Source organism: Salvelinus fontinalis, chromosome 2 (genome assembly GCF_029448725.1).
Source record: "Salvelinus fontinalis isolate EN_2023a chromosome 2, ASM2944872v1, whole genome shotgun sequence".
Classification (NCBI taxonomy): Eukaryota; Metazoa; Chordata; class Actinopteri; order Salmoniformes; family Salmonidae; genus Salvelinus; species Salvelinus fontinalis.
This window is the reverse complement of record NC_074666.1, coordinates 30,358,852-30,501,714: the sequence shown is the minus strand read 5'-3', so window position 1 is coordinate 30,501,714 and position 142,863 is coordinate 30,358,852. Positions and strand designations below refer to the sequence as shown.

The window sequence follows — 142,863 nt, the reverse complement described above, 5'->3', positions numbered from 1 at the left end:
GGCTTGTGCATGCTACTTGAATCATACTTGTGCTGCTGCTACATGTCTGTCCACTTTTTTATTTGGTGGTGAGCTAACATAAATATATGTGGTGTTTTCTCTGTAAAACATTTAAAAAAAATCGGACATGTTGGCTGGATTGACAAGATGTTTATCTTTCAAATGCTGTATTGGACTTGTTAATGTGTGAAAGTTAAATATTTAAAAAAAATAGATTTTGAATTTTGCGCCCTGCAATAGAGCTGGATGTTGTCATAAGTGTACCGATATCGGGACAGCCCGCCTAACAGGCTAAAGGTTAGCTTTTTTACATGGCACATATTGCACTTTTACTTTCTTCTCCAACACTGTGTTTTTGATATTTTAAACCAAATTGAACATGTTGTTTCATTATTTCTTTGAGACTAAACTGATTTTTATTTATGTATTATATTAAGTTAAAATAAAGTGTTCATTCAGTATTGTTGTAATTGTCATTATTACAAATAAATATACAAAAAAATATATATTTTTTAATCAGTCGATTTAAAATCGGTATCGTTTTTTTTTTGGGTCCTCCAATAATCGGAATCGGCGTTGAAAAGTCATAATCGGTCGGCCTCAATTATAATTTTTGGCCAACTTAAAATATGCAACAAGTGTTTTGTTTCATTGTTTTGAGCCATTTTCTTTGGCCAAATTAAGTTCCAACTGTAATGTTGTGTTTGGCGCAATATAGGGCTACTAGCACTCAAAATGTAAAACCAAAGAGGGAGTGAGACGCAAAAAACTTACACTGAACAAATATATAAAACACAACATTCAACAATTGAAAATGTACAGTTCCTATTAAAGGAAATCAGTCAATTTAAATAATGAATTAAGCCCTAATCCATGCATTTCACATAACTGGGAATACAGATATGCAACTGTTGATAACAGATACCTTAAAAATGTTTTTTTTTTAAAGTAGGGGGGAGTGGATCAGAAAACCATTCAGTATCTGGTGTGACCAATTTCCTCACGCTACGCAAAACATCTTCTTCGCATAGAGTTAATCAGGCTGTTAATTGTGGCCTTTGGAATGTTGCTCCACTCTTTAATGGCTGTGCGAAGTTGCTGGATTATGGTGGGAACTGGAACACGCTGTTGTACACGTCGATCCAGAGCATCCCAAACATGCTCAATTGGTGACCCCTTGACTTTTTCCACATTTTAATACGTTACTGCCTTATTCTAAAAACCATTTAATCGTCCCCCCCCCCCCCCCCTCAATCAAAACACAGTATCGACAAAGCAAAAAACAGTTCAGATTTCTGCAAATTCATTAAAAATTAAACGGAAATATCACATTAATATAAGCATTCAGACCCTTTACTCAGTACTTTGTTGAAGCATCTTTGGCAGAGATTACAGCCTTGAGTCTTCTTGGGTATGACACTACAAGCTTGGCACACCTGTATTTGGGGAGTTTCTCCCATTCTTCTCTGCAGATCCTCTCAAGCTCTGTCAGGTTGGATGGAGAGCGTCGATGTACCACTATTTTCAGGTCTCTCAAGGACATTCAGAGACTTGTCCCGAAGCCACTCCTGTGTTGTCTTGGCTGTGTGCTTAGGCTCGTTGTCCTATTGAAAGGTGAACCTTCACCCGTAGTCCAGTTTAAGGTCCTGAGCGCTCTGGAGCAGGTTTTCATCAAGGATCTATCTGTACTTTTCTAGATCCTCCCAGTCCCTGCCACTGAAAAACATCCCCACAGCATGATGCTGCGATCCCATGCTTCACCGTAGGGATGGTGCCAGGTTTCCTCCAGATGTGACGCTTGCCATTCAGGTCAAAGAGTTCAATCTTGGTTTCATCAGACCAGAGAATCTTGTTTCTCATGGGCTGAGAGTCTTAAGGTGCCTTTTTGCAAACTCCAAAACGGGCTGTCATGTGGCTTTTACTGAGGAGTGGATTCCGTCTGGCCACTCTACCATAAAGGCCTGATCGCCGACAGCTGAACCGTGAAGTTTTTAATAATAATATTACCAATATTATTTTTGTAATTTGTTTCAGGCAGATTTTAAGGGCACGTAACTGTGGATCATTTGGCCAATAGGCCTATCGCTCGTTTATTTATGGCACTAACAGCACCCAGTCGGAGGTGTCTTTCTCTCGCTCTCTCTGATCTAAACGGGTCACTCAGACCCAAACCCTTTTCGGAACGGGTCTGACTGTCCTCGGGTCCACTCGCAACAGACCTCCGTTCTTTTTAAAATTAATTTATAGAAATCGGATCAGGTGGGAAACCCACGGACAGGTCCAACTTTTGAACCCGTGAAGACCGCTACTCAGCATTCCATTGTGTTTATATTTGGCAGTCTGTGTGTGTGTGTGTGTCTGTCTGGTTAATGATACCGGCAGGTGGCTGGTTAATGATTGTAGATGTTCAGTCCAGAGGTCCACGTATGACAGCCTGAACCAGCCAGGAAGTATAAAAGGATTCTGATAAAGGTATAAAAAAAACATCAAGTGTTCTGGCAAACATTAAATCTTCCATCTGTACCCATAGGCACCACTCTGAAGCCTAGATTAGATTTATCTCCTTCAGGAGTTCGGTGTCCAGGCAGGGAGTATGGCAGGGTAGGGGCTCGAGACAAACAGGGATTAATACCAGCCATGTGCAATCCTTTTTCCTTCATGCTCTGCCTCATTGCCCTGATAGCCCTGTGTTATGGATTAAAACAGTCAGTCACTCTAAATCAACATCCAGGTCATTCCTATCCATCCTGTCATGTCCATGGGCAGACAAGCAAAAGATCAGTAAAAACACTGTAGAAAGTATCTGAGCTGAGGGAACCATCCTGGCGAATCACTGTATTGTAACAAACTACATTTACTACCCTAGAGTAGACATGACATTACTAAATCAATCAACCTGATGGCTGAGCTTCACTTCCCCAGACAGACTTCAGAAAGGCCCCTCTCTGCGCTCCCTGATTGGATGGAATTCATGTGATGACAAATGTGTTGTATTATTCAAACTAGAGCAGCAACACATTACTACTTTGAGTACAGGGAGGAGAGATAGTCCTCCCATGTCCTTGAAAGTATAACCCACACAAACAAAACAGAGACATTTACAGAACGGATGCTTTCATATAAACACTGGGTGTGATCCACTAACTCTTGGCTAAGTTGCCTCAAGGCAGAGCTAGTCAGAGTCAGATCCAAAGAATAAATACAATCTGCAGCACTAAAGACACTCCCCTGCTTCCTGATATCGGACACCCAGATAAAGCCCTCTCATAGGCAGAGCTATAGGGCGTATTATACACATCGGATAGGTACACCATATAGACTTTCATGTTCATACATCAATACCATGAGAAGAATATTCAGTATTTTCACACACTCAATGGTAGCAGAAAATAATCAAACAGTGATACTACTGGCTGTTGTTTTCACAACCTGATAGATAACTAAATAATTCCTGGAGTAACCTGTCCTTCCATATCCATCTAACAATTATCCAGGAGGATAATAACTTATGATCACTATGAGCTTTGGCCTGGTCAACCTGAGAAACATGTCAGAAATGTCAATATATACTGCATGTCCAAGCTATTCTATAATGATAAAGTATAAATCAAGAGTAGGCTACTTATTATCAAGATTGTGGAAATTAGATTGGGGTTCTGGTCACCTGACCTGTAGCCATCTGAGCCTGACAGTGGCAGAGGCAGGACCAAGTCACTTTTATTTGAGTCACAAGCAAGTCACAAGTCATAAGTTCGGAGTTCTCAAGGTGAGTCCCAAGTAGAACGGATCAAGACTCGAGTCAAGTCCAAGTCGTGTATTCTATGAGCAAGTCAAATCGAGACATAAGTTAAGTCAAGACTCAAGTCAAGTAAAAAACAAAATCGATACATGCAACGACTTGTTCAACTACAAATCTTTGTCTATGTATTGAGACAGCCCTTTTCGTCATTTTGTCTACAACACATTTTGATTAGCGCTTGTAATTGTAAAACTTGTAGCAGTCGTAAGGGCATAAAATCAGCAGAAGGCAAGGCAGGTTGACGTGCTCAGAGAGTAGATTTATTTACGGGTCTTGGTGATCCAATGTTGAAAGCGCCGGGCACCAACCACACCACAAATTCTCTTCAGGTATTCAACCTGAAAATCTGTCGTTACCCCTGAGACGACTCCTTTAAACAGGTGCTCTAATCCGAAGTTCAAAACACAAAATTTTTGTCCGGATTCTTTTGACGCCCACCGCAATCTTCCTCTGTTCTTCAGAAATACAATTAATCAAAATAAGCCCACTCCTAGTCACTAACAGCCTCCACTTTTCCCAGCGCATACGTCACCATTTGACACCTCAAACGGGTTTCCCACATGCATCCTTACTCAAACGCATCCCGACAAGAAGCGATTCATTATCATTCATACACGTATCCTCCACTCCAATTTTAGACAATTTCCTTTTTGTTCCAGCTTTCGCTACTCCTGTTGTCGTGTCAGAACACTCGACTTCACCAACTTTGCTCAACACGCTGCTTGATTCAAACTCAGCATCCACTTCCGCCATCTTTTCCAAATTTCAACCGGAATCTCCAACATCCCTCATAATTTGACGTTCGCGCTGCACCCAATCCTATAGCTGTACAAAAAATCAGAAATCCGTTCGCTCACCACCCGACCTTTGTTGATTGACAGGTCAAATCAGAGTGCGGAGTGTGCGTTTCACTTGCCAATTTGTTGCAGTTTTTTTTCTTCCAAGGGCGATGCTGTCTCTGGCTGCTTGATTGATTCAAACTCAGCATCCACTTCCGCAGTAGAGTGAAAGGTGCTGCATGGTCAATCTGACATTTGCAGGGACCTTACAGAATTTACTGTGATAGAGCCTATGCAAAAGTCAGGGCATTCATACTTCTTGCTCTTCACGGAGTAGAGCTGTTGTGAAGGAAGTTGTCAACGAAGTGAGTTTGTGTTTATACAGGACCTACCGCCCCCACCTGTCGTCAACCAATCATGTCAATGCAGAGCTATACGGAGCCCTGCATTGTTAGAACATTTGAGAGGCGGGCAATGCGGTAAGGAGCTTGATTTGGATTTGGCCTCTGCATGCCTCAGAAGGCTCCGCAATTGCGTCACACCCTCCATATGGAGCCTCCAACCACATTTTCGTATCAAGCATAAGTTCAGCTAACTAGCCCCCTGTAATTCAGATTAATACCACAAGATGTCACCAAATTATTTCCCCAACACTTTCCCTGGCTGCCACCCCAGCTAGCACAGTGGATCTGGGCCGATTCCGGCTGAGAGTCGGGGCACTAGGCTGAGAGTCAGACTCAGCCGACGTCATGTGGCCCGAGTCTAGGCCGCCATAAGCAGTATTACGTATGGCTAGGATGCGGGGATAGAGCTCGGGCCGATTCCGATGTGAGTTATCTGACCCAAATGTATTACTTGGGTCTCGGGCCGATTGGGGCTACTCTCTAGCAGATGAATACACGGACTGCTTTATAACATTTCATTATTTTATTTCCCCCCATATTTTCTCATTGTTTCTGTGATTTATTTTACACAGCATTTTATGTAATATAGCTAACTATGTTTTTAAGAGAGAGCTTTTCAATTGGCATCTCTCCCCTGTTTTCAGTCACTCGATTAGGTGTGAGCAGTGCATGAGGTAGGCTAACGAGTTGTGCTCCAATTTTACTGGGAATAGCTTTATTTGTGACTGGAGTCTTTGACAATTTTTTGGGCCTTCCTCTGACACGGCCTAGTTAGTATATAGGTCCTGGATTGCAGGAAACTTGGCCCCAGTGATGTACTACGCACTACCCTCTGTAGCACCTCACACTAGGATGCCGAGCAGTTGCCATACCAGGCGGTGATGCAACCGGTCAGGATGATCTCGATGGTGTAGCTGTAGAACTTTTTGAGTATCTGCGGATCCATGCCAAATCTTTTCAGTCTCCTGAGGTGGAAAAGGCGTTGTCGTGCCCTCTTCACAACTTTGTTGGTGTGTTTGGACCATGATAGTTTGTTGGGGATGTGGATACCAAGGAACTTAACTCTCGACCCGCTCCACTACAGCCCCGTCGATGTGAATGGGGGCATGTTGGGCACAACCTCAGCAAAGCATAAGACATCAATGTTACATTGAATTAATGAGTTAAGTTATTGAAATGTTATATTCCATTCCAATATTATATTCCAATTCATTTTTTTATTTTTTTATTAATTATAAACAACTATTGAAAACCATTTGCTCCTGAATGTCATTATAAAGACTACTGGGATATAAAATCTTGCATTATTCAAAAAATATTTAGTGCAATTGTACATAATGGATATTATGGAAAAGGAACAACGAAAAGATCAAAGAAAATGTATGTGCAGGTGACTTAAAGAGGGACCTTACATCAAATCTCCTCATAGTTCGGATATTAATAGCGACATGTGCAACACCACTTCCGCCAATATTTTATTGAAATAATTAAAATAAGACAACTAGACTTAGCTTTTAAGTATTACTTACTAAAGAATTTCTAAATAAAACGGTTTAAATGGATTTTAACGCATTTGCGTGAAACCCTATGCCATAATCTTCTAACAGGCACCCCATAGGGGGGGGGGGGGGCAGTTACCCCTGTACTTAAAAAAACACCCCTTTTCTAAAAGCAATATTTCATGAAATAGGACTCAAAGAAAGTGTAAACAGTAGCCATTTATTTCCCTTTATAGTTTATTCGCCTTAACATGACCTTCATCCAATATATATTTTTTCTAAACGTTGCTTAGTGTCAGAAATTAGACATTGTTCTTAGGGGGTGGTTACTTCCTGAAGCCCTGCATTGGCTTTAATCCACAATACTCTGTGCCACAAAATGACTGACAAAACATTACAAAACCTGGCAAGATCATTTCAAGTCTCAAGTCAAAGTCAAGTAATTTTATTTTCTATAAAGTGGAGTCTCAAGTTATCAAATTTGTGACTCGCGTCCACAACTGGACAGTGGTGTCAATGTGATTCGTGAGCAAGATGACTGCTGGAGCCTCTGATCAATGTTTTAACTGAATAATAATAGGCCTAAGTGTTAATGTAAAGCTATAAATTATCAACAATATTCGTTTGATTTACTTGATCATACAGAAAAGCGATTAATTGCCATAGGACTGAACACAGAAATTAATGAAGTAACTTCGAACTCACCTGGCACTGCGAATAAACCCATAAGCGCGAGGAACTGTTGCCATGTCGGATACATTGGATTGTCAGTTTGTCCAGGCCTCAAATACACTGACAAACTTTCAAAGAGTTACTGGAAACCTCCAAACGTGAACGTTTTAAGGATCATTCAGGCGAGTACCTCGACAGGTTTTTGATAAAAAATCCTAGCTCTAGGACTCGGAAGTTTGAAACTCAAAGGCTGTGTGTGCACTCGGGCTGTAGGCGGAGTGAGTATTACACACCTTTTGCTTGGTGGGACTGGTGGGAGGCGCACGCTGTTGTAAAACATGTTTGAGTAAAAACGGTTTTTGTCCCCCCAAAACTGTGCAAACTATTAATACTGCTGGCCTACCTTTACTTGTATCCAAGACTTGATGCAATTAGGATATGTCAAAACTGTCCACTGCTGCTCAAACGTTTTTTTTTTTTTTTTTAAATAGGCAATATTTTCCGTTTTCTTCCCCCGTCATTTGCGCAGAGGCAACGCATTACGCACAGCCTACCTATGCTGCCCTACAAAGTGAAACAGAAAAATGGCTTCAAAGTTGTTTTGCAAGCCAGCCAAATATATTGTAGGTAGATCATTGATAATGCACTGATGTATCATCTTATTATGTAGTCATTTGTATTCATATCAATCATAACCACTGATTTGACCTATGACCCATAAAATGCATATACTGCAATCTGCCTTTGAATGACCTGTAACAACTACACTGAACAAAAATATAAACTCAACATGTAAAGTGTTGGTCGAAAAAAAACACAACAAGCTTATTTCTTTAAAATTTTGTGAACAAATGTTTTTACCTCCCTGTTAGTAAGTATTTCTCCATTGCCAAGATATTCTATCCACCTGACAAGTGTGGCATATCAAGAAACTGATGACCATTACACAGGTGCACCTTGTTCTGGGGACAATAAAAGGCCACTCTAAAATGTACAGTTTTGTCACACAACACAATTCCCCCGATGTCTCAAGTTTTGAGGGAGTGTGCAATTGGCATGCTGACTGCAGGAATGTCCACCAGAGCTGTTGCCAGAGAGTTTAATGTTCATTTCTCTACCATAAGCTGCCTCCAACGTCGTTTTAGACAATATGGCAGTACGTCCAACCGGCCTCACAACCACAGACTATGTGTATGGCGTCGTGTGGGCATTATGAACAATGTTGACATCATGGTGGAGGTTATGGTATGGGCAGGCATAAGCTACGGACAATGAACATTTTATTGATGGCAATTTGAATACATAGAAATACTGTGACAAGATCCTGAGGCCCATTGTGAGGCCCATTTTTTGAAGGTACTGTATCTGTGACCAACAGATGCATATCTGTATTCACAGTCATGTGAAATCCATAGATTAGGGCTTAAAGATGTATTTCAATTGACTGATTTCCTCATATGAACTGTATATCAGTAAAGTCTTTGAAATTGTTGCATGTTGCGCTTATATTTTTGTTCAGTATATATGGGTAATGCAAAGGCAAAGTGCAGTATTTACAATCTAAATGTATTTATCCAACTTGTTGTTTTTCTGTTTGATGGAAACAGTTTGAGAGTTCTAACTACATTCCAACTGTATTTAATGGTTTTATGTAGTAATGTTTTCATGTTTTGAATGATGTATTGTAGTAGTAACCCTCAAACATGTATACTGTAGTTAGACCTAAAGTGTATTTGGTAAGTTTCCAGACCCCTTCACTTTTTCCACATTTTGTTACATTACATTGTTCTAAAATTGATAAAATTGTTTTTTTCCCTCATCAATCTACACACAATATTCCATGATGACAAAGTAAAAACTGATTTTTTAAAATTTGTGTGGGGGAAAAAATAAATGTCACATTTACATAAGTATTCAGACCCTTTACTCAGTACTTTGTTGAAGCACCTTTGGTAGCGATTACAGCCTCGAGTCTTCTTGGTTATGATGCTGCAAGCTTGACACACCTGTATTTGGGGAGTTTCTCCCATTCTTCTCTGCAGATCCTCTCAAGCTCTGTCAGGTTGGATGGGTAGCGTTGCTGCACAGCTATTTTCAGGTCTCTCAAGAGATGTTCGATTTGGTTCAAGTCTGGGCTCTGGCTGGGGCACTCAAGGACATTCAGAGACTTGTCCCGATGCCACTCCTGTGCTGTCTCGTCTGTGTGCTTAGGGTCGTTGTCCTGTTGGAAGGTGAACCTTCACCCAAGTCTGAGGTCCTGAGCCCTCTGGAACAGGTTTTCATTAAGGATCTCTCTTTGCTCTGTTCATCTTTCCCTAGATCCTGACTAGTCTCCCAGTCCCTATGACTGAAAAACAACCCCACAGCATGATGCTGCCACCACCATGCTTCACCGTAGGGATGGTGCCAGGTTTCCTCCAGACATGATGCTTGGCATTCCTGCCAAAGATTTAAATCTTGGTTACATCAGACCAGAGATTCCTTTAGGTGCCTTTTGGCATACTCCAAGCGGGCTGTCATGTGCTGTTTACTGTGGAGTGGCTTCTGTCTGGCCACTCTACCATTGGTGTGTAATGAGGAGGAAACAGACCTCGCACTTGACACATCTATGAAATTGCTTATTCCAGTTACTAATAAGCATGCACACATTAAGAATATGACTGTAAAAACTGTTAAATCCCCGTTGGTTGATGAGGAATTGAAAAATTGTATGGTTGAGATGGATGAGGCAAAAGGAATGGCAAATAAGTCTGGCTGCAAAACCAATTGGCAAAGATACTGCAAATTGAGAAATCATGTAACTAAACTGAATTTAAAAAATAAACTACACTATCAAACAAAGATAAATGATATAAAGAATTATAGTAAAAAGATTTGAAGCACCTTAAATGAAATTTTGGGGAAAAAGGCAAATTCAGTTCCATCATTCATTGAATCAGATGACTCATTTATCACAAAACCGACTGATATTGCTAACTTCTTTAATGATTTTTTCATTGGCAAGATTAGCAAACTTAGGCATGACATGCCAGCAACATACGCTGACACTACACATCCAAGCATATCTGACCAAATTATGAAAGACAAGTATTGTAATTTTGAATTCTGTAAAGTGAGTGTGGAAGAGGTGAAAAAATGATTGTTGTCTATCAACAATGACAAGCCACCGGGGTCTGACAACTTGGATGGAAAATCACTGAGAATAATAGCTGACGATATTGCCACTCCTATTTCCCATATTTTCAAAGTAAGCATTTTAGAGAGTGTGTGCCCTCAGGCTTGGAGGGAAGCAAAAGTCATTCCGCCACCTAAGTAAAGCTCCCTTTACTGGCTCAAATAGTCGACCAATCAGCCTGTTACCAACGCTTAGTAAAGTTTTTGAAAAAATTGTGTTTGACCAGATACAATGCTATTTTACAGTAAACAAGTTGACAACAGACTTTCAGCACGCTAATAGGGTAGGACATTCAACAAGCACATCACTTACACAAATGACTGATGATTGGCTGAGAGAAATTGATGACAAAACATTTGTGGGGGGTGTTTTGTTAGACTTCAATGTGGCTTTTGACATTATCGATCATAGTCTGCTGCTGGAAAAACAAATGTGTCATGGCTTTACACCCCTTGCTATATTGTGGAAAAATAGTTACCTGCCTAACAGAACACAGAGGGTGTTATTTTAGGGAAGCCTCTCCCACAAAATCCAGGTAGAATCAGGAATTCCCCAGGGCAGCTGTCTAGGTCCCATCCTTTTTTCAATCTTTACTAACGACATGCCACTGGCTTTAAGTAAAGCCAGAGTTTCTATGTATACGGATGACTCAAAAATATACACGTTAGCTATTACAGCGACTGAAATGACTGCAACACTTAACAAAGAGCATTATCAACAAGGCAGATCCTACAGGCTTTTGTCGCACCTGGACGTGCGGTCAGGTGCCACAAAGTGGGACTTAGGAAAATTGCAATTGGCTCAGAACAGGGCAGCACAGCTGGCCCTTGGATGTACCAGTGAGCAAACATTAAAAATATGCATGTCAATCTCTCCTGTATCAAAGTGGAGGATATATTGACTTCATCACTACTTGTATTTGTGAGAGGTACTCTCATGCTGAAAGCACCAAGCTGTCTGTTTTTATTTTACCAGGCAAGTCAGTTAATAACAAATTCTTATTTTCAATGACTACCTAGGAACAGTGGGTTAACTGCCTTGTTCAGGGGCAGAACTACAGATTTTTACCTTGGGGATTGGATCTTGCAACCTTTCGGTTACTAGTTCAGCGCTGTAACCACTAGGCTACCTGCTGCGCCAGCATGCAGATCAGACACCCATGCATGCCCCACAAGACATGCCACCACAGGTCTATTCACAGTCCCCAAGTCCAGAACAGATGATGGGAGGTGCACAGTACTACATAGAGCCATAACTACATCTGTTCCACATCAGGTAACTAATGCAAGCAGTAGAAAGATAAAAAAAAAAAAAAGATAAAAATACACCTTATGGAACAGTGGGGACTGTGAAGTAACACAAACATAGGCACAGACACATGCATACACACACATGATAACATATGCACTATACACACATGTACACATAGGTTTTGTGTTGTAGATAATGTGGTGTGGAGTAGGGGCCTAAGGGCACACATTTAGTGTGTTTTAAAATCTGTTATGAATGTATTGTAATGTTTTTAAAATTGTATAACTGCCTTAATTTTGTCGGACCCCAGGAAGAGTAGCTGCTGCCTTGGCACAAGTTAATTGGGATCAATAATAAATACAAATACATGCGCAAAGGGGATTAATTTACAATTATAAACTGGAGCCCTGACTGGGTGGTTCGAGCCCCTCCCCTTAGCATTTGCCATATACCACACCCCCTCAGGCCTTATTGCTTAATTATAAACCTGGTTTGAGCCCTGAATGCTGATTGGCTGAAAGCCGTAGTATATCAGACCATATAGCACGCGTATGACAAAACATTACTTTTTACTGTTGGAATTACTTTGGTAACCAGTTTATTATAGCAATAAGGAATCCCAGTGTTTGCGGTATATGGCCAATATCCCACGGCTAACGTCTGCGTTGCCTCATGCTTAAGAATAGCCATTAGCAGGTATGTTGGCCATATACCATACCCCCTTGTGCAAATGATCTAGCGAGTTTAATAAGGGTGAATTGTCTTTTATCTTACCACATATTCAAATTCCTTTATTACGTCATGTTATAGCTTGCAATAATTCTTATTTTGAGGAAACACGAATTTTCGTCTTTAGAAGTTACTCTGATATTCCTTCTTAATTGGCTCGATAACGTTGTGGGAAAAGGTTTTATTGTATAAATATGGCAACTCATCTCTTGCTGTGAAAAAGAAATGTGTCTAGTTTCAGGTCTTTTGTGCACATTTTCTGTGGTAATTGGGCTAGAAATTTAGCTTGACCTGGCAACCCTGCTGGAGAGAGAAGGGAGGGAACAAAAAGGAAACGTCGGATGCTGAAGAGCGGGAGGTTGGGTCGACTCGACCGATAAGTTTCACATTTAGAACAATCTCTGAGACATTTATTTAGCAGATAGTTGATTGTTAGAGTAATAGAGAAGCTATATCGTAGTTCTTTATTGACAGGAAACGAGGAGCTAATTTCAGGGTGAGTTGTTAGCCAGCTAACGTTAGCTTGCTAGCATCCAAGTGCGAGAGCAGAATCTGCACCGAAGCACTATCATCATTGGATGCAAAAAAAATCGGAGCCGTGCAGCCTCCGTGCGCAAGGAAATATTCATGTTATATTGACAAGAACTAGCCACCATCAGAAGCTTCCAGGTACAAGGGGTAGGGTACGGCGGTTTCACGGGCTGACTGACTCGCGGGCTTGCGTTGTGTGTTGGTCGAGAGAGACAACAGCGACAGTCCGCAGTTATTAACGCAGTTTCTTGGGTCGTCTAGCATGGCCATTTCATAATTCCATAATTCAAACTCAAATTAAGCTTGCAGAACTGCTAGCGCTAAGGACAGTGCGTTGTTGTTATCAGTAGATACGATATGTGCGAAATTTCAGCCCTTTGGCTTCATTGCCTTCGCCTCGGTGTTGTCATTAGATTCTCCCGACCATCCCACCGCTGGCTGTCTGTGAGGCCTCCCAGCAGGCAATGTTGTCTCTCACCACCCACTCTGCACAAACCGAAAGCTAGAAGCTCAACAACTTTCTGTCAATAGAAACCTACCAGGTGTTATTCTCTAGGGCATATTAATGGACATATTATGTTTTATTGTGTGTGTGTTGTAACGTTAATTCCTCTGTGATGTGTGTCTGATAGGATGAGTGGCGATGAGATGAACCCAGCAGCAGTGGCCCAGGCAGTGGAGGATATACAGGGAGACGACCGCTGGATGGCCCAGGTTAGTCGACCCTACTGCCTCTGTCTAACTGCACCATACTGTCCTGTCAGTAACTTACCCGAAGTACTCAGCCTCTACAAAACCTAAGGTCACTGATTCATGGTAATACATGTGTGTGTGTAGAAAACATAGAGAGAACCTAACATGGATGGAACAGAGAATCATGTCCATCTTAAATTCAATCTCCATCTCCACCAGTATATAACAAATCAAATTGTAGTTGTTACATGCGCCAAATACAACGGGTGTAGACTTAACGGTGAAATGCTTGCTTACTAGCCCTTCCCAACGATGCAGAGTTTAAAAATAATAATGAAAAGAGAAATAGTAACACAAGGAATAAAATACACAAGAATGGAGATACTTTTGTATATATAGTGTATGTGGACACCCCTTCAAATTAGTGGATTTGGCTATTTTAGCCACACCCGTTGCAGACAGGTGTATAAAATCGAGCACACAACCATGCAATCTGCATAGATCTCTATAGACAGACATTGGCAGTAGAATGTCCTTACTGAAGAGCTCAGTGACTGAACGTGGCACCGTCATAGGAAGCCACCTTTCCAACAAGTCAGTTGTCAAATTTCTGCTCAACTAGAGCTGCCCCAGTCAACTGTATGTGCTGTTATTGTGAAGTGAAAATGTATAGGAGCAACAATGGCTCAGCCGTGAAGTGGTAGGCCACACAAGCTCACAGAACGGGACTGCCGAGTGCTGGAGTGCGTAGTGCGTAAGAATCGTCTGTCCTCGGTTGCCACACTCACTACCGAGATCCCAACTTCCTCCGGAAGCAACGTCAGCACAAGAACTGTTCGTCTGGAGCTTCATGAAAGGGGTTTCCATGGCCGAGCAGCCGCACACAAGCCTAAGATCACCATGCGCAATGACAAGCACCGGCTGGAGTGATGTCAACCTCGCCGCCATTGGACTCTGGAGCAGTGGAAACGTGTTCTCTGGACTGATGAACCACGCTTCACCATCTGGCCGTCCGACGGACGGATCTGGGTTTGGCGGATGCTAGGAGAATGCTACCTGCCCCAATACATAGTGCCAACTGTAAAGTTTAGTGGAAGAGGAATAATGGTTTTGGGCTGTTTCTTCATGGTTCGGGCTAGGCCCCTTAGTTCCAGTGAAGGGAAATCTTACCGCTAAAGCATACAATGACATTCTAGATGTTTCTGTGCTTACAAAGCAAGGTCCATACAGATATGGTTTGTCAAGATCGGTGTGGAAGAACTTGACTGGCCTGCACAGAGCCCTGACCTCAACCCCATCAAACACCTTTGGGATGAATTGGAAGGCAGACTGCGAGCTATGCCTAATCGCACAACATCAGTGCCTGACCGCATTAATGCTCTTGTGGCTGAATGGAAGCATGTCCCCGCAGCAATGTTCCAACATCTAGTGGAAAGCCTTCCTAGAAGAGTGGACCAACTCCATTAATGCCCATGATTTTGGAATGAGATGTTGGACGAGCAGGTATCCATATACTTTTGGCCATGTATTGTGTATATACAGGGAGTACTAGTAACACAAGGAATAAAATGCACAAGAATGGAGCTATATACAGGGAGTACTAGTACCAGATCAATGTGCAGGTGTATGATCTATTTGAGCTAGATACAGTATGTACATGAAGGCAGGGTAATGTGACTAGGCATCTGGATAGATAATAATACGATTAAAATAAAGAACTGAGTAGCAGCAGCATATGATGAGTGTAAAAGTGTGTGTGGGTGATTCTCATTAAACCATGTCTGTGATGAATTCATATACAGTGCCTTCAGAAAGGCTTAAATTCAACATTTTATTAAATAAATAAAAATCTCATCCATCTACACACAATTCCCCATAATGACGAAGTGAAAACCAGTTTTTAGAAATGCTAGCAAATTTATTGAAAATTAAATGCAGAAAAACAGTATCTCATTTACATAATTATTCACCTGAGTCGATTTAAGAGCTAAGAGCTTTGCAAACCTGGATTGTAAAACATTTGCCCATTATTCTTTTCAAAATGTTACATGCTCTGTCAAATTGGTTGTTGATCATTGCTTTAAGTCAAAACTGTAACTCGGCCACTCAGGAACATTCACTGTCTTGGTAAGCAGCTCCAGTGTAAATTTGGCCTTGTGTTTTAGGTTATTGTCCTCCTGAAAGGTGAATTCATCTCCCAGTGTCTAGTGGAAAGCAGACTGAACTAGGTTTTCCTCTAGGAGTTTGCCTGTGCTTAACTCCATTCCATTTATTTTTATCCTGAAAAACTACCCAGTCCTTAATGATTAGAAGCATACCCATAACATCATGCAGCCACTACTCTGCTTGATCATTTGGAGAGTGGTAATCAGTAGTGTATTGGATTTTCCCCAAACATAACACTTTGTATTCGGGACAAAAAGTGACTTGCTTTACCACATTTTTTGCAGGTGCCTTGTTTTATTTTTTACCCATCTGCCAATAGGTTACTTTCTTTGCGAGGCATTGGAAAACCTCCCTGGTCTTTGTGGTTCGATCTGTGTATGAAATTCACTGCTCGACTGAAGAACCTTACAGATAATTGCATGTGTGGAGTACAGAGATGGGCCAGTCCTTCAAAATCATGTTCAACAGTCCATGCAATTTATTATGTGACTTGTTAAGCACATTTGTACTCTTATTTAGGCTTGCTATTACAAAGGGGTTGAATAATTATTGACTCAAGACATTTAAGCTTTTCAAATTGTTTAAATTTGTAATAAAAAAAACATAAAAAAAAAACATAATTCAACTTTGACATTATGGGGTATTGTGTGTAAGCCAGTGACTCTAAATTTAATCCATTTTCAATTCAGGCTGGGGGTGTGAATACTTTCTAAAGGGACTCGTAAATTATTTACTTTCATATTAAGGCTCACTATGCTTGGTTTCTGGCTCTTTAATCTGTTTTGGGCTTAAATCTTAAGTGTAAAATGTAAATAATAATCTCATTAACATAATACGTTCGGGTCCAAGGACTTTACATGCATTTAATTGCTAAAAAATAACGGTAACGCTTTACTTGACACACAGCGTCATAACACGTTATGACACGGTCATAATCATGTCATAACAGCTGACATACCACTTTCATTACACATATATTTAGACCTGTTGTGATATATGTTGCGTTATTTTGTGGCTGACTATGACACCTACATAAATGTCAAAACCTACACAAGGCAAAACATTCCATTACACCATAAACATACTGTTGACAAGTAGGCTATGTTATATTACATTTTCAGAAATTGACCATATTAAATGATCATGGTAATTGTGCACACATTGATGTCAGACACGCACCTACCCCAATGCTCTGTTTCTGATGACTGGGATGAATGTAGGAACAGATTTCAGCGGCAGGACTGATGACTGACAAGGGCATGTACCTGATAGGCCGATCTAGTTTGTACGATTATGATGGTCGTAATGCTTCTTGATGTGTCATAGAGTGTATTTTCTTAGTCGTAAGTGACACAGGATGGTCATAATGCCTTATGATGTTCGTCATAAAGTGTATTTTCTACAAGTTATTTAAAATATGCTGGGAAAAAATGTAAGGAATTCATTACAACAACAACACAACAAAGGACTTTTGAATAAACACAAATACATTTTAATAAACGTGGGTTTTGACATAACCAGCCATAAAATAACGCTATTTACATTTACATTTAAGTCATTTAGCAGACGCTCTTATCCAGAGCGACTTACAGGTACATACATTCATACTTTTTTTGTACTGGCCCCCCGTGGGAATCGAACCCACAACCCTGGCGTTGCAAGCGCCATGCTCTACCAACTGAGCTACACGGGACTGAGCTACACGGGCTATATATGTCACAACAGCTGTATATATATATATGGGTCATGAGTGTTATGAGCATACTATGACAGGTTATAACCTATGTCAGCTGTTATGACATATTATGACATGATTATGTCCGTGTCATAATGTGTTTTTACGCTGGGTGTCAAGTAAAGTGTTACCAAAATAACTAGCATATTTAATTAAAACCTATGAAATATTGTTTAAAGTGCTACGTATTCAAAGACAGTTATCATTTCTAGGTATTCCCGTTACAAACTAGTCATATTTTAGCAAAACATGTCTGAGCACGTGTTTCACATTACCGTAGTATTTCTTAATGTTCCTTTACAAAGTACAGTGTTTTTGTTTATTTATTTTGACCCATAATGCATTACTAAGAAGAGAAGATTAAAGATGGCTACAAGGTAAGCTGGTCTCTTTTATTATGTTTTAATTGATAATTGTCCTTTCACAACCCATTTAGCCATTTTAGATGACCATCACCATGACTGTGTAATACTTTGAGCAATATTATTGATTCAACTATTTACAGTATAATAGATTAGAAAGTGCATGAATAGATGGTCTCCTGGTGTGGTTTAAGCATTGTTAGCACATTCAATGTTGTTGTTTTTCTTGTAGAAAAGTGATTTTTAAGAGGGGAAACCTGGAGGGAAAAAATCTGACCAACCACCACCCCTGCCCCTTCCGTGACCATTTCGTGTCCCACCACTGCAAAAATAAAATATAGGGGAAGCACTTTGTTTTTTAAAGGCACATTACACTTAAAAATCTACATTTTGTCTGATGTTTTCAGAACTCAAAAGTGGTCTTTGGTCAACAAATGTCCCCATCCTAGACCATCTGTTTTGTAGATTCAGCTCAGCTGTATGCAAACAATCCAAAAATGAATGGAAAAGTTGAGCACCAAAATTTTCCCGGATTTGTGGTGGGTATCTTTTCCACTGAAGACTAAACTTCTTGGTGTTATATTAGATTGTAAACTTTCATGGTCAAAGCATATTGATTATATTGTTGTAAATATGTGGAGAGGTTTGTCTGTGATAAAGAGAGTATCTTCTTTTTTAACATCACATGCTACCAAAAAGTCCTGCAAGCTCTGGTTTTGTTGCATCTTGACTATTGCCCAGTTGTATGGTCATGTGTGGCAAAAAAAGACAGAGAATGCTGCAGCTGGCCCAGAACAGAGCAGCACGTCTGGCCCTTAAATGTACACGGCGGGCCAATGTCAATAACATGCAGGTCAGACTCTCCTGGTTCAGAGTGGATGAGAGATTGACTGCGTCACTGCTGGTCTTTGTAAGAAGTATTGACATGCTGAAAGTACAGAATTGTCTCTTCAGCCAGTTAACACACAGCTCAAAACCTATACATATCCCACATGACACGCAATTGGGGTCTCTTCTCAGTCCGGAACAGAGGCTGGGAGACGCACAGTGCTGTATAGAGCAATGACTACATGGACTTCTCTTCCAACTCAGGCAAGCAATACAATCTCTTAAAAAATAGAAGAAAACACCTCAAGGAACAATGAGGAGACACCCATTCATTACTTGTAGTATTATTAATTTATTTTTCTTTATTTTCTAGTTCTTATTACTTTTTAAAATAGTCATTGTTCTTTAGTCCTAGTGTCATGTTTTGTGTGGACCCCAGGAAGAATAGCTGCTGCTTCTTCAACAGCTAATGGGGTTCCGAATAAAAGCAATACAAACCATTTGGGTGGAGACATATAGTATGATGTTCTAATTGCTGGCATGCGATTTAGACTCTTCTTGAGATTACACTACTTTTGAGGTCTGAAAGCAACTGACAAACTTTGATATAAATTGTGTTAAGGGGACATTACACTCAAATTCCAACATTAATTCTCATTATGAATAGAAGATGATGCCAAAACTGGTGGTTTACCCGATGCATTACATTACTGGGAGCTTACAGTGCATTCGGAAAGTTCAGACCCTTCCCTTTTTCACATTTTGTTATGTTACAGCCTTATTCTAAAATGGATGGAATATTGTTTTATCCATCCATCTACACACAAAGCCCCATAATGACAAAGCAAAAACAGGTTTTTAGAAATGTTTGCAATTGTCTTAAAAATAATAAACAGAAATACCTTATTTGCGTAAGTATTCAAACCCTTTGCTATGAGACTCAAAATTGAGCTCAGGTGTGTCCTATTTCCATTAATCATCCTTGAGATGTTTCTACAACTTGATTGAAGCCCACCTGTGGTAAATTCAATTAATTGGACATGATTTGGAAATGCACGTCAGAGCAAAAAGCCTTGAGTCTTCTTGGGTATGTGGTCGAAGGAATTGTCAGTAGAGCTCAGAGACAGGATTGTGTCGAGGCACAGATCTGGGGAAGGGTACCATCAAATTTCTGCTGCATCGAAGGTCCCCAAGAACACAGTGGCCTCCATCATTCTTAAATGGAAGTTTGAAACAACCAAGACTCTTCCTAGAGCTGGACTCTTTAGACCATGAGAAACTAGATTCTCTGATCTGATGAAACCAAAATTGAATTCTTTGGCCTGAATGCCAAGCGTTACGTCTGGAGGAAACCTGGCACCATCCCTATGATGAAGCTTAGTGGCAGCATCATGATGTGTGGATGTTTTTCAGCGGCAGGGACTGGGAGACTAGTCAGGATCGAGGGAAAGATGAACGGAGCAAAGTACAGAAAGATCCTTGACGAAAACCTGCTCCAGAGTGCACAGGACCTCAGACTGGGGCGAAGGTTCACCTTCCAACTGGACAAGGACCCTAAGCACACAGCCAAGACAATGCAGGAGTGGCTTCGAAACAAGTCTCAATGTCCTTGAGTGGCCCAGCCAGAGACCGGACTTGAACTCGATCGAACATCTCTGGAGAGACCTGAAAATAGCTGTGCAGCAACACTCTCCATCCAACCTGACAGCTTGAGAGGCTCTGCAGAGAAGACTGGGAGAACTCACCAAATACAGGTGTGCCAAGCTTGTAGTGTCATACCCAAGAAGACTCGAGGCTTAATCATTGCCAAAGGTGCTTAAACAAAGTACTGAGTAAAGGGTCTGAATACTTATGTAAATGTGACCTTTTTTTAATTTGTAATAAACTTGCAACAATGTCAACCTGTATTTGCTCATTATGGGCTATTGTGTGTAGATTTAGGGGGTGTAAAAATATTTAATACATTTTAGAATAAGGCTGTAATGTAACAATATGGGGAAAATCACGGGGTCTGAATACTTTCCAAATGTACTTTATATAGAGAGTGTGTGACTCTATTTTTATAGCCTACAGTTTACTCACTGTTAGTCAGCACCTCTACTAACTTTTTGGGGATGTGCGCCAGCTCATGCTTTTCACAAGATAAATACACATCCCATGCCATTGATTGTGTAGAGCCAGTTGTACGCCTCAACACCATCATTTCCAGATCTTATTTGGTGCCTATCTTTTTCATTAATTTATTTTATATATTTTTTGCATAATGGGTGTATTTACACAGTGAATGGCCTAGGATGTGGACTTAAAGGGATAGTTCACACACATTACAAAATGGCATATTGGTTTCCTTACTCTGTAAGTGGTCTATGAACGAGATAAGACTATCTATGCTTGTATTTTGTTTACCTGGTCACGGTCTCCAACTTTGTAGCATTTATAGCACAAAACCAATGTAAGTTATTATCCATGATATTAGAATTTTTCGCATTTCATTTCCATATCTTAAATTAACTTTATTGAGCTATGCAATGCTTTTTTTTACACTTTGGGATGATTTGGATATGGAGCGTGAAAATGCTTATGCCGGGGATATCCACTTGCAATGGTTTTGTGCTATAAATGCTAAACAAAACCAAAGCATGGTTTGCTATCTTACCTTGTTCATCAACTGCTTACAGGGTAAGGAAACCAATTCACCAATGTAATTTTTTTATTTGGGTGAACTATCCCCATAAGAGTTTTGAGGTATGAAAACATCGGACAAACTTAACATGTTTGGGTGTAATGCTCCTTTTCGGGGTTGTTTAATAATAAACAGAACAATCTGATTAATCTAAACTTATTTTTATTGAGATTGGCAGATAAGGAAAGAAAGCTTCAAAAGCTAAGGTGGAGAAGCATAAAAAAGCAACTGTACAGAAGAAAGGAAAGAGGTTGCAGATGAGTGTTATTGATGACTCACTTGTCCTTGCAGAAAGGTTTGCTAACAGTTCACTTGACGTTGATTTTAGATCTGTGTTGTAACCAGGGCTCTAATAAAGATATATATAATTGGTAGCACTGTTTTTCATTGGTAGAAAAGTTAGGAGCACCACATTCAATTTAGAAGCAGCAAAAAAATAGATTTTTAAGGTATAGCCTACTTACTTTTGAAGTACATCTCCTGAAGAAGATATACATTTCCTTTCTTTCTGTGCCACCAAATGTTTGCATATACTGGTAAAGTTACCAGGTTGTTAGTAGACTTGCATGATAAGGGGAAAAACAAATATTGCGATTTAACTTGCGCTATAGATTCCAACAGTTCACCCAAATGTTTTGGATCATAGAAATAGAATAGAATGATTATTCAAACAGCAAATTAAAAAGCCAGGTAGGAGTTATGACAGGGTATGAATCAAAGTGTTGGTTGGTGTTTCCCACGGGACCCTAATTGCATTTGAATAGCATTTAGACAAAGATTCAGAACATTAATCAATCACATTTATTTATAAAGCCCTTTTTTCATCTGCCGATGTCACATTTACATTACATTTAAGTCATTTAGCAGACGCTCTTATCCAGAGCGACTTACAAATTGGAAAGTTCATACATATTCATCCTGGTCCCCCCGTGGGAATTGAACCCTGGTCCCCCCGTGGGAATTGAACCCACAACCCTGGCGTTGCAAGCGCCATGCTCTACCAACTGAGCCACACGGGACCACAAAGTGCTGTACAGAAACCGAGCCTAAAACACCAAACAGCAAGCAATGCAGATGTAGAAGCATGGTGGCTAGGAAAAACTCAGAAAGACCAGAACCCTAGAGAGGAACCAGGTTCTGAGGGGTGGCCAGTCCTCTTCTGGCTGTGCCTGGTGCGTTGCACAAACAACATGCTGATCTACACCACCACTGGTAGCAACCTGTATTAGAGCTAATGTTTGCTTTGCCCTAGGTGGTGCATTTAGCTAAATGGCATTTAACTAAACTCAGCAAAACAAGAAACGTCTCTTTTTCAGGGGACGTTTCTTATAGTTATATTACAGTTTGTAGAAACATGTCAAACGATGTATAGAATCAATCTTTAGGATGTTTTATCATAAATCTTCAATAATGTTTCAATCAGACAATTCCTTTGTCTTTAGAAATGAAAAGGAACGCAGCTCGCTCTCACAGCAGCGCGCCTGACTTAGCTCATGGCATTCTGCCAGACCTCTTAGTCAAACAGCTCTTATTCGCTCCCCCTTCATAGTAGAAGCCTGAAACAAGGTTCTAAGACTATTGACATCTAGTGGAAGCCTTGGGAAGTGCAATATGACCACATAGACACTGTATATTGGATAGGCAAAGACTTGAAAATCTACAAACCTCAGATTTCCCACTTCCTGGTTGTATTTTTTTCTCTGGTTTTTGCCTGCCATATGAGTTATGTTATACTCACAGACATCATTCAAACAGTTTTAGAAACTTCAGAGTTTTCTATCCAAATCTACTAATTATATGTATATTCTAGCTTTTGGGCCTGTGTAGCAGGCAGTTTACTCTGGGCACCTTATTCATCCAAGCTACTCAATACTGCCCCCAGTCCCAAAGAAGTTCAAACAGAAATATTTAAAAAAAATCCAGGTTATGAACATGTCACATGTTACGGTAATGACAACTGATTAAAATGAAAATATACTTAAATCAAAATGACCTTTTTTTTAATCTTAGGCAATTAGGCATTATAAAATAAAAAGTGTTTTGCCTGTGAATTTTCAAATGTACCAAGTTCGTGAGAATCACCCACGTGTGTTTGAGTTGTCGGTAGAGATCTTCACGGATCCACCTGTACGCGAATACCCGATCCTGTACCCGAATTCTAAATAATGTTGCGGGTCTTGGTCGGTTCTGATATGATTGTCATGGGTCTCGGATATGTGTAATTTTGAGAGTGAGAGACTTTATGTTGCTGCTCTTGCTTTTCACGATAGTGAGGTGGCGTGTGTAAATTGTTCTTGTTGGGCGGCCAATCATAAGTCATCAAAGCGGCAATAGGTTACAGTCATAGAGCCTCTGTTTGGCAAAAGTTAGGAGATATCTAAACAATGGAAGATGGAATTAAAAGTTAAAGGAGAAGGATCAGGTACAACGACCAAGAGCCAACTGGCAGGCTGCTACTTAATATTCTGAATGGAGTTATTTGTAACTGTAGGACGGGAAAGCTCATGCACTGCAGCCTCAATTAGCCTAGCTAGCTAACATTAGCTAACGTAACTAGCTTCTCCTGGTTTGACTCAGTCAAGACGGGTACTACGTTAACATATTTGATGATAAATTACTTAGCTATGGCAGCTATTAGTCTACTATAGCTCAAGTCTACTTGGTCGGTTCCTGTCTCTCCCTCCCTGCTTCCTGTCACTCATTCACAGTACGGCCCCTCCCCCGCCTGCTAGAGTGGCACCTCTCTCCTCCTTGCGCTTTATCAGCTCCGGTTAATAAAGTAGCTTAAAAAATGACTTTTCTGCAGCTTCCCTCACTCAGACCGGATCTGGATCCGACCAGGTCTATAAGAAATGGGTCTAGTTTTTCTCTGGTCCGTTCGGAGCGGGTTTCTATATATAAAACAATTATTTATGCATATTGGGTCTGGGTGGGGCAGCCCCAGGTCCATTTCAGAAGGGGTAAAACTTTTTGAACCCGTGAAGACCTAGTTGTTTGTGTGTAAAAGCCAATTCATGCTTATTACAAAATGTGGTCGGAGACTCCATATTGAGGCTGTGATGCAATTGCGGAGCCTCCGGAGGCATGCAGAGGCCAAATTGAGCTCCGTAACGCATCGCCGTGCGCCTCACAAATTCTGTAACAATGTGGAGGGCTCCACATTGACATGATTGTTTGATGGTAGGTGGGGGCGGGAGGTCCTGTATAAACACACTCACTTCCTTGACAACAGCTCTGCTCAACAGCTCTGCGCTGCTCAACAAAGGGCAAGAAGTATGAATGCCCTGACTTCTGCTGAGGCTTATCACATGCAGCGCCTTTTAGGCTTGGGAGATATCCAGATTTGTCATACCTTCATACCGGCCTTGTGCCATACCGGAATATTTGGTAATACTGGCACTGAACACAAGGGCTGCTGTTTTCAAAGCCCACTCATACTCTGTAATCCTAAGGTTAGCAATGCTAACAAGTACATGTCAAATCCCGTAGAGAATGCTCACTAAATGCAAACGAGCGCATTGCAAACATTTCATACAGTGTCTGACCTAAACTATACAAGTAACTCAAGTGCTTCTCACAGTTTGTTGCACGCACAAAACAAATATTAGGCAGCCAGCCTCTTGATCCAGGAGGAGATTCTCTTCTGTTACCAAGGGAACGCTTGGTTTCGGAAGATGCTAACCAGTAAATTAGCAAACTAAATCTAAACTGCAGAGCATTTAGCACATTTTAGACAGTTAATATAATAGTTATAAGATATCTAGCTGATAAACATTACATGGAGCATGCTGCACTACAGTTGGTCTCTCGTCGTTGTGTGCTTGTAAACAAGCACCAGGTGACGTGACTGGGGACTACCAGAGGTATTGACATGTTGAATGCACCGAGCTGTCTGTCTAAACTACTGGCACACAGCTCGGACACACATGCATACCCCACAAGTCATGCCACAAGAGGTCTCTTCACAATCCCCAAGTCCAGAACAGACTGGGAGGCACACAGTACTACATAGAGCCATGACTACATGGAACTCTATTCCAGATCAAGTAACTCATGCCAGCAGTAAAATTTGATTTAAAAAACAGATAAACACCTTATGGAACAGCGGGGACTGTGAAGCAACACAAACATTGGCACAGACACATGCATACACACCCACACACACACGATTAACATACGCACTATACATACACATTCATTTACTACTGTAGATATGTGGGAGGGGGAGAGTATGGGCCTGAGGTCACACAGTGTGTTGTGAAATCTGTGAATGTATTGTAATGTTTACAATTGTATAAACTGCTGTAATTTTGCTGGACCCCAGGATAAGTAGCTGCTGCTTTGGCAGCAGCTAATGGGGATCCATAATAAGTAATAATAAATACCAGTAAGCTTCATAATGAAAATGATATGAAATTAAGAATGCAGTTTTCTTTATCTCCAAACGAATTGCACAAGTTGACTGCAGGGATTTACTTAGGTACAAATATTCAAATGTTTTAAAATAAATAGTTTCAATGGTATTGAAAAACCATCCCGTGGCTTTTTCCAAATACCCCTGTATACAGTATATATACAGTATATAAGGTATACCGCCCAGTCTTATGAATTGGGGGTAGAAGCTGTCTCTGAGCTTGTTGGTCCGGGAGCCGATGCTCCGGTACAAATTGCCAGACGGTAGCAGAGTGAACAATATTATGTCTTTGGTGGCTGGAGTTTACCAAGCGGGGATGCAGCCAGTCAAGATGCTCTCGATGGGGCAGCTGTAGAACTTTTTGGCTGTAAAGTGTCTGCCTGGGGATGACGTGTTGTGTTTCTGCAGCACACGCGGTTTGTTCAGGAGTGTAAGGATGCAGAGCCAGAGGTGCTGTTTATTGGAGACTCCATGGTGCAGCTAATGCAGCAGTACGAGGTGAGAGAGGACAGATGCCTGTGTAGACAACATACTTTGTATGTGTGTGTGTGTGTGTGTGTGTGTGTCAGGGTTTCCGTTAGCCGGTAACAGCTGGCTTTTGGCCCCCCAAAAATATAAATGAAAAGGCGATAAATACAATTTGGCGCCGGCCAATTGTCCGGGAGAATAAAAAAATTCCATTGCAAAATAACACATTAGCCTATTCATTGATTGTTCCCAGTCAATGTAGCGTGAGAGCTGCTGCTACAGCTCATCAAACAGCTAGCTGTTGGTTGCTACTGGAGTGAAACCTACCCAATCATTGCACTACAATTCTTAATGCAATCGCATGTTAAAAACGATGGCCAAGATTAAAAAGAGCTAATTTTTATTTCTCAACTGGTAATTAAAGCGAGTTTGCCATTCAAGTACATAGGCAACTAGGCAAGCCTCAGCAGGTCACACACCACTTTGCAATGAGCTGGAGTCAGTAGGCTTATCCATTTTGAAAATGTATACATAGTTGTTTGAAACCTGAATGTTTTACTGCATATAATGAGGCATGTCTTACCTTGCTTCAAAGTAGCTTAGCCAAAATCCAACCAAACGTGCAGGCAGTTATTTTATAGACTTCCATATGCCATTTAAAACAGTAACCTATTTCTGTCATGTTCTATTGGTTTTCAAATCAACTTTCTTTCATTGTCCAGTAGCCAAATGCACAATCCTAGTCATATTAGCAACTCATGCTAGTTCTTGCATCTTTAGATCTCCCCTCTTTCAAAATTTGTAATGGATATTTTAATTTGTCTCATGAAACCACTCAAATGTGCGGCGCGCTTTTGACAATGTTTTCCCGCTAATTGCATTTGGGAAAGAACAGTCGCATGTAGCCTACTGCCATGTGCGCATTTCTGCGCTCATAATGTGAAAAAATAATAGTTTACCAACATTTTAAGCTAAACATTCTGATCTGTTGCATGAGCCTCATTGCGTTTACATTATTTTGACTCTTGCCTAGGCCTACAGGTTGTTTGAATTTGGGATCTACCGTCCCACAACTTTCCCAGTGTGTGTTTGGAATAGGCTATTTCTTTCTTGCACAGAACGACAAGCTGACCAATAGAATAGGTTAACTTTTCTACTTTGGTGCATAGTAGATTGGCATAGGCTGGTGATTTTGCTGTTCGGAAAAGTAAATATGGACATCTTCAAATTGTGCATTCGGTAAGGACGGACGCCATTGCATCCTTGAGTTTTATGTTCTGTTAAGATTAATTACCATGAACTAAATGTGATTGCTGTCATTCTGAGCACTGTAGGTGGATGCCCTAATCCGGTTATGCACCCAATGCATATGGGTCCGGTAAATTTCTTAAATGTCTGTTAAATTAGAATGCTTCAGGTCAACTGTCCAGCACCACAACGGAAGCCCTGGTGTGTGTGTGTGTGTGTGTGTGTAATACATGTTGCTGTGCATTATATCAGTTATAATACTGTGTATGTGTGGACCTCTGTGCATGTGTTAGTTGTTTACCTTTTGCTATGACACTGGTATTTTACACTAATCCTTGTCCTGGATCTCAACCTGCTACATCACTCACTCCACAGATCTGGCGGGAGCTCTTCTCTCCTCTGCACGCGCTCAACTTTGGCATCGGGGGAGACACCACCTGTAATGTGCTGTGGAGGCTGCAGAATGGAGAACTGGACAACATTGGGCCTAAGGTGAGACTCAATGGGCCAGCACAGGCTCTGAGAGAGGAAAGGGCACAGCACAGGTGGACAGTTGTGGTCCTGGAGTGCTTTTCATCCAGATCAGAACTATAACATCTGATTAAACTAATCAATACCTTGTTGGTCCCCTCCAGGTGACGGTGGTGTGGGTAGGAACCAACAATCATGAGCATTCGGCAGAGCAAGTTGCAGGGGGAATCCTTGCCATTGCACAACTGCTCACCTCCCGTCTTCCTAAGACTAAGGTTGTTGTTCTGGTAAGTGAAAGTTTTTGTTTTTTGTGTACAGTGGAGTGTACCATTATGCAATCTCATGCAGGGTTTGCATTTAGATTCAGAAAGTGTAATTGTCCCTTTGGTAATTTGATTTGCTTTATCACCTCAGTGTCAATACTGTACTATATGAGCCAGACCTGGGTTCCGATACTATTTCAAATATCTCAATTACTTTCACATACTGTACATACAAAGTAAGTATTCAGATATGTTTTATTTAAAAGACAAGTAGTTGAATATTTTAATGTATTTGGAAATACACTTTGAAAGTATTTTAAAATATGGAGTGATCTCATTGCCAACAGAGCTTGTATTTGAATTCCATAATTTTGAATTTGTGTTAGGATATTGAATTGGGATGTAATATTTTTTAATTGAATCGTTGATTGCATGATTTGAAACTGAATTGAGTGAACACAGTGTTTTACACATGCACATGGAGTAGCCAGCCAAATACAGTGCATTTGGAAAGTATTCAGACCCCTTGGCTTTTTCCATATTTTGTTACGTTACAGCCTTATTCTAAAATGTATTAATGTATTTTTTCCCTCAATCTACACACAATACCCGATACAAATGTATAAATACATAAACTGAAATGGTACATTTATATAAGTATTCAGACCCTTTAACTCAGTACTTTGTTGAAGTACCTTTGTCAGCGTTTACAGCTGTGAGTATGACACTACAAGCTTGGCACACCTGTTTTTGGGGAGTTTCTCCCATTCTCTGCAGATCCTTTCAAGATCGGTTAGGTTGGTTGGGGAGCATCGCTGCACAGCTATTTTCAGGTCTCCAGAGATATTCAATCGGGTTCAAGCGGCTGGGCCACTCTAGAACATTCAGAGACTTGTCTCGAAGCCACTCCTGCGTTGTCTTGGCTGTGTGCTTAGGGTCGTTGTCCTGTTGGAAGGTTATCCTTCGCCTCAGTCTGAGAACCTGCTCCTGAGCGCTCAGGACTTCATCAAGGATCTCTCTGTACTTTGCTCCATTCATCTTTCCCTCGATCCTGACTAGTCTCCCGTCCCTGCCACTGAAAAACTTCCCCACAGCATGTTGCTGCCACCACCCTGCTTCACCTTAGGGATGGTGCCAGGTTTTCTCCATACATGATGCTTGGCATTCAGGCCAAAGAGTTCAATCTTGATTTCATCAGACCAGGTAATCTTGTTTCTCATTGTCTGACAGTCCTTTAGGTTCCGTTTGGCAAACTCCAAGCAGGCTGTCATATGCCTTTTACTGAGGAGAGGCTTCTGTCTGGCCACTCTACCATAGAAGCCTGATTGGTGGAGTGCTGCAGAGATGGTTGTCTTTCTGGAAGGTTCTCTCATCTCCACCGAGGAACTCAGGAGCTCTGTCAGTGACCATCAGGTTTTGGACACCTCCCTGACCAATGTCCTTCTTCCCTGATTGTTCAGTTTGGCCGGGCGACCAGCTCTAGGAAGAGTCTTGGTGGTTCCAAACTTCTTCTATTTAAAAATGACGAAGGCTACTGTGTTCCGGGGGACCTTCAATGCTGCAGAAATTGGTACCCTTCCCCAGATATGTGCCTCGACGCAATCCTGTCTCTGAGCTCTACGGACACTTCCTTCAACGACATGGCTTGGCTTTTGCTCTGACATGCATTGTCAACTGTGGGTCCTTATATAGACAGGTGTGTGCCTTTGCAAATCATGTCCAATCAATTTAATTTACCACAGGTGGACTCCAATCAAGTTGTAGCAACATCTCAATGATGATCAATGGAAACTGGATGCACCTGAGCTCAATTTTGAGTCTCATAGCAAAGGGTCTGAATACTTATGTAAATAAGGTATTTCTGTTTTTAATTTTGTATACATTTTCAAAAGTTTCTACAAACCTGTTTTCACTTTGTCATTATTTGGTATTGTGTGTAGATTGATGAGGAAAAACATTTATTTAATCCATTTTAGAATAAGACTGTAACGTAACAAAATGTGGGAAAAGTCAAGGGGTCTGAATACTTTCCGGATGCACCATAGAAAAAAGAGTGGGTTAAGACATTTTTGCCAAACAAGCTGTGTTTTGGTGGCCTCTGGTACATTCTATTGCCTTGATTCCGTTCGGAAAACAGCAAAATTATTATTTTGTTTACAGTTTCTGAAAATGTATGAATTCAGTGTGTTAGTTGTTTTGGATATTGTCTAGGCAAAGACCTGTATGATCATGAGAACATTAAACCTTTTTTAACATTTAAGCTGTCTTCTCTTGAGATTAAAGTATTTTCCTGCAAGATATGAATTGGCACCATTATATTTGTTTTTTAAATTATATATTTTATTAAAAAAGAAAAATGAAGTAAATAGCCCAAATGATCTTGATATATAAATTAAAGATACCTTTTTAAATCAAACTAGTTGTGTGATGGACACTTTCATATTATGAAATGGATCTCTAAACAGAACAGATGTTCACATGTTAACCTCCTAGAGCAGGGATGGGCAAGTTTGATGGGGATGGGGGTCACCAAAAATTCCGAACTCTAGAGGGTCCGCAGTTGCTCGCTGGTCTGCTTACCGACATCCATACCCCACACAGTCTTGACAGGGAAGAGAACATTTTTACGTTTTAGAGTACATTTTGTGCATTTGTACACATTTTGCCATGGGGTGTAGAGAAAATGTTGCAGTTTCGAAGCAAGTTTCCTGCAATTCTATACATTTTGCCATGGGGCAGAGAAGATTTAGCAATTGTATAACTAATGTAATGCCATTTTACTTATTTTGCTATGTTGCGGAAAGGAAAATTAGATGTTTTACAGTTATTTTCTTTCAATTGGAGAGATATTTGCAGTTTTTAAAATGATATATGACTGAGACTAACAACCAAAATCAATGGGGGTCCCACTGCTGGTAATTTGACCATGATAACAAGTTTAGATATTTGGCAACTAAACTAATTTAGCAATCTAAAAAATGGAGGGGAATTGATCCGTGTCCCTTCAAAGAGGTGTGGGCTGCCAGTTGCCCATCCCTGCGCTAGAGTCTAAGGGCCCGGGGCTGGGTTTCTACTAAGCTAAGATATGGAGTTCTTTTAAGATGGTCATACCAAGGATCATTTAGCTATTTGATTTTGACCCCTGTATTCATTTAACCAGGGAGACACATTGAGACTTAGGTCTCATTCACAAATGTGCCCTGGGAACAAGAGTCACATCAGCACACAAACAATTATATACATACACATTAGCCATTATAATCAAATATTTTTTTTTTTTTTTTTAATCCTTAACCAGTTTCCTAAATTTATCCAGGGACACCAAATCATTCAAAGGAAGTGACTATTCCACACGAGGTGCCTGATATGAAAAAGTAGATCTTCCGAACTCTGTGGTTACCAAGGGAGTCATCATCGTTAACCAACCCTATTTTTCACGTACCAGAACCCATCACTACACTGGTAAAGGCCTATTTCCAAGACCTGCAATTATGTTTCACAACAACATGGCAGCGCTTGGAAGTAGGCATAATGGCAGGCTGTACAATTTCACCTCTGGCCTTCACTATGGCCATGGAAGTCATCATCAAGGCATCGAGATGGGTGGTCGGCGGTGAGAGAACTAAGGAAGGGCTCCGTCTCCCACCTATCCGAGCATACATGGATGACATGACTACACTGACCACCACTGCAGCATGCACCAGGCGGCTACTTGCAAAACTGCAGGATAACATCAAGTGGGCCCGGATGAAAATCAAGCCAAGCAAATCTCGAAGCATCTCCATAGTCAAGGGACAGCTTAAAGATGTGAGGTTCTGCATTGAAGATGACCTGTCTGAGCAACCCGTCAAGAGCCTGGGTAGATGGTACAACGAAAGCCTCCGGGATAAAGATCAAGTGCAGCAAGTAAGGCAGGACATCGCCGACGGTCTTGAGAACACCAACAAGACCCTACTGCCTGGGAAGCTCAAGCTTTGGTGCCTACAGTTTGAACTTCTCCCCCGGGTAATGTGGCCACTCACCGTCTGAGGTCCCAATAACAACAGTGGAGAAGATGGAGCGAACCATTACCTCATACGTAAAGAAATGGCTGTGTGTCCCACGATGCCTGAGTAACATCAGCCTCTATGGCAAAGGGGTCCTTGAACTACCTCTTACAAGTCTAACAGAGGAGTACAAGTGCTCTAAAGTAAGACTTCAGATGACATTGAAGGACTCCAAAGACCAGACCATTAGCAAGGCTGCACCTCCCCTACAAACTGGACGGAAATGGACATCATCCAAGGCTGTGCAGCAAGCAACATCAGCCCTGAGACGCCAAGACATTGTGGGGAATATCCAGCATGGAAGAGGAGGCTTTGGCCTGGCAGCAAGCAAACCAACGTTCCATAAGGCAACAACATCTGAACGCAGGAAGCTGGTGGTCAAGGAGGTGCGCAGACAGGAGGAGACTGCAAGAAGTGCAAAGGCTGTCTCTCTTGCTAAACAAGGGCAATGGACACGGTGGGAAGGCCTGGAGAGGAGAAAGATCAACTGGAGTGAGCTTTGGCAAATGGAGGCAAGCAACATCAGCTTCATCATAAGAGCTGTTTATGATATGCTTCCATCACCAAAAAACCTACATCAATGGTATGGCGAGTACCCGACCTGCCCCCTCTGCCCAGCTCCAGCGACTCTCAGGCATATAATGGCAGGTTGCAAGACCAGCCTCTCACAAGGCCGCTACACCTGGAGGCACAATCAGGTCCTCAAGAGCCTGGCTGCAGCACTTGAGACCAAGAGGAGTGCAACCAATTCATTACCTCCAAAAACAAGCAATCCAGTCAAAACAACAACATTGATCCGGGAGGGACAGAAAAGGCCCAAGCATCCTCCTACGAAGCCAGAAACTGGACACCTAGCCACGGCCCGGGACTGGAAGATGCTTGTCGATATTGGCCAGCAACTCATTTTTTCACCTGAGATTTGCTTCTACCAACCTTAGGCCAGACATGGTACTCTGGTCCCCTTCACGAAAGGCTGTGTACATCATAGAGCTCAAAGTCCCGTGGGAAAACTCTGTTGAAGAGGCCTACGAGCGTAAGAAACTGCGTTACACAGAGTTGGCAGCAGACGCAACTCAGCGTGGCTGGAATGCAAAAGTCTGGCCAGTTGAAGTGGGATGCAAAGGATTTGTGGCTTCTTCCACCATCAGGTTGTTGAAAGAACTTGGAATCCATGGACAGGCTCTGCGGCAGACCGTCAGAGCAGTTTCTCAAGCAGCTGAAAGAGGCAGCCAGTGGATCTGGATCAAACGGAAGGACCCTTGCTGGGCTATAACTTCATGACCCCCCACCCCCACCTGAGAACCCAATTCAGATCCCTCCAACTTGAGGAGGACATATGAGGTATGCAGTCAGCTGTAGGGCTGGCTCAGGGAAGAGGACGCCCCTGCCTTGCATAGTCCCGTGGGAAATCTTAATTGGGCATGGGACACAAGCTAAGGCTTGATCACCCTTTAGCTGGCCACCTTTGAGGGTGTTTAGTGATTAAAGGCCGAAACACCCACTGATTCGAAGGCACACTACTGAGGATGTGTCCCAAAATTGACATCTTAACCCAGTCTAAGAAATAAACCTCCCATGCCACTCTGTCAACATCACAGCAAATCTCATGTGAGTGCATACCATCTATTGGCACAATGGACAGTTTTAACATCTCGTCCCGTGTTTTATGATTCTGACCTTGTATTATAACCTGAAACTCTAAATTTCAACCAAGATGTTAAGTATATTGGAAGCTTGTGGAGTAGGGCTTTATAAACAAAAAGAGAGTAATGAAGTGTCTTTAAAGAGGTCCAGACACATTTTTGTTAAAGGATGCAGTGATGAGTATTAAAACTGTCAGATGTAATAAAACAAAGTGTGCTATGATTAACAGAATCAAGGGATTTTAGAGTAGTCAGTTGCACTTCATAACAAGCTAATTTGTATGCTTCTTAAATTATAGATCCTTGTCCATCCAAATACCAAGGTATTTGTATACAGGGACATGTTCTATTACAGAACCATTCAAGGAGTGAAGATGTAACCCAACTAAGATACTTTTATGAGACTTTGACAGTTTCTTCAACACAATACCATGATCAATATGTGTGATAGGTCTTAGACAGATCTATAAACAAAGCAGCACAACTAATTTTAGCATTCAATGCATTGACAAGGTCATTCACAACTAATGTGGTGGCTGTAATAGTGCTATGCCATGGTCTAAACCCTGATTGATTTACATTTAAAATACATTTCTCAGTCAAAAGATTGCACATTTATCAACGACTCAAGAATCTTTGCTAGACAAGGAAGCTAGACAAGTAATTGTCAAGATGACTACTATCACCACCCTTATGGAGTGGCAATACATACGCAGATTACCATACTTTAGAAATAATTCCTGAAGACTGAGGCAGCAATGAGGGTCGCTGCACATTTTAGCAGACCAGGTTCCAAATGATCTGCCCCTTTAGATGTATTAATGTCTCATACTAGCAAGGCATCAAGGACTTCCTTAACAGAGAATTGTCTGAAAGAAAACCCCAGATCAACATTTACATTATCAATCAACAAATTATCTCCATTAATATGCAGACTACACTTAATGTGAGTTGGCTTAGAAACTGAGTCAAAAATATAGCCCACAGAAATAAAATGGTGATTTAAATGCATTAATTACATCAATTTTATCAGTAATGGTGATAGCTCCACTCCAATTTGCATACCGCCCCAACAGATCCACAGATGACGCAATCTCTATTGCACTCCACACTGCCCTTTCCCACCTGGATAAAAGGAACACCTATGTGAGAATGCTGTTCATTGACTAGAGCTCAGCGTTCAACACCATAGTGTCCTCAAAGCTCATCACTAAGCTAAGGTCCCTGGGACTAAACACCTCCCTCTGCAACTGGATCCTGGACTTCCTTATGAGCTGCCCCCAGGTGGTAATGGTAGGCAACAACACATCTGCCACACTGATCCTCAACACAGGGGCCCTCAGGGGTGCGTGCTTAGTCCCCTCCTGTACTCCCTGTTCACCCACGACTGCGTGGCCAAGCACGACTCAAACACCATCATTTAAGTTTGCAACGGTGGTAGGCCTGATCACCGACAACAATGAGACCGCCTATAGGAAGGAGGTCGGAGACCTAGCGGTGTGGTGCCAGGACAACAACCTCTCCCTCATCAAGACAAAGGAGATGATCGTGGACTACAGGAAAAGGAGGGCTGAGCACGCCCATATTCTCCTTGACAGGGGTGTAGTGGAGCAGGTTGAGACCTTCAAGTTCCTTGGTGTCCACATCACCAACAAACTATCATGTTTCAATCACACCAAGACAGTCGTGAAGAGGGCACGACAACGCCTATTCCCCCTCAGGAGACTGAAAAGATTTGGCATGGGTCTTTAGATCCTCCAAAAGTTATACAGCTGCACCATCGAGAGCAACTGATTCAGAGGGGTTGGGTTAAATGAGGAAGACACATTTCAGTTGATTGAATTCAGTTGTACAACTGACTAGGTATCCCCCTTTTCCTTTCCCGACTAGTTGCATCACCGCCTGGTATGGCAACTGCTCGCATTTGACCGCAAGTCGTTACAGAGGGTAGTGCGTATGGCCCTGTAAATCACTGGGGCCAAGCTTCCTGCCATCCAGGACCTCAATACCAGGTGGTGTCAGAGGAAGGCCATCCTAATTATAGACTGTTCTCTCTGCTACCGCACGGCAAGCAGTACCGGAGCGCCAAGTCTAGGTCCAAAAGGCTCCTTAACAGCTTCTACCCCCAAGCCATAAGACTGCTGAACAGCTAATCAAATTACTACCTGGACTACTTGCATTGACCTGCCCCTGCTCACTTTTTTTTTATGCTGCTGCTACTCGCTGTTTATTATCTATGCATAGTCACTTTACCCCAAACCTTCAGTATCAATGAAAAGTTTCAACACACCAACTCATTCCAGGGTTTTTATTCGTTTTACTGTTTTGTACATTGTAGAATAAGTGAAGACATCAAAACTAAAAAATGTAACACATGGAATCATGTAGTAATGACAACAGTGTTAAACAATTTAAAATATATTTTATATTTGGGATTCTTCAAGTAGCCACCATATGCTTTGATGACAGCTTTGAACACTCATGGCATTCTCTCAACAAGCTTCATGAGGTAGTCACCTGGAATGCATTTCAATTAACAGGTGTGCCTTGTTAAGTTCATTTGTGGAATTTCTTTCCTTAATGTGTTTGAGCCAATCAGTTGTGTTGTGACAAGGTAGCTTTGGTATACAAATGATAGCCCTGTTGGGTAAAATACCATGTCCATATAATGGCAAGAACAGCTCAACTAAGCAAAGAGAAATGACAGTCCATCATTACTTTTTAAGAAATTAAGGTCAGTCAATCCGGAAAATGTCAAGAACTTTGAACGTTTATTCAAGTGCAGAAACCATCAAGCGCTATGATGAAACTGGCTCTCATGAGGACCGCCACAGGAAAGGAAGACCCAGAGTTGCCTCTGCTGCAGAGGATAAGTTCATTAGATTTACCAGCCTCAGAAATTGAAGCCCAAATAAATGCTTCACATAGTTCAAGTAACAGACACATCTCAACGTCAAATGTTCAGAGGAGACAGTGTGAATCAGGCCTTCATGGTCAAATTGCTGCAAAGAAACCACTACTAAAGGACAACAATAAGAAGAGGAGACTTGCTTGGGCCAAGAAACACGTGCAATGGACATTAGACTGGAGTCCAAATTTGAGATTTTTGGTTCCAACCGTGTCTTTGTGTAGGTGACTGGATGATCTCTGCATCTGTGGTTCCCACCATGAAGCATGGAGGAGGAGGAGTGATGGTGTGGGGGTGCTTTGCTGATGACTGTCAGTGATTTATTTAGTATTCAAGGCACACTTAACCAGCATGGCTACCACAGCATTCTGCAGCAATAAGCATCTGGTTTGCACTTAGTCCCACTATCATTTGTTTTTTAACAGACCTCCAGGCTGTGTAAGGGATATTCGACCAAGAAGGAAATTATGGAGTTCTGGGTCAGATGACCTGGCCTCCACAGTCACCCGACCTCAACCCAATTGAGATGGTTTGGGATAAGTTGGACCGCAGAGTGAAGGAAAAGCAGCCAACAAGTGGTCAGCATATGTGGGAACTCCTTCAAGACTGTTGGAAAAGTATTCCAGGTGAAGTTGGTTGAGAGAATACCAAGAGTGTGCAAAGCTGTCATCAAGAATATAAAATGCATTTTGATTTAACAATTGTTTGGTTACTACATGATTCCCTATGTGTTATTTCATAGTTTTGATGTCTTCACTATTATTCTACAATGTAGAAAATAGTCAAAATAAAGAAAAACCCTTGAATGAGTAGGTGTCCAAACTTTTGACTGGTACTATACATGTACGTATTACCTCAATTACCTCGACTAACCTGTACCCCTGCACATTGACTCGGTACCAGTACTACCTGTATATATAGCCTCGCTATTGTTATTTTATTGTGCAACTTTTTAAATTTTTTTAGTTTATTTAGTAAATATTTTCTTAACTCTTATTTTTCTTAACTGCATTGTTGGTTAAGGGTTTGTTAGTAAGCATTTAACATGTAAGGTCTACCTGTTGTATTTGGCGCATGTGACATAAAGTTTGATTTGATTTGAGAGATGAATTTGATGGGGAAGAGAAGAAGAGCTACAGAGAAGAATGCTTTTCCAGTTCTTGGCCAGATTCCCTGCACAATCAGTGCGTTAACAAAATAATCAGATTTGGCTTTTCTTACTAGTTTTACACAGATTTCTCAATCTCCTAAATGATTGCCAATCTGGGCTTGAGTCTGTAAAGCTAGTTTTGGCCCAGACAGCATCTCTATTATGAATGTATAACTTTGTCTAGCTCCAGTGTTTAAGGGAATATGCTCATCGACAATAACATTTTTATTGAACCTTTATTTAACTAGGCAAGTCAGTTAAGAACAAATTCTTATTTACAATGACGGCCTAACGGGGAACAGTGCCCCTGAACACTGCCTTGTTCAGGGGCAGCACGACAGATTTTTACCTTGTCAGCTCGGGGATTCGATCCAGCAACGATTGGGAGCAATATTCATTCAATTCAGTTTCAAATAATGAAAAAGTTCAATTTATTAATTCAATGATTCAATTTGTGCATTACAAATTCAAAAATATTAAATAAAAATGCAATATCCTAATACAACTTCAGAATGATGGAATTCAAATACAATTTCTCAAGTAAAAGTATTTTTTGGGGGCTGTATATTTAAAAATACTCACACAGAGAATTATTTTTTTTGTTTAAAAAAAAATACCAGTTACTCAAATACATATGTATTTGAACCCAGGTCTGATATGATCATGTATATGAGGATGCATGCATTTACAGATGTGTCCTTAGCTCCCAGTAATAACTAACCTCTCCTGTCTGTTTCAGGGTCTGTTGGCACGGGGCGAGTGGCCCAACCCACTGCGGGAGAAGAACGTGGCGGTGAACAGCTTCCTGCGTTCCTGGCTGCCACGGCTGGGCCAGACCCAGTTCCTGGATGTGGGGGCGGGCTTCGTGCACTCTGACGGGACCATCTCCACCAGGGACATGTTTGACTTCCTGCACCTGACAGCGGCGGGCTACCGGGCCATCGCCAAGCCCCTCATTGACCTGCTGCGGCAGATACTGGAGGAGACGCCTGAGGAGAAGAGGGCCTCGCTGCTCTGAGGGCCTCGCTGCTCTGAGGGCCTCGCTGCTCTGAGGGCCTCGCTGCTCTGAGGGCCTCGCTGCTCTGAGGGCCTCGCTGCTCTGAGGGCCTCGCTGCTCTGAGGGCCTCGCTGCTCTGAGGGCCTCGCTGCTCTGAGGGCCTCGCTGCTCTGAGGGCCTCGCTGCTCTGAGGGCCTCGCTGCTCTGAGGGCCTCGCTGCTCTGAGGGCCTCGCTGCTCTGAGGGCCTCGCTGCTCTGAGGGCCTCGCTGCTCTGAGGGCCTCGCTGCTCTGAGGGCCTCGCTGCTCTGAGGGCCTCGCTGCTCTGAGGGCCTCGCTGCTCTGAGGGCCTCGCTGCTCTGAGGGCCTCGCTGCTCTGAGGGCCTCGCTGCTCTGAGGGCCACACACCCACACAGCCAGGGGCATGCCTCACTCATTCACTCTGCTGGGGAGTAGCTGGAATTTGACTAAAACCACTAATCCAGGATCTGGTCCTAGATCTGATCTGTTGCTAGATCTGATCTGGTCCTAGATATATCCTAGATCTGATTTGGTCTTAGGTCTGTTGTTAGGTGCAAGATCTCTGGCAACTTCTACCTCTACAGGGAACGGGGGGGGGGGGGGGGGGGGGGGGCTGGTAGTCAGGGATGAGGCATGCTCCTGTCTATTGAGATGGGGTCAGATCAAGATGTCACTTGCTGGGCCAAGCAAAGAGAATGGGCACACATATGAGTGGAACTGGAAGTGCAGGAGAGGAGGGGGAGTGCATGGGTTCATGTGCATGTGTGCAGGGAGACAGAGTTGACGGTGTGGAGAAGTGAAAGAGAGCGAGACAACAATACTTCCAGAGACATCGTACGCGCTATAGCAGCAACAGAGGATAGAGAGAGATCGGACACCTGCACAAGCTGTATAAAGAGGCTAATGGCATACATGCATAGACTCTGAGAGAAGAGAGACACAGACACTGTAGTAGACTCTAAAATGTCAGCTTTGCCAATTGAAATGTAAATTAGCTTCCTACTTGGGCACAGCTTAACAGCACAGTAATAAACACTCCTATATATTCCCTCTCAGAAATCTGTTTGAGTTGGCTCCATATGCCACAGTCTAAACCAACAGCCCTTTAAAAGCTTTAAACCGCCATCCGAGTACCAAGTTTAATCTTCTCTCCTCCCTCCCTCACTCTGTGCCTTGAAACAGTGAACAGTGAAGTCCAGCTATCCTCCCATACTTGCCACACACACACACACACACACACACACACACACACACACACACACACATCGGCTTTCTCTCCCTTTCTTACACATAGGAAACTACACTCTCCTACAGACTCCAATACCTGCTTACTCTGTCTCTCGCCTACTCTTAATTTCTGTCCCTATTTTGTCTCGTTGTGTGTAGCATACAGAACTCCGACCCATCCCTGTCCACACTACCACCTGCCTCCTAACATATGACATTGTCGCAGGACGTCTTAAACAGTAGCATCATGATAAATCTTCTGACATAGAATTACATAGATTTTATAGTCTACTACTACACTAAAACCCAACCACAGGTCACAACCCTGTTTTGTCTCTTCCTGGTGCAGTTGAACTGAAGTGGTTTCTGAGGTCCTCTTGCTCTCATGTTACTAGCTACTGTCTTTAAGGAAATGTAGCTCTTTTTTTTTTCAACCAAATCTCTGTTTTGATGTAGATGGCAAATTTATAGAAGGGTTTAAACACTTTTTTTTCTTTTGCTATTTCACTCGTTTTTGAGAAACTTACCCCAGCCATCATTTCCTCGTCCTGCAGTACTGGGGCTCTGAACAAATGCTCCAAAAACGCCCAAATACGTCCTTTTATAAATGGAAACGCTCTCAGTATAGTGATGCAGGTCTTTTGAACTTTATGCGCAACTTTATATTTCATTTTGTGCTACTCAAGCCGTCAAGCCCCTATCCAGCTGTTTCATTTCCCATGTAGCCTGTTGCTAGAATGGGCGGAGAGATATCACTCGAGTTGTCTTTCATGTGTACAACATCTAAAGACCTGCATCACTATACTGAGAGCTTTTCTGTTTTTAAAAGGATGTATTTTGGTGTTTTTGGAGCCTTTGTTCATGTTTTTTTGGAGCCCCCGTACTGCACATCGAGGATAAGGAAGTGAATTGCTGGTTGGGGTAAGTTTCTCAAAAACAAGTGAAATCACCAAGTGTCTGGACATGCCATATACATTTTAATTTTTTTATGATTTGGTTGTAAAAAGCTAAATTGTCCTTTAAGCTCTACACGTATTCTTCTTGTGCTCTGCCTGCCTGCGTGTGCGTGTGTGTGTGTGTGTGTGTGTGAACCTTCAACACTGGCTTGGGTGAGAAGTGTGTACAGTATGTGTCACTTATGGTTGGTTGTATGACTGTTTAGAAGTGACCCATTTGTATATAATACATATATGTGAAGCTTGGATAGATGGCCTTGTATTGCGGATGTGGTAGTGTTTGTAAGGTAATTAACGTTAGCGAGTATCTGTATTTGGTGCAAACTGCGCTATATTTGGCTTATTCTCACATGCTTAAGTGTTCCAATAAAGGACCATGAATGTACATAATTTGTGGTGTTGCTTCATTTCACTTGATTTTAAGGTGTAAGTGTGAAGAAAAGTTATTTTATCATCAAGGTTTGTGATTAGCTAGCCTATCTGCGATTCAGTCACTGCATTACTAACTTGCGGGAGTCCCATTTAACCTCTAGAGCGGCTATTCCCAAACTGGGGTACGCCAAATTAAAATGTTATTCACATTCAAACAGTTCATTTTGATTTTCCAACAGGGCTATACATTTTGGGTGATTTTTCTTTTTTTCTCACCTGAGTAGCCTCGTTTCACTGCCAAAAATGAAATTAAACCGTCTAGTGACACAGTGTCAAATACAGGTAGCCTAGTCAAATAATTAACATCCAATCACATTAACCGTTACTCTCTCGGGAATTCCACAAACCGTCCGTATGTAGCCAAACGTAGCTGCAGCTCATTCCGTTTGCTAACAAAATCGATAAATGGTTTGAAAAAAAGGCCGCGTCCAGAGACACATCAGCTCTACTGGTAGTACTGCTACGACCAGCAGTACTACACCTGCACCTGTCGACGACACAAGTTCTGCTTCCACGAGCACATCCAATGCTAGCATCAGTAATTCTACATTTGTTGCTAGCCCAGTGAGCATGGACACTGACAGTTGTAAATCTAATGCAACCGAAGAGCTACTGCCCCCTTACCAGGGAAAGCCCCGAACGACAGGGACGTTTGACAATCGGAAAGGCGCAAATATGATGAGAACTACATTGATTTGGGGTTGACTTATATTGGGAGTAGTGCCTTTCCTCAGCCACAGTGTGTTATATGTGCAAAAGTACCATCTCATAACTTGAGAGACGGGCATAAAGTTGACTTGCTGGTTAAATAAAGGTTGTCACTTGTCTGACTGCTTGCATGATGACGAGTTTCTCACACGACTGGCCTATCTGGGTGACTGCCTGAATGATCTGAATCTAGGATTACAGGGACTTTGCAACTATATTCAATGTGCAGGACACTGTTTGCAATAACGAGGACAACACACAAGTCTTTCCATCATTGAACTCAAACTTACAGATAATGTCAAATGTGATATAGCAAAGCACCTGAGTGAGCTGGGTGCGCAATTACATGTACTTTCCCGAAACGGACGACACTAACAACTGGATTCGTTATCCCTTTCATGCCCTGCCTCCAGTCCACTTACTGATCCATATCTGAACAAGAATACCTCATTGAAATTGTAACAAGCGGTTCTGTGAAAATGTAATTTAATCAGAAGCAACTGCCAGATTTCTGGATAGGGCTGCGCTCAGAGTATCCTGCCTTGGCAAATCGTGCTGTTAAGACACTGATGCCCTTTGCAACCATGTACCTATGTGAGAGTGGATTCTCGATTTCTCCCTAGCATGAAAACTAAATACAGGCACCGACTGTGTGTGGAAAATGAATTAAGACTGAGACTCTCCCCAATACAACCCAGTATTGCAGAGTTATGTGCATCCTTTCAAGCACATCCTTCTCATTAACCTTCGCCCCAGTCTGAGGGCCTGAGCATTCTGGAGCAGGTTTTCATCAAGGATCTCTCTGTACTTTGCTCCGTTCGTCTTTCCCTTGATCCTGACTAGTCTCCCAGTCCCTGCCGCTGAAAAACTTCCCCACAGCATGATGCTGCCACCACCATGCTTCACCGTAGGGATGGTGCCAGGTTTCCTCCAGATGTGACGCTTGGCATTCAGGCCAAAGAGTTCAATCTTGGTTTCATCAGACCAGAGAATCTTGTTTCTCGTGGTCTGAGAGTCCTTTAGGTGCCTTTTGTCAAACTCCAAGCGGGCTGTCATGAGCATTTTACTGAGGAGTAACTTCCGTCTGGCCACTTCCTTAAAGGCCTGACTGGTGGAGTGCTGCAGAGATGGTTATCCTTCTGGAAGTTTCTCCCATCTCCACAGAGGACCTCTGGAGCTCTGTCAGAATGACCAACGGGTTCTTGGTCACCTCCCTGACCAAGGCTCTTCTCCCCCGATTGCTCAGTTTGGCCGGGCAGACTGTTCTAGGAAGAGTCTTGGTGGCTCCAAACTTCTTCCATTTAAGAATGACGAAGGCCACTGTCTTCTTAAGGACCTTCAATGCTGCAGAAATGTTTTGGTACCCTTCCCCAGTACTGTGCCTTGACACAATCCTGTTTGGGAGCTCTATAAATATTGTTTATCATGACGTCCAAATCTAGGGCATGTTTAGTGATATTGAATATATCCAGTTACATACGTAAAGTATGTCAGTATTAATGTATACAATTTATGTACTAAGATTTTGCGTGCCAGAAACAACACATAGATGATAAGTGTCATCTGCCGTTCCAGACAAATTGTAATACTTTGACATTCAGAAGATTGATAGTAACCCCAGTACATAACATCAGGCAAACCCAGTAACCCATGCATGTACAGTACCAGTCAAAAGTTTGGACACACCTACTCATTCAAGGGGTTTTCTTTATTTTTACTATTTTCTACATTGTAAAATAATAGTAAAGACATCAAAACTATGAAATAACACATAGGGAATCATGTAGTAACCAAAAAAGTATTGAACAAATCAAAATATATTTATATTTCAGATTCTTCAAAGTAGCTACCCTTTGCCTTGATGACAGCTTTGCACACTCTTGGCATTCTCTCAACAAGCTTCATGAGGCAGTCACCTGGAATACATTTCAAATAACAGGTGTGGAATTTCTTTCCTTCTTAATGCATTTGAGCCAATCAGTTGTGACAAGGTAGCGATGGTATACAGAAGATAGCCCTGTTGGGTAAAAGACCAAGTCCATATTATGGCAAGAACAGCTCGAATAAGCAAAGAGAAACAACAGTCCATCATTACTTTAAAACTTCTTCAGGATCAGGGGGTCCCCTGCGGGACGGTTGAGCTAACGTAGGCTAATGTGATTAGCATGAGGTTGTAAGTAACAATAACATTTCCCAGGACATAGACATATCTGATATAGGCAGAAAGCTTAAATTCTTGTTAATCTAACTGCATTGTCCAATTTACAGAAATTATCACAGTGAAAGAATGCTAAGAATGCTAAACCATGCTATTGTTTGAGGAGAGTGCACAGTTTTGAACATGAAAAGTTATTAATAAACAAATTAGGCACATTTGGGCAGTCTTGATACCAAATTTTGAACAGCAATGCAATGGTTCATTGGATCAGTCTAAAACTTTGCAAATATTAAGACATGAAGGTCAGTCAATATGGAACATTTTGAAAGTTTCTTCAAGTACAGTCGCAAAAACCATCAAGCGCTATGAAGAAACTGGCTCTCATGAGGACTGCCACAGGAAAGGAAGACCCAGTTACCTCTGCTGCAGAGAATGAGTTCATTAGATTTACCAGCCTCAGAAATTGCATCACAAATAAATGCTTCACAGAGTTCAAGTAAAAGACACATCTCACCATAAACTGTTCAGAGGAGACTGTGTGAATCAGGCCTTCATGGTCAAATTGCTGCAAAGAAACAACTACTAAAAGAACACCAATAAGAAGAAGAGACTTGCTTTGGCCAAGAAATGCGAGCAATGGACATTAGACCAGTGGAAATCTGTCCTTTGGTCTGATGAGTCCAAAATGAGAGTTTTGGTTCCAGCTGCTGTGTATTTGTGAGACACGGAGTAGGTGAACGGATGATCTAGTCCTCACCGTGAAGCATGGAGGAGGAGGTGTGATGGTGTGGGAGTGCTTTGTTGGTGACACTGTCAGTGATTTATTTAGAATTCAAGGCACACTTAACCATCATGGCTACCACAGCATTCTGCAGCTATACAGTTGTGGCCAAAAGTTTTGAGAATTACACAAATATTAATTTTACAAAAGTCTGCTGCCTCAGTGTCTTTAGATATTTTTGTCAGATATTACTATGGAATACTGAAGTATAATTACAAGAATTTCATATGTGTCAAAGGCTTTTATTGGCAATTACATGAAGTTGATGCAAAGAGTCAATATTTGCAGTGTTGACCCTTCTTTTTCAAGACCTCTGCAATCCGCCTTGGCATGCTGTCAATTAACTTCTGGGCCACATCCTGACTGATGGCAGCCCATTCTTGCATAATCAATGCTTGGAGTTTGTCAGAATTTGTGGGGTTTTGTTTGTCCACCCGCCTCTTGAGGATTGACCAAAATTCTCAATGGGATTAAGGTCTGGGGAGTTTCCTGGCCATGGACCCAAAATATCGATGTTTTGTTCCCAGAGCCACTTAGTTATCACTTTTGCCTTATGGCAGGGTGCTCCATCATGCTGGAAAAGGCATTGTTCTTCACCAAACTGTTCCTGGATGGTTGCGAGAAGTTGCTCTCAGAGGATGTGTTGGTACCACTCTTTATTCATGGCTGTGTTCTTTGGCAAAATTGTGAGTGAGCCCACTCACTTGGCTGAGAAGCAACCCCACACATGAATGGTCTCAGGATGCTTTACTGTTGGCATGACACAGGACTGATGGTAGCGCTCACCTTGTCTTCTCCGGACAAGCTTTTTTCCGGATGCCCCAAACAATCGGAAAGGGGATTTGTCAGAGAAAATGACTTTACCCCAGTCCTCAGCAGTCCAATCCCTGTACCTTTTGCAGAATATCACTGTCTGTCACTGTCTGTCACTGATGTTTATCCTGGAGAGAAGTGGCTTCTTTGCTGCCCTTCTTGACACCAGGCCATCCTCCAAAAGTCTTTGCCTCGCTGTGCGTGCAGATGCACTCACAACTGCCTTCTGCCATTCTTGAGCAAGCTCTGTACTGGTGGTGCCCCAGATCAACTTTGGGAGATGGTCCTGGCGCTTGCTGGACTTTCTTGGGCGCCCTGAAGCCTTCTTCACAACAATTGAACCGCTCTCCTTGAAGTTCTTGATGATCCGATAAATGGTTGATTTAGGTGCAATCTTACTGGCAGCAATATCCTTGCCTGTGAAGCCCTTTTTGTGCAAAGCAATGATGACGGCACGTGTTTCCTTGTAGGTAACCATGGCTGACAGAGGAAGAACAATGATTCCAAGCACCACCCTCCTTTTGAAGCTTCCAGTCTGTTATTCGAACTCAATCACCATGACAGAGTGATCTCCAGCCTTGTCCTCGTCAACACTCATACCTGTGTTAACGAGAGAATCACTGACATGTCAGCTGGTCCTTTTGTGGCATGGCTGAAATGTAGTGGAAATGTATTTTTGGGGGATTCAGTTCATTTGCATGGCAAAGAGGGACTTTGCAATTAATTGCAATTCATCTGATCACTTTTCATAACATTCTGGAGTATTTTCAAATTGCCACCATTCAAACTGAGGCAGCAGACTTTGTGAAAATGTATATTTGTGTCATTCTCAAAACTTTTGGCCACGACTGTACACCATCCCATCTGGTTTGCGCTTAGTGAGACTATCATTTGTTTTTCAACAGGACAATGATCCAACACACCTCCAGGCTGACCAAGAAGGAGAGTGATGGAGTGCTGCATCAGATGACCTGGCTTCCACAATCCCCCGACCTCAACCCAATTGAGACGAGTTGGACCGCAGAATGAAGGAAAAGCAGCCAACAAGTTTTCAGCATATATGGGAACTCCTTCAAGACTGTTGGAAAACCATTCCAGGTGGAGAGAATTCCAAGAGTGTGCAAAGCTGTCATCAAGGCAAAGGGTGGCTACTTTGAAGAATCTAAAATATATATTTTTTGGTTACTACATGATTCCATATGTTTTATTTCATAGTTTATGTCTTCACTATTATTCTACAATGTAGAAAATGGTAAAAATAAAGAAAAACCCTTGAATAAGGAGGTGTGTCCAAACTTTTGACTGGTACTGTACATGTAGGTATATTTGTCTGTTTGCTCATCTAACTGTACTTTGTAAAAAAATATATCTTTGTTTCTGACCCTTGAACTTGCTCCTCCAGTTGAGTTGTAAGGGGTGGAGGTCCATGTCTGAGACAGCACACACACACCTGCTCAGAGACCTATAAAAGCTGCCTGGTGCTGTGCATCAGCCTCACTTAAAGAGCACCACCACCCCGAGGTAACAGACAGCCAGCCTCACTGAGACTCTCGAAGGGAGGTATGGGGTTTATAAAGAAAGCATAGGATATAGCCAACATTGGAAAATGGAGGAATTGAATGACCAAGTGTAAAGTTGCTGAAAGACAGCAGATATTATTATTGAAATTAGGTTCTTGGAAAGAAATGTAAGAATTAAATGTTTGCCATTTGAAATATGGATCATATTCATCAAAAGTAATTTAAAGATTATTATTGTGTTGAACAGTGGCATTTTGTACTCTAAAGTTTGAGTATGAATGTTTGGTGTTAGATTCAAATGTTTTTGGTTGTGTGAAACATTGAATGTTAAGTCCCAGGCCAAGGCCCTGCAGAACAATTCCCCCTCCCAGATGGAGCACATCAAGGCTGCTGCCATGGTGTACGTCACTCATGTGAAGACCCCTGGACCACCTGGAAAGAACCGAATATACCGAGTACAAGTAAGAGACAAAAATATCTCCACTCATAGTTAACTTCTATCAGATTATTCTGTCTTCATGTTTTCTTCCCTACAACCCCTCATCCTTCTTTCCATAATAGCAATGGATTGCTCTGGTCTCTCCCTCATTTTACCCTCCACCTCTCTGTACCCCCAGGATGAAGCTGTCCAAGAGCTTCGACAAGCTGCATGAGTATGCCCAGACTGCTTCCCAGACCCTGGCCCCCTATGGCAATGCCTTCAGCACCCAGTTCCTTGATACCACCAAGCAGGTGCATCAGATGGTGATGGCTGATGTCGAGGACCTCCACACCCAGCTAGAGCCCAAGAAGCTGCAGCAGGTCCTCCAGAAGCACATTAAGGAGTACCGCGAGAAGCTGGAGCCCGTCTTCCAGGAGTACGTCTTCAAGCGCCGCGAGGATATGGACACCTTGAGGGCCAAGCTACAGACCCTGGTTGATGAGATGCGCTCCAAGGTTGAGGAGACCAAGTCCAAGCTGATCCCCATGGTTGAGGATGTCCGCACCAAGCTGACCGAGCGAATGGAGGAGCTGACGCCCCTACGCTGATGAGTACAAGGAGCAGCTTGTGAAGTCCATCTGTGAGGTGAAGAAGATGTCCACATACACCCCTGACCTCCTGACCTCCAAAGCAAGCTGGAGCCCTACTTAGAGGTCCTGAAGAGCAGGGTCGTGGACTTCTAAGATACCGTCTTCACGGCCATAAAGGCATAAGAACCTGTGACCCTGGTCAGTTAGGACTCCACCTCCCCTCAACTATGTAACACACTAACTGGCAGCCTCCTCGCAACAGCACATTACAACAAGAAAGGCTGACACTTGCACAGATACACTAACTGGTGAATGTCTCCACGTAGTGGCCACCCTCACTGTGTGATTCCATCCACATGAACGTGGCCTGTCTCAGTTTCATGCTCGCTATTGCTTGGTGAAAGAAACTTGGTGTGCCTGAGGTGTAATCATTACTCCAAATGAAAAGTAGCATTTCTATTGGACAGATTCAGGTAGGTCCTTCCCTGTTTGCTGAACCTGTTCAATAGAAATGCTAGCTTTGCAACTGTTTGGAGTAATGATTACACCTCATATAAACTCATCAAAAGAAGAAACGTCTCTTTTACAGGACCCTGTCTTTCAAAGATAATTCGTAAAAATCCAAATAACTTCACAGATCTCCATTGTAAAGGGTTTAAACAGTGTTTCCCATGCTTGTTCAATGAACCATAAACAATTAATGAACATGCACCTGTGGAATGGTCGTTAAGACACTAACAGCTTACAGACGGTAGGCAATTAAGGTCACAATTATGAAAACTTAGGACACTAAAAAGAGGCCTTTCTACTGACTCTGAAAAACACCAAAAGAAAGATGCCCAGGGTCCTTGCTCATCTGTGTGAATGTGCTTTAGGCATGCTGCAAGGAGGCACGAGGACTGCAGATGTGGCCAGGGCAATAAATTGCAATGTCCATACTGTGAGACACCTAAGACAGCGCTACAGGGAGACAGGACGGACAGCTGATCGTCCTCGAAGTGGCAGACCACGTGTAACAACACCTGCACAGGATCGGAACATTTGAACATCACACCTGCGGGACAGGTACAGGACGGCAACAATAACTGCCTGAGTTACACCAGGAATGCACAATTCATCCATCAGTGCTCAGACTGTCCTCAATAGGGTGAGAGAGGCTGGACTGAGGGCTTGTAGGCCTGTTGTAAGGCAGGTCCTCACCAGGCATCACTGGCAACAACATTGCCTATGGGCACAAACCCACTGTCGCTGGACCAGACAGGACTGGCAAAAAGCACTCTTCACTGACGAGTCACGGTTTTGTCCGGGGGTTATGGTCTGATTCGTGTTTATCGTAGAAGGAATGAGCGTTACACCGAGGCCTGTACTCTGGAGCGGGATCGATTTGGAGGTGGGGGGTCCGTCATGGTCTGGTGCGGTGTGTCACAGTATCATCGGACTGAGCTTGTTGTCATTGCAGGCAATCTCAACGCTGTGCTTTACAGGGAAGACATCCTCCTCCCTCATGTGGTACCCTTCCTGCAGGCTCATCCTGACATGACCCTCCAGCATGACAATGCCACCAGCCATACTGCTCATTCTGTGTGTGATTTCCTGCAAGACAGGAATGTCAGTGTTCTGCCATGACCAGCGAAGAGCCCGGATCTCAATCCCATTGAGCACATCTGGGACCTGTTGGATCAGAATGTGAGGGCTAGGGCCATTCCCCCCAGAAATGTCCAGGAACTTGCAGGTGCCTTGGTGGAAGAGTGGGGTAACATCTCACAGCAAGATCTGGCAAATCTGGTGCAGTCCATGAGGAGATGCACTGCAGTGCTTAATGCAGCTGGTGGCCACATCAGATACTGATGGGTTACTTTTGCTTTTGACACAACCCTTTGTTCAGGGACACATTATTCAATTTCTGTTTGTCACATGTCTGTGGAACTTGTTCAGTTTATGTCTCACTTGTTGAATATTATGTTCATACAAATATTTACACAAGTTTGCTGAAAATAAACACAGTTGACAGTGAGAGGATGTTTATTTTTTTGCTGAGTTCCTAACATATTGCTCTCTACTCCAGAGATGACATCTTGTCAGTAAAATGCATAAGGTCTCCAAAATACTGCAGTGATTGTTTTCTTTTATCACAGATGGTAATTAACCATGTTTATTGTCAGGTTAATACAACAGTCAAAATAGTTAATGCCATCTCACTTCTCCATACAGTTGAAGTCAGAAGTTTACATACACTTAGGTTGGAGTCATTAAAACTCGTTTTTCAACCACTCCACAAGTTTCTTGTTAAACTATAGTTTTGGCAAGTCAGTTAGGACATCTACTTTGTGCATGACACAAGTCATTTTTCCAACAACTGTTTACAGACAGATTTCACTTATAATTCACTGTATCACAATTCCAGTGGGTCAGAAGTTTACATACACTAAATTGACTGTGCTTTTAAACATCTTGGAAAATTCCAGAAAATTATGTCATGGCTTTTGAAGCTTCTGACAGGCTAATTGACATAATTTGAGTCAATTAGAGGTGTACTTGTGGATGTATTTCAAGGCCTACCTTCAAACTCACTGCCACTTTGCTTGACATCATTGGAAAATCAAAAGAAATCAGGCAAGAACTCAGAAAAAAAATTGTAGACCTCCGCAAGTCTGGTTCATCCTTGGGAGCAATTTCCAAACGCCTGAAGGTACCACGTTCATCTGTACAAACAATAGTACGCAAGTATAAACACCATGGGACCACACAGCTGTCATACCGCTCAGGAAGGAGACGCATTCTGTCTCCTAGAGATGAACGTACTTTGGTGCGAAAAGTGCAAATCAATCCCAGAACAACCGCAAAGGACCATGTGAAGATGCTGGAGGAAACAGGTACAAAAGTATTTATATCCACAGTAAAACGAGTCCTATATCGACATTACCTGAAAGGCCGCTCAGCAAGGAAGAAGCCACTGCTCCAAAACCGCCATAAAAAAATCCAGACTACGGTTTGCAACTGCATATGGGGACAAAGATCATACTTTTTGGAGAAATGTCCTCTGGTCAGATGAAACAAAAATAGAACTGTTTGGCCATAATGACCATCGTTATGTTTGGAGGAAAAAGGGGGATGCTTGTAAACAAAGAACACCATCCCAACCGTGAAGCACGGGGGTGCCAGCATCATGTTGTGGGGTTGCTTTGCTGCAGGAGGGGCTGGTGCACTTCACAAAATAGATGGCATCATGATGCAGGAAAATTATGTGGATATATTGAAGCAACATCTCAAGACATCAGTCAGGAAGTTAACGCTTGGTCGTAAATGGGTCTTCCAAATGGACAATGACCCCAAGCATACTTCCAAAGTTGTGGCAAAACGGCTTAAGGACAACAAAGTCAAGGTATTGGAGTTGCCATCACAAAGCCCTGACCTCAGTTCGAAAGAAAATTTGTGGGCAGAACTGAAAAAGTGTGTGTGAGCAAGGAGGCCTACAGACCTGACTCAGTTACACCAGCTCTGTCAGGGGGAATGGGCCAAAATTCCCCTAACTCATTGTGGGAAGCTTGTGGAAGGCTAACCGAAACATTTGACCCAAATTAAACAATTTAAAGGCAATGCTACCAAATACTAATTGGAGTGTAAACTTCTGACCCACTGGGAATGTGATGAAAGAAATAAAAGCTGAAATAAATCACTCTATTATTCTGACATTTCACATTAAAATAAAGTGGTGATCTTAACTGACATAAGACAGGGAATTTTTACTAGGATTAAATGTCAGGAATTGTGAAAAACTGAGTTTAAATGTATTTGGCTAAGGTGTATGTAAACTTCCAACTTCAACTGTAAGTATTTCAACATTCTGCTCATTCAAATTGGGCAGTTTTAAGTTCAATTAGTCATACTTCAGTGTGACTTTTAATAAGGCACTTATTAACATAACACTAGTATATATTTTTTTGCCATAGAAATGATAAAATGTTCAACATAGAATCATGAAAATTAGAAACAAACATACCAAATGCATGGAAGTTAGAAATAACATACTTACAAAATAACAAAGTTGTTATAATTATGTCAAAGGGTATGAGAAGTATATTTTACAATAAATAAAAAGGCATACATAACAAACATGATATCCTTATGGGTTAACACACAACAGTAATGTGAAAACAAAAAATAAGTTATGGTGCCAGATTATCATTGCAGTTAACAACAGATGTACTTTTGGTCAGCCTTTAAAAAGGTATTCAAATATTTAGTTAGCTGTATCAATATAGGGATGCATAATATGAAAGACTTCTGTTTATTGTGTCACCTCAGAAAGGTCAGACCCCTTGACTTTTTCAACATTTTGTTACATTACAACCTTATTCTAAAATTGATCAAATTATTGTTTTCTCCTCATCAATCTACACACTACCCCACAATGACAAAGCAAAAGCAAATTGATTTGATTATTTTTGTGCAAAAATATTAAAATAAACTGAAATATTACATTTACATATGTATTCAGACCCTTTACTCAGTACTTTGTTGAAGCACCTTTGGCAGAGATTACAGCCTCAAGTCTTCTTGGTATGAAGCTTCTTGGCACACCTGTGTTTTGGGCGTTTCTCCCATTCTTCTTTCAAGCTCTGTCAGGTTGTATGGGGAGTGTCGCTGCACAGCTATTTTCAGGTCTCTCCAGAGATGTTCAATTGGGTTCAAGTCTGGGCTCTGGCTGGGCCCCTCAAGGACATTCAGAGACTTGTCCCGTAGTCACTCCTGCGTTGTCTTGGCTGTGTGCTTAGGGTCATTGTCCTGTTGGAAGGTGAACCTTCACCCCAGTCTGAGGTCCTGAGCGCTCAGGAGCAGGTTTTCATCAAGGATCTCTCTGTACTTTGCACCGTTCATCGTTCCCTCGATCCTGACTAGTCTCCCAGTCTCTGCCATGCTTCCCCGTAGGGATGTTGCCAGGTTTCCTCCAGAGGTGACGCTTGGTATTCAGGCCAAAAAGATCAGTCTTGGTTTCATTAGACCTGAGAATCTTGTTTCTCATGGTCAGAGTCCTTTAGGTGCCTTTTGTCAAACTCCAAGCGGGGTGTCATGTGCCTTTTACTGAGTAGTGGCTTCCGTCTGGCCACTTTACCATAAAGGCCTAATTGGTGGAGTGCTGCAGAGATGGTTGTCCTTCTGGAAGGTTCTCCCAAATCTGAAGCTCTTTCACAGTGACCATCGGGTTCTTAGTCACCTCTCCCGATTGCTCAGTTTTGCCGGGTGGCCAGCTCTAGGAAGAGTCTTGGTGGTTCCAAACTTCTTCTATTTAAGAATGATGAAGGCCACTGTGTTCTTGGGGACCTTCAATGCTGCATATTTTTTGGTACCCTTCCCCAGGTCTGTGCCTCAACACAATCCTGTCTCGGAGCTCTACGGACAATTCCTTCGACCTCACGGCTTGGTTTTTGCACTGACATGCACTGTCAACTGTGGGACCTTGTATAGACAGTTGTGTGCCTTTCCAAATCATTTCCTATCAATTGAATTTACCACAGGTGGACTTCAATCAAGTTGTAGAAACATTTTAAGGATGATCAATGGAAACAGGATGCACCTGAGCTCAATTTCAAGTCTCATAATAGCAAAGGGTCTGAATACTTAAATAACCTGTTTTCCCTTTGTCATCATGGTGTGTGTCAATTGATGAGGAAACTTGTTTAATTTAGTCTATTTTAGCATAAGGCTGTAACGTAACAAAATGTTGAAAAAGTCAAGGGATCTGAATACTGTCTGAATGCACTGTAGGTGAATAGTAATACGTCACCATGTCTGCTCTGTTTTTAGTTGATGTGAATCTTATTCCACCATCTCCTTCTTCCGTTCTGTGACGCTGAACAAAACACTATCAGTGTTCAACTCCTTTTTCCCTTCATGTCTTCTCCTTTCGGTCTTTTTTGCTACTCCTTTCACTTGGCTGGGCAGAAGGGGCAGGTGTTGTTCTTGCTGGACTGTAGCCATACACTGATGCACTGGAACAGAGGCAAATCATCAGCTTTACATCAGCTAAAGCATAGTTAGGGTTATAGCAAAGTATCATCTGATAGTGTCCATTTAGCAGACGCTATTATCCAAAGCGACTTAGTCATGCGTGCATACATTTTACGTATGGAGAATTTAACTCACAGTCCTGGCGTTGTAAGCGCTATGCTCTACCAACTGAGCCATACAGTTTTCAGTAATCTATACGTTTTTAATTCAGTGTAGGACTTACATCCTTATGAACAGTGTGGGCGCAGCTCATGGGGTGCTGGCTGTCTGCTTCCACGTGGTTCTGGCACATCAAGCACAGCTTACGATTACTGGGAGCCACAGGCTGGAGAGAGAAAGAAGCAGCACCTCAGAAATACATGAATTATGTACATTGTCACCCAAGCCTAAAATTCTCAATTGTGCCTTCTGCGGGTTGGTAGTGGTTTGTACCTGTGGGTGCCTTGTCTGGAAGACTTGAGTTACTGCAGGTCTCTGAGGGGGATTTGTGGGTCTCTGAATGGGGCCAGGAGGCCTCTGGATTGGGCCTGGAGGGCGCTGGATTGGGCCTGGAAGACCAGGAACGCCCCTGGCAGCAGAAAGAGGCCTGATGGGCCCTGGAGCCTGTGGAAGATAAAGGTTAGATTAAGATTTAGACTGTGTTGGTGTGTGTGCACACTTATTGTGTATGTGTCTCAGTGTGAGTTTGTGTGATTGTTTTACCGGTTTCTCACTCTGTGCCAGTCTCTGTGCCACCTGCTGTGTGACCTCGTCCATAGACATGCCAGCCATGGTGCCACGGGAATTCTTAATCTGCTGCAGCACTGACATGAGTTGAGTTCTGGAGAGAGAGAGGGACGGAAAATAGAAAGAGGGAGGTAAATGGAAAGAATGAGACTAGAATCAATATTTATTGATTGTAGTCCGCAAGATCTTTTACTGACTAGTAAATTCAGAGTAAGTGACAGACTTTGAGCTCACCTGTTGCACTGTGGAAATATGTCCCCCAATCTCTTCAGCAGGTTGTCCAGTTTGCCAGCAGCAGGAGGGTTACTGAAAGGCAGGGGCTGGGCGGAGGCCACGGTGGTGGACAGGGAAACAGGTGGGGTGGCTGGGTGGAGCGGTAGAGCAGAGGTAGGGGGAGTAGAGGAGGGGACAGGTGGGGGAGTTAATCTGGCTGGGGCTATGAAGGCAGCTGGGTGGTGCTGCTGGGGTTGGAAGGGCATCCCCACAGCGTTAGGAGGGCCCATCTGGAAATGTTGAAAGGGGGGGAGGGGTGGAGCGTACATCATCGGACTCATCACCAAGTCCACCTGCAGAGGAATGGTTCCATTAACAACAGATACAGTATCCACATTAATCACTGGCATCGACTGTCTTCGTCAGAATCAACTACACACATGTATCACACACAGACCGTGGGGACTTGGGGTAAGTGTGGTAATGTGACTCCAGGGAGGCTTTCCATCGGTTGGCCCTTTTGCAGCAGGTGAAGGTGCTCCTTGAACTGATTCTGAGCGAGAGAAAGAGAGACAAGTCATGTTCAAAATAGTCATGTTCATAAAGCCTACATTTATCCAGTGAGAGGCAGTGGTCTACCATCCCTCTTGTCCCTCACCTGCAGTCCCGCCAAACTGCTGTGAACAACAGCCACATTGTTCTCCCACTCCAGCCTTTGTTGCATGTGCTGCTGAGAGGGGTCAAATCTGCAGACAGAGGAAACACCAATCACTGAAGCACAGCCTTTATGGGAGAAGCTACAATATGTAGGCTACATCCAGCTTCAGTCATAGAGTCATGCTCAGTATAGTACCTAAGTGTGTTTATGTATTGGTCAGCCTCTTTCAGCCAGTCATCCACCTCAGACATGGTCACATCTCTCTGCATTTCCAGAGCTGCAATCTGTTGAACATAAATCAGAATACAAATCAGGGTTAATCCCTGATTGTCTTCAAATCAAACTCCATGGCAACATGTGGATAGGTGAATCAGAGTGAACATTCAGTGTCATAGGGTTGTGATGGTTGACTGATGTAGAGATGATAAATATGGACAGAAACTGGCCTCATCCCGTAGAGCTGTCTGGGTGGCCTCCTCTGACTCTTTCTGTAGCCGCTCCATCTCAGTGTTCAAGTCTGCTAGCTCCCGCTCCCACATAAGTCTATAGATGAGCACAGTTGGTGTGTTGTATAGCATTATATTGTGGACAAGATGTGTTGTGTAGCATGATAATGTATATGATATGTTGTCTATGGTTAGGTTATATGAAGTGTAGGAGTGTGGCTCAGTAGTCTTACTTTTCCTGGTTCTGCTCCTCTATCAGCAAAGCCAGCTTCCTGGTGGTCTCCTTCAGCTCCTGAGACAGTCTGGTAGAGGGACAGACAGAGGAACATGGCTGACATGACATCTTGTCACAGTTCTGTTGGTGGCCACCACCTAGCCTACCGTCTGTCCCACACCTCAAAGGGCTTTCCCCAATTTTTCCTTTTCCCCCTTCTTCTCAATATCTCTACCTGTTCCTCTCCTCCTCCATTTTGATTTTCTCCGCACTGAGGTCTTGCTTCTTGACTGCAAAGTTCTTGCGGGTGGTCTTGCAGCAGTTCAGCTGAAGCTTCACACGCAGAGACTCAATTTTGTCCAGCAGCACCTGAAAATATTGTCACTCGCAGTTAATTAGTCCAAAGATGTACAACATCTCAAGCTGATGAAAAGACACAAGTAGGCCTGTACGTAGCCTACAGCACAGAGATGTGTGTTTGAACACAGACCTGCTGCTGGTGGATCCCCTCATCTTTCTTCTGAACCAGGCTGTCTACGAGGTTGCCATGATCAGCCTCCTCCTCCTGCTGCTGCTTCATCAGCTCCTCATATTGCAGGGCAAGGTGAGTGCTGTACTCATCCACTGACCGCTAGAGAGAGGGAAAAATAGGAAGGGAAGGAGGAAATGTTGGAGAAAGATAGGGGAAAATGTAACCACAGAATAAGTATGAAAGAGGTTGTTAACTTGTGTCATGCACATGTACAGATATATATGTTGTGTGTGAGTTACCACACTGATTCACCATACCCCAGTCATGCCCCCAGAATGAACACATTACCATCAGTGACTCCCAATCCTGATCTGTGTTAACATCTTTGTCTGCTGTCCAGGCATCTGTCTGCAAGAGACACAACACATACGATGACTTTCTGTCACATGCCCACAATTGTTTGGGAAATTACTGCTGTCCTATACAAACTCATTCTACCTGGACGCCTTGCTTCTTCGAGTGAGTGCCATGGTGTCCATCCCCTGGGGCCAGATTTTCCAGCTCCCCTATAGATCCCGAGGTGCAGCCTGGATCTGACCATGGGTTGGACTGGTTGGACCAGGGGTTGTATTGCTGCTCAGGGTTTCCCGTGGCGGAGGTTTCGCTGGGGGGGACAGAATTGTTTTTTGCTAGGATAAATAATTCGTTAGGTAGGCGTACTCAGCTGATATAACAGCGTGTAATCACCCAACCCACATAACAAACAAAAGCTCCCAAGATAACAGTCACCGGACTTACCGCGCCATGTCCTCCTCGAGCGCCAATCCCCAGTCCATAACGTTAGTTAGCTAGTTTCTATGACTATAAATTGAAACTAAACAGCGGTAAACGTGTTGGGAAACTGTAGCTTAATTTACAAGGTGCATTATTAGTAATCAAAAACGGAAAATGAAGACGTTGAGTTGTGTGATACCTCATCGACAAACCACGTTAGAAAATTATAAACATTACACGTTTGCTGACATACACTTCCGGGTAAACTCGCGCAGCAGTGTTGCCATGTTCGCGTTTTTTCCTGTCATTGGACAACACTGAAAACAATGTCGCGGGTTAAAATCTATTGGTCGCGGGTTTTTGGACTATTTCTAAGTTGCACCGCAGCCGCCAAGACATTTCTCTTAAAAAATATATATACATTTCACGTAAAACACAAAATAATGCATGCAGAGAAGAATTAGGCCGATCCCCGCTAATTATCAAAATCCAGAAAAGAGCCGTTAAATTCTACAACCACCTTAAGGGAAGCAATTCCCAAACCTTCCCTAACAAAGCCATCACCCACAGAGAAATAAACCTGGAGAAGAGCCCCCTAAGCAAGCTGGTCCTGGGCTCTGTTCACAAACACAAAAAAGAGCCCCAGGACAGCAACCCAATTTGACCCAACCAAATCATGAGAAAACAAAAAGATAAGATTACTTGAGACATTGGAAAGAATTTACAAAAAAACAGAGCTATTTGGCCCTAAACAGAGAGTAAACAGTGGCAGAATACCTGACCACTGTGGACTGACCCAAAATTAAGGAAATCTTTGACTATTGAGAAAGGCCACCGAAGGCAAATCAAATTGTATTTGTTACATGCGCCGAATACAACAGGTGTACTGTAGACCTTACCATGAAATGCTTACTTACAAGCCCTTAACTAACAATATAGTTCAAGAAATAGAGTTAATAAAATATTTTTTAAATAAACAAAAGTTTAAAAAATCCAATCAATCAAAAGGTAACACAATAAATGTACATAACAATAACGAGGCTATATACAGGGGATACCGGTACCGAGTCAATGTGCAGGGGTACAGGTTAGTCAAGGTAATGTGTAAAGTGACTATGCATAGATAATAAACAGTGAGTAGCAGCAGTGTAAAAACAAAGTGGGGGGGACTTCCTAACCTCCTGCCAAATGTATGTGTAACAGTATAACTTTAAACCGTCCCCTCGCCCCGACACGGGCGCGAACCAGGGACCCTCTGCACACATCAACAACTGACACCCACGAAGCGTCGTTACCCATCGCTCCACAAAAGCCGCGGCCCTTGCAGAGCAAGGGGCAACCCTACTTAAAGTCTCAGAGCAAGTGACGTAACTGATTGAAACGCTATTAGCGCGTACCCGCTAACTAGCTAGCCATTTCACATCCGTTACATATGACCATATTAGATACATATTTCCCTCAGATTACACAGACCCAGAAAGAATTTGAAAACAAATCCAATTTTGATAAACTCGCATATCTATTGTGTGAAATACCAGTGTGCAATCACAGCAGAAAGATTTGTGACCTGTTGCTAAAAGAAAAGGGCAACAAGTGAAGAACAACCACCATTGTAAATACAACCAACATTTGTGTTTATTTATTTCCCTTTTGTACTTTTCCCCTTTCATACTACTATTTGCACATCATTACAACACTGTATATAGACATAATATGAGATTTGAAATGTATTTATTATTTTGGAACTTTTGCAAGTGTAATGTTTACTGTAAATGTATCATTGTTTATTTCACTTTTGTTTATTATCTATTTCACTTGCTTTGGCAATGTAAACATATGTTTCCCATGCCAATAAAGCCCCTTAAATTGAATTGAAATTGAGGGTGTGAGTGGTGGGGAGGGCCGGAAAGGGTATGTATGTATGTATGTATGTATGTATGTATGTATGTATGTTGTGTTGTGTTGTGTTGTGAGCTCTAGTTATTGGCTGATTCACGTGAGCGAGAAGAGAGCAGCAAGCGCGCACGTTGACTACTTTTTACCAGTTGTAGGTAAGCCTATAACTTCAGTTTATTGTTGTTGTAGCCTTACTGCTTATTTAACAAGTTAAATCGACATCAATTGAATGCTCTGGCGAGTATAATAAGGGCGCCATGTAATAGCTTGCAATAATTATTATTTTGAGGAAACTCGAATTTAGCTTCAAACGTCGTTACTATGATATTCCTTCTTAATTGGCACGATAACGTTATGGAAAAAGGCTTTATTGTATAGATACGGCAACTCCTCTCTTGCTGTGACAAAAATTGGGCTAGTTTTCAGGCCTTTTGTGCGGGTTTTGAATGGTCATTGGGCAATTTTTTTTAGCTTAACCTGGCAACCCTGCTCCGCATTGTTACAACATTTGGGAGGCACATGGCGATGTGGTACAAAGCTAGATTTGTCCTCTGCACATCTCTGGAGGCTTCACACCCTTCATATGGAGCCTCCGACCACATTTTAGTCTAGGCCTCCGCAATGGATTAGTTCACTGAGATGGGCGCAAATATACAGTACCAGTCAAAAGTTGACACGCCTACTCATATCGAAGGTCGAGAGCCAATGCGTCCTCCGAAACACAACCCAACCAAGCCGCAGTGCTACTTGACACAATGCCTACTTAACCCGGAAGTCAGCTGCACCAACGTGTCGGAGGAAACACTGCACCTGGCGACCGTGTCAGCGTTCACTGCGCCCGGCCAGCCACAGGAGTCGCTAGTGCGCGATGGGACAAGGACATCCCTGCCTGCCAAACCCTCCCCTAACCCGGACGACGCTGGACAAATTGTGTGCCGCTCCATGGGTCTCCCGGTCGCGATGGGACAAGGACATCCCTGCCTGCCAAACCCTCCCCTAACCCGGACGACGCTGGACAAATTGTGTGCCGCTCCATGGGTCTCCCGGTCGCGGCCTGTTGCGACAGAGCCTGGACTCGAATCCAGAATCTCTAGTGGTACTGCAAATAAAACAATCTCGGTCGACCAACAGCCAACAAATCGAATAATTGGGGTCTGCCCTAACACTTTTCAAAGCGCTGGTAGTGTGTTCAGATTTCGATCACCTGAAGCAAGTAAATACGTGCACAATCTCGGCATGTATGCATGCGTCTCATGCATGTTTTTTAAATCTTGTGCGCATGCTTTAGGTGATAGAAATCTGAACGCACTACCATCGTTTTGAAAAGTGAATGTAATTATACTTTCCTGTATATAGTCTCACATTACTACCACCAAAATGACCATCTGCACAGACAGACAACTGGTAAATAATGTTTTGCCACAGAAGCAGTATGTCCCGCCTCCTTTAATCCCTACATGACTGACAGCTGTTCCAATTGTCATGATGTTGTAAATTATGTTTTTTTTTTGTCTGTTGGTTTGTCAGTTCTCTTGTATGGCCCGGGCATGGACACCTACATGTGATCTGTACTGGAGATAAACAACAACTAAAGTGTTTTATAAACTTGGTGGTTCGAACCCTGAATGCTGATTGGCTGACAAATATGACAAACATTTATTTTTATTGCTGTAATTACGTTGGTAACCAGTTTATAATAGCAATAAGGCACCTCTGGGGTTTGTGATATATGGTCAATATATCACTGCTAAGGGCTGTATCCAGGCACTCCGCGTTGCTTCGTGCTTAAGAACAGCCCTTAGCCCTGGTATATTGGCCCTATACCACACCCCCTTGGGCCTTATTGCTTAAATACAATAAACACCCTGAAGAGAGAAGATTGTCGTGGACCTTTTGTGTGTGTGTGCAGCTAATGTTAGAGTTTGTGAGGATCTGTGTTTATTGCACTATAACCCAATACTATAACACGTGATTGAATATTAGCAACTGTTGGTCTGGGTTCCTGTGTGTGTGCTGGAAGTAACATGTTGCCCCAGATAAGTGTGCTGAGAAGCTGTGGTTAACCTTGAGCGAGAACAGTATGCTATCTATGCAGGTGCAAATAGCTCAAACAATGTTACAGAACTGTCTGGCCCCAGTCTCTAGGGTGTGGAAGTGTAATCTACACAGCAACAGCGCCGGACACCAAGGAGCGCCAAGAGGCTGGGACCAGCCTGAGCGCCGGAGATAGGCTGAGCAAGTTTAAACCACGCTCAGCCTCTACTGTGATAGGCCAACAGATGGGTTGGAACTACGTCTATCACAGTATAAGCACAGCTGTTTACTTACCTCCTGCCCGATATCTGTTCTACCCTGCGAGGTGTTACAGTGAACCCGTATATACGAAAAATGCATTTACCATTTATCGCTTGAGTTTAATAAAAATACTTAAAAGTATATTCGGTGACTCTGAATCACATTTTGTCCTGATACCAGATTTGAATTGAGGCAAATCCCTTATAAGTTACTTGCGTTTCACTTTTTGCAAGTCCTTGCTAGAAAGCTAGCATGTTAGCTAACTAGCTCACCCCTGTCCTGTGCAGTTAGTCTGCTCCACATGGTAATTCCATGGGCGAGTGTCTCATTTCAGCACCAAGCTTTTTTAGCCTCATGCTAGTTTGTTGTAATTTATTTCAGCTGCTTACTATATATTGATGGCTAATCTGATTTAAGGTGAGTTGTTTATTTAGCCACATTATAACTTCATTTTTGACTTGTGGGTGATGCTTATAGATACATATTGTAGCCATTGCATCGGCAGCTAGCTAGTCTAGCTAACTGTGTTTCCCACTCCCTTTATCACCATTTGATTTTGGCGGGCTTTTAAGACTGCTCCTAGAACATGACAACATAATATAGTGACTAGCTGGAATTCTGAGTGTATTTTACTGACTAATTAGGCCGTCAATATTTCGGGACAGTGAATGTGAGTTGAATAGTCTGTTTGCTGTAGTTTGGGACCTGCTTCAAGTAATATCAGACAAGTTGTGGTCATGATCCAATATTTTCATAATATACTTAGAAATTAGCATTGCAGGAGTATTGGTGAAAATGTTTGTAGTCATCCTTATATAATGTGTCATGATTGAAATACAAATGTAATGCTTTTTCATCCATGTTGGCCTTATCTCGTACCATTAACTGCTTTCAGACCTAGTCATGCTGATAAGGGTGATATTCAATGGTGAACAAAAATATGTGAAGATCATTGACCTGACACTTGAATCTTTTGATGGGAGGTATATTTTTAATTTGTGATTGGAAATAAATGTATTGTTTTCATACCAGTCAGTCTGATTACTCTTACCATTATGATTGCAATTATAATTGTAGGTTGTTTTAATGTTTGTTATGGCTTTCCTGAAATTTGAGATCCCACTTACTAGTTTGTCAGAGGCAAAGCTGTGTGAAGGGTCTGGAACTGAAGTTGACGGGGATGTGTTTGAGGAGGTGGTGACACGACCAGACCTTGTGTTTTCAAGCTCACGCTGACCAATGATGCTAAAGGTATGTGCTGGTTTTCAAGTTTTGGTTACTTGTGGCATCACTTTCAATATAACCATACATTTGACATGCCTGTATTGTCATCTTTGTGTATTTAAGAATCTTCCCTGATGAGTCCTGTCTCTGCCAGTTATGTGATGGGTGGTTCAGACCATGAGTCAGTTGATACAATCATATTGAGCGAGGATGGAAGCCCCTCACGAAAGCGTCAAAGATATGACGAAGCAAAACATTTACGTTTGTAATTCATTCTTCAATTTAAGTGGCATCAAATGGATTTTTCACTGCTGTTTTTTTTTACAGCTAATAGAGAGCATACTGAAGAAAAGGCCTGGTGGAGAGGTTGTCATCAAGGAATACACTCCAAAACTAAAAGCCTGACTGACTGCACTAGACTAAAGATGATCAACATTCTTATTTCGGCGATGACGGCGACTCATGGGTAAGTTTAAAGGAAAGATTCATAATGAAAATTGTTGAGCATTACTTACTCCTATATCTGCTGAATGTTCAAAATGACTTCTGTATCAGTGTCTGTCACATAATTGGTTAGGCTACAGCTGACCATCCACTGCTATTGGTAGAAGATTTTTCTTGTATCAAACTCAATGAGCATGATACTGATTCAAAAATCACTCCTAATATTTAGCTGACTGGGGACCAATGCTGCTTGTGGAGATTCTAATTGCCGCCTAAACATAACATTATATTCTTGTCAGGACATCACCACTGCGTGAGAGAAACGTTTGCACAAGGCATCATCTCCTTGTTCCCATACCTGAAGGATCCCTACACCACAAATGGATATGTAAGTATACATTACAACTGATTACAACTGGTACGGTACCTGAGCAAATGGGACTTGGTTATTTTTTCAAGATTAGTAACCATGTTCATTTTCTTAAGGAACATTATTACGACCCTAATAGTGGACAAGGGTACCTCTCGTATAGAATCAAAACCATTCAGAGGAATTTGGCTTCATCAGAGAAACGGCCCACTCAACTATACTCTGGAGGGCCAACTGCTTAGAGGGAGTTCAGTCCATCCACTTTGGCTACCCTGAGTGAAGACCAGTGCAGAGGCCATTTCTCTTATGAAGCATTCTTCTGATGAAAAAACAGCCAAACAGAAGATGAAATTGACCTTTGAGTACAGGAAGATGACCTACGACCCTAGTAAATGATCCACCATCCTAACTGAATTTCCACGCTTTCTTGATCTCCCTAAAACACTTCTGCGAGCAGGCCTTTCTAATCGACCTGGCCCGGGTACCCTGGAAGGATATTGACCTCATCCCATCAGTTGAGGATGCCTGGTCATTCTTTAAAAGTTACTTCCTCACCATATTAGACAAGCATGCTCCGTTCAAAAAAGGCAGAACCAAGAACAGTAATAGCCCTTGGTTCACTCCAGACCTGACTGCCCTCGACCAGCACAAAAACATCCTGTGGCGAACTGCAATAGCATCGAAGAGCCCCCGCGATATGCAACTGTTCAGGGAAGTCAGGAACCAATACACGCAGTCAGTCAGTAAAGCAAAGGCCAGCTTTTTCAAGCAGAAATTTGCATCCTGTAGCTCTAACTCCAAAAAGTTCTGGGATACTGTAAAGTCCATGGAAAACAAGAGCACCTCCTCCCAGCTGCCCACTGCACTGAGGCTAGGTAACACGGTCACCACTGATAAGTCCGTGATAATCGAAAACTTCAACAAACATTTCTCAATGGCTGGCCATGCCTTCCTCCTGGTGACTCCAACCTTGGCCAACAGCCCCGCCCCCCCCCGCTGCTACTCGCCCAAGCCTCCCCAGCTTCTCCTTTACCCATATCCAGATAGCAGATGTTCTGAAAGAGCTGGAAAACCTGGACCCATACAAATCAGCTGGGCTTGACAATCTGGACCCCCTATTTCTGAAACTGTCCGCCACCATTGTCGCACCCCCTATTACCAGCCTGTTCAACCTCTCCTTCGTATCATCTGAGATCCCCAAGGATTGGAAAGCTGCCGCGGTCATCCCCCTCTTCAAAGGGGGAGACACCCTGGACCCAAACTGTTACAGACCTATATCCATCCTGCCCTGCCTATCTAAGGTCTTCGAAAGCCAAGTCAACAAACAGATCACTGACCATCTCGAATCCCACCGTACCTTCTCCGCTGTGCAATCCGGTTTCCGAGCCGGTCACGGGTGCACCTCAGCCACGCTCAAGGTACTAAACGATGTCATAACCGCCATCGATAAAAGACATTACTGTGCAGCCGTCTTCATCGACCTGGCCAAGGCTTTCGACTCTGTCAATCACTTATCGGTAGACTCAGTAGCCTCGGTTTTTCTAATGACTGCCTTGCCTGGTTCACCAACTACTTTGCAGACAGAGTTCAGTGTGTCAAATCGGAGGGCATGTTGTCCGGTCCTCTGGCAGTCTCTGTGGGGGTACCACAGGGTTCAATTCTCGGGCCGACTCTTTTCTCTGTATACATCAATGATGTTGCTCTTGCTGCGGGCGATTCCCTGATCCACCTCTACGCAGACGACACCATTCTGTATACTTCCGGCCCTTCCTTGGACACTGTGCTATCTAACCTCCAAACGAGCTTCAATGCCATACAACACTCCTTCCGTGGCCTCCAACTGCTCTTAAACGCTAGTAAAACCAAATGCATGCTTTTCAACCGTTCGCTGCTTGCACCCGCACGCCCGACTAGCATCACCACCCTGGACGGTTTCGACCTAGAATATGTGGACATCTATAAGTACCTAGGTGTCTGGCTAGACTGCAAACTCTCCTTCCAGACTCATATCAAACATCTCCAATCCAAAATCAAATCTAGTCGTCTTTCTATTCCGCAACAAAGCCTTCTTCACTCACGCTGCCAAACTTACCCTAGTAAAACTGACTATCCTACCGATCCTCGACTTCGGCGATGTCATCTACAAAATAGCTTCCAATACTCTACTCAGCAAACTGGATGCAGTTTATCACAGTGCCATCCGTTTTGTTACTAAAGCACCTTATACGACCCACCACTGCGACCTGTATGCCCTAGTCGGCTGGCCCTCGCTACATGTTCGTCGTCAGACCCACTGGCTCCAGGTCATCTACAAGGCTATGCTAGGTAAAGTGCCGCCTTATCTCAGTTCACTGGTCACGATGGCTACACCCACCCGTAGCACGCGCTCCAGCAGGTGTATCTCACTGATCATCCCTAAAGCCAAAACCTCATTTGGACGCCTTTCCTTCCAGTTCTCTGCTGCCTGCGACTGGAACGAATTGCAAAAATCTCTGAAGTTGGAGACTTTTATCTCCCTCAACAACTTTAAAAATCTGCTAACCGAGCAGCTAACCGATCGCTGCAGCTGTACATAGTCCATCTGTAAACTACCCACCCAATTTACCTACCTCACCCCCATACTGCTTTTATTTATTTACTTTTCTGCTCTTTTGCACACCAGTATCTCTTCTTGCACATGATCATCTGATGATTTATCACTCCAGTGTTAATCTGCTAAATTGTAATTATTCGATTTATTGCCTACCTCATGCCTTTTGCACACATTGTATATAGATTCTCTTTTTTTCTACCATGTTATTGACTTGTTTATTGTTTACTCCATGTGTAACTGTGTTGTTGTCTGTTCACACTGCTATGCTTTATCTTGACCAGGTCGCAGTTGCAAATGAGAACTTGTTCTCAACTAGCCTACCTGGTTAAATAAAGGTGAAATAAAATAAAAAAATAAAATAAAAATGTGAAGGGCTTGTTGTTCTTGATGTGAATTACTTTTTTTTAAACAGTTTTAAGTTGTATAAATTGAGTTTAATGTCCAGATGCCAATTCAGGTTGGCCAGTAATAGTAGTTCAATGAATGAGTAAATCACCAGCCTACACAATCTGTTTTTGGAGGTTAAAGTAGAATGTTTTTGTCTTATTTGTTTCAGATTGAGAAGGATTTTGTGCTGCTGTTTGGAGAGGGAACATCAGTCAAGTTTTTGGAGAGGTGGCCAACTACATTCAAGCAAAATATCATCCTTCTAAGCAAGACCCTAAGCAAGGCAGAATCTGCAGTTGATGAGGGAGCTGAGGGGGATGAGGGAGCTGACACGAATGCTGATGGTTAGATGATCAATCAATCAATCAATCAATTTTATTTTATATAGCCCTTCGTACATCAGATAATATCTCGAAGTGCTGTACAGAAACCCAGCCTAAAACCCCAAACAGCTAGAATGCAGGTGTAGAAGCACGGTGGCTAGGAAAAACTCCCTAGAAAGGCCAAAACCTAGGAAGAAACCTAGAGAGGAACCAGGCTATGAGGGGTGGCCAGTCCTCTTCTGGCTGTGCCGGGTGGAGATAATAACAGAACTATGCCAAGATGTTCAAAAATGTTCACAAGTGACAAGCATGGTCAAATAATAATCATGAATAATTTTCAGTTGGCTTTTCATAGCTGATCATTAAGAGTTGAAAAACAACAGGTCTGGGACAGGTGGGTGTTCCATAACCGCAGGCAGAACAGCTGAAACTGGAATAGCAGCAAGGCCAGGCGGACTGGGGACAGCAAGGAGTCACCACGGGCAGCAGTCCCGACGCATGGTCCTAGGGCCCAGGTCCTCCGAGAGAAAGAAGGAGAGAAGGAGAAAATTAGAGAGAGCCAAGATTTTCAAAATGTTCATAAATGACAAGCATGGTCAAATAATAATCAGGAATAAATCTCAGTTGGCTTTTCATAGCCGATCATTAAGAGTTGAAAACAGCAGGTCTGGGACAGGTAGGGGTTCCATAACCGCAGGCAGAAGAGTTGAAACTGGAATAGCAGCAAGGCCAGGCGGACTGGGGGCAGCAAGGAGTCACCACGGCCGGTAGTCCCGACGTATGGTCCTAGGGCTCAGGTCCTCCGAGAGAAAGAGAGAAGGAGAAAATTAGAGAGAGCCAAGATTTTCAAAATGTTCATAAATGACAAGCATGGTCAAATAATAATCAGGAATAAATCTCAGTTGGCTTTTCATAGCCGATCATTAAGAGTTGAAAACAGCAGGTCTGGGACAGGTAGGGGTTTCGTAACCGCAGGCAGAAACAGTTGAAACTGGAATAGCAGCAAGGCCGGGCGGACTGGGGACAGCAAGGTGTCAGCATGCCCGGTAGTCCTGACGTATGGTCCTAGGGCTCAGGTTCTCAGAGAGAAAGAGAGAACGAGAGAATTAGAGAGAGCATACTTAAATTCACACAGGACACTGGATAAGACAGGAGAAGTATTCCAGGTATAACCAACTGACCCTAGCCCCCCGACACATAAACTACTGCAGCATAAATACTGGAGGCTGAGACAGGAGCGGTCAGGAGACACTGTGGCCCCATCCGAAGAAACCCCCGGACAGGGCCAAACAGGAAGGATATAACCCCACCCACTCTGCCAAAGCACAGCCCCCACACCACTAGAGGGATATCCTCAACCACCAACTTACAATCCTGAGACAAGGCCGAGTATAGCCCACAAAGGTCTCCACCACAGCACAACCAAGGGGGGGCGCCAACCCAGACAGGAAGTTCACGTCAGTAACTCAACCCACTCAAGTGACGCACCCCTCCTAGGGACGGCATGAAAGAGCACCAGCAAGCCAGTGACTCAGCCCCAGTAACAGGGTTAGAGGCAGAGAATCCCAGTGGAAAGAGGGGAACCGGCCCTGGAGAGACAGCAAGGGCGGTTCGTTGCTCCAAAGCCTTTCCGTTCACCTTCACACTCCTGGGCCAGACTACACTCAATCATATGACCTACTGAAGAGATAAGTCTTCAGCAAAGACTTAAAGGTTGAGACTGAGTCTGCGTCTCTCACATGGGTAGGCAGACTGTTCCATAAAAATGGAGATCTATAGGAGAAAGCCCTGCCTCCAGCTGTTTGCTTAGAAATTTTAGGGACAATTAGGAGGCCTGCGTCTTGTGACCGTAGCGTACGTGTAGGTATGTACGGCAGGACCAACTCGGAAAGATAGGTAGGAGCAAGCCCATGTAACGCTTTAAAGGTTAACAGTAAAACCTTGAAATCAGCCCTTGCCTTAACGGGAAGCCAGTGTAGGGAAGCTAGCACTGGAGTAATATGATCAAATTTCTTGGTTCTAGTCAGGATTCTAGCAGCCGTATTTAGCACTAACTGAAGTTTATTTAGTGCTTTATCCGGGTAGCCGGAAAGTAGAGCATTGCAGTAGTCTAACCTAGAAGTAACAAATGCATGGATTAATTTTTCTGCATCATTTTTGGACAGAAAATTTCTGATTTTTGCAATGTTACGTAGATGGAAAAAAGCTGTCCTTGAAACAGTCTTGATATGTTCGTCAAAAGAGAGATCAGGGTCAAGAGTAACACCGAGGTCCTTCACAGTTTTATTTGAGACGACTTTACAACCATCAAGATGAATTGTCAGATTTAACAGAAGATCTCTTTGTTTCTTGGGACCTAGAACAAGCATCTCTGTTTTGTCCGAGTTTAAAAGTAGAAAGTTTTCAGCCATCCACTTCCTTATGTCTGAAACACAGGCTTCTAGCGAGGGCAATTTTGTGGCTTCACCATGTTTCATTGAAATGTACAGCTGTGTGTCATCCGCATAGCAGTGAAAGTTAACATTATGTTTTCGAATAACATCCCCAAGAGGTAAAATATATAGTGAAAACAATAGTGGTCCTAAAACGGAACCTTGAGGAACACCGAAATGTACAGTTGATTTGTCAGAGGACAGACCATTCACAGAGACAAACTGATATCTTTCCGACAGGTAAGATCTAAACCAGGCCAGAACTTGTCCGTGTAGACCAATTTGGGTTTCCAGTCTCTCCAAAAGAATGTGGTGATCGATGGTGTCAAAGGCAGCACTAAGGTCTAGTAGCACGAGGACAGATGCAGAGCCTCGGTCTGACGCCATTAAAAGGTCATTTACCACCTTCACAAGTGCAGTCTCAGTGCTATGATGGGGTCTAAAACCAGACTGAAGCATTTCGTATACATTGTTTGTCTTCAGAAAGGCAGTGAGTTGCTGCGCAACAGCTTTTTCTAAAATTTTTGAGAGGAATGGAAGATTCGATATAGGCCGATAGTTTTTTATATTTTCCGGGTCAAGGTTTGGCTTTTTCAAGAGAGGCTTTATCACTGACACTTTTAGTGAATTTGGTACACATCCGGTGGATAGAGAGCTGTTTATTATGTTCAACATAGGAGGGCCAAGCACAGGAAGCAGCTCCTTCAGCAGTTTAGTAGGAATAGGATCCAGTATGCAGCTTGAAGGTTTAGAGGCCATGATTATTTTCATCATTGTGTCAAGAGATATAGTACTAAAACACTTAAGTGTCTCTCCCGCTCCCAGGCCCTCGCAGAGCTGTGCAGATCCAGGACAGCTAAGCCCTGGAGGAATACGCAGATTCAAAGAGGAGTCCGTAATTTGCTTTCTAATGGTCATGATCTTTTCCTCAAAGAAGTTCATGAATTTATTACTGCTGAAGTGAAAGCCATCCTCTCTTGGGGAATGCTGCTTTTTAGTTAGCTTTGCAACAGTATCAAAAAGAAATTTTGGATTGTTCTTATTTTCCTCGATTAAGTTGGAAAAGTAGGATGATCGAGCAGCAGTGAGGGCTCTTCGGTACTGCACGGTACTGTCTTTCCAAGCTAGTCGGAAGACTTCCAGTTTTGTGTGGCGCCATTTCCGTTCCAATTTCCTGGAAGCTTGTTTCAAAGCTCGGGTATTTTCTGTATACCAGGGAGCTAGTTTCTTATGACAAATGTTTTTCGTTTTTAGGGGTGCAACTGCATCTAGGGTATTGCGCAAGGTTAAATTGAGTTCCTCAGTTAAGTGGTTAACTGATTTTTGTCCTCTGACGTCCTTGGGTAGGCAGAAGGAGTCTGGAAGGGCATCAAGGAATTTTTGTGTTGTCTGAGAATTTATAGCACGACTTTTGATGCTCCTTGGTTGGGGTCTGAGCAGATTATTTGTTGCGATTGCAAACGTAATAAAATGGTGGTCCGATAGTCCAGGATTATGTGGAAAAACATTAAGATCTACAACATTTATTCCATGGGACAAAACTAGGTCCAGAGTATGACTGTGGCAGTGAGTAGGTCCAGAGACATGTTGGACAAAACCCACTGAGTCGATGATGGCTCCGAAAGACTTTTGGAGTGGGTCTGTGGACTTCTCCATGTGAATATTAAAATCACCAAAAATTAGAATATGATCTGCTATGACTACAAGGTCTGATAGGAATTCAGGAAACTCAGAGAGGAACGCTGTATATGGCCCAGGAGGCCTGTAAACAGTAGCTATAAAAAGTGATTGAGTAGGCTGCATAGATTTCATGACTAGAAGCTCAAAAGACGAAAACGCCATTTTTTTTTTTGTAAATTGAAATTTGCTATTGTAGATGTTAGCAACACCTCCGCCTTTGCGGGATGCACGGGGGATATGGTCACTAGTGTAACCAGGAGGTGAGGCCTCATTTAACACAGTAAATTCATCAGGCTTAAGCCATGTTTCAGTCAGGCCAATCACATCAAGATTATGATCAGTGATTAGTTCATTGACTATGACTGCCTTTGAAGTGAGGGATCTAACATTAAGTAACCCTATTTTGAGATGTGAGGTATCACGATCTCTTTCAATAATGGCAGGAATGGAGGAGGTCTTTATCCTAATAAGATTGCTAAGGCGAACACCGCCATGTTTAGTTTTGCCCAACCTAGGTCGAGGCACAGACACAGTCTCAATGGGTATGGCTGAGCTGACTACACTGACTGTGCTATTGGCAGACTCCACTAAGCTGGCAGGTTGGCTAACAGCCTGCTGCCTGGCCTGCACCCTATTTCATTGTGGGGCTAAAGGAGTTAGAGCCCTATCTATGTGAATGATCATGACTTATCATTTATTTTTCAAATAACTCTGAAATGGTAACGTCACTGATGGAATAACCATTTTAATCAGGATCTCTTTGTTTAGGATGGGACGGTGACCTTTCCTCCATCCTTCCCCTGCTCCATTTGACTCCTCCTTCATCACAAGGCCGCAAAAGACCAGGCAAGATGTCTGCATCCCAAGCTGAACAGCATCTTGTGATATTCTTAAAGGTTTGTATTGGCATTCTTATTCATGGACAGTGCTGCAGCCGCTATGACGAACTAATGATGGTGTTCGTTTTTGTCGTCTTCCGGCAGGAACCAGTATCCAGGAGCACCTTGATGCGATTGACCAGAACCGCCAACCATATCTTCTTGCAGTCGGGACCAGGAAGAGCGGTATCGATACTTACTTCATCATCCTGGACAAGCGAGCCTTGCCGTGCAAGTCAACGAGCACTCTTGGTGCTTTCGATGAGCTTTTCAAGACTCACTTTGTTTTTGGTACTGCTTACAATACAATGCTGCGCAACATGTACACCTTCATACAGACAACTGTGTACAACATAGACATTGGTAAGGTTAAGGAAACTCCAAGGGTTGCTGAGCTCAGAGCTTTGTTAAAGATGGAGTTTACTTTGATTTGGAAGTTGGACTATATATGAAGAGACATCTCTTTTCTAAAGAGAAAAATGCATTGCAAATTCAACTGTTATGATGACTTTGAGACTGCTAATCCATTGGGATCAAAAAAGGGTGTTCACAAGTTGCGAGGTATATACTTTACTTTGAGAAATGTTACCCCAAAGTTTAATTCAATTTTGGTAAATATTCACTTGTGCACTCTTCCACACCCAGGACCTTAAAACTTATGGATTTGATTCCATTCTTGAGCCAATAGTAAGTGATTTGAAAGTGCTTGAGACTGAGGGTATTGAAGTTCCCTTCTTCAGTGGTCGTATACATGGCAGTATTGTCCAAGTAACTGGAGATAATCTTGGTATACGTTGCCTGTTTGGTTTTGTGGAATCATTTAGTGCTCGTTATTGTTGCTGTTTTTGCCTCACTGAGAAAGTGGCTTTTCAAACTGTGTTTTCTGAGGATGACCCAAGAGTGATTTATGAACAAAACACATGCACTCAGACCATTGTCAAACTATTCAGTCAAACCCAACACTACCTCATGTGTACGGTGTGAAGCATGCTTGCTTATTGAACTCTCTGCAGTACTTCAAATACTACAGACACATTTTCTGTTGATATAATGCATGACATTTTAGGAGTTGCATAATTTGAGGTAACTTGTGTTACAGTATATACAAGCCAACTTTGTGACTGCTAAAGATGTGTACGGTAGAGTTCATTCATTTAACTATGGCTACACAGAGAGGAGGAATTGTCCACCTGCACTCAAATTGGATGATGGGAGCAATGATTTGGGTATAAATGCTATTCAGTCTTGGTGTCTTTTCTGTAATTTGCCATTGATGTTTGGTGATCTGGTACAAAAAGATGATAAATACTGTTAGCTGCTTCTGTTACTACTACAAATAGTAAATATTGTGTTTTCTCCTATACTAACAGAGGGCATGACTATCTATCTGAAGCACTTAATTGCTGAACATCATAGGCTTTTCATGTATTTGTTTCCTGACAGAAATCTGTTACCGAAACACCACTTCATGATACATTATCCTCGTTGTATAAGGAATATTGGGCCCATTCTTCATTCGTGGTGTATGCACTACAAGGCAAAACATAATTTCTTTAAAAAGCAACTGAAGAGTTTTAAGAATGTCACTATGACCGTAGCCAAGAAACACCAAAATTACATGGCATATAATTGGGAAACGTTCAGCCAGGATAGACTAGCTATCAGTCTAGGAAAGATGTCAAGGCTCAATGACCTGAATGAAAGCCATGAGTTTGCTGCCAAGTTGAATGTCTCAGTTCTCACAAATGTTTTGTCAGTTAAATGGGTAAAGCACCATGGTACAGAATATCATCTTGATTTGGTCATATGTGGTGAAGTAGTCATTGAAGTGCCAGTATTTTACCAAATTAAGGCTATTGTTCTGAAAGAGGAAAATGTTTTTTTGGTTGGGTCAGCTCTTGAAACCTTATGTTTTGTTGATAATTTACATGCATTTGAAGTTGTTTTGAAGCGAAGTCCACCATGCAAGGTATTTCATGGAAATGACATCATGTACCACAAACCTTTTGATTTGCTCATGTCAAATGGAGCAAGGGATTTTTTTTGACTACATTGTCCCCACCTGTCACTTGATAACAGTTTAAGCCAGGGCTGATACTTATGGTTAGGTTGTGAGAAACATATTTGTTTTTAATGTAAATGTCAGCATTTTCCAACAAACCTATTGATTTGCTCATGTCATATGGAGCAAGGGATTCTTTTGACTACATTCTACTCACGTGATAACAGTTTAAGCCAGGGCTGGGACTTATGGTTTGGTCATAATGAACATATTTGAATGTTTAAACAGCTTTGATTGAGTTTATTGTGAAATTCCTAGTGCTTTTACAAAATATAATTTCCATTTACATGGGGGAAGAGTAAATACATTAATACTGAATAGAGTAAGCACATTTTTACTCTAATACTCTAATAGTGTCACTATAACACTTAAAGTGTTTATTACCTCAGTGTTAATTTTGATCAACACCAACCAGTGTAGTGCAGTGTTTACTTTTTGCACTCCTCAGTGTTAAATCAACACTAGAAATGTAACACTTTGATTAGTGTACTTTTTACTCTGTGTAGAGTGGGACCATATGTACTCGCTGACAGTGTTAAATTTAACACTTAAAGTGTTGATTTAACACTTTCAAATTTACTGTGTAGGTAGACACCAACACCATAATAGGGAGGAGACGGCTGGTTCATAAATGTGACCTGAACATTTGAAAACACTACCCCTTCAATACAATGGTTTAAATTACATGGGGGGTTCATAGGTGCTCTGCTGTGATAGGCTAAAATAAATGCTGTTTAGTGATCACCAGAGAGGAGAAAGGAAGGTAGGAAGGAAGAGATGTAGAGGAGCTGACACTGACTGCTTTGGGTTCTGTTTGCTGTTTCCCTGGTGGGTGTGAGAGAGACGCTGATATCGTAAATACTGTCCTTAACTAGGTCATAATATAAGCGTCCTACACCCCACCCAGACCCCTCCCTCTTCAAGTACAGATTTACCAACATACACTTCCCACCTTTTTAAAATCCTAACTCCTCCTTACAGCTGTACAGGACCCCACCTCCATCCCACCTCTCCTAATATCTTCCCAGGCCCCCACCATAGTGCCCTCCGTATGAGCTGTGAGGCAAGAGCGTTTGAGGCCAGTGTAAATGTTGCTGACGTGACAGAGCCAGGAGAAGCCAAACAGTCTTCAGAACTTTGCCGCAGTCAGAGAGCATCAGGACATGTTTCCGTTTTTCAGGAATACAGTATTTTCAACCTAACTTGTTTTCCATTAAAAACAAATGTGGGGGCTCCGCTCAGGTGTCTTTTTACCCCTGCTACGTTAGGTTAGTTCACACAAACATTACATTCTACCACAGCTAGAGGGAAATCAGTCACACGGTTATGCCTCGTGTTCCTTTGGTAAACATGTTAAAGTGTGTATATTTTGGCTGAAAACAAGGTGTCTACGAGAGCATAGTATCATTCTATTCAGTGATTACATGGTTTTAGTGGGTAGGCTGTCATTGTAAATAAGAATGTTCTTAACTGAGTTGCCTAGTTAAAGGTGAAAAAAAAAAAAACTTTACTATTGTATTCAGTGAATAATGGATTATTAGTTTAGTCAGACAGCTCCCCCATTTTTAGCTGCGAGTTGATCCAGTTACTGTTTGTGGGTCTCCAGCCATGTCAGAGTTGATGACTCGCTTGTTTAGCTGGTCAGAGTAGGTGAGACCATTCCCCTCACTTGAGTTACTGTGGCTGTATGCCATCTAAGAATGAAGTGGTCCCTCTCCCTGCTGTGAGCAGTCCTTTTCAGGTAATGTTCTGATTACAGACACTGTACCACAGTGGTGAGAGCACTATCACACTCCTACATCTCACCCTAGAAGTATCCTCATAGCCAGTTACTGCCTAACCTCATGTTGAGCAGTTCAGTGGGCACTCAAGCTGAACAAACCGTTGGCAGGCGAGAGGTGTCACACCTCCACTGGATCCCTCGGGAGGTTTCTTGTTCTGTCCCTGCCTGTTAAACTAACCTTATACAGGCACTTAATATCAATAAGACATTAAAAGCAGAAGAATTTAAAATTAAAACTGAACTTTATTTCATCATCAATATATAATATACAAAAATACTGAGCTCTGGAAAGGACATCTTACTGCATCTTTCCCATTAACGCAGCATATTCTAGCAACATCTTTCTCCAACGTATTCCCAAACGGAGTGCAGTATCTAAATGGACAGTGTCCATTGTTCAACATTTTTAACACAACATGATTGTACAGACTTTGGTCACCATGTTTCGTTATGATTGAGTGCATCTGTGCAGTGAGTAGGAGTTCTTTGGTCCAGTTTGGTCTTGAAGTTCAGGTCGCTCCTGTTTGTTCAAGTTAAGACATGGCGTCTCAGTCTTAAGTGACTGGCTGAGAAAGGGAGCGTACTCAGGTGTAGGGTGACTGAGCGTTGTCATGTTTTAGGGGTTGTTGTTCAGGATCTGCCTAGGTCGCCCGTATCCAGTCATGCCAGCCTGAGATGCCCCCTTGTTGGTGCCCATCTGCAGGCCGATGACACTCCTTCCCTCATTCAGCTGGTCCTCTGAGAACTCGCGCTTGTTCTCCACTGACTTCCTGCACAGACAAAGTGATGTCCACCATGACATATTTTAATCAAATGTTACCCTTTACCTAAATGGGAATATGCAGAGAACTACGAGCTCCGTAACGACAGTACTGTTTTACAGAGGAAAGGACAGAGGCGCCAACTTACTTATGGAACCAGTTGGGGTCGCCGCGGTAAGTCCCATCGTCCCTGGTGACAGCCAGACTTCCCAGGGCCATCAGCGTCCTCTGGACAGCAGCCAGGTCTTTCCCTACAGACAATACACAGTACTGCACATCAAACATGTTTATTAAGTGCAGCTACTGTATAGCATAACAGTGAATGTAGCCATCATGACTAGACAGGGTGACTAAGCAACAATAGCATTTTTAAACATATCCATCTGTATAGCATGCTAGTTGAGCTGAGAATAGAAGTGATGTGTATGACATGTAGTGTGTGCACAGCTGATCGCAGCTGACTGGACGTACCCTCCCAGAGGTCAACTGTCTGGAACATGTCAGTCTTGGTGATGCCATACTTCTCAGCCGCGTTGAGGAATTGTGAGATCTGCTCCATCTGTTTGAATGCCATGCCAGAGCTCTGGATCTTCCTGATGGGCTTGTTCCCACTGAACAGGCTGTTGATCAGTTCACACAGCACCTGAAGAGAGGGAGAGGTGTGAGAAATGTACTACCTGTGCAAGACTGTGTCTTAGAATTTGTCTCCCATTCACACAGACATGAGAAGGACAGGCACTCACACATCCGTCCTTGAGCCAGTTCTGCCAGCCGGGCTTGCCTGCCTCAGGTTGGCCCACTCCAGCGCCACACTGGGCAATGATCCACTCAGTCAACCTCTCTTCCAGATCCTGGTCATACTTTTTATCGATCTTACTCTGTACCTCACGGCTCAGACCGTAGGAGGGACCTTTGTTTGCCATTGCTGTTCCTACAGGGAGAGAGATATCATTTCAGATAAGGCAAGCAGACATTGGTTTGTTCTGTTGCATATTGTATTGACCATCTATACACTTAAGTTACATAGAAGCTAACCAAAGTATAGAAAACCATGAAAGAGCTGGCTTAACCCTTAAGGCTTTAAAAACAAATATTATAAAACAATTCAAAAGGCTTCATATTTATTTTATCCCATAACTACATTGGCAGCTTAAAACTGTGGCTCACCTAGGTTAAAAGACATCCTACTGACAAATATTTGGGCACACCTATTTAAAATGGCAGGCAACCTAATTACCAGGGTAAAAAATCAGCTGTCAATTAGCCACATAATTAGAGTTTGGCTAAGAGAAACAATTAAACACGGATGTAATCATTAGTCCAAGAGTTAATGGACAAATTCCGGTAGGTCCCGCCCAGCTTAGTTCAATTTGCTTCTGTTTAAGAAACATTTTGCAACGGAATTGACGTAATGAATACGCCCCACATAAACACAATTTACTGTAGAGGTTTGAGATTATGTATAAGTAAATATAGAACCGTTGGGCTTTGTTTACACAGGCAGCTCAATTCTGATCTTTTCTTCTTTGGAATTGGGTTAGGCGGATCGCATCCAACTTTTAAGGTGCATTCACCGCCACCTGCTATAATGGAGTTTGAGGCCAGTCACAGTCTACATATGAAAATCTCTTCATTACTCCTGTTTGTTTAAGAAAGTAAAATAGAACACTAGACACCACTTCCCTCCCCCCCCACTACACCACCCCAACCCCGTCCAGCTTCTCTAACCCTTTTACACAATCTCTCCCTATCTTCATCATACAGCTCACAAAATATCAACACATGCTCCACCGTTTCCTCCACTAAACACTCATCACACAGACCTGTTTCATGCCTCACTATCAACCACAATGTGGATTCTGATATTTCTTCCACTAATTGGTCTTTTGACCAATCAGATCAGCTCTGAAAAGATCTGATTTGAAATTATCTGATGTGATTGGTCAAAAGACCAGTTAGGCTGCATTTACACAGGCAGCTCAATTATGATGTTTTTCACTTATTGGGCTCAAATCAGATCAGCTCTGAAAAAGTTCTGATGTGATTGGTCAAAATTGGGCTGCCTGTGGGCAGCCTTAGTGGAAAAAATATCAGAATTGGGATGATTGAATTAATAAATACACAAAACACAAAAAAATCCATACTTTGAGTTAATATGATGAACCAGAATGTCTGTAGGTGAGGAGCCTCTTCCTCACATAGAAAATTCCATGAATACTGTGATAGGTTGTCTATATGTGTAACAGCGGCAGCTTAAATCTTTCTCGTTTTGTCTTGGCTCAACAGACCCACTTAATAGACGGAACAGTGCTCACATTCATGTCCCTGGCCTGTCCAAGCCCTCCAAAACTGGCAATGCGTCAACACAAGTACAGTAGGTCCGCAAATGTGACTGCAGTCCTATTATATAGATCTGAACTCTGATCTGATCTTGAGTTCAGAACTTATAATGGAGAGCCTAAATGCCTCACAACTTGAAGAATACTATGCCAGGAGGCAGTGGTGTAAAGTACTTAAGTAAAATACTTTAAGTAATACATAAGTCGTTTTTTGCGGTATCTGTACTTTACTTTACTATTAATATTTTTGCCAACTTTTACTTCACTACATGTCCAGGATATGGTTTGGCCCGGGGTAGGCCGTCATTGTAAATAAGTATTTGTTCTGACTGACTTGCCTAGTTAAATAATGGTTAAATAAATAAAACATTCCTAAAGAAAATAATGTACTTTTTACTCCATACATTTTCCCTGACACCCAAAAGTACTTGTTACATTTTGATAGGAAAATGGTCCAATTCACACACTTATCGAGAGAACATCACTGGTCATTGCTACTGGCTCTGATCTGGCGGACTCACTAAACACAAATGCTTTGTTTGTAAATTATGTCTGAGTGTTGGAGTGTGCCCCTGGCTATCCGTTAAACTGTTTGGTTTGCATAATATGAGAAATTTGAAATGATTTATACTTTTACTTTTGTACTTATGTATATTTAAAACCAAATACTTTTAGACTTTTACTCAAGTAGTATTTTACTGGGTGACATTCACTTTTACTAGAGTCATTTTCTATTAAGGTATCTTTACTTTTGCTCAAGTATGACAATTGAGTATTTTTCCACCACTGCCAGGGGGGCACATGTAGATCCGAGCATGCAAATGGACAAATGGACCACCAGATGGAGACTTCAGATTTAGACCCAATTCTTGGACAGTATAATCAAAAAGTCTCAACACCTGTGCTGCGATCTTGAACCATAACTATCACAGAACCTCTCAGAGCTGGGGGTCAAAGGTTGATGTCATCTCTCTGTGAGCCTGCTGCTCTCATTGACTTCTAGCTGTTCCTGTCCTCCTCCACAGCCACACTCTGCTGTTTACATCCTGTTTGGCTTAGTCCTCCCAGCTGGCTCTCCTCTGTCACGTCCTTCCTCTCTCACTGAGGTAGCTGTTAGAGTAAACTTTCATAGACCTGCTCACACTCTTCTGTGTATTAGAGCCCATCAAAGTCCCCTGCAAGTGGAAAACCCTATGGCCCAATGTATAATATGCAATGTAAGTAAATGCACAGGGAATTATGCTAGCTAGATGAGATTGTTAGAATAAATGTATACATCCAAAATTACCTTATGATCTTACTGTATGAGTCAAAGTGTGGCATAGTTAATATTTCCCCTTAACAGGACATTGCTCAGAAGGCACTCAACATGGGACTCAACAAATGACTGATGATTGGTAAAAAAATATATATAATAAGATTGTGGGAGCTGTACTGTTAGATTTCAGTGCAGCCGTTGATATTATTGACCGGTTGTTGAAAAAACGTGTTATGGTTTTTCAACCTCAGCTCTGAATCCACGATATGGCAATCTGATTGAACTCAGAGGGTTTTCTTTAATGGAAGCTTCTCTAATGTCAAACATGTAAAGTGTGGTGTACCTCAGGGCAGCTCTCTAGGCCCTCTACTCTGTTGTATTCTGACCAATGACCTGCCACTGGCATTAAACAAAGCATGTGTGTCCATGTATGCTGATGATTCAACCATATACGCATCAGCAACCACAGCTAATGAAGTCACTGAAACCCTTAACAAAGAGCTGCAGTCTGTTTTAGAATGGGTGGCCAATAATAAACTGGTCCTGAATATCTCTTAAGAGCATTGAATTTGGTACAAATGATTCCTTAAATTCTAGACCTCAGCTGAATCTGGTAATGAATGGTGTGGTTGTTGAACAAGTTGAGAAGACTAAATTACTTGGCATTACCTTAGATTGTAAACTGTCATGGTCAAAACATATAGATTCAGTGGTTGTAAAGATGGGGAGAGGTCTGGCCGTAATAAAGAGATGCTCTGCTTTTTTGACACCACACTCCAAAAAGTAAGTTCTGCAGGCTCTAGTTTTGTCTAATCTTGATTGTTGTCCAGTCGTGTGGTCCAGTGCTGCAAGGAAAGACGTAGTTAAGCCGCAACTGGCCTAGAACAGAGCGGCACATTTAGCTCTTAAATGTAATCAGAGGGCTGACATAAATACTTTGCATGCCAGTCTCTCTTGGCTAAGAGTTGAGGAGAGACTGACTGCATCACTTCTACTTTTTATAAGAAACCCTGTTTTGAAAATCCCAAATTGTTTGCATAGTCAACTTACACACAGCTCTGACACACACACTTATCCCGCCAGACATGCCACCAGGGATCTCACAGTCCCCAAATCTAGGACAAATTCAAGAAAACTTACAGTATTATAGAGCCCTTATTGCATGGAACTTCCTTCCATATCATATTGCTCAAATAAACAACAAACCCAGTTTTAAAAAACAGATAAAGCAACACCTCACGGCACAACGCCTCTCCCCTATTTGACCTAGATAGTTTGTGTGTATGCATATATATCTACTTGTGCCTTTAAAAAAAATTGATGTATTTCTGTCCTTGAGCTGTTCTTGTCTATTGATGTTCTGTATTATGTCATTCAGTATTATGTTTCATGTTTTGTGTGGACCCCAGGAAGAGTAGCTGCTGCTTTTGCAACAGCTAATGGGGATCCTAATAAAATACCAAATACCATGTTGCTGCATGGTGAGTAAGATAAAATATTATCAGTAGGAGCTAGAATTAACATTAATGCTCCTCTCCTCTCCTCTTTACGCGTGACTCAAAAGTCTACATTCGGGTATCAGTTAAAAATCTACATTGATTCATGCTATTGCAATAGTAATGTGTTTGGAAAGGACGTGGAGGCACTGCTTGTGTTTATCCGTCAATGTCTGTGTTGTAATCAGTAATGTAATTTTTGGACTACCAAAACTCAGTATGTAATCTGATTACTTCCAGTTACTTTCCCCTTAAGAGGCATTGGAAGAAGACAAAAAGGATGATACTTGGACCTTCTTTTTTGATATTTTCAGTGGTATTGTTAACAAACACGCCCCCATAAAGAAAATTAGAATTAAAAACAGGTTCAGCCCCTGGTTCGACCGTGATCTTGCAGAGTTACTCCACCTCAGGAATTGCATTTGACGAAAGGCTCGGCACACGGATACTCAGGCTGACTGGCTATTGTTCAGGCAAATGAGAAATAAGTGCACTCAGGCTATCCGGAAGGCCAAAGTTAGTTACTTTAAGGAGCAGTTCTCTCTCTGTGGGTCTAACCCCAAGACATTCTGGAAAACGGTTAAAGACCAGGAGAATAAACCTTCTTCCTCACAGCTGCCCATGTCTCTTAATGTTGATGATGTGGTTGTTACTGACCAGAAGCACATGGCTGAGCTCTTTAATCACCACTTCATTAAGTCAGGATTCCTATTTGACTCAGCCATGCCTCCTTGCCCGTCCAACATTTCCTCATCTCCCACTCCTTCTAATGTGACTATCCCCAATGCTTCTCCCTATTTTTCCCCAGCCCCGCTACAAAGTTTCTCCCTGCAGGCAGTCACTGAGTCCGAGGTGCGAAAGGAGCTCCTTAAACCTGACCCCAAAAAACTATCTGGGTGAGATGGTTTAGACCCTTTCTTCTTTAAGGTTGCTGCCCCTATCATTGCCAAGCCTGTCTCTCCTTTCTGGGGAGGTTCCCATTTCTTGGAAGGCAGCCACGGTTCGTCCTTTATTTAAAAGGGAAAATTAAGCTGATCCTAACTGGCCTATTTCTATTTTGCCCTGTTAATCAAAAGTGTTGGAAAAACTTGTCAATAATCAACTGTCTGGCTTTCTTGATCTCTATAGTATTCTCTTGGTTATGCAATCTGGTTTCCGCTTAGGTTATGAATGTGTCACTGCAACCTTAAAGGTTTTCAATGATGTCACCATTGCCCTTGATTCTAAGCAATATTGTGCTGCTATTTTTATTGACTTGGCCAAAGCATTTGATACGGTAGACCATTCCATTCTTGTGGGCCGGCTAAGGAGTATTGGTGTCTCTAAGGGGTCTTTTGGCTGGTTTGCTAACTACCTCTCTCAAAGAGTGCAGTGTATAAAGTCAGAAAATCTGCTTTCTCAGCCACTGCCTGTCACCAAGGGAGTACCCCAAGGCTCAATCCTAGGCCCCACGCTCTTCTCAATTTACATCAACAACATAGCTCAGGCAGTAGGAAGCTCTCTCATCTATTTATATGCAGATGATACACTCTTATACTCAGCTGGCCCCTCAGATTTTGTGTTAAATGCTCTACAACAAAGCTTTCTTGGTGTCCAACAAGCGTTCTCTACCCTTAACCTTGTTCTGAACACCTCCAAAACAAAGGTAATGTGGTTTGGTAAGAAGAATGCCCCTCCTCCCACAGGTGTGATTACTACCTCTGAGGGTTTAGAGCTTGAGGTAGTCACCTCATACAAGCACTTGGGAGTATGGCTAGACGGTGCACTGTCCTTCTCTCAGCACATATCAAAGCTGCAGGCTAAAGTTAAATCTAGACTTGGTTTTCTCGATCGTAAATGCTCCTCTTTCACTCCAGCTGCCAAACTAATCCTGATTCAGATGACCATCCTACCCATGCTAGATTACGGAGACATAATTTATAGATTGGCAAGTAAGGGTGCTCTCGAGCGGCTAGATGTTCTTTACCATTCAGCCATCAGATTGGCCACCAATGCTCCTTATAGGACACATCACTGCACTCTATACTCCTCTGTAAACCGGTCATCTCTGTACACTTGTCGCAAGACCCACTGGTTGATGCTTATTTATAAAACCCTCTTAGGCCTCACTCCCCCCTATCTGAGATATCTACTGCAGCTCTCATTCTCCACATACAACAGTCACATTCTGTTAAAGATCCACAAAGTACACATATCCCTGGGTCGCTCCTCTTTTCAGTTCACTGCAGCTAGCGACTGGAACGAGCTGCAAAAAACACTCAAACTGGACAGTTTTATCTCCATCTCTTCATTCAAAGACTCAATTATGGACACTCTTACTGACGGTTGTGGCTGCTTTATGTTATGTATTGTTGTCTCTACCTTCTTGACCTTTGTGCTGTTGTCTGTGCCCAATAATGTTTGTACACTGTATTGTGCTGCTACCATGTTGTGTGCTACCATGTTGTTGTTATGTTGCTACCATGCTGTGTTGTCATATGTTGTTGCCTTGCTATGTTGTTGTCTTAGGTCTCTCTTTATGTAGTGTTGTGTTGTCTCCTTGTTGTGATGTGTTTTGTCCTGTATTTACATTGTATTTATTTTTTATTTTTAGTCCCAGCCCCCCGTCCCCGCAGGAGGCCTTTTGCCTTTTGGTAGGCCGTCACTGTAAATAAGAATTGCTTCTTAACTGACTTGCCTAGTTAAATAAAGGTAAACATTATTTTTAAAAATTAAAAAGCTTTGAATGTCATTGAGAAAATAGAAAGGTCTCAATGTATTTTTTCACAAACATCCTTTCTGAATCGAAAAGTAATCCAAGAAGTAATAATGATCGAGTTTTTCAAAAGTCTCGTATCGGATTACAATAATTTTGCTGGTAACGTTACGTAACTGATTACATTTAAAAAATGTCATCAGATTACATGTAATCAGTTACTGCCCAACCCTGCGCTTGCAACACACACACACAGACAGATGGATTCTATTCTAGACACAATCTAAGATGGAGATTCAGATTTGCCATGTTTGCATAGTATTTTTGTGATCCATTGTGTTATAATTCTGTTTTGGCCGGGCAACACGTATTTCAATTCTTTCTCAGAGGGTTTTTGTCAATCATTCTCAATATGCATGGTTGCGTGCACTGCTATGTTTGTGTCAGTTGTTAGCACTTGTTAATGTCGTTCAGCTCTAACACAGAGAAAGCGTTACTTCCTAAACCTAATACATCAACTGTCATCCAGTAGTTAATGACTCCTAGACCAGAGCTACTGTAATACCTCATAGTTCCATGTCAGTATCTCTCCTCACCCACAGCAGAGCAGACTACGCTTCTTACTACATATGTTATATGGAATGTGGAGGAGGGACCTGTTGTTCTCTATCTGCCAGCCAAGTTATTGTAGGGGAGAGTGGGGTAAGTTGAGCCAAAGAGGTAAGTAGAGCCCCGGTGTTTCTAGGAAATCAAACACAAAATTAATAATTTGACCAAATATTTAGGAAGAGGTCATCATTTCATGGAGTCTGAACTAAGCAACCACATGGAAAAAGCAAGTTACGTCCAAAAAAACAGATTTCCAAGTCAAATGAATTTATCCTGTTAAAAGGTTTCATGATGCTTGTATCTAAACCAAAGTAGATCATTTTAAGATTGTTCAATATATCAGTTGGGGTCTCTATAAGCTTCAATATAAGGTACTAAACCTAGAATGAATGTGAATCCTTGTAGCTGTATGGGTTGATATATTGTCAAAATGTTTGCCTTGGGATAAGTTGAGACAATGGCAGTGGGGGTAAGTTGAGCAATGGTTGAGCCAATGGCAATTTGATCAAATGTAAGTGTTTTCTTCCCAGGTGCAATGCAAGGCATTATCGCTGTGATATGAGGTAATAGGGCCTAGCCTATTTGAAAAGTGTTTTAAAAAGTACAAAGTGTTTGTTAGGTGTTAAGCCTGTGTTAAAATATGCTTAAAATGATAAACTGACAAAAAAGCGATTGGGATTGTGTTGAATTGTCTTTGGGAAATAAAGATATACATGGTTTTAAAAAGGTAGCGATAATATTTCATTCAGTACAGAAATTTGTAAGCTGCATAACTTACCCTGTCCTGCGGTTCAATTTACACCGTAAGTTGTGCCAAGTGACCAGTTTTTTTGGGGACAAGCTATGTTTTCAAAATTGTAATGTTTACATGAATTCTCATTATTTCCAGGGCTACACAACATCCTGAAATATATGTAGATATCTTGGTTAGAAAAAATACTATATTTCCCTTGAAGGAGTGATGCTGAATGTAAAAAAATGGCTCAACTTACCCCACTCTCCCCTATGTCACAACCAGATACAGTTTGTAACAACAACCCTTGTAAATACCATCATAAATACCAGATTTTGCTCTAACCAATCTGAAGGGCTGTTTTACAATCTGAGGATCTGCCTCCAAGCACTGTGTTAGCATGCCCAGAGAGGATCCCCCCTCAGTACAAAGCACATCACTGGCTGGATCAGGCCTTATCTGAACATGGAGGCTCTTGATTGGCTCATGTGGACTGTAATGGGTCAGCAAGGGACAGGGGCCATAAGATCACTACATATATTACACTAACCTTTCCAAACCTCACTCTAGCCTTATATCAAGTGTCTAACAGGCTCAATGAACTATGAAAAGCCTTGGGTTATAAACCTGTCTGTGTGCTGCGTCACAGAACCTGAATATATCCATGTGTGATTGAGAGTTTATAGATCTGTTTACTGCCCTTTTCCCCAGGAATGGAAGAGAGGAAGGAGAGGAGGGGGGGGGGGGGGGGGGGGGGATAAGCATAGTCTACTATCGTATTTAAATGTTTTATTAAGCTTGTATTTATTCAGGGGAACCCACTGAGACCAGGGTCTCATTTACAATGGTGCCCTGAGGAATACAAATAAAATAAACTACAAGTTACAGAATCAACACTTCAGCTTCAAATACCACAAATACAATTATTTTTATTCAATTTGAACAGTTGCAATTCTCCTTAAATGTCATTCAACATTAAAGTCCTAAACTGCCCTAGAGGCAGTTAACCATCCATGTGAACTGGTTTGGTATGTCATATTTTTGTATTTTAACAGTGAAGTGAGGAAGGTCGGAAGCTTGTGTAGTAGAGCTTTGTAAACAAAAAGGGAGTAGTGAAGGGATCTATGGGACATCAACGAGGACCAGCCAACTGTTTGATACAGGAGGCAGTGATGCGTATTAAAACTGTCACCTGTGATAAAGCAAAGGGCGCTTTGGTAGACGATATCCAAAGGTTTAAGAGTAGTGGCTGCTGCATTCCGATAAATGGGGTCACCATAGTCAAGAACTGGTAGGAAAGTTGACTATACAATCTGCTTCCTGCTGTTTAGGAAGAGGCATTATCTATTTCTATAAAATAAGCCTACTTTAAATCTCAGTTTCTTAGCTAGCACATCCGTATGTTTTTTAAATGTCAAATTATTGTCAATCCAAAAACCCTGATATGTATAGGAGTGAACCTGCTTGATGTGCATAGAGGGGAAGGAGTGGGGCAGGATATACCTGTTGGCTCCTGACAGCTGCTCTTCTGAGGATCAGGCCTGCTGCTACAGGTCCAGACCAGATCTCCCTTAATCAGCCTGTAAAGCCATCTTGACTTCCTTTTACCCAATATGTGCTCTGTGTCCTCACTAATACATGTCTCAATGTTTACTGTTACAGATGACATTATTACAGAGATGTGAAACAGAGTGTGAAAGCTACTGGGGTTACTTCACAAAAGATCCATCATGCAGTGTTCCGAAAGCAACTTGTCCATGTAAATGTGATGTCACAGTTATCAGGGCGTCCACTGAAACTTCACTGTTATATTGACCCCTGGACATACCAGCATAGTTCACATATTCCCTCACATGTACACAGTTTGACAACATAGCTGCACTGAAGACTGATACCAGAGGATGAACAGGGAATGAGGAGGCACCCTGCATTACACAACAGTCTCTGACTGCATGTTGAGATACCTCTATCTCCATCTCAAAGATACAGCACATACATCATGGGAAAGAAAGTACCCCTATATTACTTAATGAATTTGTCTTGCATGGAGCTAGCAGTTTTAAACAGGGGTGTAGCCAGTTTTTGTGTGAGAGAGTGCTGAGAGCAGGACTTGATAAGAAGCAGGATCTGATAGTGAACAGGATCCATCTGATAGAGCCTCTCTGGGCAGAGTGAAGAGAGAACAGAGTCTTACAGAGAGAATTTAGGAAAACCTAAAAGCCACAGCGTCATTCACTGAGGCTTCTTAACATTTTATGAAATTAATAAATTAGTTACATGCCATGCAGTGACTGAGTGTGAGAGGACAGGTATGTGTGTGTGTTTAGTGTGTGTGTGTGTGTGTGTGTTTTTTTTTGTGTGTGTGTGTGTGTGTGTGTGTGTGTGTGTGTGTGTGTGTGTGTGTGTGTGTGTGTAATTAAGAGACTGAATATAAAATAGATTAGGTCAGGTTTTCCCCCATGTCAGTTTGTCTACACCCTTTTCGCCCTCACTCTCATCCATGTTATCCTAAAATAGACTTTCCAAAACAATAGAACACTGTCAGTAGCAACTTACCAGGCATGCCAGAGAATCCACTAGACACCATTTTGACACTGTCTGACACACCAGGGCCCAGTTTTTCAGAAAGTATCTATTCGGATCGACTATTGGATAGCATTAAATGCAAAGAAATAAATAGAACGAGAGTCCCCATTCAAGTCAATGATTTGTCCATTATATTTCTATACATTTCATCCTAACCGATAGTTGAAATCCAGATAGATAACTTTTGAAAAACTTTGCCCTGGAAATTCAACAGTATGAATAACAGGTCGAGCCTGATAGTAACAAAGTGCACTCCGACAGAGATAAAGGTGTTAAGAAGTAGCCAGGCATGTACTTACAGTGTTTAGTTGGGAGCAGCTGTAGTTGTTGAGATGAGTTCAGGTGGCTTCGGACCTGTGTTTCTGTGAGCTGGTGTGAAAGAGTTCCTCTCTTCCCCTTTACAACAGAGTACAGAGTCTGCTCTCAGGGAGTGCCAGCTTAAAAAGAACAAACACGCTCTCTGAAATTACTTCACCGCAAGAGAAAAAGCAAGTGAGAGAGAGAGAAGGGAGGAGAGGAAAGGAAAGAAGGGGAGGGAAGAAACCACAGCCTTAAAAGGATATGGGCCTTTTTCCTCTTGATTTTCCTATGAGCTTCTAGTCTTCTTATTTCATTCTATGACACACCCTTTTTTCTTTCTCTCTTTATCCCCCTGTAAGTGTACCTCCTTATTTGGGAGCAGGACAGAGAGAATGAGGGCCCACTGCCAAAGGGCTTGGTTTGGTCAGCTATAGGAATTCTCCAAATATCCCCCTCTACCACTTTGTCTAGAGAACATAAGGAGGGACCCACTGGGCGCAGACGTCAATTCAACGTCTATTCCATGTTGGTTCAATGTAATTTCACTGAAATTATGTGGAAAGAACGTTGATTCAACCAGTGTGTGCTCTGTGGAGAGGGAGAGAGGGAGGGCGAAAGTAAAGAGTACGATGGTTTAAGGGGACCATGGGGACCAGGGGGAGGGAGGTGCTTTCAGTAATTAGAGAGGGTAAGGAAGGAGGCACTGCTATAGGGAGGTTGAATTTATTGCCTCTATATTTATTTTCTGTTTTTTGTTAATTATTATGTTTTTCTTTTTACCAAAGATAAAATAAAATGTCTGTGAGCCATGGAATCACTTTTGTTCCATGAGATAAGTACAGTAAGATAAGTATGTGAGGGCATGAGTGAATGAGAGGAACTAGAATGCAAGCGCGTCAGCCAAAGTGTTAGTAATGCTGATTTGTTTTGCTTTGTTGGGTGTTCAGTTAAATTCCTTATTGTTTTGTTTTTTTTGTGTTTTTTTTTACATTTTCCTCTTGGCTCTAAAGAACATACACCCCCTCGCACCCATGCCAATGGTACATTACATCATTACATTGACAGCAAAAGCAGGGCATGCCATAGCTTGAGAGGCCATTGAGGTTAACCATTGACATCACAGATGACATCACTGAGAGGAGTCATCATTAGAATGAAGTAACTGTCTGACCCCAAAGGTCATTCCAATGAAAGGTATTGGGTAATGTTGTATCAGTGTTATATTAGCCTCTAGGCTATTCTGTTAATAGGTGCCAGGTGTGCGTTGTGTCTTTATTGTCAGTTGTTCTCCATCCAAGGGCACCAGACTGGACTCGTTACCCCTGGCAACAAGGATATCTCTTTAGCCACCAGACCTTGGGCTACTGAACTAGTAAACCTTAGACACACATAGCTATTGAATCTGCAGGGTTTAGTCTCCACTAAAGCACAAAATGGTTTAATGTCCTAAACTGAATTGGTCCAATGAAAATGCACAGCTAGAGAGAAGCAAACCAGTTTGTGTGAACATGGCCAACTAACCTGTGAAACTGTGTGTGGTCCCAGAGCACACCAATGTGTGTATGAGACCTGAGTCAGGGAGAAGATAGTAAACAGTTATTTCACACACACAGTTCTTCTGAGCTGGTGGTAAAATAGGGTTTCTGCAAGTTAATGATTCAGTTTAATGATGAACATTTTACACAGTATATCATAATAAATCACCACAACCTTTTAGCCTAAAAACACAGCAAACGCTTTGGTGATGACTGTGAAACGAAACAATATTAATAGTTGGATTCTGCTTCAGTGAGAAAACGTTTTTTATGAAAAAAATACATAGATGTGAATGATCAGAGTTGACTACAATTTACATGTGCTTTTAACTGTTCAGTACAGTTGTATGTCTCATTGGATGTACAATATGTCTGTCTATGGGTTTCAGCCTCCACACAGCTGTCTTCCAGAGAGCAGCTCCACGTACATCTGGCTGCCTCTGTTCAGCAGGATCAGGACGGTCTGTCTTCCGAGTCCTCCCGGTTATCCTCCCACGTGGACACCACCATCTCCCCGTTCCTCATCAGCTGCAGCTTGTGGTTCAGCCTCTGGTCCGCCGTGCACACTTGGAGTGAGAGGAAGCAGAGTGATGGAGTTAATGAAATGGATGAATCCATGTCCAGGATAGGACTATTATTGAGTGTATTGTCTGTGGAATATGTGTAGTGGGTTTAAGGTTGGTGTGTATGCATACCCAGGGCAGGGTTGTAGCAGTTGCCGTGGTTGAGGGAGATCTTGGTGTAGGGAATCGGCACGTTACTGGTGAAGGGGCCGAAGCAGTGGCTTTTGGGACTCATGGTGGCTGTGAATGCCACCCGCATGTCATGTTTTGTCATTTGATTATCATGTCTTGTCCCTGTGCTTCCCTTCCATTTGTCTCCCTCTGCTGGTCTTAGTAGGTTCTTTCCCTCTTTCTATTCCTCTCTCTTCCCCTCCCTCTCTTCCTCTCTCGCTCTCTCTCTATCGTTCCGTTCCTGCTCCCAGCTGTTCCTCATTTTCCTAACTACCTCATTTAATCTTTCACACCTGTCCCCTATTTTGCCCTCTGATTAGAGTTCCTATTTCTCCCTCTGTTTTCCGCTTCTGTCCTTGTCGGATCTTTGTTTGAGGTTTGCTGTTCTGTGTCCTGGTTCCGCCCTGTCGTGTTTTTGCCTTCAACAGATGCTGCGTGTGAGCAGGTGTCATCTAAGATATATCCTGGAGTACCGTTTTGTTTAAGACTGGAATAAAGACTCTGTTTTTGTTAAGTCGCTTTTGGGTCCTCATTCACCAGCATAACACCGCATTCCTCCTGGAGAGAGAAAGAGAGAGAGAGAGAGTCCGTTTTTCAGTCAGATAGAGATAGCCCATTGGGCACAAACTGGTCGTTAATTCTCCATCTAAAAAAAAAGTCAATGTGATTATGTTGAGTCAACGTGGAAAGGAATTTCTGGAATGCTTGTCTTTTTATCACCCAACTTTAAATTCCATTGACATGGTTAATGTTTTGTTAATTTCATTTTGAGTTAATGTTGAACTACGTGAGCTCAATCAAATGTAAATCAGAATTAGACATTAAACTGACATCTGTGCAGTGGGAAGTACGTGTTTTGAGGCGTGTATTATTAGCAGCCCTGGCCTCTGTTAGCAGAGAGGTCATCCATAGAATTAGAAGGAGGTCACTCCTCCCTGGTCTGTCTGTGTACCAGATATAATGTTTCTATAATGTTGGTACCTGTGACCTCCTGGATGCTATTGCCCAGCTGGGACAGGTTGTGCCACAGGGTCATCATCCTGGTGTACACCTGCTCCTCCAGTTCATGGAGCATCCCCGCTGGTACTTAAACGCACACTCACAGTCCCAGCGGCCGCACGGCAGCACACCCTCCCATGCTACTAACCACAGGCAGGGAGAGAGAGGTGGGAGGACATGGGTAGAGAGAGGAGGGTTAAGGACATGCAAAGTGATGCAACGTAGCTGATTCATTCATGTCAACAAATGTGTTGATTTGTACTCCTTTGTTAACGTTACAGTGATTTCAATTCAGGTTGGCATTTATTATCATGAATCTTGCCCTGGAGGCAGCTCTGCAGAGTGGTGACTAGCTGGCACAGCCACAGATTCATACAATCTTTTTAAAAACTTAACCCTAACCTTAACCACACTGCTAACCCTAACCAAACATTTTTGTTTTCAGGATTTTTTTTCGATATATCAAATTTAGACTTTGCAACTGGCCCATCTAACTGAAATCGCTCAGTTCTGCCTTCAGGGCAAGATTCATGACAATAAAGGTCAGACTGCGAGCAATTTCAGTACTAATATTGTACAGTGTGTATTGTAAAGGCCTAGAGTTCAGAGATTCTCATAGGTATGAAGATGATGATGATGAATGCTCTACCTGCTGCTTCCCTCAGGAGGTAGGCATGGACTGTCACACTGAGATGCAGCGCCCCAAGAGGAACAGAGTGGACACCCAAACTAGGTGTGAAGGCAGGATCCAGACCGGAAGGAGACGGACAGCACTGGGAAATCTGAGGGGATAAATATACATTTTATAGCCCTGGAATACAATGTGAACTTCCTTATAATATGGAGTAGAATAGCTACTAACACAGCATCCATTTAACATGTGCAACACAACAAAAACAGTATCACAAGTAATGTTCAGCAACATTTTAATGAATCAATTGAGACAGGTAAAAGTCCATTTCATTTATACCATACATTATCCACTTTTGATTTTGGGCACTACTTTCCATAATTGTATATATTTTACTCACCCAGTGTTCATTTTTGTTTGGTGTCATAAGGCTATTAATAATTGTATTGTGCAATCATAGTCCATCTCCTCACTCCACATCAGTAGTCCAGATAGATATCTCTGTGACAGAGATGAACTAGCTAAACAACAGCTCTAAGTACTGTACATACTGTTTTGATCCCAACCTCATATGTCTGTCATCACTGTACTGACTGTGTCAGCAAGAACAAACCAATCCTCTGGTCCACGCCCAAGTCCTCTAGCCCTCACCTCTGTAAAAGAAAGGCAGCAGCAGCAAACTCCAGTCCTCAAACACTCCAACACTAACAGGAACCAGCGCTAACAAACACACAGAGAGACAGGATGTACAGTACCAGCAAAGCCAACACTCAGCTTCTTCCAGGTGAGTTTTATTGTAGGTGGACTACCCTATGGGGGGAGGGAGAGGGGGGATCTTCTCCGACACACCCCGACACTGCCAGCACAATTCCCCAAACTCTCTCCCACACACAATTCCAATTCCAGGTCCCTGGGCAGGACACCCACACTAGGTGTGAAGGCAGGATCCTGCAGGGTCCACCCAGATTATCAACCCAAGTGTGTAATGTGTACATACAGCGACTGTAGCAATCCGTGTGTATTATTAGGTCACTGGTGTCAGGTGGACTGATGGCATCAGTGAGGCTGTTTATTCTTCCTGGTGGTGTCTCTGCCCCAGTGCTCTTGGAATTCAGTAGGAGACTGATAATACCTGATCAATGGGAGGCCTAGTTTGGGCGATTGTCCTTCCCCCTTCCCTGTCCTCCTCGTTCATTGTGTGGTGACATACGGTAGGTAGTGAACCTGACAGTGAAGGTGTCATGGTGTGTGTGATCATGTAATCTCTCCATTGACTTTTCATCTCCTTTCTCATGGGCCATTGTCGTAATCAGTGTCACAACATCCGATTCACATCAAAATGGTTCTAAGTGACACATTGTTCTGAGATTGGGATCTTCTGAAAGCTGGCACAGCCTGCGCTAGTACAAGAATGCTTGTTCTGGGGCAAATCCAAAGTTATGGACACCAAGCTCTCTGCGCTATAATCCCCTTACCATTAACTGAGAACACAGGACAGACAGAAGAGTTGAGTCACAGGAGGTTGGTTGGTGATGTCTTCTATAACCACCAGACCAAAAGCTCCAACACAGCTTTGATCTCAGCTTCATCTAAATATTGTTAATATTCCTCTATCACATGGTTTAGTCTGTGGTTTTCCAATCACTTATCTGTATATCTGATCTTTCTTGCTGGCACTGACCACAGGTCAAATAGTTCAATGTGAAGTTGTGACACACTGTATAGGTCATCAAGGTGTAACAACAATGTGAAGTTGTGACACTGTATAGGTCATCAAGGTGTAACAACAATGTGAAGTTGTGACACTGTATAGGTCATCAAGGTGTAACAACAATGTGAAGTTGTGACACACTGTTTAGGTCATCAAGGTGTAACAACAATGTGAAGTTGTGACACACTGTTTAGGTCATCAAGGTGTAACAACAATGTGAAGTTGTGACACTGTATAGGTTATCAAGGTGTAACAACAATGTGAAGTTGTGACACACTGTATAGGCCTGGTGCCTGGTCGGCTGCTGTTGTTATGGAGGACACAAGGCTGCAGTGAAAGTGTTTTTGAGTCTGTAAGTAGGCTTGTTCTGGTTCATACTCAGGGTTACATTTCAGGATATTGTGCCTAGTTTTGAGTATCTTAGGTATACTTATGTAACACTTGCCCCTTTATAATTTAATGATATTGCCAGAACAATATAAAAGTCCCATCATTGACATCTATCTGAAATAAACAAAAACAATTAACGCTTAAAGATTTTGTGAATAATAATCAATCACTCTGGCCATGGTTGTGTCATTATGAGTGTTTGTAATTGAAACAGAGACAATAATGGAGCAATCAGTCTGATATTTCTCATCACTGCAATGTATTGTTGGAAAGTTGAAACCATTGCCACACATTATACTTACATGACAGTAGGTCTACAGTTCCACTGTGGGTGGGTGGGTATGCAGCCACCCTGAGATGGTCACATCTACTTTTCTCTTCAGTCAGCCAGCAACCTGTATGTGCTTCTACACTGTGGGTCTATAAGGGAAGGGCTGTGTTCATACATGTTTTAATTCAAAACCATTTCCATTCAACATACACTGAGTAAGTATACCACACATTAGGAACACCTTTCTAATATTGAGTTGCACCCCACCCTTTTGTCCTCAGAACAGCCTCAATTCGACAGGGCATGGACTCTACAAGGTGTCGAAAGCATTCCACAGGGATTCTGGCCCATGTTGACTCCAATGCTTCCCACAGTTGTGTCAAGTTGGCTGGATGTCCTTTGGGTGGTAGACCATTTTTGACACACACTAAAAACTGTTGAGCATGAAAAACCCAGCAGCATTGCAGTTCTTGACACAAACCGGTGCACCTGGAACCTACTACAATACCCTGTTTTTGTCTTGCCCATTCACCCTCTGAATGGCACACAATTCGTCTCAATTATCTCAAGGCTAAAAAAGTATTCTTTAACCGGTCTTCTCCCCTTCATTGAAATGGATTTAACAAATGGCATCAATAAGGGATCATAGCTTTCATCTGGATTCACCTGGTCAGTCTATGTCATAGAAAGAGCAGGTGTTTTGTATACTCAGTGTATTTTACCAATGATTAGTTGAAACCCCAAGTCTGGTGAACATTATTAGAGTAATATGCCGTTAACAATATTTTGAATCCCACAGGCCTTGTTGAGCAGGTGATAGAGCTAATACAAGCAGAATCTGGAACAAGAACAAATTTAGAGAGGGAAAGACAGAGAGAGAGTGACAGTAGTCATGACGATGAGTGAGCTCCTAGCACTCAGTCTGTGGTGTAGATCAGGAAGCTGCTGAAGTTGTTGTGGTGGCTCTGGTCATCACAGAGGAAGCAGCCAGGGGGCAGGCAGACGGACATGGTGTCCCCAGGCTGCAACTGCAGGGCCAGCACGGTGCTGGCTGTGTCCTCCCGGTCCTCGTGGTTCTTCTCCTGGAGTGTGGCCAGGCTCTGGCCATCGTGTTACAGGCTGCCAGCAGGGCCCCCGGGAAGCCTGCATCGCTCCACACCATCGGGGCCAGACTGTAGACCCCAGAGAGATGTGCGGTGAACACCCCTGAGGACACGTCGTAAGCCTGGCCCAGGTTGATGAACACATGCTCGTATGCTACTGTGATTTGCTTCCTCACTGGACCCACGCACCAACACCAGCGTGTCAACGCCACTAAGAACACTGTACGGCTCTCTATACATGAGAGAGAGGGAGGGAGAGGAAGGAGGGTAGAAAAATGGTCAGAGATATACAGGGAAGAATGAGTTGTGTAGGAACTAGAGAAGCTATAAAGGGTCATATTTCAATAGTTAAGTTCCCACTGGGCACACAGTGGTTGAATCAACGTTATTTCTATGTCATTTCAACTAAATTACGTTGAACCAACGTCGAATAGACATTGAATTGTGCCCAGTGGGTTGTTGTTATTCTTTCTACTAGAGCAGTTACAATAGGGTCTAGTCACATATATAGGGACTTGGATCGTCAATAATCTCATAGTAACACACACAGATAGGTCATAGATAAGACTAACCTTTAATGTCAATCAGTGCAGTCTGGGCTGTATCCAGGTGTTTCTCTAGTTGGGTCAGAGTAGTGTCAAAATAATTATGCAGCTGCCCTACCAGTCTCTGCATCACACAGCAGCCACAGGGTGCTGGGTCTGTCATACACACTATACACACACACACATCCTCATTGAGACTCAAACAGACTATTCCAAACACTGAGATATAGACCCTTCCTCTGTATTGTCTCTCTCTCACAGTGTTCTGTTGGTGCAGGGTTGTCCTGGGCCGTTCCAGGAGTAGGTTCCCTTCCCCGGTCTCACCTGTCCCAGGGCCGTCCTAAACACACAGCAGCACGATACCTGGGAGAGAGGACAAAGCACAACACAGATACACCCTCACATACAAGGAAGGCACTGTCATGTGCTTTCAGAGCGTTACAGTGAATTGAACTGTTCTGAACTTCACCAAAGCACACTCCCACTTCCACTGAACATGGCTGAGAATGTCACATGCAACTTTATACTTCACTTTATAGCCTTACTGCACCCCACCTGCCATTGTATGGGACTTAGCAGAGGAGGCAGACTGGCTTTGTAAGGGTATTAGGGACAGATACTGTGTTTTGGGGTGTGCAGTACCCCATGGAATTTTACTAATCCCTGCTACGTTGATATCATTTGATAAAGTGTGTGTGTGTGTTTGTGTGTGTGTGCGCATGCATGCGTGTGGGAAAAATACTCTTTCACATGGTCTGAATTGCTGCTCAGTGATTTATTTGAACATATACATACTCTTATAGCTTTTCAGAATAGAGGGAGACACAGCTAAACTGTACAAAACACAAGAGACAGTGATCAGTAGGGACAGAACAACAACCCAATAGGAGACAATGCAGTGCAGTCAGGAGGCTCCCAGTCCTCCAACAGAACAATTCATTTAGTCATTCCTCACTGGAGGAGTGGAGGAATGTCCTCATCGGTCTCTTATTCTCTCTTCATTTCTAAAGCACAGGCAAAGCGCTACACTGTACAGATACAGTGTAAATCTCTTCTCTTCTCATTCATTCACCATTCATTAATCTATTACATCATCTATCCATTTGTTTATTCATTCATTCATCCATCCATGCAACTATCTATATTTACAATATACAGTTATTATAGCAGAGCAGATGAAAGCTAAGGACATCAGTAGAAAAGGCTGGGTGAAAGCAGTGCATAATACCAGGTTAGTAGCAACCTCAATGATAAGGCAAAATGTGTGGTAGTAGTAGTAGAGAAGTGAGTTCCTGCAGTAATAGGAGTGATGACAGGCTGTAGGAGGCGTTTTGGCCTGCCTATATACCATTTCGTGTGTTGTATTTGTTCTGTCTAGGGATGTTTTAACTTGTTTTGTACACTAGAGGGCACTAAATGTTGGGTCATGGGTCACTGGTCACAAAAATATAAACGCAACGCAACAACTTCAAAGATTTTACTGAGTTACAATATAAGGAAATCAGTTCATTTAAATAAATTCATTAGGCCCTAACCTATGGATTTCACATGATTGGGAATACTTTACACCTACCTACATGTACATACCTCAATTACCTCGACTAACCTGTACCCCCACACATTGACTCGGTACCGGTACCCCCTGTATATATAGCCTCGTTATTTTATTGTGTAACTTTTTTTTAAACTTTAGTTTATTTAGTAAATATTTTCTTAACTCTTATTTTCTTAAAACGGCATTGTTGGTTAAGGGCTTGTAATTCATCATTTCACGGTAAGGTCTACACCTGTTGTATTTGACGCATGTGACAAATAACATTTGATTTCATAGATATGCATCTGTTGGTCACAAATACCTTAAAAAAAAGTAGGAGCGTGGATCAGAAAACCAGTCAGTATCTGGTGTGACCACCATTTGCCTCATGCAGTGCGACACATCTCCTTCACATAGAGTTGATCAGGCTGTTGATTGCGGCCTGTGGAATGTTGTCCCACTCCTCTTCAATGGCTGTGCAAAGTTGCTGGATATTGGCAGGAACTGGAATACACTGTTGTACACGTCGATCCAGAGCATCTCAAACATGCTCAATGGGTGACCTGTCTGGTGAGTATGCAGGCCATCGAAGAACTGGGACATTTTCAGCTTCCAAGAACTGTGTACCGATCCTTGCAACATGGGGCCGTGCATTATCATGCTGAAACATGAGGTGATGGGGGCGGATGAATGGCACGACAATGGGGCTCAGGATCTCATCACGGTATCTCTGTGCATTCAAATTGACATCGATAAAATGCAATTGTGTTTGTTGTCTGTAACTTATGCCTAACCATACTATAACCCCCCGCCGCCATGGGGCACTCTGTTCACAAAGTTGACATCAGAAAATGGCTCGCCCACACGACCCCATACACGTGGTATGCGGTTGTGAGGCCGGTTGGATGTACTGCCAACGTCTCTAAAACGACATTGGAGGTGGCTTATGGCAGAGAAATGAACATTAAATTCTCTGGCTACGGCTCTGGAGCATGTTCTTTCAAAACTTGAGACATCTGTGGCATTGTGTTGTGTGACAAAACTGCACATTTTAGAGTGGCCTTTTACTGTCCCCAGTACAAGGACCACGTTTGTAATGATCATGCTGTTTAATAAGCTTCTTGATATGCCACACCTGTCAGGTGTATGGATTATCTTGGCAAAGGAGAAATGCTGCATGGCTGCGCCCCTGCCTATAGATTAGGTCCTAATGAATTTATTTCAATTGACTGATGTCCTTATATGAACTGTAACTCAGTAAAATTGTTGACATTGTTGCATGATGCGTTTATATTTTTGTGTATATATATATATATTTTTTGTGTGTATATATATATATATATATATATATATATATATATATATATATATATATTATAAACAACACATAAACAAGCCAAAATGACTCATACGGAGGCATCTAGTGAAGCTGGGAGGGATAGGGTCAGGGGTTGGAGCGCTTGGGAAGGTGAATATATCTAAATATTATTCACATTTTTTATTGACATAGAATTTGGTCACTGTTTTGTTTTCTATTCAGGTTTACTCCTCACCCTTACACCTCCCCTCTCCATCATAACAACCACCACCCCAACATGCAACTTTAAAGGATATATAATACTGTGACACCCAGTGACTGACCAGCCCATCATACCTGCGCAGTATGTGCATTAATATACATTTACACAAGTTCTCACTTAAATTACACTATTTAGGGAGGGTCTTTGGGGTAAATAGTGGGGTCTGACTGAGCATATCTCTCTCTCGCTCCCTCTGTCCTGCCTATGCTTCCTTGACCTTATCCTCATAGGTTCCCTTGCCCTTGTAGGCCCCCACATAGCCACTGGCATCTGGAATGTCTACTCGCCCGGCCTTGCCCTTCCCCTTGCCCGACTCGTCAAACCGCTCCTTGTGTGCCCCTGTGAATTTGGTGGTGTCTGTGAGTCTGTCCACCGCCGCTGCCTTGGCCACTTTCTATGAGCAGGAAAAGAGCGAGGGAAAAGAGCGAGGGAAAGAGAAAGGGAAAGGGAAAGAGAAAGGGAAAGAGAAAAGGAAAGAGAAAGGGAAAGGGAATGAGAGATGAGGATACAAAGTAAGAGCTTACCCACCACACAGATATGCACACACACAGCGGACACACACACAGCGGACACACACACAGCGGGGACACACACAGTGGACACACACAGTGGACACACACAGTGGACACACACAGTGGACACACACAGTGGACACACACACACACGCTCTCTCTGAGACTGTAATATTATCAGGCTGTGTGCTGCTGACAGGTAGACACTCACGGTGACGCCTGCATTGGCAGGCTCCTTCCCTGCGATGAGGCCGTAGAGCTGCTGCAGCGCCTCCTCCTGGCCCTTCCCTTTAAAACGCTTCGGGGCCAACTCTGACAAGGCCTGGCTGAACTGCTCAAAGGCAATCACCCGAGCTGTCTTCGCCCTAAAATACACAGAAAACATTTTGAGAGTTTTACCTTTACCCATGATATGGTATTCTGAGGGCCTCTGGCCGTATTCCCTCTTTCCTAGAAAGATGACTGTGTATCTGTCAGTGTGGAGGTTTGAAACTGGACCGAGTCTCACTTGACTTTAGTGAAGACAATGTCCACATCGGTGGCAGTGACGTTCTTGCCGTCGATGACCCGGCAGTCCTTGCAGAGTTTGGCAAAGTTCTTCCCGTTAATCTCCTTCCCAGTAGCCTTGGTGTCCCCATGAATGGCAAACTTCTTGAAGGCCGTCTCCACCTCTGATACTGATACGGAGCCCTCTGCCATTCTGCCCTATAGATAGAGAGATGGAGATAGAGAGAGAGGTGAAACATTAAGGATGGGATGCAAGAGACTGCTGTAGTTTCTCACACTAACAGCAAGTGCACTGCCATTATGTTTAAATAACATTGGGAGGACACCGAGTCCACGGAGACAGGAAATGACACACACCCACACCCACACCCACACCCACACCCACACCCACACCCACACACACACACACACACACACACACACACACACACACGTTCGAAATGAGTCCATTAGCTGGAATGATTCCCTGCCCAAACAAGAAATGGCTGCTGTGGCTGCTGATTTATGATGGACACACACACACACCCATACCCACACACATATATTCATCCATCTCAAACTGTTACAGTTAGTTCAGCTCCTCTCCGAGAGCTACTTAATTAAATAACGTTCCATTATGTATCATTACTGGAGAGAAGCCTGTTGTTGGGTAAAAATATCACAATTATTTTCAGAGTAAATGAGACCATGGTAGGAATATCTCACTTTCTTTTATAGCGGGTTGTTTTCAATATATATATATTTTTTTTTAATTTTATTAATTTAATTAATGCTCTTATCCAGATCGACTCTTATCCATTCATTTTAAGATTATCCATTCATCTTAAGATACACTACATGACCAAAAGTATGTGGACACCTGCTTGTCGAACATCTCATTCCAAAATCATGGGCATTCATATGGAGTTTGTCTCCCCTTTGCTGCTATAATAGCCTTCCCTCTCCTGGGAAGGCTTTCTACTAGATGTTGGACCATTGCTGCAGGGACTTGCTTCCATTCAGCCACATGAGCATTAGTGAGGTCGGGCAATGATGTTGGGCAATTAGGCCTGGCTTGCAGTCGGCGTTCCAATTAATCCCAAAGATTTTTGATGGGGTTGAGGTCAGGGCTATGTGCAGGCCAATCAAGTTCTTCCACACCGATCTTGACAAACCATATCTGTATGGACCTTGCTTTGTGGCCGGGGGCATTGTCATGCTGAAAAAGGAAAGGCCCTTCTCCAAACTGTTGTCACAAAGTTGGAGGCACAGAATCAGGTCTCTCCAGAGATGTTCGATCGGGTTCAAATCTGGGCTCTGGCTGGGCCACTCAAGGACATTCAGAGACTTGTCCCAAAGCCACTCGTGCGTCGTCTTTGCTGTGTGCTTAGGGTCGTTGTCCTGTTGGAAGGTGAACCAGTCTGAGGAGCAGGTTTTCATCAAGGATCTCTCTGTACTTTGCTCGCTTCATCTTTCCCTCGATCCTGACTAGTCTCCCAGTCCCTGCCGCTGGAAAACTTCCCCATCATGCTTCACCGTAGGGATGGTGCCAGGTTTCCCCCAGACGTTACTTTGGCATTCAGGCCAAAGAGTTCAATCTTGGTTTTATCAGACCACAGAATCTTGTTTCTCATGGTCTGAGAGTTCTTTAGGTGGCTTTTGGCAACCTCCTTGCTGGATGTCATGTGCCTTACTGAGGAGTGGCTTCCGTCTGGCCACTCTACCATAAAGACCTGATTGGTGGAGTGCTGCAGAGCTGGTTGCCCTTCATTTCCCTGACCAAGGCCCTTCTCCCCTGATTGTTCAGTTTGGCTGGGCCGCCAGCTCTAGGAAGGGTCTTGGTGGTTCCAAACTTCTTCCATTTAAGAATGATGGAGGCCACTGTGTTCTTGGGGACCTTCAATGCTGCAGAAATATTTTGGTACCCAACAAATACACCATGACAGCGCAATACACAAGGGGTGGAACAGTGGCAAAGGTACCCACAGGACAAACAGAATAATATTAGTCTGAGGAGAGATTAAATAGCATTATTACAACAAAAATAATTCTAAACACACCTTTACTTTACAAAGTTAAACAGATGTATTTTTTTTTCATAATAAGCAGGAGTAATATTCTTAGATCAGAATGACAGCAGACTGTACTTCTATCCATGTCACTAAAGACTAACAGAAACAAAAGACAAATTTAACTAGAATGGCTTATCTTTTCTCCTTTTCTTTCTGTGCCTCAACACAATCCTGTCTCGGAGCTCTACGGACAATTCCTTCGACCTCATGGCTTGGGTTTTGCTTTGACATGCACTGTCAACTGTTGGACCTTATATAGACAGGTGTGTGCCTTCCCAAATCATGTCTAATCAATTGAATTTACCACAGGTGGACTTCAAGTTGTAGAAACATCTCAAGAATGATCAATGGAAACAGGATGTACCTGAGCTCAATTTCGAGTGTCATAGCAAAGGGTCTGAATACCTATGTAAATAAGGTATTCCTGTTTTTAATTTTTAATACATTTGTAAATAACTTTCTAAAAACATGTTTCTGCTTTGGCTTTATGGGGTACTGTGTGTAGATTGATGAGTAAATTGTTTTATTTAATACATTTTTAGAATAAGGCTGGAAAAAGTCAAGGGGTCTAAATACTTTCCGAATGCACTGTATAATGTAGCTAGGTGAGACAACCATATATATCAGTCATAGTCAGTAAATTTTTCCTCAAAAAGTAGCTATCAGCAAAGTCAGTGCTAGTACGAAAAGTTCAAGAAAGGCAAGGGTGTTAGTTGTTATTGCTTTTTAAGAGGGGGGTGGGGGGGGGGGGGGGGGTGCTGTGAGATTAATCAAGTAAAGTAATCGATCAATAAAGTAATGAAGGCTTGGATCAAATAGATTAATTCAGCAGACTTGCATTAATTATTAACAGACCAGAGAAAGACACTGGGCCATGCAGCATCTGATACTCAAAATGTAAAGAAACATTAACATATGTAAATTCATATTTAACATACATTCCACAAGTTAAACACAAACATCATGCAATATTGCCCCATGATATGTGTACAGTACATTTCAAATATAGTATGATGCAGCACAAAATAAAAGTACACCAAAAAGAGGACAGTGAGCGTAATAAATTATGTCAAATAGATGGCTTAGCTCATTTCTATGATTTGGTGTCATGTATTGTGGTTTGACCTCTTTCTTACTGGTCCATACATAGACTAAAGTACAGGATAACTTTAAGTGTAAACATGTTTACCTGTTAGGTGAAGGAATTCTTAGTGACGATGATGTTGGGGATGTCTGTGCTGATGCTGCGTGTCTTCCTCCTAGCCCTGCCACTCACACCACCTTCACAATGATGATAGCGATGTACAGAGAAGATAGGGAGATGGAGAGCAGAAGGTGGGGAGGAAAAGAGCGAGCACAGACCAGCACAAGCCATGACATCATTTGCTGCCTCTCTCGTGAGCATGCGTTCTTGTTTACTCCCCCCTTTCTCTCAACCCTACCCCCTCCCTTTCTCCTCCTTCTTGGCTCCTTCCCCCTCCATCCTCTATGATTGGCTCACAGCTGGTGCTGCAACGCCCTATCCTCTGTCTGTCCAGAGACTAAAGGCTTTTTGTATTAACGAACACGAAGAAAAGCCTATAAATGAGGACAGCATTATACAAAAACAGTTAACATCTGAAAGACTTCCATGATATGGATTTCATGTTTATATCTATTTGCGACCACAGTATTTTTTGTCTGATATTCTGTGCATGTCTTTGATATGAAGCATATTACCTTTTTTTTTTACTCACTCATTCATAACCCTTCCCTCATGTTTGACACATCTTAGAAACAAATTGACATTATCATTGAAGAAATGAAACCCATCAGTTCTATAAGAAAGGATGTTGATGGAAACACAGTAGTGGCTAATCTGGTACTAGCACCACTAATATTGTGTCAATAATGTTCTATTCTAGAGAATTTACAGCATAACCACACACGGAGTGTTTAACTAATATTGTGACAGTGAGGGCATGTTTTCCCACCAGATGAACTTGCAGGGATTTGACTTTGTCCTTTAGGATATGTTTACTGTAAGGCCCTGTCCCCATGTTGTGTGGGTATACACCAATGACTGTATATGGTGTACACATGGTGGTCTAGTGTCCTATCTCTTATACGGAAAAGAAGCAGGGCAGGCTGTTTCGACATCATCAGACATCATGAGACCTACTACTGCTGTGTCAACAAAAATGCTGTTCCAACTTGCCTTTTGAATATACTGCAATATTAAGTTGTATCCCTGTTTACAATCACTGTTCCATTACATGCTTTCAATGAATGGCAAGTTCATCATGATGATCAACTCAAAATTAAATCATATTTGTCACATGCGCCGAATACAACTGGTGTAGACCTTACAGTGAAATGCTTACTTACAAGCCCCTAACCAACAATGCAGTTAAGAAAATTCCTAAAAAAGTAAAAATTGAAAAGTAAAAAATAATTAGAGAACAGCAGTAAAATAACAATAGCAAAGCTGTATACAGGGGGCACTGGTTAGTCAAGATAACTGAGGTAACATGTACATGTAGGTAGTCTTATTAAAGTGACTATGCATAGATAATAACAGAGAGTAGCAGCAGCGTGGGGGGGGGGGGGGGGCAATGCAAACAGTCCAGGTAGGCATTTGTTCAGGAGTCTTATGGCTTGAGGTTAGAAGCTGTTAAGAAGCCTCTTGGACCTAGACTTGGAGCTCCGGTACCGCTTGCCGTGCGGTAGCAGAGAGAACAGTCTAGGACTATGATGATCACACATTTCGCCAAAAGAACCAACCAAGAGTGTCTGTTGCTGGGTGGTATGTGGGTTCATTCCTCTATGGTCACATTCACTTCCCAGTTTCATGCAGGTTGTTTTTTCTGTTTACACTAAAACACAGCCTCACCTTGAAATAGCAGTGGAAGGGGACTGAACTCTTGCTTTAGTCTCACTCCCGTTTAATACAGGTCAGTGGAGTGTCATTCTATACTTCTACTGACTGGTTATCTCCTTGTGTCTCAGTCTGACCCAGCAGGACCATGGCTGAGCCGAACTTTCCCCTGCCTCCAGATGGCTACACCTGTCTTCTGTGTGCCGATGTGCTGCGAGACCCTGTTACCATCTCCTGTGGAGACACCTACTGCCTGGAGTGCATCAAGGTCTACTGGGACCAGTATGACCACCTGGGGGTGTACAACTGCCCCCAATGCAGGGCCACCTTCACCCCTCGCCCCGTCCTTAGGCGCAACTTGCCCAACGTGACCCAGGTGCGCCGGCAGCTGCCCGAGCTACAGCCCTTCCCCTACCTCCAGAGGGATTCGCTGTGTGACTTCTGTGTGGGCCGCCGCAGTAAGGCTGTCAAGTCCTGCCTGATGTGCCTGGCCTACTACTGCGAGACACACATCAAGCCCCACTACGAGTCTGCCACCTTCAAGAGGCACAAGCTGGTGGATGAGACGGGTCACCTGGACAGGAAGATCTGTCCGCAGCACGAGAAGGGCCTGGAGCTGTTCTGTCGCTCTGACCAGATGTGTATCTGTGTGCTGTGTACCGTCAGGGAACACCGCAGCCACAACATCATCTCTGCTGAGGAGGAGCGCGCTGAGAAACAGGCAAGACTGCTTTACACACTGGAACAACCTACCCTCACTAATCGCTCTAAAAGTACATGACAACTGCAATGATACAGCTTAACTCATTTGAAACTTCTAAAGACAATGGGGTATTATGGCCCCTCAGTTTACTAACCATCTCTTCCTCTCCTTTAACAGAAAAACCTGTTGGTGACCCAGTCTGAGGTCCAGCACATCATTCAGGAGCGGATGAAGGAACTGCAGGAGTTGAGACACAATGTTGACGTTCTCAAGGTTGGTCCATTTCCATTTCCTAGGTCAATTTTTGGTACTTTTTATGAGACTACATCCCTTTAATTTAGCACCATAGTATCATTCATTATACATGTTGGACCATATATTGCCATAGAGACACTAAATCAATCATTACAATTGTGTTTGCAATGTTTTGTTTTTAATTTTATAATAACACAATAATAATTGTGTAATTTGCAGTATCTCCCTCCCCTAACCTCAGAGCAATGCCCAGCGGGCGATGTCAGACAGTGATAAGATCTTCAGTGAGATGCTACAGGCGGTGGAGCGCTGGCATGTTGAGGTGAGCCAGCTGATAAAGGCCAACATGCAGGCAGCCATGTCACAGGCCGAGGGATACGTGGAGCGGCTGGAGCAGGAGATTCTGGAGCTGCAGCGCAGAGACGTCGAGCTGCGCCAGATCCTCGACACAGAGGACAACATCCACTTCCTACAGGTACTGGACTGGAGGGAGGAGAGACATTGAGCTGTAGGAACCAGGATCAGTACTGATAATAGACTGGTAGAAATATGAATCTAGCATTGGCATTACGATACTGATACATTTATTTTGTGCTGTGTAGAACTTCCCCACACTGTGTGTTCCTCCTGAGCCCATGGTGCCCAAAGTCCTAATCAACCCTCAGTTCTCCTTCGGAGAGGTCACCAAGACTGTCACCGGCATGAAGGAGCATCTAGATGACATCTGTAAGAAGGAGCTGGGCAAAATCTCCAAGTTAGGTTAGTCTATTAATGTGACTAAAATGCCTACAACATAGCTTGTGTACAGCAAGAGTTTGCGATAACCAACTGTAATTTTACATTTACAGTAAGTGATATCCCTGTATACATACTTTCACCAAGAGGTGGCGACAAACGATTCAAAGGTACATATTTATGAAGTTTACATTGGTTTATTATCTGTGAAAAAAATATCAGTTTTTAATCTGAATATCTCTGGTGATAGAATCCATATTTTGTTCTAATACAGCTCCCACCAGGGAAGATTTTCAGGAACCCAAAACTAGAGCAGACTTCTTGAGATGTGAGTGCTCTATTCTTGTCTGTTATACCAACTCAAATCATATAATTTTCTGATAATGCCAATAAATATGTATTTTTTTCAGATTCTTGTCCGCTCACCTTTGACCCCAACACAGCCTACAAAGAGCTGGTTCTGTCTGAGGGGAACCACAAAGTGATGCGGAAGAAGACAGTCAAGTTTTACCCGGATCACCCCGAACGCTTCGATGGCTTCTCCCAGATTCTATGCAAGGAGTGCCTGGGTGGGTTCAGGTACTACTGGGAAGCAGAGTGGAGCGGGGAGTTCTCCATCGGAGTGGCCTACAAGAGCATCAGCCGCAAGGGTAAGAACTCTTACAGTCTGCTGGGCTACAACGACAAGTCCTGGAGCCTGCTCTGCTCTGACTCGGGCTACTCCGCATGGCACAACAAGATGGACAAAGACCTGCCAGAGGCCCCACGGGCCACACGGATTGGAGTGTACCTGGACTACGCTGCCAACACGGTTGCCTTCTACTCTGTGTCAGAGGCCATGGAGCTGATCCACAAATTCAAGGCCCAGTTCTCTGAGCCTCTGTATGCAGGCTTTGGAGTGGGTTCTTCCGTGTCCCTCTGCCAACTAAAGGAGAACCTCCAACCTTACTGAGCACAGTGATAACAGACTGAGGGGAATCTACTCAATGTAAATAGGACTCTGTAAACTACACAATGCTAATGTTGCACATAATCATTATGAATCATTTAAATTCAATAGATTTCAATAAAAATATAAAACTGCATGAGTGAAATTAGTAATGATTCATAATAAGAATATGCCTATGACTTCAATACTGTGACGTGATTTTTGTATTTTTTTTTACCTATGTTGGAAATGTGTCAAAGATATGATCTTGACCAATCTGAGAAAAAATAAGTATTTATTAAGTATTATGGACAGACGAATCCAAGTTTGAGGTGTTCGGATCACAAAGAAGAACATACGTGAGAGACCGAAAAAATGAAAAGATGCTGGAGGAGTGCTTGACGCCATCTGCCAAGCATGGTGGAGGCATTGTGATGGTCTGTGGGTGCTTTGGTGGCGGTAAAGTGGGAGTTTTGTACAGGGTAAAAGGGATCTTGAAGAAGGAAAGCTATCACTCCATTTTGCAACGCCATACCCAGTGGATGGAGCTTAATTGGAGCCAATTTCCTCCTACAACAGGACAATGACCTAAAGCACAGAGCCAAATTAAAGCACAGCGCAATAACTATTTAGGGAAGAAACAGTCAGCTGGCATTCTGTCTATAATTCAGTAGCCAGCACAGTCACCGGATCTCAACACTATTGAGCTGTTGTGGGAGCAGCTTGACCGTATGGTACGTAAGAAGTGACCATCAAGCCAATCCAACTTGAGGGAGGTGCTTCAGGAAGCATGGGGTGAAATCTCTTTAGATTACCTCAACAAATTGACAACTAGAATGCCAAAGGTCTGCAAGGCTGTAATTGCTGCAAATGGAGGATTCTTTGACGAAGGCAAAGTTTGAAGGACACAATTATTATTTCAATTAAAAATCATTATTTATAATATTGTCAACGTCTTAACTATATTTCCTCTTCATTTTGCACCTCATTTCAGGTATGTTTTCATGGAAAACAAGGAAATGTCTAAGTGACCCCAAACTATTGAACGGTAGTATATATATATATACACACACACAGTTGAAGTCGTAGGTTTACATACACCTTAGCCAAATACATTTAAACTCAGTTTTTCACAATTGCTGACATTTAATCCTCGTAAAAATTCAATTTTTAGGTCAGTTTGTCATGTTTTTGATCATCATGTCTTGTCCCTGTGCTTCCCTCTGCTGGTCTTATTAGGTTCTTTCCCTCTTTTCTATCCTTCTCTCTCCTCCTCCCTTTCTCCCTCTCCCGCTCTCTCTCTATCGTTCCGTTCCTGCTCCCAGCTGTTTCTCATTCTCCTAACGACCTCATTTACTCTTTCACACCTGTCCCCTATTTTTGCCCTCATTAGAGTTCCTATTTCTTGCTCTGTTTTCCGCTTCAGTCCTTGTCGGATTCTTGTTTGATGTTTGCTGTTCAGTGTCCTTGTTCCGCCCTGTCGTGTTTTTGCCTTCATCAGATGCTGCATGTGAGCAGGTGTCTAGTGGTCGCGTCTCCAGTCGTTCATCTCTACTGACGAGAGGATTTCAGTTTTCCTGTTTTGTTTTTACCTTAGATATATCAGGAGTATCGTTTTTGTCTAAGACTGGAATAAAGACTCTGTTTCTATTACGTCGCTTTTGGGTCCTCCTTCATCAGCATAACACAGTTAGGATCACCACCTTATTTTAAGAATGTGAAATGTCAGAATAATAGTAGAGAGAATGATTTATTTCAGCTTGTATTTCTTTCATCACATTCCCAGTGGGTCAGAAGTTTACATACACTCAATTAGTATTTGGTAGCATTGCCTTTAAAATGTTCAACTTGGCTCAAACGTTTCAGGTAGCCATCCACAAGCTTCCCACAATGAGTTGGGTGAATTTTGGCCCATTCCTCCTGACAGAGCTGGTGTAACTGAGTCAGGTTTGTAGGCCTCCTTGCTCACATACGCTTTTTCAGTTCTGCCCACATATTTTCTATGGGATTGAGGTCAGGGCATTGTGATGGCCACTCCAATACCTTGACTTTGTTGTTCTTAAGCCATTTTGCCACAACTTTGGAAGTATGCTTGGGGTCATTGTCCATTTGGAAGACCCATTTGCGACCAAGCTTTAACTTCCTGACTGATGTCTTGAGATGTTGCTTCAATATATCCACAATTTTCTTTCCTCGTGATGCCATTTATTTTGTGAAATGCACCAGTCCCTTCTGCAGCAAAGCACCCCCACAACATGACACTGCCACCCCCGTGCTTCACGGTTGGGATGGTGCTCTTCGGCTTGCAAGCCTCCCCCTTTTTCCTCCAAACATAACGATGGTCATTATGGCCAAACAGTTCTATTTTTGTTTCATCAGACCAGAGGACATGTCTCTAAAAAGTACGATATTTGTCCCCATGTGCAGTTGCAAACCGTAGTCTGGCTTTTTTATGGCAGTTTTAGAGCAGTGGCTTCTTCCTTGCCGAGCGGACTTTCAGGTTATGTCGATATAGGACTCGTTATACTGTGGATATAGATACTTTTGTACCCGATTCCTCCAACATCTTCACAAGGTCCTTTGCTGTTGTTCTGGGATTGATTTGCACTTTTCGCACCGAAGTACGTTCATCTCTAGGAGACAGAACTCATCTCCTTCCTGAGCGGTATGACGGCTGCGTGGTCCCATGGTGTTCATACCTGCGTAATATTGTTTGTACAGATGAACGTGGTACCTTCAGGTGTTTGGAAATTGCTCCGAAGGATGAACCAGACGTGTGGATTTCTTTTTTTTTTCTGAGGTCTTGGCTGATTTCTTTTGATTTTCCCATGATGTCAAGCAAAGATACACTGAGTTTGAAAGTATGCCTTGAAATACATCCACAGGTACACCTCCAATTGACTCAAATTATGTCAATTAGCCTATCAGAAGCTTATAAAGACATTTTCCAAGCTGTTTAAAGGCACAGTCAACTTAGTGCATGTAAACTTCTGACCCACTGGAATTGTGATACAGTGAATTATAAGTGAAATAATCTGTCTGTAAACAATTGTTGGAAAAATGACTTGTGTCATGCACAAAGTAGATGTCCTAACCAACTTTCCACAAATTTCTTGTGAACAAACTATAGTTTTGGCGTGGTTGAAAAACGAGTTTTAACGACTCCAACCTAAGTGTATGTAAACTTCCGACTTCAACTGTGTATATATATATATATATATATCCTACGCATAAAACAACAAATACATAAAGCAGTACAGTACATTGTTACACGATGTTCTGATCTCTGCTCTTCTGAAGAATTAAATTAAATACAAAAAACGATTCTGCATTACAAAGAATTATTCAAGAGTAACTATCACAATATCCAAATGCATGAAACACCTCTAACTTGGACCATGGCAGGGCATTCTACAAAAAAAAGGGAACAATGAAGCACAAGTAATTTGAGCTTGTTTACATGGAAACATGGGAGAGATGTTCCACCAACCAGTTCACCTGTGAAATCTAAAGCAGTGTCCTCTGTTTATGGAACACACCAACAGAAAACACTGGTAGCTTTCTCACACAAATCTGCCTATTTAGGACATTTACAGAGAAAGCCATCTGACCAGTCCTACTTCTAGTCCTTGTTGTGTGCTGATTACTACGAGGCCTCCTCTCAGCGAGGTGAAGTGCTGAGTGAGCAGCTAGATAGAGTATCAGGGTGAGTGAGAGAGCTGACGTGCCCCTGGCCCTGTCCCTGGCCTGCTGTGGGACACCTGGTGCCTCTTCATGGTGTCTTTGAGTTTGAAGGTCTGTCCACAGTCAGTACATTGAAAGGGTCTCTCCCAGGAGTGGATACGTGTGTGTTTGTTCAGAGTGCGGCGGTGGCAGAAGGCCTTGCCACACACCCCACAGACGAAGGGCCTCGCCCCCGTGTGAATGTTCCTGTGCTCCTCCAGGCTCCTTTGCTGGGTGAAGCAGCAGCCACAGTCTGGGCACTGGTGGGAGGGCGAGGGGGAGGGTGGGCGAGTGTGGAAGGATGGTGAGGGAACCCTCGGGAGGGTCCCCCAGGTCAGCTGTCCATCTTCAGAGATAAGCCCTGTGTACCTGGCAGTAAGCTCCGTCTCGTCACTAGAATGATTGTTACTCTGCAGTCTGTCTGTCACTGGGCTGTCCTGAACATGTGGATGATAGACATCAGGAGCAAGGGATGGAGGCGACTGTGGGGAGGGGATCTGACTGGACACTCTGGGTGTTGGATGAGTGTACATGGTGGAGGAGAGAGAGTTGTGTCTGGGAGGGGAGATGTAAGGTGTGTCCACCGACATGCTCTCATGTCCTGTTGTGCTCCCATAAATTTGGATAGGCTCTGGAGGAGCACTCTCCTGATGCCAGTCAGGGTCCTCCACTTCCTGCTTACACACAAAGATGGACTCTTCCTCTGGGACCACCTTATGCTCATCCTTTTCCTCCTGGTAGCTGGCTACTCCCATGTCTGGAATCTCTAGACTGAAATGGGCAGACTTTTGAGTCTCCAGCTGGTTGAGAAATGACTTGGTCAAAGCATCTGGGTGATCACTGGTGCTCTGCATCTTGACACTCCTGTAAATTCAAAAAATGAGATTAATCATAGTGAATCGTTCTTAGGATCTGCATGTGACTGAACAATTAAACTAAAGACACTGAGGATGATAGAATAACTGCAGATATGATTAGTTCAATAGCTGCCACACATTTACCTACCCTTGTTCTTGTGTCTCTGTTGAGCCCTGTGCTGTGTTTGTCTGTGTATGGTCAGGGGAAGGTGAGGAGACGGTGAAGACACCAGACCCAAGCCGCTGCTCAGCCATGCTGATCGCTTCCTCCATATCCCTGGGCTGCTGCTTCTGCACCCAGGCTCCAGCCTCCTTTGGCAAGAGGGACAGAAACTGCTCCATGGCAACACACTGCTCTACCTGTGCAGCAGTCCTTAGGTCAGGCCTAAGCCAGTGCTTAGCAGCTGAGTCAAGCTTCTGCCCCAGCTCTCTGGCTCCTTTCTGGGGTTCGTACCGCAGAGACAAGAAGTCCTGCCTGCTCTGGTCCTCCACAGTCCACATCTGTCCCAGTACCCTGGTCTGGAATGAATTAGACAACCCCTGGGGTCTGATCAGTTGATTCTTCTTCTGTGTCTCCTCTTGCAGCAGCCCATCAAGCCTAGCACCCCAGTCCTCTGGGTCTTTATCTCTCCCTGGTGTCATCCTATGCCTTCTCTGTTCCTCTACATCCTGGGGTGAAGGCCGGTCAAGGGTTCTGGTCAAACCATCCTTGACAAGCTGGCTGAGGACCTTGGCCTGGATCTCCCCCTGTCTGGTCAGCGCTTTCAGCTGTTGTTTATGCACATCCAGCAGGGACACTAGGAACTCAACCACATCCATATTGATTGCAGGTGCCTATGGTGAGGGCAGTAAAAAATACTTTTCACTAGCTGGAAGGGTCGGAATTGCCAGCTCGATCACAAAGGCATCTAATATCACCGAAAAGTAATTGTTAGCTAATTATTTGAGACTAGTCAAATTTCCAGTACCATCACTGAAACTTAGCTAGTAGCTAGCTAACGTTAGCAAGGTGGACAAACGTTCCAGGACTTGGTTGTTAGCTGGGTGGATGATTTAAATTAAAAAACGCTATCAAAATGAACATATTATCTCAAAATTGATTATAAAAGAATGGAAAATAACTAATAAATTACTAGTTACCTGTGATGGTTAATTACTTGACGTGGACGTTTCAATAGCTAACGTTAGCTAGCTACATATAATGTTTGGACAATAGACGACGGGAATGCTTATCATGTTACACACAGCAGACGCAGACGTTGTCACGATCAAATGGTACCCCTGGAAACAACAATAAAAACGGCGTACGTAGCTAGCTAGCTAACTTGCAAGAAATACAATACGAGTAAAAGACAAAAAGACGCCCAGTCTCTCGGTAAGTAACGTTATTTTTCTACCTGTGGTTTTGGTCAGCTTGATAATCACATTTTATGGTAGAATTTGTCTATTTTGCATGGATTGTCAGCTAACATGGCTAGCTAGCCCACCTAACTGACCTAACGTTAGCTAGCCAGCTAGCCCTCATCCAGAGAGAAAATGAGGCAGATTAACAAGCTAGCTAGACGCTATAACTTAGATCATAACTACATGTACAGCCGTATAAACACATTGAACACAACCTCGTGGATCACGTGTTTGAAACTCTCATTGAGAGTTGGCTATCAACATATTTTATTTTCACAGGATTTATTATACACCCAAATAGCCATCTTCATTGCACAGTGGTACTGTCATTACCATACTTTTATAATCATTTTATATTTCACAGACTGTTGCTAGAGACTCCAAGAGTGGAACCATGGATGTGGTGCGGTTATTTACAAACCTACTAGCAGTGCACAGACAGCAGCTACAGGCCCTGGCTGTACAGGGGGAGATACAGACTGAGGCTCTGGCACAGTTACTGGAGAAGGAGGAGCTCAGGAGAATGGAGCCAGATGTGAAGCTGGAGGAGGTGAAGGATCCTGAGGCCTACCTGCTGCTTTTGGAGGAGGCAGACTCCAACTCCAGGCTTTCTAATGTGAAGTGGGGGTTCCTTGGCGGGGAGTGCCTCAGGTCAGGCGAGCCAAACTACGAGACACTGAGGGCCAGCCTGCAGAGCCAAGTCAGGGCAGAAGAGAGCCGACGGCAGGAGGACTTCAGCTATCTGAGGTACGACCCTGAGAGAGGGCCCAGGGAGTTGGGGCAGGGACTGGAAAGTGCTGCCCAGCACTGGCTTCGGCCTGAGAGGAGAACGGCTGCGGAGGTGGTGAGGTGTGTGGCCCTGCAGAGGTTTGTGTCACTCCTGCCCACACATCTTGGAGACTGTGTGCTGAAACAGTGCCCCCAGGACATGGAGGAGGCTATCTACATGGCTGAGGAGTACCTGAACAACACACCTGGGGATAAGTGCAGTGAGATGGACAACCACACTGATGGAGAGGGATACCCTGCAGAACAACTGAGAGAGGAAGAAGCAGGGTAGGGCCAGATCATGTTTTGAGTGTTTCTTTCTTGCACATCCAAAGAGATTAAGGAAGTGTTAAATATTTTGACTACAAATAGTGTGTGTCTATTGGAATGCATTTGTTGATATGCTGTCTATTTCCATTTATTTTCAGACCTACAGAACATCAAGTTAACAGTGAGAAGATGAAAGTCACAGGACCAGGGTTATTTCTGAAGAGGATAGAATTTTCTAAAGTCTGTCAGTCCAGTACTTTCAATATAGATGCCAGACATCTGGAGGACATTTATAGTGAGGAGAGGAGACTTGATGGGGAAGATGATTTGGTTGAGGAAGACAATTTTTCTGAACATGAGGACTGGATTAAGGAGGAGATAAAATACAATAACCAGGCTGAGGTAGAGGATGAGATCAGGTCAGCCTCTGAGATGGGACAGTCTGCTGATGTGGCTAGAAATACTGAGAATGTTGAGAGAAGTCAGCTTAGAAACATAGCAAATCAGATGCCTGTCTTTGGAAGGGCCAAGAGAGGTGTATCTGCCCCTGTCATCTCCTCGTCCAGCCCTAACACCGCCGAGACAGAGGGAGAAACACCCTGCTGCCTGAAGCGGAAAAACAAAGAAGATCCCTTCCATAGACCAAGCCACTGCTGTCATGACTGTGGTAAGAGCTACAAACGGGCTGCTTTTCTCAGCAAACACAGTTGCAGTGCCTTCCCTAAGTTCATCTGTCCTGATTGTGCCCAAGTCTTTGCCTCTCAGAAATGCCTGACCCACCACCGCAGGAGCCATAATAAGGCTCTAGGCTGCTCTGAGTGTGGAAAGCAGTTTAGGGACAAGTATAATCTGAAATGTCACATGAGGACCCACACAGGTGAGTCCCCTTATACCTGTACAGACTGCGGGGATGTCTTTGCTCAGCTGAAAGGGCTGCAGGAGCACAGGAACATCCACACAGAAGAAAGGCCATTCCGCTGCAGTGTGTGTGGGGAGGGCTTCCACCAGAGCCACACCCTAACAAAACATAAGCTTCTTCACTCCCAGGAGTCTTTCCTCTGTACTCGCTGTGGAAAGAGTTTTAAACTAAATGACGACTTGCTAAGGCATCTGAGGACGGTACATGATGAAAGCATGTACCTCAATGGAGATCAGAGTTTTCATAAGAATGGAGACATTTCACCAAGGCCCTATTGGAATTGACTCTATTTAAAAGAGTCCCCACTTAAAATTTTCAACATACTTCTTATTATTGGTGAGACTTGCGACGCAAACGTCACAGTTTAAATCTTCGTCATAATAAGTCTTATTAGTGGGGCTTGCGAAGCATTCTCTTACATTGTTTAAGCTAGAAACATCATTCAAACTTTAAAACGTGCAGAACAGTCAGGACCAGTGTGCTTGCATTCAACTTTTTGATATATTATATTGTTTTTAAACTATTAAGCTTTTTGTCCTTTTTCACTTTCATGGGATTTCTTCAACATTCTATATGTCCAATTGTGACATCAACTCCCAGATTTCTAGCATTCCATTTACTTTGAACAATGAAACTTTTGACAAAAACCTGATACCACTTTCCCAACCATTTTGACAAAAAGTTAGAGCATATGAACTCTTCCTCTACTTCTTTGCTATTCAAATCTGAAATTGGAACAAAAATCTCATACCGATCAAACAATACAGCTGTTTTACTAACTGCATCAATAACATTTCTATGAACTTTTTATAAACAACTTAAATTTGGACCACTTTCCCAATCAGTTAGACAAAAAGTTAGAGCGTATTAGATCTTTGTCTACTTTGGTATTCAAATCTGGAATCAGAACAAAATTATTTACTACTAATCAAAAGTTACAGCTGTCTTGAGTTTAGAGTGATGAAAAGCAGCAAGCTAATTACATGGGTTTTAATGAGAACCATAGGAATACAGAGGTAGATATTCAAAATGGTTTCGCTTTTGGCCAATTAAGCTACAAGACCAACTTTAAAACAGTCAGGCTATCCTAACTTCAAATTCTTTGAAATGTCTAACTACATACATTTTTATTCATTTGCATAAAATAACTATTGAGCCATTCAAGCTAGAGAGAACAAACCAACTTTCGCATGTTCAGGCTATCCTAAATTTAACATTTTTGTAACTATATACATTTCCATAAAATAACCCACCAACAGTAATTCTTGAACCGTTCAAGCTAGAGACATCTGTTGCTAAGGATACTCACACACACAGAGGAACACATGGGGCAGCGCAGGGAGCAAAGGACAGACAGAGACAATTCTGCTATGGATACTAGCGGTGAAAGTTATTGTATTTCTAATTTCGGGTTGAGCAATCGGGGTAGGTTAGGGCCTGAACGTCGATGCCATGGGTAGGTTTCTGCTTTTTTTTCTTTCAAACTTCTAACCACTTTCCCATCAGGGCTAGACAGAAACTTAGTGTATGACATCTTCCTCTACTTCACTGCTATTCTAATATGTTCCCAGACTCCGCCAATAACATCGAGCTAAGCACCGCCGTCACTAGCTTCATAAGGAAATGCATCGGTGACGTTGTCCCCACGGTGAATATTCTTCCCCAATCAAAAGCCCTGGATTAACACTGAGGTTGGTGCTAAACTTAAGGACAGGGCTACCACACACAGGGCTATCACAGACAACCCTGAGGCTACGGCTAAGGACAGGAACAAGTTCAAGTCCCGCAATGATATAGTAATAAGGTGGAATCATACTACACAGGCTCCGACGCCCACCGCAGGTGGCAGGGGCTACAGTCCATTACGGATTACAAAGGAAAACCCAGCCATGATCTGCCCAACGATGCCTCTCTTGCAGACAAACTCCATGGATTTTATGCATGCTTTGACAATAACAACACTGTGCCTGAGGGCCCCCACCAACCCAGAGGACTGGGTGATCTCGCTCTCCGAGGCTTACGTGAGGAAGGTCTTTATTCAGGTCAACACTCGCAGGGCTACGGGCCTGTTCTCAGAGCATGCACAGATCAGCTTGCAAGCATATTCACTGTAATTTTCAACCTCTCCTTGTCCCAGTCTGTAATCCCCACATGTCTTAAGATAACTACCATTATTCCTGTTTCCAAGAACTCTAAAGCTTTATGCCACAATGACTACCGCCCTGTAGCACTCACATCTGTAATCATGTGCTTTGAAAGGTTATTCATCCCAGACACCAGACATACTGCCCCAACAGATCCATAGGCGATGCAATCTCAATTGTGCTCCACACTACCCTTACCCACCTAGATAAGAGGAATGCCTATGTGAGAATACTGATCATTGACTACGTCTCAGCGTTCAACACTATTGTTCCCTCCAAGCTCATCACCAAGCTTAGGACCCTGGGACTGAACACCTCCCTCTGCAACTGGAGCCTGGACTTCCTGATCGGCCAGCCCCAGGTGGTGAGGGTAGTCAACATCGGGGGTCTTCTGACAACACGACGGCGGTAGGCCTGATCACCACAGACCTACACACAGCCTACAGGGTGGAGGTCTGTGACCTGGCAGTGTGGTGCCGGGACAACAACCTCTCCCTCAACGTCAGTAAGACGAATGAGCTGATCGTGGACAACAGGAAACGGGGCTGCAGTGGAGCTGGTCAAGAGCTTCAAGTTCTTCTGTGTCCAAATCACTAAAGACTTAAAATGGTCCACTCACACGCACAGTCGTGACGGAAGCACGACAGCGCCTCTTCCCCCTCAGGAAGTTGAAAAGGTTTGGCATCAAATCATCAAAAAGTTCTACAGCTGCACCATTGAGAGCATCTTGACAGGCTGTATCACTGCTTGTTATTTTACTGTAAACTTTTATTTAATCAGTGGAGCCCAATTGAGACCAGGGTTTCATTTTCAATGGTGCCCTGAGACCACAAAGCAAAAGAGTATTGCAAATTACAAGTACACTACACCAGAACATCACTAACATCACAGCCATCATAAGCAGGTTACTAAATCAATCAATCAAAACAATTGCACACCTCGAACCCATTTATCATCCGGTTTTTAAAATGCCCTAGTGCACCAGGGAATCCAAATGTAATGAATTTTGTAAATGATTCCAAAAATGTGGAGCGTGAAAACTTAAAGCAGATTCACCTAATTCCGTGAAGATCTGAGGATTCTGAAGAGTTAGCAAACCCGTTTACAGGGTTGGTTATCTCATTCTTTTATACGTTAGCAACGAAGTTGGGTAAATTGGAAGCTTGTGTAGTAGGGCTTTGTGAACAAAAAGGGAGTAATACATTGATCTACGTGACCAGCCAATCTATTTATAAAAAAGTAGCCCACATTAAATCTTAGCTTTTTAACTAGGTCATCCGTATGTTTTTTAAACATTAAGTCTTTGTCAATCCAGATGTCCAGATATTTGTAGGCGGGAACCCGATCAATGGGAGAAACATCCAATTAATAAATATGTAGTCCATCTGAAACATTCTTGCGAGAACTAGAGAACAACATGTATTTCGTCTTGATCGCATTAAGTACAAGTTTTAAACCAACCAGGGCTTTCTGAATGGTAACAAGGTCAGATTGCAGATTCTAATATAGCCTGTTCAACAGTTGGGGCAATGGCATACATTACAGTGTCATCTGCGTACAGATGAATATCACAAGTTTTAACAGATAGACTATTATTTAAATAAATAGTAAAGAGAACAGGTCTTAATACCGACCCCTGCGGTACACCTTATGTGATATCCAGAAAACTAGACTTAACACCACCAGAGATCACACATTGAGTCCTGTCTGACAGATAGTTTTCAAACCACTTGCAAGAAGCTTGATCCAGGCTTATTTCAGTCAACCTTTGAATAACAATGTGATGGTCAACAGTATTGAAGGACTTGGAAAGGTCTATAAATAAGGCAGCACAATGATTTAACAATTTAACACATCATCATAGCACAGTTTCAGCTGCTACACTTGTTAATGTCCAGATCTAAAACAGGATTGGTGCACATTAAAAATAGAGGGAGAAGTTAAAGTTTTTGCTGAAAGTTAGTATATGAGATTCTAAAACTTTGGAAAGGCAACATAATTTGGAAATTGGACGGGAGTTAACTAAGTCAGAAGGATCTCCTCCTTTATGTAGTGGGAGGACATTTACCGCTTGCCATATCTTCGAGATAACACCAGAAACAATTTTCAAGTAAAACATATAGGTCAGTGGTTCTGCAATAAGTGGGGCAGAGAGCTGCAATAAGAAGGAATCAAGTGAATCAGCCCCTATGTTTTTTAGCAAAGTACATCAGACCAGAGGCTGTCAACCTGCTGGGGCAACGAGGGGGTGGAGTTTTGTTTAAAGGATTTGACCACTTTCCAAAAGTTGGCTGGATTACCACCACTCTGAAAAACAATTCAAGAAATATAATGATTTTGCTTTTGAAACCAGGGATAGACATCTGTTTCTCAAATCTCTGAAGGACTGCCAATCAGATGTAGAATCAGTCCGTCTAACCTTAGCCCAAGCTACATTTCTTTCCTGTAATTTCTCCGACAATTCATGCGTAAACCAAGGATTACATCAGTCTTTTACCCTTAAACAGGGAAATAAAAAAATAAGGGTTAAGGGCCTGATCCACATCAGTGATATTTGACACAATCCCCAAGTCACTCAACCCCAGCTCAGAAAAAATGTGCTCATTCAAATTCCTAAAATGTATCTTTATAATAATGTGTGAGCAATATTTAGGTAGTTTACATATTATTATAAAAAGACATTCTAGGAATTTTAATGAGCAAAATGTTTTGTCTGAGATGGCAATGGCAACAACACCACCCTCGATCAAATGGTGCTGCAGAGAGTGGTGTGGACAGCCCAGTACTTCACTGGAGCCGAGCCCCCTGCCATCCAGGACCTGTATATCAGGCGGTGTGAAAGGAAGGCCCGGAAAATCGTCAAAGACTCCAGCCACCCAAGCCATAGACTGTGCTCTGCTTCTGCACGGCAAGTGGTACCGGTTAATTAAGTCCAACACCAACAGGCTCCTGAACAGCTTCTATCCCGAAACCATAAGACTGCTAAATACCTTTCAGAATTGTTACACGGACTATCTGAGTTGACCCTTGTATTTTATTTTTGTAATCTTTACACACTCACAGGATTCTACACAGTTATGCACACTGACAGTCCAATACAAAACATAACATGCACACACATGTATACTGATGCTACACACACACGCACTCCCATACAATCATAATTTATGCTGATACTACTCTGTCTATCATATATCCTGATGCCTAGTCACCTTACCCGTTACATACTCTATATAGGACCAAAAGTACACTTTTGTGGTGGAAAAAGTACCCATTTGTCATACTTGAGTAAAAGTAAAGATACCTTAATAGAAAATGACTCAAGTGAAAATCACCCAGTAAAGTACTACTTGAGTTAAAGTCTAAAAGTATTTGGTTTTAAATATTCTTAAGTATCAAAAGTAAATGTAATTGCTAAAATATGCTTAAGTTTCAAACGTACAAGTATAAATCATTTCATATTCCTTATATTAAGCAAACCAGATGGAACATTTTTCTTGTTTTTTTATTTACGGATAGCCAAGGGCACACTCCAACACTCAGACATAATTTACAAACGAAGCATGTGTGTTTAGTGAGTCGGCCAGATCAGAGGCAGTAGGGATGACCAGGTTTGTTCTCTTGATAAATGTGTGAATTGGACCATTTTTCTTTCCTGCCAAGCATTCGAAATGTAACAAATACTTTTGGGTGTCAGGGAAAATGTATGGAGTAAAAAGTACATTGTTTTCTTTAGTAATGTAGTAAAGTAAAAGTTGTAAAAAAAAAAGTAAAGTACAGATACCCCAAAAAACTACTTAAGTAGTACTCAACAGTATTTTTACTTAAGTACTTTACACCACTGGTGGACACCTGCTCAGCGAACATCTCATTCTAAAATCATAGGCATTAATATGGAGTTGGTCCCCCTTTCCTTCTATAACAGTCTCCACTCTTCTGGAAAGGCTTTCCACTAGATGCTGGAACATTGCTGCGGGGACTTGCTTCCATTCAGCCACGAGCATTAGTGAGGTCGGGCACTGATGTTGGGCGATTAGGCCTGGCTCGCAGTCAGCGTTCCAATTCATCCCAAAGGTGTTCAATGGAGTTCAGGTTAGGGCTCTGTGCAGGCTAGTCAAGTTCTTCCACACCAATCTCAACAAACCATTTCTGTAAGGATTTCGCTTTGTGCAGCATTGTCATGCTGAAACAGGAAAGGGCCTTCCCCAAGTTGGAAGCACACAATCGTCTAGAATGTTATTGTATGCTGTAGCGTTAAGATTTCCCTTCGCTGGAACTAAGTGGCCATGAAAAACAGCCCGAGACCATTATTCCTCCATCAAACTTTACAGTTGGTACTAGGCATTCAGGCAGGTAGCGTTCTCCTGGCATCCGCCAAACCCAGATTTGTTCGGTGGAGTGGCAGATGGTGAATCGTGATTCATCACTCCACAGAACGCGTTTCCACTGCTCCATAGTCCAATGGCGGTGAGCTTTACACCACTCCAGCCAACGCTTGGCATTGCGCATGGTGAACTTAGGCTTGTGTGCGGCTGCTCGGCCATGGACACCCATTTCATGAAGCTCCAGACGAACAGTTCTTGTGCTGATGTTGCTTCTAGAGGCAGTTTGTAACACGGTTGTGAGTGTTGCAACCGAGGACAGACATTTTTTACGCACTTCAGCACTCGGCGATCCCGTTCTGTAAGCTTGTGTGGCCTACCACTTCGCGGCTGAGCTGTTGTTGCTCCTAGACTTTTCCACTTCATAATTACAGCACTTACAGTTGACTGGGGCAGCTCTAGAAGGGTAGAAATTTGACAAACTGACCTGTTGGAAAGGTGGCATCCTATGACGGTGCCACGTTGAATGTCACTGAGCTCTTCAGTAGGCCATTCTACTGCCAATGTTTGACTATGGAGATTACATGGCATGTGCTCGATTTTATACACCTGTCAGCAACAGGTGTGGCTGAAATAGCCGAATCCACTAATTTGAAGGGGTGTCCACAAACTTTTGTATATATAGTGTATCTACCTCTATCACTCCAGTATTCCTGCACATTGTAAATATGGTATTGGAACTAACCCTGTATCTAGCTTCTTACTTTCTCATGTTCTGATTTTTATTTGTGTCTTTCTGTTCTACCTTATGTTATTTTTAGTGCTACATTGATATTGATTACTGCATTGTTGGGTTTAGAGCTTGCAATAAATGCATTTCACTGTACTTGTGCATGTTACATTGAAAAACTATAATAAAATGTTAGTTTCTATCTGACCTTGAGCAGCAGACCTATGAATTTCCAACAAAACTGTTTGATCATTACATCATCATTCAACTAAAATCAAACTTCATTTACCTAGAACATTTTAAAAAAAAGTGAAGCATGCATATATTTAGATGAGACCCACAGCATGAATGATTCAGAGTTGCTTTGCTTTCCTAAGTGTTATAGAAATTGAATTAATTCTATTTCTGTGGTCCACATGATCCTGCCTTTTATTGCTGCCCATCTTCTGACAGAAGCTTGCTTTGTCCAACTGTATGTCTTTCTTCTTTCCATTTTCACACGCAATAACTGTAGAAGACATTTTGGTGATTTAACTGTCCCACAACCCCAAGTTATAAGGTTGATATACTGTAGTAGTCTATCGAAGTATTCTGACCAATTATTTTACTCAATTTAACTTTGACTATATGTAACTGCTTTGCTTTAAATAGTAAAGTAAACGTTTTTAAAAAACTTCTTCCAATTCCACAAAAATACTTTTAAAGAGCTAAAACAAGTCCCACAACTTTACTTCATCTAAAGTTACCATCTAGTTAAAATAATTGGTTGCAAAGAAAGTCAGTACCCTCAGAGTAGGAAAGTCGAATGAATGGGCAGATGCACAGTCACTATGGGAGCTCTTTGTAGAGCGCCCTGTTAGATTGTGCAAAAGATCATTTTTTAAATCTCAAAAATGGTTAAACTAAGAAATATGTGATTATTGAAAACACAGACGTGTTTGCTCCATTTACTATCATCCGTTAATTAAAGGGACACTACAGGATTTTGTCAATGAAGCACTTTACCTACTTTTCCAGAGTCAGATGAACTCATGGATACCATTTTGTATGTATCCATGAGTTAGAGGTAGTTTCGCGAGCCAATGCTAACCAAAGTTAGCGCAATGACTGGAAGTCTATGGTATCTACTAGCATGAAAAAATGCATGAAAACTAGTTGTCTCTCGTTGAATGACAACAAACACTTCATTATGTTTCCACTCCTGTTATGAGTAGTACTGTTGACCAATAACGACGAAGGGACGTAGACTTCGGCTACCGAACTTCGACTTGCCTCAAAAATAATTCATACTGTTTTGTTGAAAAGAAAACGCGTCATACAATATTTCACATTTTCATCATTATGGTACTGTGTACTTGAGCTTGTGTCCTCAAAAGTCACTGCACGTCAGCAATTTATAACTATTTTTACCAGAAAGGTGAGATTTTAACCTCTCTTGGAGTATGCAGCATTACTAGTTATTGTTCATAGTCCTCTCATTATAAGTAATTAATTTCGGGGGTAACGTAGATTACATTTTAAATTACATGTAGTTACAATTAAACGGGTTTAACGTGTCCAAATCAATAACAAATAAGCAGAAATGGTTTGTGAAATATTCAAAACCTAAACTGTACTATCTACACATACTGTACATGTGCGAAAGTAGTACTGTTGATCAATCACCGATGAAGGGGCATAGACTTTGGCTACCGAACTTCGACTTGCCTCAAGAAAAACGGTTGTGTGCTCAAACAGCCAGAAAAAAAACCTGCCGAAGACCAAAACGAAACTAAAATAAATACATGCTCAAACTGTTTAGAGTAGGATGCACACGGTAAAGTTTACTGTATGTCTACCATGCTCAAACTGTTTTAACTGGGAAGCATACGGTATGCTTCCCAGTCAAAATAGTTTGCGCAGATATTATGACAACATTTTGTGATGTTTTTGTTTGTTTTGGTCTTCAGCAGTTTTTACAACTGTTCGTGAATAAGGCTTAAAATGACATATTCTTTCTAAATATAGTATAATACAATTATAAAACTCCAAACTATAAGATTTCACCATCCTTATAACTGTAAAATACATATATGTTTAGTGTTTGAGAAAATGTACATATTTTCTAAAGGTCTCTCTTGATCAAAACATCTGCCCCCACCACTGTGAATGTCACACAGAGCTCTAGCTTGGCTTCCTGAATTCGTTAGGAACTTTCCTTTCATATCATATTAATCTTGACAAACAGAACGTATTTTTGGGGTCTTAAAATCTATGAATGATTTTTTATTAATGCAATAAAGGATTGCAGGCATGTGCTTTGTCAGTGGCTGTGACATAGGGTTCAGACAGGAGTTGAAGGAGTTGGAAGAGCGAATGAAACGGTAGGAAGGACATCCCAGCGTCAAGTTGTTTCAGATTTCACACAGGCACATAAAATATACAGTGCTACTGTGTCAGTGGGAACCAGGGCTATTGCTCAATGGTGTTCACAGTTCGATTTATAAGTGAAAATGTTGAACGGAACCAGTACCAGAACTATGCAAGTCCCCTAAATAGGGGACTTTACATCTAAGAGGTTTTTAAAGCTGTGTTTTGACATTGGTCTATTTATCAAAATGTCTTGTCAACGGGAAGCAGCGAAAGCATACTTTTCTATTTACGTTTTAGGAATAGAAGTTAATAGAACTTTCAACATTAATTTCCAATGGTATTGTACTTAAGCAGGTAAAAACTGCTGAATGAGTCAAAAAACGTGCTGCAATTGATTCATTTTGATGATATGCAAGAAATCAAAAAATTGGGTTTGCCCAGCCTACTCAGTATTCCATATTTTGTAACTATATAATACGTTTTCATCTATTCCCAAATTTAAAAAAAATCTGTTTAAAAAGGGACTTTTCGAAATTGTCGACCTTCATTCATATTCATCTCCAGTACAACCCCGACATATTGTCTACAGACAATACCCCATAATGACAAAGTGAAAATATGTTTTTAGAAATGTTTGCAAATAAATGCAGAAATATCTCATTTACATAAGTATTCACACATCTGAGTCAATGCTTCATAGAAGCAGTTTTTCTGGGTAAGTCTCTAAGAGCTGTGTCAAACTCTTTGCAAGTTAAACCATGAAAGTATGCATAACATAGCCTCGGGTTCCAGATGCTGTAACTGTATCAAAGTAGTGCATGGAAGTAAAGTTAAACTACAACTGAATCAGAATCTATACTTTTGCGTGTTCAGTGAGAATAAACAGCAGACACTGCACAGCCTCTTAATACTGTATTTATTTTAGTTTTAATTACAATAATCATGTAGACACCATGCTCCTGCTGACGAGCAAACACAGAGGCATCCTAGCCTGTCAAATCACCAGTCAATCCTTCAAAATAATACAAAAACGGCAAAATGCACAAAGCGAATATACACCAGATTCTTTTAGACCAGGGATCTCCAACCCTTGTTCTGGGTGGGTCCCTGTGTTTGCTTCTTGTAGTTCCGTCTTTAATTGGTGAACTGTACATAAAATGGACTGAATGAAAACATCACTCCAGGGACAATCAGGCCCTGGTTAGAGCACTCCTATTCATGGATTGATCCATTACTGAAATAGTTGGATCACTTCACCCATGCGATTGGTCAAATATCAATTCATGGAGACTTGCAGAGGTTCTCAAATAAGTGAAATTATAATTTATTTTTCAACTGGAAGCAAAGATGATTTAGTACCAATGTGTTGAGTTTGCCCCTCCTTTCTCTTTCCATCCCATTTCCAACCTCTACCTGATGTACATTCACATCTTCCCCTAACCCTGAACCGTTAATAATGCAAACATCTCAGATAATCCAACTACTTTAATCCCAAACCCACATCTCTTATCTATAGCCTAATTTCACAATTAGCATTGAGATTTTTTTTATATAAATCCATGCAGCTAAAGATCACCATCAGAGGCAAGAAAATCATCAAGTGGTTATTTAAACAGGGGGGGGGGGGGGGGGGGGGGCAAATGCCAGCTATATCTCCCCCTTAGCAATAGCTTGAATTTAAAACATACAGTATGGGTTATTTGAGAACTTAATCGAGCTGCAATTTTTTAGCTTATAGAGTCCTATTTAAAAAATAATAATAGACAAATCTAATCCAACTGGTCTGTGTTACAGCACACTGCAGTATCAATGTGTTACTGGGTATTTAGACATCAAAACCTTTTCTGACTTTGCACCATAGATTACCCTGAAGATGGGTATCAGCAGCCCATCTGAGCAGTGGAGTTGCATGTGAGCCAACGGTGGGGTGGGACATGTACAAGAGATGTGGCCACTAGTGGGCGTGGCCATGATTTGAGTTTGACAGCACACAGCTGAGTCCATGGTTGGATCATTCTCCCATGCTTAGAGTAGGCAACACTAGTATTGGCAAGCTTAGCTCCAGATAGACACTAAAACCCATGTGATCCAACTAATATTAGCTTGCCCTCTGCCCAATTTAAGGGAACTAATTTGAAGCAGGAACAACTGTGATCAGCTAATTCGAACAACTTAGTTCCTGACTGGGTTGAGAACTGGAGTTCCCCAGCAGCCTTGATATATACAATTTACAGGCACACATACATACACAAACCACACACACAATCTACATCTATAGCTTAGCCCAACAGCAGCGCCATGACTCCATGTGGCTTAGTGTCCTTGTTCATGGTTAGTGCACTCGTTGTCCATTGATAACAACGTCATCAAACTCTTCCTACAGGAGGAAAACAGAAGAGCAGAGTTAATCGTCATGGAGTCATAAACCCAATAATAATACTTACAGCCATGATAGACAATGTGTGCTCAAACATGTACAATGCTAACTGTAACTGCCCCAGACCACCCTCACATCTTCGCTCTCCCTCTCCTCTGCTTCCTCCTCCTCTTCATCCTGGACCTGTGTGTCAGAGGCCCCTCTAGCCTTGAGCAGGGCCTGTACCTCCTTGTTGGGCCTGTGCAGGGCGCAGTAGAGGGCCGTGTGGCCTGCATAGGAGGGCTGGTCTACATTGGCCCCCCCCTGCAGCAGCAGCTGCACCAGCCTGGGGCTCTGGGACTCAACGGCCCAGTGTAGAGGGGAGCGGCCTGAGCCCAGGTCCTGGGGGGGCAGGAGGGGAGAGAGGCATCATCATAACCTTTAAGTGTAATTATCTTGCTCATTAGGTAAGGGGACCTTTAATAATGAGTTTGATGGATGAAGTACTGAGGCATGTTGGAACCCAGCGGGCATAGAGGACCCACCCTGTCTTCATCAGTCTGATACAGTAACTAATGTGGGCTACTCACCCTCTGGTTAACATTGGCTCCTGCATCAATCAGCATGCTGATTATGTCCTCTTTGCCCCTCTGTACTGCCAAATGCAGTGCACTCACCCCTGAAAGAGAAGAGAGAGCGGAAGGGAGGGTGACATTACAAATAGAGAAACAAAGGTAAGCAGGGATGCAGAGTTTCTAACGTTAAAATAACTGGCTCCATGTCCTCGGGGTGATCCGTGTACCCGAGTAGTTGGTGACATGCAGGTAGTCAGTGCTCTGGCAGTTGGAGGTGATCTCTCGTACACAGTCCTGCCTCAGCTCCCTGACAGCCAGGTGCAGCGGTGTGTTCCCTCCCCTCTCCTGGAGCTCAGCACTCGCAGCACCCCACAGCAGCCCTCGCACAAACTGGGACTGGTCCACTATGACAGCCAGGTGAAGGGCAGTCTGACAGAGGAAGAAAAGTGGACAAATAGTAACCAAAGGAGGAGATTTGAGAGGGACAAGAAAATGGAAGGTGACGTGTTAATTACATGTTAGTTTCAAGTTTTATTGTCTGGTGCGCAAGCTCTTTCCCAACAATGCAGTAATCAATATCAGTAGTAAAAGAAAAATACTATAAAACAAAGTAGAACAAGAACACACGAGAAACATAAATAAGAACATGAGAAATAATTACATTAATATGAAGTTGGTCACCCCTTTTCTGCTAAAAACAACCTCCACTCTTCTGGGAAGGCTTTCCACTAGATGTTGGAACATTGCTGTGGGCACAGATGTTGGGCGATTAGGCCTGACTCGCAGTCAGCGTTCCAATTCATCCCAAAGGTGTTCGATGGGGTTGAGGTCAGGGCTCTGTGCAGGCCAGTCAAAGTTCTTCCACACCAATCTCAACAAACCATTTCTGTATGGACCTCGCTTTCTGCATGGGGGCATTGTCATGCTGAAAACAGGAAAGGGCCTTCCCCAAACTGTTGCCAAAGTTGGATTCACAGAATCGTCTAGAATGTCAATGTTTGCTGTAGCGTTAAGATTTCCCTTCACCAGAACAAAGTGGCGTAGCCCGAACCATGAAAAAACAGCCCCAGACCATGATTCCTCCTCCAAACTTTACAGTTGGCACTATGTATTGGGGCAGGTAACGTTTTCCTGGCATCCGCCAAACCCAGAGTAATCCGTCAGACTGCCAGATGGTGAAGTGTGATTCATCAGTGCAGAGAACGCGTTTCCACTGCTCCAGAGTCCAATAGCGGCGAGCTTTACACCACTCCAGCCGACGCTTGGCATTGCGCATGGTGATCTTAGGCATGTGTGCAGCTGCTCGGCTATGGAAACCCATTTCATGAAGATCCCAACAAACAATTCTTATGCTGACGTTGCTTCCAGAGGCAGTTTGGAACACGGTAGTGAGTTTTGCAACCGAGGACAAAATGTTTACGCACTATAGCACTCGGCGGTCCCGTTTTGTGAGCTTGTGTGGCCTACCACTTCGTGGCTGAGCCGGTTGCTCCTAGACGTTTCCACTTCACAACAACAACACTTACAGTTGATCAGGGCAGTTCTAGCAGGGCAGAAACTTGACGAATTGACTTGTTGAAAAGGTGGCATCCTATGACGGTGCCACATTGAAAGTAACTGAACTCTTCAGTAAGGCCAATGTTTGTCTATGGAGATTGCATGGCGGTGTTCTCTATTTTATACACCTGTCAGCAATGGGTGTGGTTGAAATAGCCAAATCCACAAATTTGAAGGGGTGTCCACATACTTTTGTATATACAGGGTCAGTACCAATACCATATTAACAATGTGCAGGAATACTGGCGTGGTAGGGCTAGATATGGAGAGGGCACAAGAGGTTGGTGGCACCTTAATTGGGGAGGACGGGCTCATGGTAATGGCTGGAGAGGAATTAGTGGAATGGTATCAAATACATCAAACACATGGTTTCAGCATTTATTATGAACCATCCTCCCCTCAGAAGCCTCCGCTGGTATAGGGGTAAGGTGACTTGGCGTCAGGATATAAGATCAACAGAGTAGCAGCAGAGTATGATGATTGTATGCGAGTGTGTGTGTGTGTGTGTAGAGTAGGTATGAATGTGTGGAGTGTTGTGTGTGAACAAATAAAGTGTGTGCACGCAAGTGTGTGTGTGTTGGAGTGTCAGGATCAATGCAGATAGTCCGTGTAGCCATTTTGTTAGCTATTTAGCAGTAATAAATCCCCCATTGTGAAATCCCCATATGCTGGCGTGGCAGATCTAGGTTCAGTAGAGCAGTGTAACCCTTAGCTATTAGCAATGCTGGTGTATATATTCAATCACTTTTTCACAGCATCCTTTTTGATTTAAACAAAACTTTCCATATGTGTTTGCCCATGGAAGAAATGTTCAGAAATTGACTTTTTGGACCTGATTGCCAAAGTATTCAGGATATAGAGGTGCTCAAAGTTGACCCAATTTGCATACCCCACCATACCATGAAACATCCATCTCTTCATCACTGGAAAAGATAAACAGTTGAGATTGATATCTAAATGCTTACAAACAGGGTTGGAAAATGTTTTGTAATAAAAATGTAACCTTTAACATCAATTGTCCCAAAATTTGTAAACTCCGATTTTCACCCATATGTTTTAGCTTACTTAGACCCTGAGGTTGGTTGTGTTACATCATCTGAGGTTGTGTTGTAACCGCCATCAGTTGAGACAGAACATACTCTTGAATACAGGGTGGGTGAAATAATGTACTTTACAAAAATATACAGTGCTTCGGAAAGTACTCAGACCCCTTGACAATACTCCATAATGACAAAGCAAAAACTGTTTTGAAATTTTAGCAAATTTATACAAAATAAAAAAACAGAAATATCTTATTTACATATGCATTCAGGCCCTTTGCTATGAGACTCGATATTGAGCTCAGATGCATCCCGTTTCCATTGATTTTCCATGAGATTTTTCTACAACTTGGAGTCCACCTGTGGTAAATTCACTTAATTGGACAGTCCCACAGTTGACAGTGCATGTCAGACCAAGCCATGAGGTCGAAAGAATTGTCCGTAGAGATCCGAGACAGGATTGTGTCGAGTCACAGATCTGGGGAAGGGTACCAAAAACATTTCTGCAGCATTGAAGGTCTCCAAGAACACAGTGGCCTCCATCATTCTTAAAATTGAAGAAGTTTGGAACCACCAAAACTCTTCCTAGAGCTGGCCGCCCAGCCAAACTGAGCAATCGGGGGAGAAGGGCCTTGGTCAGGGAAGTGACCAAGAAGCAAATGGTCACTCTGACAGAGCTCTAGTGTTCCTCTGTGGAGATGGGAGAACCTTCCAGAAGGACAACCATCTCTGCAGCACTCCACCAGTCAGGCCTTTAAGGTAGTGGCCAGACGGAAGCCACTCCTCAGTAAAAAAGGCACATGACAGCTCGCTTGGAGTGGCCGAAAAGCACCTAAAGGACTGATGAAAGCAAAATTGAACTCTTTGGCCTGAATGCCAAGCGCCACACCTGGAGGAAACCTGGCACTATCCCTACGGTGAAGCATGGTGGTGGCAGCATCATGCTGTTGGATGTTTTTCAGCGTCAGGGACTGGGAGACTAGTCAGGGTCGAGGCAAAGAAGTACAGAGAGATCCTTGATAAAAACCTGCTCCAAAGTGCTCAAGATCTCAGACTGGGATGAAGGTTCACCTTCCAACAGGACAACAACCCTAAGCACACAGCCAAGACAACGCAGGAGTGGCTTCGGGACAAGTCTCAATGTCCTTGAGCCCGATCGAACAACTCTGGAGAGACCTGAAAAATAGACGTGCAGCAACGCTCCCCATCCAACCTGACAGAGCTTGAGAGGATCTGCAGAGAAGAATGGGAAAAACTCCCCAAATACAGATGTGCCAATTTGGTAGTGTCATACCCAAGAAAACTCTAGGCTGTAATTGCTGCCGAAGGTGCTTCAACAAAGTACTGAGTAAAGTGTCTGAACACTTATGTAAATGTGAGTTTTATTTTTTATACATTTGCTCAATGTAGATTGAGGTCGGGGAAAAAACGATTTAATCAATTTTCGAACAAGGCTGTAATGTAACAAAATGTGGAAAAAGTCAAGGGGTCTGAATCCTTTCTGAATGTACTGTGTGTGTGCGTGTATACAGACACACTACCTGTCAAAAGTTTTAGAACACCTACTCATTCAAAGGTTTTTCTTTATTTTTACATTTTAGAATAATAGTGAAGACAAAACTATAAAATAACATGGAATCATGAAGTAACAAAGTGTTAAAAAAATCAAAATATATATTGGAGATTCTTCAAAGTAGCCACCTTTTGCCTTGATGGCAGCTTTGCACACTCTTGGCATTCTCTCAACCAGCTTCACCTGGAATGCTTTTCCAACAGTCTTGAAGGAGTTCCCACATATGCTGAGCACTTGTTGGATGCATTTCCTTCACTCTGCGCTCCGACTAATCCCAAACCATCTCAATTTGGTTGAGGTTGGGGGATTGTGGAGGACAAGTCATCTGATGCAGCACTCCATCCCTCTCCTTCTTGGTAAAATAGCCCTTACACAGCCTGGAGGTGTGTTGAGTCATTGTCCTGTTGAAAAACAAATGATAGTGGGACTAAGCGCAAACCAGATGGGATGGCGTATCGCTGCAGAATGCTGTGGTAGCCATGCTGGTTAAGTGTGCCTTGAATTCTAAATAAATCACTGAGTGTCACCAGCAAAGCACCCCAAAACCACCTCCTCCATGCTTCATGGTGAGAAATAAACATGCAGAGATCATCCGTTCACCCACACAGCATCTCACAAAGACACAGCTGTTGGAAGCAAAAATCTCCCATTTGGACTCCAGACCAGACAAATTTCCACCGGTCTAATGCCCATTGCTCGTGTTTCTTGGCCCAAGCAAGTCTCTTCTTCTCATTGGTGTCCTTTTAGTTGTGGTTTCGTCACAGCAATTCGACCATGAAGGCCTGATTCACACAGCCTCCTCTGAACAGTTGATGTTGAGATGTGTCTGTTACTTGAATTCTATTAAGCATTTATTTGGGCTGCAATTTCTGAGGCTGGTAACTAATGAACTTATCCTCTGCAGCAGAGGTAACTCTGGGTCTTCCATTCCTGTGGCGGTCCTCATGAGAGCCAGTTTCTTGATGGTTTTTGCGACTGCAACTTTAAAAGTTGTTAAAATTATCTGTATTGACTGACCTTCATGTCTTAAAGTAATGCACTGTCATTCCGCTTTGCTTATTTGAGTTGTTCTTGCTATAATACGGACTTGGTTTTTTACCAAATAGGGCTATCTTCTGTATACCCCCCCACCACCACCTTGTCACAACAACTGATTGGATCAAACGCATTAAGCAAAGAAATTCCACAAATTAACAAGGCACACCTGTTAATTGAAATGCATTCCAGGTGACTACCTCATGAAGCTGGTCAAGAGAATGCCAACAGTGTGCAAAGCTTTCATCAAGGCAAAGGGTGGCTATTTGAAGAATCTCAAATATATTTTGATTTGTTTAATACTTCTTTGGTTACTACATGATTCCATGTGTGTTATTTCATAGTTTATGTCTTCACTATTGTTCTACAATGTATTAAATAGTAAAATAAAAACCCTTGAGTAGGTGTTCTAAAACTTTTGACCGGTATTTTTTTTTTGTAAGAAATTATAAAAACTATTTGACAACCCTGTTTGTAAGCTTTCAAATGATATGAATCTCAACCGTTTATCCATTACAGTGGTGAAGACATGGATGTTTCATGGTATGCAAAATGGGTCAACTTCAACCACCTTTGTCTCTTGACTGTTTTGACATTCAGGTCCAAAAAGTCAGTGTTCTGAGTACTTCTACAATGGGCAAATATGTATAGAAGGTTTTGTTCAAATCAAAAGGGGTGCTGTCAAGTGATTGAATTCAAATAGATTTAACCTACAGCGTTGCTCCCTATTGTATTGAGTTGCACAATAACAGTCTTCGGGAAGCCAGAAGTTAAATAAAATTCCATTTCAACTTACTGTGCCAGTGGGCAGGACGGTTGGTCATTAAAAGCCGGGGAATTTGTTAAAATATCTGAAAGGAACATATTACTTAACAGACTTTCCAAATGTGTGTCTGTTCTAGACCCACGTCCTCTCTGCTTACATCATGTCAAAATAAGTCCCCCACAAGATATTCATTGATCGTGGACTTCAGGAAACAGCAGAGGGAGCACCCCCCTATCCACGTCGACGGGACAGCAGTGGAGAAGGTGGAAAGTTAAGTTCCTTGGCGTACACGTCACAGACAAACGGAAATGGTCCATGCACACAGTATGGTGAAGAAGGCCTCTTCAACCTCAGGAGGCTGAAGAAATTTGGCTTGTCACCTAAGACCCTTTCAAACTTTTACAGATGCACAATTGAGAGCATCCTGTCGGCTGTATCACCGCCTGGTACGGCAACTGCACTGCCTACAACCGTAGGGCTCTCCAGAGGGTGGTGCGGTCTGCACAACGCATCACCACGGGCAAACTACCTGCCCTCCAGGACACACACACAGCACCCGATGTCACAGGAAGGCAAAAAAAAAGATAATCAAGGACAACAACCACCCGAGCCACTGCCTGTTCACCCCGCTACCATCCAGAAGGTAAGGTCAGTATAGGTGCATCAAAGCTGGGACTGAGAGACTGAAAAATAGCTTCTCTCTCAAGGCCATCAGACTTAAACAGCCATCACTAACACAGAGGCTGCTGCCTACATGCAGATTTGAAATCATTGGCCACTTTAATAAATGGATCACTAGCCACTTTAATAATGATGTTTACATATCTTGCATTACTCATCCCATATGTATATACTGTATTTTATACCATCTTGCCTATGCCTGCTAAGTCATTGCTCATCCATATATTTATATATTCTTAATCCATCACTTTACTTAGATGTGTGTATAAGGTAGTTGTTGTGGAATTGTTTGATTACTTGTTGATATTGCTGCACTGTCGGAACTAGAAGCACAAGCATTTCGCTACACTTGCATTAACATCTGCTTACCATGTGTATGTGACCAATACAATTGTATTCGATTTTTTTCCACATATGGCACACTTGCAGGACTTTTATTTTGACATGAGGTTAGCAGAAAGTCTTTAATAATACATTTCTTTAGATATTTTGTCTCAAATTTCCCCGTAAATACTCCAGTGTTGCTAATGCAGCTATGTGTCCTTGTGCTTACCTGTCCCAAGTGGTTCTGGATGTCCAGGTAAGGCACCCAGCTCCTGTCCAGCGCTATCACCCCCAGAAGGTACTGTACGAAGGCCCAGTGCTCGTGAATAAGAGCCAGGTGAAGAGCCCTATGAGCAAAGGAGGTGTTTGAGATAAGTACAAATAGCCAACAAATTGCTGTTCACCATGTGAATAGTAAGGAGAGGCTTCTCACGTGTCTCCATCCTCAGACACAAAGTTCAGTGTGTTGAACATCTCTCTTCTCCGTTTTTCCTCCTCTGGGATCAGTGCCGCTTGCCTCCCACTGTCATCCACTGTGTCACTGATAACTGGTTCATTCAGGTGCATGGTCCCCAGCCCCTGTGATATACTCCCCATAGTCTCATCTGTAATTGAGTCCCCTATAGCCGAGTCCAACCTCTCTTCACCCCCCGGTGAACTACAGTCCATGGGGCGCTTGTCAGTGTCATCCAGTGATGGGTAGGATGTCGTGTACGGAGGGGACCCGGGCACCCATGTTTGGGATGTCTCGTTGCTGAAGGGGTCATCCAGACTCAGCGCTGCTCCACTCAGACAATCTAGCCCACTGTCGCACCAATCCTCCGGTGTAGAAGTACACAGAGCGTCGTGTTTTTCAAGCCCGAAGTGAAGTTCAGGCCGTGTAGGCAGCTTTCCAGAATCGCACCTGGGCTGAATACCAGCCATTACGAATACCGTTGCTAGCTACCTATGCACCTTTTTTTTTATAGATTCCTCTGCAATAATGGCAATAACAGCTGGTTAAAAATTGGTGTATATTTACTTTTAGTAGCTAGACTGATAGCAAACTGTCTAAAGAAAAGTAACAAGCTAACGTTAGCTGTGCTGTCAAGCTGGCAGCTTGACAGTAGCAGTTGGCTAGCTTGCAAGCTAAAGTGCTAGGACCAGGCTAAGAAAACAGCGCAGCGCGCTGCACCTAAGCTCTAACTGATCAAGTTAATCTTTTAAAAAGTTATTTAAGGAGTAAAATAAATGTTAACGTCTTAAGCTGTTTTCAAGTCAAGGCGTCTTGCTAAAATAGTTGTCCTGGGGAATTCCCAAGCCTCTCCAGGCTAATGTTAGAAGGATCAAAATACAGTGAAAGTAGGTTCTGCGCGCATGCGTGTAATTGCATATCCGATTGGTGCTTTATTACTGTACTGCCACAGACAAAAAGGGAAACCTGGTTAGTTACCAGCAGAGCTCCAAATACTGTACATGGCCTTTTCATATGTACAGTGAGATAGTCAGATAATACATTATTCATTTCATTTTTCGCTTCATTCATCTCAATAAATATATTACTTTACAGACAATTGCTGGGTTTGCCCTGAAAGCCTGCTTTATATTGCATATGTGTGTATCTTCTTAAGCGCATAATAGTCCAAATGATCTTGATCCTTGATACCACCATCAATTCATGTGATTGTATTAACTGTTATAATCACTGAATGAACAAAGATCTGGAGGAAATTTTTTAAAAAAACACTAAAAGTCAGATGGATTTTAGGAGGGTATCGTATCCACATCCACAGGATGGCGCCAGAGGTGTACACTAAAACCACGTTTTAATTCCTCTGTTTTATCTGTAAGCAGATCATTTCTCAGGATTCATTACTAATTGCAACTAATTTGTTGAATGCAATAACGGTATGAAATATTCAATTTCAGAAAAAGGCCAAAAGGAAAATAAGAAAATTCAGCAATGAAAGATGCTTCAAGACATGATTATGGTATTTCATGGTTAATTTTGTGTGAAAAGGAATACCTGAGTGTCAGAGAATGCAGAGGGTTGTTTGAAGGTGAGTAAGGTGTGTGTGTGTGTGTGTGTGTGTGTGTGTGTGTGTGTGTGTGTGTGTGTGTGTGTGTGTGTGTGTGTGTGTGTGTGTGTGTGTGTGTGTGTGTGTGTATGTGTATATGAATGAATGAGAGAGACACTATAATCATAACACCTTAATGAATTCTCACCTCCAGTATCACCATCCAACAGAGGTGAAAGAAGTGATAGAGAGAAAAATGACATGGTCTGACAGACATTATGTCAGTCTGAAAAAGAAAGAGGACCAACCACTGCCATAACCTGGCATGCAGGTCCTTCTGTGCTGCTCCGTCTGCTGCCCGTGCTAGTGGTACTGCTAGCAGTAGGACAAGGCTGGTGGGTGGCAGCAACCTGCTGTCAGGGGCAATTAGGAAATAAGATTAGCCCGCATCTAATTTATGCAGCCAGCTTCCATCCATGTATTGATTTGGAAGGTGAATGTATGGGGCAGAGGAGGCTGGTGGGAGGAGCTATTGGAGGACAGGCTCATTGTAATGGCTGGAATGGAATAAATGTAATGGAGTCAAACATGTCATTTCCATATGCTTGATACTTTCCCTTTATTCCAATTCAGCCATTACAATGAGTCTGTCCTCCTATAGCTCCTCCCACCAGCCTCCTCTGGTGTGGGGGGGATGGTTTTAGTGATTGGAGAGAAGGGGTTTAGAAAAAATGGCAAAGTAAATTAATTTCAACCAGCTAGTGGCCCATGGAAAGGCATGTGTACTGTGTAGAGATGCTGGAGGTAGCAGGGTTAAGTTCAGCACAGCACAGCAGCATGTGGCCGTGCCAAAGATGAACTGCTGCTGCAGATGAACATATGGATAATTAGCATGGGAGCTGAGCTCAGCCTGGTCATCCTGCTCTGTATGTGAGGGGAGAGGAGGCGCTTCCCATGGGAAGCCCATGATTTGGTGCTGATGGGGGAGGGAGAGATCACCAATCTACACTACAGCAGCTCTCTGAAAAGTGCTGGCCTGTGCTCTTCTGTGGACATTCTTCAATGCTGGCAGCAGCACAAGAATCCCCTCCCCACCCACCCCTTCTCCATCCTACCTCGACCACCCTTTCCCCAGATCACTGTGGTGATCTCATTTACAGTCAGTGGAAGATCTTACAGGAGAGAGATAGTGAGGTTAAAGGAGAAGTTGACTTTATTTTAACCAAATCTATTTGCGATGTAAATGTAAGTTATATTCCATTTTGTGCAACTCCATCGATACTTCTCTGTGTAGCCCACAATACTTTCCCCGCACAAAATGGAATATAACGTTGCTGATAAAGTTAGCATTACACAAGTTCATGTGTACAACATTTAATAAAGATCTGCATCACTATACTGAGAGCGTTGGCATTTCTTAAAATGATGTATGTGGGTGTTTTTAGAGCCTTTGTTCGTGTTTTTCTGTGCCCCTTCAACCGCTGAACAAGCATGAAGTATATTGCTTATGGGGTACGTTTCTCAAAAACAACTGTCTGGGCACTTCTATAAACATGCCATTTATATTGATAATAGACATTTCGTTCAAATAAAGTTAACTTCTCCTTTAAGTAAGCAAGGACTATTTTAACAGCAGTACTAACAGACTACTGAGTTCTACAGGGGTGCTCATCTGCTCTAACTCAATATGATGTGTGTGTGCGTGCTTGTGAGGTTCTGTTTGACCTCTCCTTTGAAACTGAATGTGATGAAGGATATATGTGCTCCTACTGTAACTGACTCTACACTGCTCAGGCCTTCTGTGTTTTGATTCATTTAGGCACTAGCAGACTTGAAAATAACTCTCCAGATGTGCCTTAAATCAAGCATGGAGGACAGGAGACAGAAGGGTATTTTGGGAATCAAGACTACTTGGGGAAAAAAAAAAATCAAGATGAGAACTTTGAGACCATTTGTGTTGGCCCGAAGTGCTCCCTTATTGAATATCACCAAGTATACATGTGTGTATGAATGACACTACTGTAGAGTGTATTATCTGTAAGAGTCACAGTAGAAATGATCAGTGGTGAAAAAAATACTCAATTGTCATACTTGAGTAAAGGTAAATATACCTTAATAGAAAATGGCGCAAGTAAATGTCACCCAGTAAAATACTATTTGAGTAAAAGTCTAAGTATTTGGATTTAAATGTACTTAAGTATCAAAAGTAAATGGAACTGCTAAAATGTACTTAAGTATCAAAAGTAAAAGCATGAACCATTTCAAATTCCGTATATTAAGCAAACAAGAAGGCACAATTAGATTTTTTAAATTTACATTTTTTATTGACGGTTATCCAGGCGCACACTCCAACACTATTTACAAACGAAGCATGTGTGTTTTGTGAGTCCGCCAGATCAGAGGCAGTAGGGATGACCAGGGATGTTCTTTTGATAAGTGTGTGAATTGGACCATTTTCCTGTCAAAATGTAACGAGTACTTTTGGGTGCCAGGGAAAATGTATGGAGTAAAAAGTACATTATTGTCTTTAAGAATGTAGTGAAGCAAAAGTAGGCAAAAATATAAATTGTACAGTAAAGTACATATACCCCCAAAAACTACTTAAGTAGTGCTTTAAAGTATTTTTACTTAAGTACTTTACACCACTGGAAACTGTTATTTTATCTCTAGCAGGAGTATAGGAAATTGATGTTGTTGAATATCTGAGCGTCACTGCGGTAATGATATTATTGAATATTTCTGAAAGTAATAGAAGTAGGATTATTTAGAATAGTTATGATAGTCAATGTTATTGTATGTCACCTCTGAGAGATAATGTACCAGGAGTCTGGGGAAATAGCTGTTATTGAATATCTGAGCATCACTGCAGTAATGATATTTTTGAATATTTCCTGAAAGTCACAGCAGTAGGAGTCTTTAGAATATCTATGAGAGTCACGGCAGTAGTGTGTTAGGAGTCTTATTGAATAACTGCTAGGCTGTGTTATATGTGGCATTGGGAAGCTAGTCTGTTAACAGAGTGTTTTAAACCAGCCTATGACTCTTTATTCTGGCTGTGAATCACAGCCCTGGGAGATGGACTGCCTGAGGTGGGTGTGCACTGTGTAGCTCTCTGCATCCGCTAGACAAACAAAGAACACCAAATGGAGCAGAGAGTTGACCTGGATTAAGGCACCATGATAGATGTCTCCTACATGTCATAATCGGAGGCAGTCCAGGAATTCACCGGTTAATCCAAGCTTTGTATAGCTGTTGGCATATGCTAAAATCCTTTTCACATCTTTAATATATATAATGGTATGAGGGTAGCATTTGATAATAGAATGCACACCCACTCAGTTTAAAAAAACAAAGAATCAGCAGAAATTAGTCATGACTGCTCTGATCATCCTCATCATGCAAATAGTCCGTCAATCTCTAACCACAAAGTAATGAGGGGAGACTGTTCTGTGTATGCTGCACATAGCCAGTCAGTATTACATACACTGGCCATTTATTTGTTTGCTGTAATAGCTGTATTGGGCATAAACTAGAAGATTATGTCCACTTAATTAAACCAGACTCATTTAGAAAGAAGAAGTGTGTGTGTTTTACATTTTAGTCATTTACCAGACGATCTTATCCAGAGCAATTTAGTTAGAACATTCATCTCAAGATAGCTAGGTGGGACAACCACATACAGTCATAGTGAGTACATTTTTCCTCAAAGTAGCTATTAGCAAAGTTAGAGCTAGTAAAGGTGGGAAAAAAGTCAAGTGCGAGTGTTAGTTCACAAAAGGTATTATTGTTTTGAGGAGGTGTGGGCACTGTGGGATTATTTAAGATACTCTTTGAAGAGGTAGGGTTTCAGATGTTTTCGAAGATGGGCAGGGAGTCTGCTGTCCTAGCTTCAGGGGGAATCTGGTTCCACCATTGGGGTGCCAGGACAGAAGAGCTTGGACTGGGCTGAGCAGGAGCTGCCCTCCGTAGGGGTGGGAGGGCCAAGAGACCAGAGGTGGCAGAACGGAGTGCTCAGGTTGGGGTGTAAGGTTTGAGTATAGCCTTAAGGTAGGGAGGGGTAGTTCATCTTGCTGCTCTGTAGGCAAGTACCATGGTCTTGTAGTCAATGCGAGCTTCAACTGGAAGCCAGTGGAGTGTGTGGAGGAGTGGGGTGACGTGAGAACATGGGAAGGTTGAACACCAGGTGGGCTGCAGCGTTCTGGATAAGTTGCAGGAGTTTGATGGCACAAACGGGGAGCCCAGCCAAGAGCAAGTTGCAGTAGTCCAAACGAGAGATGACATGTGCCTGGATTAGCACCTGTGCCGCTTCCTGTGTGTGAGGTAGGGTCGTACTCTACGGATGTTGTAAAGCATGAACAAGTCACTACTTTGATGTTTGCAAAGACCGACAGGGTATTGTGCAGGGTCACGCCAAGGTTCTTTGCATTCTGGGAGGGGGACACTGGAGTTGCCAACCGTGATGGAGAGGTCTTTGAGCAGTTAGGCCCGGGAGGAAGAGCAGCCCCGTCTTGTCGAGTTTGAGATTTAGGTGGTGGGCCAACAACCAAAAAGAGATATCTGCCAGGCACACAGAGATGTGTGTCGCCACTTGGGTGTCAGAAGGGGGGTGGGGAGGAGAACAGTAGTTGAGTGTCATCCGCATAGCAATGATAGGATTGACCATGTGAGGACATGACAGAACCTAGAACAGAGCC

At 42.6% G+C, this 142,863-nt stretch overlaps 9 protein-coding genes and 2 pseudogenes across 15 annotated transcripts in view; 4 read left to right on the top strand and 7 right to left on the bottom strand.

Annotated features, from left to right (window-relative positions):
* The window catches only part of LOC129816332 (myelin protein zero-like protein 2), a 19,773-nt gene extending 12,122 nt beyond the window's left edge, over window positions 1-7,651 (bottom strand). The window contains exon 1 of one of the 2 annotated variants that reach the window (XM_055870710.1): window positions 7,557-7,651. Coding sequence is in view for 1 of the 2 variants with exons in the window: in XM_055870701.1 (XP_055726676.1) it covers window positions 7,187-7,241 (55 nt within the window). In the remaining variant the exon portion in view is untranslated. Of the gene's footprint in view, window positions 1-7,186; window positions 7,454-7,556 lie in introns of those variants that run through there. The other variant, XM_055870701.1, reaches the window with a different exon arrangement.
* Window positions 7,652-12,374: 4,723 nt separating this feature from the next.
* Window positions 12,375-41,506, top strand: LOC129816314 (platelet-activating factor acetylhydrolase IB subunit alpha2-like). Of its 5 annotated transcripts, none has more exons than XM_055870653.1 (6): window positions 12,385-12,986; window positions 13,472-13,553; window positions 26,129-26,218; window positions 27,812-27,928; window positions 28,072-28,194; window positions 38,657-41,506. In XM_055870653.1, exons 2-6 carry the CDS (start codon window positions 13,473-13,475, stop codon window positions 38,933-38,935), a joined length of 690 nt encoding a protein of 229 aa, XP_055726628.1. In that variant the 5' UTR covers window positions 12,385-12,986; window position 13,472; the 3' UTR covers window positions 38,936-41,506. The 5 variants fall into 5 exon arrangements, with proteins under 5 accessions (XP_055726637.1, XP_055726628.1, XP_055726618.1 ...); XM_055870643.1 differs by having other exon boundaries at window positions 12,387-12,804; XM_055870636.1 differs by having other exon boundaries at window positions 12,389-12,977.
* Window positions 41,507-48,059: 6,553 nt separating this feature from the next.
* Window positions 48,060-49,013, top strand: LOC129816328 (apolipoprotein A-I-like; annotated as a pseudogene).
* Window positions 49,014-50,543: 1,530 nt separating this feature from the next.
* Window positions 50,544-58,410, bottom strand: rnf214 (ring finger protein 214). The gene is made up of 15 exons (XM_055870623.1): window positions 58,076-58,410; window positions 57,776-57,941; window positions 57,626-57,685; window positions 57,296-57,436; window positions 57,041-57,174; window positions 56,825-56,893; window positions 56,592-56,688; window positions 56,341-56,429; window positions 56,146-56,233; window positions 55,945-56,040; window positions 55,509-55,840; window positions 55,251-55,368; window positions 54,981-55,151; window positions 54,772-54,873; window positions 50,544-54,529 (listed from the first exon to the last, which is right to left on the bottom strand). The coding sequence occupies exons 1-15, from the start codon at window positions 58,111-58,113 to the stop codon at window positions 54,467-54,469; spliced, it is 1,764 nt and encodes a 587-aa protein (XP_055726598.1). The 5' UTR covers window positions 58,114-58,410; the 3' UTR covers window positions 50,544-54,466.
* An 18,231-nt stretch (window positions 58,411-76,641) lies between these two features.
* LOC129816270 (transgelin-2-like) lies at window positions 76,642-89,425 on the bottom strand. Its single transcript, XM_055870551.1, has 5 exons — window positions 89,195-89,425; window positions 77,923-78,110; window positions 77,651-77,822; window positions 77,328-77,430; window positions 76,642-77,188 (listed from the first exon to the last, which is right to left on the bottom strand). The coding sequence occupies exons 2-5, from the start codon at window positions 78,100-78,102 to the stop codon at window positions 77,035-77,037; spliced, it is 609 nt and encodes a 202-aa protein (XP_055726526.1). The 5' UTR covers window positions 78,103-78,110; window positions 89,195-89,425; the 3' UTR covers window positions 76,642-77,034.
* A 6,012-nt stretch (window positions 89,426-95,437) lies between these two features.
* Window positions 95,438-97,781, bottom strand: LOC129816278 (complement C1q-like protein 3; annotated as a pseudogene).
* Window positions 97,782-97,870: 89 nt separating this feature from the next.
* On the bottom strand, window positions 97,871-104,655 carry LOC129816284 (tubulin polymerization-promoting protein family member 3-like). Its single transcript, XM_055870576.1, has 4 exons — window positions 104,488-104,655; window positions 101,249-101,445; window positions 100,952-101,105; window positions 97,871-100,622 (listed from the first exon to the last, which is right to left on the bottom strand). Exons 2-4 carry the CDS (start codon window positions 101,437-101,439, stop codon window positions 100,431-100,433), a joined length of 537 nt encoding a protein of 178 aa, XP_055726551.1. The 5' UTR covers window positions 101,440-101,445; window positions 104,488-104,655; the 3' UTR covers window positions 97,871-100,430.
* Window positions 104,656-106,226: 1,571 nt separating this feature from the next.
* Window positions 106,227-108,800, top strand: LOC129816296 (tripartite motif-containing protein 16-like). Of its 2 annotated transcripts, none has more exons than XM_055870601.1 (7): window positions 106,227-106,876; window positions 107,036-107,131; window positions 107,355-107,588; window positions 107,716-107,872; window positions 107,962-108,018; window positions 108,123-108,176; window positions 108,259-108,800. In XM_055870601.1, the coding sequence occupies exons 1-7, from the start codon at window positions 106,304-106,306 to the stop codon at window positions 108,798-108,800; spliced, it is 1,713 nt and encodes a 570-aa protein (XP_055726576.1). In that variant the 5' UTR covers window positions 106,227-106,303. The 2 variants fall into 2 exon arrangements, with proteins under 2 accessions (XP_055726576.1, XP_055726586.1); XM_055870611.1 differs by having other exon boundaries at window positions 108,099-108,176.
* A 254-nt stretch (window positions 108,801-109,054) lies between these two features.
* LOC129816202 (zinc finger and SCAN domain-containing protein 21-like) lies at window positions 109,055-114,599 on the bottom strand. The gene is made up of 3 exons (XM_055870439.1): window positions 114,497-114,599; window positions 113,505-114,190; window positions 109,055-113,363 (listed from the first exon to the last, which is right to left on the bottom strand). The coding sequence occupies exons 2-3, from the start codon at window positions 114,173-114,175 to the stop codon at window positions 112,478-112,480; spliced, it is 1,557 nt and encodes a 518-aa protein (XP_055726414.1). The 5' UTR covers window positions 114,176-114,190; window positions 114,497-114,599; the 3' UTR covers window positions 109,055-112,477.
* Window positions 114,600-114,614: 15 nt separating this feature from the next.
* LOC129816192 (zinc finger and SCAN domain-containing protein 21-like) lies at window positions 114,615-124,120 on the top strand. Its single transcript, XM_055870434.1, has 3 exons — window positions 114,615-114,731; window positions 115,125-115,816; window positions 115,957-124,120. The coding sequence occupies exons 2-3, from the start codon at window positions 115,155-115,157 to the stop codon at window positions 116,999-117,001; spliced, it is 1,707 nt and encodes a 568-aa protein (XP_055726409.1). The 5' UTR covers window positions 114,615-114,731; window positions 115,125-115,154; the 3' UTR covers window positions 117,002-124,120.
* Window positions 124,121-127,164: 3,044 nt separating this feature from the next.
* On the bottom strand, window positions 127,165-137,551 carry LOC129816208 (NF-kappa-B inhibitor alpha-like). The gene is made up of 6 exons (XM_055870449.1): window positions 136,606-137,551; window positions 136,402-136,519; window positions 129,424-129,625; window positions 129,212-129,300; window positions 128,778-129,023; window positions 127,165-128,642 (listed from the first exon to the last, which is right to left on the bottom strand). Exons 1-6 carry the CDS (start codon window positions 137,094-137,096, stop codon window positions 128,598-128,600), a joined length of 1,191 nt encoding a protein of 396 aa, XP_055726424.1. The 5' UTR covers window positions 137,097-137,551; the 3' UTR covers window positions 127,165-128,597.
* Window positions 137,552-142,863: the final 5,312 nt, after the last annotated feature.

Coding starts and splice junctions, on each gene's coding strand:
- LOC129816202 (XM_055870439.1), bottom strand. CDS start 114,175: ATGGATGTGGTTGAGTTCCTAGTGTCCCTGCTGGATGTGCATAAACAA. Junction 113,364..113,504: donor ACAGAGACACAAGAACAAGG/GTAGGTAAATGT, acceptor TTGAATTTACAG/GAGTGTCAAGATGCAGAGCA.
- LOC129816296 (XM_055870611.1), top strand. CDS start 106,304: ATGGCTGAGCCGAACTTTCCCCTGCCTCCAGATGGCTACACCTGTCTT. Junction 106,877..107,035: donor AGGAGCGCGCTGAGAAACAG/GCAAGACTGCTT, acceptor CTCCTTTAACAG/AAAAACCTGTTGGTGACCCA. Junction 108,019..108,098: donor TGGCGACAAACGATTCAAAG/GTACATATTTAT, acceptor CTCTGGTGATAG/AATCCATATTTTGTTCTAAT.
- LOC129816314 (XM_055870653.1), top strand. CDS start 13,473: ATGAGTGGCGATGAGATGAACCCAGCAGCAGTGGCCCAGGCAGTGGAG. Junction 26,219..27,811: donor AGCTAATGCAGCAGTACGAG/GTGAGAGAGGAC, acceptor CTCACTCCACAG/ATCTGGCGGGAGCTCTTCTC. Junction 27,929..28,071: donor TGGACAACATTGGGCCTAAG/GTGAGACTCAAT, acceptor GGTCCCCTCCAG/GTGACGGTGGTGTGGGTAGG.
- LOC129816192 (XM_055870434.1), top strand. CDS start 115,155: ATGGATGTGGTGCGGTTATTTACAAACCTACTAGCAGTGCACAGACAG. Junction 115,817..115,956: donor CTGAGAGAGGAAGAAGCAGG/GTAGGGCCAGAT, acceptor ATTTATTTTCAG/ACCTACAGAACATCAAGTTA.
- rnf214 (XM_055870623.1), bottom strand. CDS start 58,113: ATGGACTGGGGATTGGCGCTCGAGGAGGACATGGCGCG. Junction 54,874..54,980: donor TCCAGACAAGGCACCCACAG/GTACAAACCACT, acceptor TTCTCTCTCCAG/CCTGTGGCTCCCAGTAATCG. Junction 54,530..54,771: donor CCCACACTGTTCATAAGGAT/GTAAGTCCTACA, acceptor CCTCTGTTCCAG/TGCATCAGTGTATGGCTACA.
- LOC129816208 (XM_055870449.1), bottom strand. CDS start 137,096: ATGGCTGGTATTCAGCCCAGGTGCGATTCTGGAAAGCTGCCTACACGG. Junction 129,626..136,401: donor TCCAGAACCACTTGGGACAG/GTAAGCACAAGG, acceptor TTCCTCTGTCAG/ACTGCCCTTCACCTGGCTGT. Junction 128,643..128,777: donor AGGAGAGGGAGAGCGAAGAT/GTGAGGGTGGTC, acceptor TTCCTCCTGTAG/GAAGAGTTTGATGACGTTGT.
- LOC129816284 (XM_055870576.1), bottom strand. CDS start 101,439: ATGGCAGAGGGCTCCGTATCAGTATCAGAGGTGGAGACGGCCTTCAAG. Junction 101,106..101,248: donor ATTGTCTTCACTAAAGTCAA/GTGAGACTCGGT, acceptor TGTGTATTTTAG/GGCGAAGACAGCTCGGGTGA. Junction 100,623..100,951: donor CTGCCAATGCAGGCGTCACC/GTGAGTGTCTAC, acceptor TCCTGCTCATAG/AAAGTGGCCAAGGCAGCGGC.
- LOC129816270 (XM_055870551.1), bottom strand. CDS start 78,102: ATGGCAAACAAAGGTCCCTCCTACGGTCTGAGCCGTGAGGTACAGAGT. Junction 77,823..77,922: donor ACTGGCTCAAGGACGGATGT/GTGAGTGCCTGT, acceptor CCCTCTCTTCAG/GTGCTGTGTGAACTGATCAA. Junction 77,189..77,327: donor GACCCCAACTGGTTCCATAA/GTAAGTTGGCGC, acceptor TTGTCTGTGCAG/GAAGTCAGTGGAGAACAAGC.